Genomic DNA, 131,879 nt, shown 5'->3' with positions numbered 1-131,879 from the left:
CTCTTGATAAACTAAGATGGCTCACACAGCGCAAATGTTACAGTCACCGCATTGTGCTGTTTAATCATGGCCAGATAAGTCTGTTCATGTTTGGGAAAGACAACTTAAATTTCTAAATTATTTATTTGAGCAACGTGCAGGAGAGGGGATCAGAGGACAACTTACAGGAGTTGGTTTTCTCCTTCCACCATGTGGGTCCAGGGATTGAACTCCTGTCTTCAGGATTTTGATAACAAGTTCCTTTCTCTATCGAAGCATCTCACTGGACCCAGGGACACATTTTTTTTTTAAACCAACTATGCTGATCCATAGTTGGTGGATCTGTGGCTGTGGAGTCTGAGGATTGAGGGCCCCTCTCTGAACTTCTCCTTTCCCACCTGTAGACTGATCTGCAACCTCCTTCCCCACACAGGGCATACTGTGAGGTCAAGTGATTAATTCATCAGTCATTGGCAGGAATGCACCCTGGGCAGCATTGTGTTGGAACTTGGGGATGAGCCTCCCTCTCCCAGATGACAGCAACCTCTATCTGCTCCCAAGAGGCTGAAGATGCAGAGCAGCACCCACCGGGCTGGTGACAGGTCTGCTGAATGTGTGTGCAGAATTCTGGAGTGGCCTTCACCCTCAGACTCAGCACAAACACAGCCTCTCCATCACCAAAGCTACTGGCACAGCCTTCCCAGCTTTGACACTCAAGCTGCCCCCACATGACTACTCTTGTTCACCAACAGTCACATGACATGTCACCTCTTCACAGACATTTGTCAGTGCCTGTGATGCCCTTTCACAAACGGGACCCATCTGGTAAATTCTCACTGTGCAATGTCTTTGTCTGTACACTAACACTCTAACTGTGCCGTCCTCATCAGCATGTGGCTTTCACTTACACCGTGACTCAAGACATCCTAGATGAATATGGGAAGCTGTCTACTTAGTGATGATAGTCACGGATGTGTATGCATCACTCTTCCATGTTTCCAATTACATCCATGGCCATTTTTCATGTAATCCCATGAAGGGGAGGGGCGATTTACCCACTATACCACAAGAAAGCACGGGGGGGGGGGGTGAACCATGCTAATGGGCCCTCTGCTTTGGTAATTTGAAAGACCAGAATTGGTTAGATAGTTAACACCTAAGGCAATAATGAGATTAGAATTACAACAGGGTCTTAGCTTTCAGTTCTCAGTAACACTCAGTTCCATTGCATGTTATTGTCACTTGTACAGAATACTTAGGGGAATGGATCTTTTGATTGATTGCATATTCATGGAGTAAGAATGATGGCCAGGAATCTGTGGCTAGCTGATTTCGAGCAATAAATTTCTCTTGCTCCGAAGTGTGGCTGCCTGTGTTGCTTCTCATTTGACACAGTTCATGTGACAGTCTCCCCTGGTACCCCCAAGGACAAGCTGATTCTGTGCCAGACACTGGTGCTCCCCAAGTCTCATTCATCAGTTTGACTTTATCTCATCACCTTCCACTGGCTGCTCTTGAGGAGGAGGAGAAAGAGGAGGAGCAGCAGAAAGAGATGGAGAAGGAGGAGGAAGAGAGGAGGAGGAGATGGAGAGATGGGGGGATGGAGAGATGGGGGATGGAGAGATGGGGGATGGAGAGATGGGGGATGGAGAGATGGGGGATGGAGAGATGGGGGAATGGAGAGATGGGGGGATGGAGAGATGGGGGGATGGAGAGATGGGGGGTGGAGAGATGGGGGGTGGAGAGATGGGGTGGAGAGATGGGGGGATGGAGAGATGGGGGTGGAGAGATGGGGGGGGGAGAGATGGGGGGTGGAGAGATGGGGGGTGGAGAGATGGGGGGATGGAGAGATGGGGGATGGAGAGATGGGGGATGGAGAGATGGGGGGTGGAGAGATGGGGGGGGGTGGAGAGATGGGGGGTGGAGAGATGGGGGGTGGAGAGATGGGGGGTGGAGAGATGGGGGATGGAGAGATGGGGGGGGTGGAGAGGGATGGGGGTGGAGAGAGATGGGGGATGGAGAGATGGGGGGTGGAGAGAGTGGGGGGTGGAGAGAGTGGGGGGTGGAGAGAGTGGGGGGTGGAGAGAGTGGGGGGTGGAGAGAGTGGGGGGTGGAGAGAGATGGGGGGTGGAGAGAGATGGGGGGTGGAGAGAGATGGGGGGTGGAGAGAGATGGGGGGTGGAGAGAGATGGGGGGTGGAGAGAGATGGGGGGTGGAGAGAGATGGGGGGTGGAGAGAGATGGGGGGTGGAGAGAGATGGGGGGTGGAGAGAGATGGGGGGTGGAGAGAGATGGGGGGTGGAGAGAGATGGGGGGTGGAGAGAGATGGGGGGGGAGGGGGGGTGGAGAGAGATGGGGGGTGGAGAGAGATGGGGGGTGGAGAGAGATGGGGGGTGGAGAGAGATGGGGGGTGGAGAGAGATGGGGGGTGGAGAGAGATGGGGGGGGTGGGGAGAGAGATGGGGGGTGGAGAGAGATGGGGGGGGTGGGGGTGGAGAGAGATGGGGGGGGAGAGAGAGGGGGGGGAGAGGGGGGGGTGGAGAGAGATGGGGGGTGGAGAGAGATGGGGGGTGGAGAGAGATGGGGGGTGGAGAGAGATGGGGGGTGGAGAGAGATGGGGGGTGGAGAGAGATGGGGGATGGAGAGATGGAGATGGAGACGGCCAGGCAGCTCTGTGGAGTTTAAAATTCTTTCACATTTCACCTTCAGTTCTCCTGCAGTCTCTGTCAATAGACTCCTGGTGTCTGTGTTTCCTGGAATAGGGGAAATACGCGCCTCCCTTCTTGTTCCCTCCTTGTCCCATTCCTGCCTGCGCAGTCATGGAGCACCAAACCCTGAGCTCAGTGCTTCAGACAAGATGGTAAGAGGGCAGAGGTATCCAGCCTTCATGGAGTACACAATTGCATTGGAGAGGGAGATACTTAATAGAAAATGAGGCCAATAGCAAGTGATCAGAGAGACAATGATATATTGAAAGTTGTCCCTGATAGTGTCCACCCACCCACCCTACTATCAATTCATCTGTCTATTCATCTGCTCACCCATCCCCCAATCCATCTTTTCATCCACTTTTTCACACATCCACCCATATCCTCAACCACCATATCCTATGTCATTCATCCCATCCATCCATCTTCTCATCCCACATACTCACCTGCTAACCTATCCATCAATCCATTGATTTATCTCTATGTTCCACTTATCCCTCCCTTCTTCCCTCCCTCCCTCCCTCCCTATAATGTAGGAATTTTTGTTGCTTATGTGAATGTCAGGGAGACAAGAAGTATGGGACAGAATCCTTGCTGGCCATATTCACAGCCCATCTGAAGAAATTCTCTATGAACAATGCATTCAATCAATCCAGGGAACCCTCAGGAGGAAGGAGGTTCATGTGTGCTCATGTTCCTTATAAATGTACCCTTCAAACACATTGTTTTTGGGTGGCCCTGTTAAAGGGACTCAAGCCAAATATTGAAATATAATGTCACTGATACAGGTGTCACTCCAGCTGTGAGGCCAAACTTCAGAGCTCTGGAGACTAGTCCACAGATAGACAGTGAGGTCTCTGTGGCTGGCGGGAGATGGCAGGCATTTTCTCACTCAGCACTCCAGGGGAGAGGCTCTCACTTAAAGCTGAGGTCATGGGCATCAGCCAGACAAGTTTATAGAGTGTGTCTAGGACACAAAAGTGAAATCAAATCCATTGGAACTAAGTGACCTGTTGAGTTTACCTTCTAGGGGACAGGGAGAGAAGGTCTTGTGGGTTTTTGGATAGATTCGAGATGTCCAGATGGTGGTGGAGATCCCCAAAGAGGCCATCTTTTACCTGCTGTGGTTTTGTCTGAGTTCCTGGGTGTTCTCACCTTGGTCCTGAGCTTCCTGACACTAGGTCTCAGGGAGTGAATGATACACAATAAAGATCTGATGGAGGTTGAAGAGTAATGGAAGAAGGTCTGTTTGTGGTAGAGAATGTGGTAGAGGAAGGGCTATTGGAGAGAAAGTCTGATGGAAGTGAAGGATCTGATGGAGGGACGGGTCTGATGGAGGTGGAGAGTCTGATGGAGGAGTTTCTGATGGAGGTGGAGGGTCTGATGGAGGTGGAGGGTCTGATGGAGGTGGAGGGTCTGATGGAACTGATGGAGGAGGAGGGTCTGATGGAGGAGGGTCTGATGGAAGTGGAGGGTCTGATGGAAGTGGAGGGTCTGATGGAGGAGGGTCTGATGGAAGCGGATGGTCTGATGGAGGAGGGTCTGATGGAGGTGGAAGGTCTGATGGAGGTGAGGGGTCTGATGGAGGAGGGTCTGATGGAGGAGGGTCTGATGGAGGAGGATCTGATGGAGGAGGATCTGATGAAGGTGGAGGTTCTGATGGAGGTGAGGGGTCTGATGGAGGTGGAAGTTCTGATGGAGATGAGGGGTCTGATTGGCTAATGGAGAACCTCCGTGTTTTGCCCGAGTCTGGCCCAAGCTGTAGCCCTCCATCATCACCAGTAGATGGAGCCCTGAGCCAAGTTTGCACACAGGGCTTTGCAAACTTGTGTTTCTGCTGCAAACAGAGCTCTGGCTTCTCTTGTTTGTTTGCTGGATTTACGCCTCCTGCTCTTAAGTGAAGATAAATCTGGAGTTTCTCTGCAGTCTGTCTGTTGGCACAGTGCCTTAGAGGTGACACTAGTCTTTGAGAGTAGTTTCTTCAGTTCTTTTCTGCAGGCCGAGTTACAGGAAGTGGGGAATGGGACTTGTCAGGAGGGAGCACTGATAACCATTTTACTCAGTAGGCTTCCTAGGGAAAACAGTTTCCTTCTATTTCTAGGAGGAAAACATGGTTGGACATGTTTGCTAGCATCCCTGGTCTTTCTGTTAGGGGCACCACAGGGCCTCTCTAATCCAGCCCTGGCCACAATGGCTCTTGGTTGCCATGTTCTTGGCTTGCAATGTGGCAGAGCAGTTGGACTGGTAATATCCCACATACAGAGGGGATGAGCAGAGTGGGCAGCTACCCTGGGACCTCCCATCCTCCATGGACATCCCACCCCTTCCAGGGGCCAAGAGGGAAAGAAGGGTGGGTACTATCGGTCATGAATCAGGCTGCTGGGGCAGATAAGTAGACTCTCCTACCCAGCACATCCTCAGCTGTGTCTTGGCAAACTGTAAGAGCCTACCCCTGCCAGGGTTTCCACCTCCAGGACTTCCAGGTGCTGTTCTGAGAACCTTGGACAGGCAAATGGGCAGCCATGCAGGAGCCAGTGCTGGAGCCCTGGCTGGGGAATGTCACCACAGCAGCCTGAGTAACCTCTGGCTCACAATGTCCCATGCTGAGTTCTGGAGCTGCTCCTGGGGAGGAAGCGACCATTTGCCTCTCTCAAGGTACTCATAAACAAGTTAACCTTACAGGGCCTAGCTGACTCCTCTCTGGGGACACCTCTTTTCTGAAGCCTTTGCCCTGCTGTCCATTGAACTACCATCTAACTGCTTGCCATCGATCCCCGTCCCCAGAAGCCCATGGCATATCTTGGCCCTGAATCCAATTTCTAATGGCATCCAGCTTCCCTAAGGAGTTGAACGGCTATTGTGAAAGTCAGGTCCAGGGAATGGCTCATACTGCTCTTCCTCCAAGTGGGCACTGTTACTAACTTAGTCTCTCTAAAGCAGCCAGGGGCTCCCCATCCCTTCTCACAGTTGCAGATGTGCACTTACCAGAATGGTGTCTGTTAACCCAACGCACACGGGGTCTCCTTGGAGCAACAACCAGGGTACTTTGGGCTGTCACAGAGATTTCAGTTCCTTTCTGAAAGGTTCCCAGGCAGGTGTAGGCCTGGAACAAAGGTGAACAATGCCCTCCAAGCATGCAGGTCCTCTTTGCCATGTGCCTCCTCACCTCAGACCTGTAGCTAAATCAACTCTTGCTGGAGCCTGGGAAGGAGGAGACAGCAGGATCAAAGTTGCCATCACAGTTCGACTTGGCCTTTGGTTCCATGGCTTCCTGGCTCTGGTGTTGACTGCTACCCCTTCAAGCACATTTATTTCTCCCAGGAAGCTGCTAAGCACACACACACACACACACACACACACACACACACACACACACACACACGTATTCACTCATGCAAGCACATGTACACAAACATACACAAAATAACCAACTTCCTCTGACAAGCATATACAATATAGACTCTGTCAAGATTAATTTTCAAAGGCAATTCCTTACGTAAATTCAACTTAGGAATCTCATTTATTTATTTAGCATACATCTGGGAATTTTCAAATCCTGTTTGAAGGGACCCTTGATCCATGTTTGACCAAGTCCAGCCATGGAAGCCTCATCATCAATCCTGCTAATTAAATTTCCCTCTGACATTTGCAAATTTAATGTATTCCATTTGTTTTGTGAAGCACCTCAGCTGCCTCACTCAGGTATAGAAAGAAAATCTGCAAGAGTTGAGTCTATTTTCTAGTGTTTTGTTGGTGTGTACGTGGGGTGCAGGAATGGAACTCAGGGGCCCTTGAAATGCTAGGCAAGTGCCTGAGCCTGTGATTTCTCTGCACACAGGTGGCTCCCAGGCCCTAGTAAACATCCAAATTCTGTTTATGAGATCACTTTGCTCTTCCTGGTTCCTTTTGACTCAGCATCACTAAACCACAAGGAGGAGCTCAGCATAAGCAAGAATCTTGACCGTGTGCGGCAGGCAGGAACCAGAGGCGCTATGAGGGGAGCCCTGCTATGCCTGGCTCTCACAGACATCACACACACTTTAAACACAGAGCTCACTGTGTGGCTTGGGGCCCTAAGCTCCATGGCCCTAAGCTCCATGCAGTTCAGAGAGCACCTCTACCTCCATAGCAAGGGCTGGCTTCCCTTGTAAAGTGCAGGTGATTTCTCAGGGCACCTCGCTGTACTCCCGACAAGCCTGCCTTGAGCTGTCCCAGGCCTGTACATCCCACAGAGGAGCCAGATCCTGTCTCAGGCCCTGTCCAGGCTCCCACACATCAGTCCACCCTCCCTTCTCACTAGCCTAGCATCTCCTAGGCACAGCCCACTCTCTTCTTATCCAGCTCCTCCCTGAATCCTCCCCAAGCTCCTCCTATAAGAGGGCCTTTACTCCTACAGGAAACATCTCCATTTGCCTTGCCAGCTTGGCAGCTCCTTCCTGCATGAATTAGGTTCCCAGAACCAGTGGTCTGCAGCCAGTCCCCTCCCCTCTGGGCCCAGCTTTTTACATAGGTACTGGGAATGACTTTGGTCCTCAAATTTCTATGACAATATCTTTACTAAGCCATCTCTCAGTGCTACAGGCAGGATTTTCCATGCTGACATCTCTTGATCTTTTGCCATGTGCCAGGCAGTACCACATTACACATTTATCCTCCCCTCCACTCTGAAGGAACCCTAACTGTCTGTGACACTGGGCAGAAAGGAAGACACTGGCCTGGCTGTCCATGTGTAGCAGTGGGCCTGGCCTCTATGTGTGATGATCCTGGGGAGGAAGTGGATCCCCCAGTAAAGCCCATTCAAGCCTTGGCATCCAGGGTTGTTACTGGGGATCAGTCCTGTGGGCACAGGGTACCTAAATGTTCATCCTCGGCTTCTCAGACACCAAGCCCCAAAGATCAAACACAAAGCCTAACCCAGACCCTCATACATGTAGAACCAGGTGAAAGCCCATGGTATCACCCAGGCCCAGGTGGACAAAGGAATGCTCACCACATGGTAATGTGGCCAGGGTGATTAGTGTCAAGGCCTGTGCCCTGGCTGCCATGATTAATTAGGTTCGACCATTTATCCTCAATATGCCAATCAAAAACAGCAATAATGATCAGCTGAAAACTGAGGTGTATCAGTGTGGCCACATTAGGAAAAACAAAGGATCCAGTGATCCCCCAAGCCTGTCTTTGGGGTACATACCCAAAGACAGGTTTTTAAAAAGGGAAGGCTATATGCATAGCTAAGCAGTCTTGTTCAAGGTGTAGTCCCACCCACCATGGGATCCATCATCAGGTGTAGTCCCACCCACCATGGGCCTATTATCATCTGGGCTCTAGTCTCTCCTACAAGTTATAGAACTGTGTGAAATCTCTTCGTGGGAGACAAGACTCGTGGGGAAATTTTTGTTCTTTGAGATCCAGTGTCTCAAACAGTTTGATGACTGTGTGTGTGTGTTTGATGACTGTGTGTGTGTATGTGTGTGTGTGTGTTTGATGACTGTGTGTGTGTATGTGTGTGTGTGTGTTTGATGACTCTGTGTGTGTGTGTGTGTGTGTGTGTGTGTATGTGTGTGCGCGCACCTCCTTGCTGTATCTCCTCGTTAGTGTGTCTCTCTCTGCCATAGCTCTTTTTGCCAGAACAGCCACAGTGAGACATTCTAGGAGCTTAAGCCTCATCTCCCAGGACCCCTGAGAATCAGTTTTGTGAAAATTGTAGGGTCAACCCTCTGTCACCTTTACAACATCAAGATTGTGGTGTTCAGGAAGGGCAGGGAGCTAGGCTGCCCCCCCCCCCCGGTGCTCAGAGATGCAGCTGTGTGTGCGGAATTCCCAGAGGGATGGGACCTGGCTGTGGAGTTCAGCATCACTCTGTCTCCCGCTCTGGTTTCCCTTCCCTTCTGGGTGAGAACATTGTCCCAACCCAGACAAGGCAGAGCTGAACAAAGGGTCAGGGGATCTTAGCTCAGGGTCTCTTAGTGGTGCAGAAACTGTAAGTGACTGTGAGGGAGGACAGAGGTGTGTGGCAGGAGATCATATTGTGCATTGTAGTTCTCTAGAACCATTTATAAATATTCTTTTTATAATAGAAGAAATTGCCACCAGAACAGCTAAAGCAAGCACTTGGTAACCATGGTAACTCAACACTGGGCTGAGGCCTCAGGTGGACAAGAGGGAAGTCCATGTGCTACCTGGGAGAAGGAGCTGTGGTGAATGGATCAGACTGAGAACTCTTACAGTTTTAGGGGCTGGGATCCTCGGTCCTCACAGAGCAGCATCTTTCCCCATTAAACAAGAGCTGAGGCTCTAGCAATGATAGTGATTATAGCTACTGGTGCTCAGGCTGGGCTCCAGGTAGAGCTTTTAGCCAGCATGGACTGGGCAAGAGTCTGAGAGTGAGGCGGTGCAGGCTTCCTTCTCCAAGGCTGCCCAAGCCCTGCCTGGGTGTCTGCATTTCAGGTTGGTGTCAAGGTTGAGCCGAATGATTGTGGAGCCCAATGAACCCAGGTCTTTGCCCTAGAGCTTGCAACAGAGAAACAGAAACAGACATAAAAGCCAATACAAGAAAGACACATCCCTACCTAGAACACACAGTGGGAAACTAGTCCAGTACACATGCTCACACATTCAGGACCAGCATCTGCAGATGTCCATACAGTTACTAATCGGCTGTGCCTAGATTCCTTATCCACATCAGCTTCAGTAGAACAGGTATCAGGGGATACCCAAAAAAGCAGGTTGGGTGGCAGACCATGTTCTTATCCAGGTGGGAAGCTGGGTCTGAGCCTTCTCATCTCTGTAATGGGAAATTCAGGCAAGCGTCTTAAGCTGAGCAGAGAAACTGCAATACACAGATATTCCCAGGGAGCATGGTAGCAAGTGACTCTGACCCTGCACCTCATCCCTGTGATCCTATGGGCTGGAGTTGGTACAGCCCAAGCATCTGTAACCCAAACACCTGAAATCCATGATGTTTTCCTCTCTCTCCCTCCCCCCCCCCCCCGTGTGTGTGTGTGTGTGTGTGTGTGTGTGTGTGTGTGTGTGTTGACTTTATACTCCACGTGAGAAGTTTCACACCTGATCTCATGTGGTGGGTTAAATGCAGTGAAGCATAATGCATTAAAAACAATGCATAGCTTCCTCTTGAGGTATGTGGGTAAGGGGTGCATGGCACACACATGAACTTCACATTTAGACTTGGGCCTTAACCCTGAGATATGAATTTAGATTATGTAAACATTCCCAAGCCACTTCTGGTCCCAAGCCTTGTGGATAAGGGACCCTCAACCTGCTACCCTAGAAATGGTGTTTGATGGAAAATAAATAAGCACTCACAACTTTATTCTTGTGAAACATTTTTTTTTTCTTGTAGGACATTTTTAATTTCAGTCAGTTGATCCCAGAAAGTCTAATGGCCGGGCATTGGGAGACCAGTATCCAGGAGATCCAAGCCTTCCCTGGCAGAAAGCTGAGCAGGGACCAGCCTGCTGACATTCCTAGCAGAAAGCTGATCCTGCACTTATAGCCGCAGGGGCCAGAGCTGGGGCTGGGCATGAGAGAAAACTACCCAGGAAAGTCCCAGGGGATGGTCCCTCACCACTCTCTGGGAGGCATCAGTAAGGGACCATAGAGACCACAGGTAGAAGGCACAGCTTTTCCTGGGTCAGCTGGTAAGAGGAGGCCCTCCCAGTCTTCGGGGCTGGGATCCTGCACTGGACCCTGACAATACTGGCAAATGGCCACCAGGCTTGCTTATTTGTGGAGTGGGGTGAACATATGTCATGATGCAGGACTGCTCTTAGCAAGACTGTGGGTACCTGGCACATGCACTTGACCTCAGCCCTTCACAGCCTCCCCCCCCCTCTCTCTCTCTCTGTCTCTCTCTCTCTCTCTCTCTCTCTCTCTCTCTCTCTCTCTCTCTGTGTGTGTGTGTGTGTGTGTGTGTGTGTGTGTGTGTGTGTGTGTTCATAGGTGGAATAGGGAGAAGTTTGTAGTTTGATAAACCAGAGTTATCCTGAGCATGGACCCCATGTCCTTAAACTGCAAACACTTACCTCTCTCCCATGCTTCTATGAGCAAGACCTGAATCTTTGCTGCTGCAGGAAATAGATTGTAAAAGGGCTGTAAAGACAAGATCTGGATGCTGCATTCTGGCTCCTAGGGACTCACCTCTAGGGGACACTGTGAGCAGAACCTAGCTCTGAGAGAGAGGTTATGCCAGGAAGGCTAAGGTGTGAAAACCAATATGGAGTCACTTGTGTCAACCCTAACAAACAGTTCACAAGGGCTTTTCTGCAGGATCACCTGATAGTAACTAGTACAGAAAAGGGCCCAGGCCCTGAGGCCCTGCAGAGACCACCACAGCCTCACACAAGAACATTTGCCAGTAAAAGCCAACTGAATTTGACCATGCCCATAGTTCTCTGTGGAACTTGAGTCCCTGTGGAAAAACACTGCTCCCCAAAATCACTGTCTGTGTGCTTCCCACAAGCTCTCTGGTTGCATTGTTTTTCAGAGTGTAAAAGCAGCCCTCGTGGGGAAATAAAAAGAACAAAATACATATTTCTATCCCCAAGGAATTTGGTACATAATAGGAAACACTGGACCCAAGAAGCCAGCCCATAGGCCCAGACCTAATTGCCAGGGAGCATCAGGAAATGGGTTGTGAAAGGTGTGGGGGTTATTTCTGAAGGCAGCCAGGGAGGTCTACATTCTGGTCTCAGAGATTTCCATGGTTAGCCATATCTGGGGGTCTGGCTAGGTCCTGCTGATAGCTGCTCTGTTGGTCAGCCCTCCTTTCATCCACACTGACCCAAGCACTGAATCCCTGAGCCTATACACCTGTGATTGTACAGGTGCCCCTTGCACTTGGGGTAATAATGACTTAAGGTTTCTCTCACAAGCTGCTTATGTGTGAGGACCTGGAGCACTGGGAGGACAGAACACAGAAGGATGCCCTCCTCTTTCCAGCCAACCTCTGTGCCTTTGGCGAGGCTGCAGGGGTGCTGATGGTGGGTCTTACTGTAACTCTGGGTGACAGCATACTTCGTGAGGTCCATTATCACACACAAACCTTGTCCTGAAACTTTGGATGGCCCCTCCAAATATAACCTAGGTGTCCACTGTCCAAACTGTAACTCCAGGCAAACCTTCCCTCTTCCCCAGGACCTTAGCCTCCTGCTGAGGAAGCTGCCTGACCCAGTTCCACTCACTCTTGGAGACCCCTGCCCTCATTCCTCCCGCCCACCAGGTCTGCCTTGAGGAAGAATGAAGGGGAAACCTAGACTGCCTGTGGCAGTCTTTCCCCACAACCAACTTTCCCCCAGTCTGTCCTGTCAGCCCCAGGCTTAATCTAAGGATTTTTCTGGACATTGAGGTTTGTACCTTTGACCCAGAGAGGACTGTGGGGTGACTGCCCTGGCTGAAACAAGACGGGGAAGGAGGAAGTCTGTCCAGATGGCGTGTGGGTGGTGTGTACTGGCCCTGGTTTTCATCGTCTTTGTTCATGCAACTGTCCTGAGAAGACAAACTGCCCCTGCCTGTGTCCAGCCCCTGGGCCCTGCTGGCAGTTGTGGCTTCTGTGGCAACCTTACCTACTCTGAGGTGCAGATCCTGAAAGGTTGCAAGGTCGCAAGCATGGAAGGCAATGGCTATGGTGCTCATCCATACCCTCTGGGGAGTTCTAAGTACCCACAGCCCCATCACAGCTGAGGACAGGGGTTCGTGTGACTACTCTGTGAAGTGGCCACACCCTAAAATGGCTTTCAGCTCATTGCTAGAGGACAAAAGCGAATTCAGAAACAGAAGCCCCACTGGCCCAGGGCCGTGAGCTAGAGAAGGCAGCAGGCAAGCTGCTGCCTCTGGGAACAATGCACAGTGGCAGGTTCTGGGGACACTCTGCTGATGCTACATTGGGAAGAAGGAGGTCCTTGCCTCCCTGACACTATCACTGGGAAGTCAGCTCCCAGTGCCCGGTGGCTCACCATCAGTATCATGACAGCCCTTCCCCTTATGCTCCCATTTAATCCTCATGACCATCTAATGAGGTCACTCTGCTGTTCCCAAGGCCCCAACAAGTCAGAGTAGCAGGGCTGGTCCAGGTGCTCAGTTTAGCCCAGAGCCCTGTCGTGTCATGGCTGAGAGCCCAGAGTCACATGGACTGCAGGAAGCCAGGATGCTACAGCCAAGGACTACAAGTTCAGGGGAGGGATTTGAAGAAACACTCGGTTGTCTTCAACTTTCCAAGATGAGCAGTCCTTGGGGCTTGGTCAGGGGCATTTAGTGCTGTGCCCGCTGGAGGCTGGGGTTCTGTCTGCTTTATTCCTCTACAACTTTCATTCTACAGCGTTCCCGCGCCAGCCCTGACTGCTGCCATTTGGAGCCAGTGTGCACATGGAGAAGCACAGGCTGCTAGGACATCTGAATGACTCAGAAGGCTGGGTTGGGCAGGGGATGGCTGGGAAGGCAGTGGTGTGTAAAAGCTTCAACAACTAGCTCCCTACAGAAAACATTCTCTCTCTCTCTCTCTCTCTCTCTCTCTCTCTCTCTCTCTCTCTCTCTCTCTCTCTCTCTGTGTGTGTGTGTGTGTGTGTGTGTGTGTGTGTTTTGGTCTACCTCTCGTAGAGATTATTTTCTTTTTATTTCACATGTATGTGTCTGTCTGCCACATGAATGCAACATCCTCAGAGGCCAGAAAGCATTATCAGATTCCCTGGAGAGGGAGTTATAGGCAGTTCTTAGCTGCATGGATGCTGGGATCCAAACTCTGGACCTCTGGAAGAGCAGAAAGTGCTCTTGACCTCTGAGCCATCTCTCTAGCTCCCCACTCTACTTATTGCTAAACAATGTGTGTAATTTATAAATAATAGACATTTCTTTTGTAAATCTGTGTCACCAATTAAACTACACAGAATCATTGCAAGAAGTGTGTGTGTGTGTGTGTGTGTGTGTGTAACTCTTTCATTTCTAATTCAGCTATGATTTGACAGTTGTCCACAATACTGTAGAATTTCAAAGCTGAAATGGCATAGTGGGGAGGTGTGTTCATATCTAGTACAGGCTGCTTGGTCCACACTAGCTAATACTTTGCTCTTGTGCATGAAGGAAAGTCTTAGTGTTTTCTCTTTGCTAGTCTGTCAATCACTGGGGCAGGAATAATTAAATCTCCAACTCTGATTGTCTTTAAACTTTGTACCAGTATCCTCTGAATGTGAAATGCCCCTCACAGTCTTAGGTGGTGAATGCTTTGTCCTCCAGACGGTGGCACTGTATTAGGACAGACTATAAACCTTAGGAGGTAGGACCTAGACGGGAGAAATGAGTCACTGGTCCTCAGGCTTCTTTCCACTCTTTCTTTTTCTACACCACCTATGCTGAGAAGCCTCTGCCTCCATGCTCAATTCACTATAACATTCTACCTCACCATTTGCTAAGACCAACAGAACCAAGAACTGAGGGCTGAAGCCTCTGAAATCGTGATCCAAAGTTAATATTTCTGCCATCCAGTTGCTCCTATCAGATATTTGGTCACAACAGTCATAAAACTAGCACAGAAAATTGGGGTCCAGATAACTGCCAAGCATCTTTCTTATTGTCCATATATAAAACATCTGGATTCTTTTTTAGTAGACCTAGTCTCTGTAACAGCCACGTCTTCTTCAGTAATTACTTGTCTTGCTTCCATGGGGTGGGGGCAGGAAGACTGGTGAAAATAAGGAAGGAAGGAAGGGCTCGTTCTTGGCTCTGAGTTTGAAGGTATGGTCTATCATGGTGGGGAAAGTCATATTGGCATATGCTTGAGGCAGCTCATCATGTTGTAGCCACAGACAGGACAAGGGGCTATAAATGCTTATAACCACTAGGCTTTCCTCTTTTTAAAGTCCATCCTAGTACATACACCCCCAGCTCATAGAATGGTACTAGATGCATTCAGGGTGGATTTTCTTTTCTCAATTAACTTTATCTATGCATACCTCACAGACCTGATAGACAGTTGTTTCCATGGTGATTCTTAATCTTAACAACCATCCTTCTTTGTGTATACTTTGGACATGCACCTTTCTGACCAAACTGTTTTTCAAATCTTACTGCCCATGTAAATCCTCTCTGGAAACTTGAATAAAAGCAGCAGCTAAAGCCCATGACAGTCCAAATGCCCTTTTGCCTTGAGATTTCTGATGTCACTCATTAGTCCATCACTCATCTTACTCCAAATCTCAGAACATGGATGGAATGTAGACAAATATTTACTTCCCTAGACTATTCTACAAATGGTCTATAGTTTTATTTCCAGCTCTCTTTGGTTCTACCTGAAACTTTAAGACAATGGCTGCCCTGTCTGCCCTTCTGTGCTCACACTAGGTACTGCTTTTAATGCCCTGTACCTTCTTCATCCTGCATCTCCTAACTTCCACGTTCTTCCCACACCCACAGTAATGTGTGCTGTGCTCTGCTGAGCTGGCCCAGATCAGAGTGCCAGCATCATTTCCTGGGTATCAGTGTTCTGTATCAGTTTCTTCTGTGTAGCTGTGGCCAGAATACTTTCAAGAATAGTGTCAAGGAAGGAGGAATTTGTCTTGGTTCCTGGTTTTAGATGGTTCATTGCACAGTTGCTTGGATCAATACTCTTGGGCAGGACATAACAAGGACAAGAGCGTGTGGTAAAAATTGATCCTCCAGCAGCAAGATGACTTAGCAGGTGAAAGTAATAGTTGCCACCAAGCCTGGCAACCTGAGTTTGATACCTTGAACTCACAAGTTAGAAGAAGATAACTCTATTTTTCTGTCCTGATTGCCACGTATGTACTGTGGTATGCAACTAAACAGACATAATAAATAAATGTTATATTTTTTTAATCTTCCAAAGTGGGGTGGGGACGGAGTTGCTGCTCGCCTCATGGCAGACAGGAAATAAAGGAATGAGAAGGGATCTGGTACCTGAAGGACTCACAGCCAGTGACCTTCTCCCATCTAGACCTAACCTCCTGAAGTTCCCAGAATCTCCTAAGATACTATCACCAGCTAAGGATATAGGTTTTAACATACAAGTCGATCATAGACACTAAATGGTTATAGGCACCACAAGACACTTCAATTCCTGCCCCCATTGTGTGCTTAAATCAGTTCACACAACTGCCTCCCCTCAAACGTGGAGAGCCCCACTTTCAGCCTCTTATTGCTGGCACCTCTTTATACATCTGCCAGCTTTTCCTTTATGCATTTGGGGGTGGAAAGAGAAGATAGAGTCTCACGATATATCCATATGGCCAGCCTTGAGCCATCTATGTAGGTCAGGCTGGCCTTGAACTCACAGAGATCCACCTGCCTCTACCTTCTGAGTGCTGAGGCTAAAGTGTACGCCACATGCCCAGCTCCCTTGTGCAGTTTTGGAGCTCTATTTTGGGGTACTGGGGACCGACATAGCATTGTGGTAATTTTATCTCTGCCACTCTGCAGTGCCTTCTTTCTGTCATGGCCTCTGAGTAAATTGGACTCTGAGTCAATTTGGACCCTCCTTCTTTTGTCCTTTAAGTGCTCCGCTTTTGAAATGTAGCACCCAGACACCAACTGTCTCTCATGATTTGTTTTCTTTATCTTATTGCTTATCTCCCCCTTAGTTTGGCCCATTGAGTAGTGAGCCATTCTTGCACTGAGGTAAAATATATGGGGCTCAATTTAAGCAAAGTCTTGCTCCCTGCTCTGGAAAATCGAGTTGCTCTGTTTTGTCCTTCAATGGTTTCCCTGCTGATGTCCAGTGTTGTGCCCAATGGCATTGGCAGCTTGTGACCTGTAGGTGACTTTCTACTGCCTCACCTGTTGCTTCATGGTCTTCGCCTTTCTTTTACCTACTTGTTTGTGTTCTTTTCCCTTTTGCGTGTTAGGAATCACACAACACAGAGACAGCAGTTTTTAAGCAGGTCTTTTGAAATCACAATTGAATTGACAACTATTTGTGTCTCTGTCAGGGTTGCCATGCACCAAGATGCCATAGTAAGTAAGCGGCTTCTTCTCTAGCTTCTGGGGCACACCATTTGTACTTTGATTGTGACATTGTTTTAACGCTGTTTTTATTTGTTTGTCATTCTTCTGCTTTGGACAATAAGGTCCTTGAGAGACAAAGCAGTATCTATTCATCCTGGAACTCAACACAATGCCTGGTATTGGGCATGAGTTCAGCAAATGTTGGGCCATCGCTCATTTCCTGACTGCCAAATGACTTATGGGGTGGTGGAATGATGAGACCACAGAAACACAAACACCAAACACAGGTTTGGACATGTCCCAGCAGACAGACCAGATAATGACACTTAGGTATATCTTCTCGCCTGTCTCTACCTTCACCATCAACCTCCCATGCAGGATGCAGCAGGAGGGAGGCCAGCAGGGACCACAGTAACCTAACTATAAAATGTCCCCAGCCGCAGCGAGGCCTCCGGCAGTCCTGACTTTGGCTTCCTTCCAGACACTTCAGTATATAATGAGTCCAGAGCCCTTGGGTGTGTTTGCATTAGAATGAATGTGACTGTAGGTGGGGTTCAGGGAAGGGGACTGGGTCACATCTGGCCCATGTTCTAGATGCCCTGGAAAATGACTCAGAGTCTTATGTTTGCTCCTGATCTCGATGGGGAAACTGAGGCAGCTAAGAATATTCTGGAACTCAACTAGTATGCTGCCTGCTTAGCAATGTGGTTGGGGTTCATGCTTTAAGATATGCCTCAGTGGTAGGCTGATCTTTGCTGGTGGCTGTGTAAAGTGGTTGGGTGGCTCTAGGCTGGACAAGGCCAAGGCTGCTTACAATAGGCAACAATGTTCCCAACTCCTCTGAAAAGCGAGGATGTAAAAAAATTTCTCTTCTAGCATTTTGAATCCCGAACAATTCTAGCATTATGGCTTTTAGCATGCTTGGCTGACCTTTCTGTGATTTTTTTTCTAAGCCTGGAAATGTTGAAATGCCTAGGAAAAATGCTCACAATGTGCTTTATTGGAAGTTTCTACATAAATAAATTAAAAACCAGGAATAATATTTTCCCCTTCTGGAGAGTTCTACCCTATTATAGAAGAGAACTCATTTCACAGCAGGATCTTTAGGCAGGCACACAGTCTTGTTTGAAGGGCCAGGGATGCACGTCCATGTGTAAAATGAAATGACATTCATCACCCCCACCCCCTCCCCCGTTTATTTACTAAGTGTAGTGAGTTGGGATGAGGTGGGGGGGGTCTGTCTTCCACTGCTGTGGCAGAGGACCCATGTAGCTCCATACCCCAAACAAGAAGATAGTGTACACAGCATGGCCACCAGTTTGTTCCAGACCTTTCTTCCTCCTCATGTACACAGTTCGGCTATCAGTTTTCCACATTCTGCATCATAGAGTCTTCATTTAGATACAGGGTTGCCGCTGTAAGAGAGGTGCAGCAACCTGTCCTGGCTCCCACAGGGTTATCTGTCTCCCTTAGATGCCGCCTCACTGAGTGACACCCCTCTGAGACCCCTTTAGCCAATGATTTAAATGGGGAGGAGAAAAGACTGCCATGGGAAGGGCAGACCCTCGGGCTCTGATGAGAGCCTGGACAGCTAGCTACAGTGAAGGAGACTGGCTGAGCTTCTGGCAAGAAATTCCCAATGTCCGGTGTCCGGTAGCTCTGAGCCTGAAGGAAACTTGGATCTGATGACAGGGCCAGCCTAGGTCCATCTGGGCCACATGGCTGTGGAAAGCTCTCAGGGGCCCTCTGACTTAGGGTCTGTGGATAACCAGTATCCAGGAGACATTCAAGGGAAGTTGGCTAGCCTTGTTGCTGGTGAAGCATCTTCTGAATCCTCGGGATGGGCACCACAGATGTTCCAGAATATTGTAGATTGTTGCCTAAGACTACTTGAGGCCTCCACTCTAGGGACCTGTGTGAAGTCTTCTTTAGAGAAAGAAGCAAACACTCTCAGAACTTGGAGTTTCTATGTAACCAGTTCAAAAATGACTCTGAGAAAGTGAGGCAGGTATTGTCTGAGAAGTTTCATTAGCTTTTCCAGAACGATTGGGAACCATTAAGCAAATTATGACTCTGGGGTATTTAATGACATTCCAACACCTGGGGAAACTGATTTCATCTCATAATACGCTGGGAAGTGTGTGTGAGAGACAGGGAGTGGAGGAGGGGAAGGGAGGAAGTACAAAAGTGAATGCATACTTGAGAAAATTACACATAAACACGATCGCCCATCTGTGCCTCTCAGATGTAGATCACTTGAACTTTTTTTTTTTTTTTTTTTTGAATGACCTGAATTAAGAGCTAGTTCTCTTTCTGTCCGGGTTGTTATTAGCTACGATATTGTTAGAATGCTTCCTAAACCCAGCTGTAGCTCCTTGTAGATGGGCTCTGAACTGCAGCTTTCTCAGGCAGGCTTCCAGGACACACAAAGGGGCCCCTTGGCAAGGAGCACTGTGATGTCTTCATCTCTCCTCCCCTTTCCTGTCTTCCTGTCCCTCGAAGGTATTCTCAGGCCAGGCTGGAGAGGATACTGGCACAGTCCTGACACCCAAATCTGGACTAACCACATCCCTGGATGCAGATAGCCTTTCCCATTGCTTTCATAGGTCAGAAACTTAGAAGGGTCCTGATTGGCTCAACTCAGGTCACATGAGCACGCCCTGATTGGCTCAGCTCAAGTTACATGAGTATAATCAGACCATTTGTGTGGCTGGTAGCAGGAATGCTCTTTCTTATTGGTCAGGTCTAGACCGATGGCTTAGCAAGACTTAACGCAGGAAGCGATCTCCATGACAAAAGGTTAGTCTCTAATCATGGGGGCAGGCCTGTCTTTTTTAGCAACTGCCAGATGCTGGTGAGTCTGGGAATAACTCATGTTCCACCTCTGGATCCTTTCTTGGGCCCGGTGAGGTCTCAGCGTGGGATTTCCAGCTAGCTGCACCTGTGGTGTATTTCAAACCTTTGCTGTCGGTGGTGTCCAGCCTGACTCTCCTTCATGTTGAGCCCTTCAAATCTGATTTCAAGAATTCTGAGAGACATCAGAGTCATCCCTCAATTGCCTCCGAGTCATGACTTCTCAGTCTGCAGATCACATAATTGATTCCTGGGTGTTCAATGACCATAAATGAATGAGGTGTTTCTGGCAGTGCTCACCCATGTTGCCTCACAAGACTTCACGGCAGCCTTGCTTCCAAAGACACGGTGCAGGCCTATGTCTCTGCCCATGCAATGCCAGCGACATTGCCTGAAACACCTTGGCTCAGAGTTATGACAAGTGTATGCTATAGATTGGGGTGTTTTTGTTCTTGTTCTTGTTGTTTTAACCGCACACACAAAGTTCCCTGCTCTTTTGGAACCATCATGGTTTAATTAAGGAAAGCAATCTTATGTTTCTCTTCAGCCATTCCTCAGTAAGTAAAAATTTAATCTGTAAATCTTCAAATTGGGTTGTGTGGTTTTGAGAATTGCTGTTTGAGCTGCTGACTTACTTGACTTTTATTTTAAAAGTTATCATGGCAATTTTCGTTCACAAAAGGGTGGGATTCAGAATCACCATGGAAACTCCATGAATGTGTTTCCAGAAAGGCTTAACTGAGCAGAGAACAGTCTCCCAGAATGTGAGTGGGGCATCCCACAGCCTGGAGAATGCAAAGGAGGAAGTGAGTTGAGCACCAGCAGTCATCATCCTCTGCTTCCTCACTATGGATACAACATGGCTGGCGGCATCCTTCATGCAACATGACCGCCCCTTCCTCCATGCCATCCATGTCAGTGTGGACTCTATCCTCAAACTGTGATCTGCAGTAAGCCCCTTCCTTCTTTAACTGACTTTTGTCACAGAATAAACAAAGGAGCTAATACAGAAAATTGGACCAGGGAGTGGTACCTTTGTGTTGGTGAAACTAGCCAAGAGGTTCTTCAGCTTTTGGTAGAGTTTGGGGCTGTTGACCACAGAATCTCTAGAAAAATATAACCAGTGGGTGCCCTGGACTGAGGACCAAGTTTGCATAGCTCTGGACTCCCCACAGTGCCTGCCTCAGGGTACACCATCCATCATAGCAGGTGCACAGTGCCAGCACCAAGTTCAACATTTGCAAATGTGAAGAGCCCTCCCCTATCTGCTTCCTGGTGCTACCCATAGCCTCACAGGTCATAAACTCCTACTGTCAAGTGTCCTTAGGACCCTCAGCCCCTCAACCTTTGGGGCCCAGGTGATGCTGCAATAAGGTGACTTCTTAATGTTTTCCTGAAACCTCTAAGTGGTTTATACCTGACAATTCAAGATGCAAGCACACAATCCCCAACACTACTACTGTGTCTCCACATCTCCTGGCAGGAGGGATGCCAGAAGGGATGGGGACACCACTCAGAGACTGTGGGAGGTCACACGTCACATCCATGGCCAACCAGGAACTCAAGTCAGTTATCTGGAGGATCAAAATGACACCCCCCACCCCTCACCATGCTCCTTCTAACCCCACGCCCTGCTTCTCGGGAGCATAATCCATGTGTGCAGGACCAGTGAGGAATTCCCAGAGCAGCCCCTGGCAGATGGGAAGATCTGATTGTCTTCTTAGAAACGTGGGTTTCCTCCAGCAGAAGTCCTGAATTCTTTTTAGAAAATGGGCCATTCGTAAGTGGTGAAAGTGTTCTTGGAAGCATGCTCACATGGCTGAGAGGAATGTTTCATGCTAACATCCAGCTGAAAATACACCCACCAGTTTTTCCTGTGCTTGTAATGGTGACATACCTTGTAAAGAAATACTCAAGAGGCTGACATCTGATGGGTAGATTTTTCTATTTTAATTAAATATATTGCAAGTTTCTTTTTTTTTTTTTCAAGTCATGAGAAAAATCATTAGAGTGAACAAATTTGGAGTTGTCAAAAAAAAAAAAAAAAAAAAAAAAAAAAAAACTAAAATCTGTTGGAGAGGCATCCTGTCCCATGTCAGCCTCTGATTTTGAGAGGCTGGGTTGTTTTGTGGTTAGAGCAGACCCCTAGGTCCTGCTGCACCTTCCCACGTCTGACTTCTACATGCTGTGTCAGTGTGATGTATGGGCCACCTACCCTTCATCTCTAACAGGACCAGCTGATAGAGCAGACACAACCTCCTGCTGCCAAGACGCCCTACACAGTGGTTGCTCCACCGAGCCAGGCAAAAGTGCTATTCCTGTTTGTGCTTGGGTCCATGCTCAGTGTGGACATGTGTGAGCAGGGGTGCAGGACTGAGATCTTCTGTGTTTCCCAAAAACCAGTGTATCCAAGGCTTGGTCACCACTTGGTATGGTCATATTTCAAGATTGTAGAACCCAGTGAGCTATCTTAGGTCATTGGGTGTGTCCTCAAAGGTGCTATGCATTCTCTGCAGGGTCCTGAGGAGGCAAAGCGTTTCTCATGTGCACCAACACTCTTTACTGTCTCTCCTCAGACTTGACAAGGCCTGAAATATTTGAAATCACAAGACAAAATAAATGGTTTTTTTCCTTTTGAAGTGTATTTTTTATTTTATTACAAGTACAGAGAGCTGACTAATGCCATATGAACAAGTGGGGTGACCGCGCCATTACAGTTCCCAGCTCAGTACTTACTGGTGACTCTGAGCATCTTGTGTGTTTATTGGATGTCTAGGTTCTGTATGTGAGTTTCCTAGTCGCATCCTGTGCTCAACTTTAAACACAAGGCTGTAGGGTTTCCTATTGAGTGGTAGCGTTCCTTTGTGTAGTCTAGACATTGCGCATTGGTGGTTGAGCAATTAAAGCAGTCTGGTTTTAAGCTGACTTGGGCTCCATCCTACCTGATCCTGGCATCTTGCAGTATTGTAAGCCTTTGAAATAATTAGGCTGTATACAAGGTTATCTATTTCTTGGAGATTTGTTTTTTAAAAAAAACTGTCTGAGGCCCCGGGTAAGACTGGAGTTTTGACCATCGGTGTGTACTAGTCAAGCACTGTGTCCGCTGAGGTACATTCACTCCCCCAGCTGAGTAACATTCAGCCATCAGCTCTTTCTTTTCCATCAGCAATTACTTTTCCAAGGTCAACCTATTCAGTGGGTTTTCATCTTCAATGATTAAATCCACCTTTTATTTTTACTAGCCTTAATGCTCTCTCTCTCCCTCTCTTTCTCTCTCTCTCCCTCCCTCTCTCTCCCTCCCTCTCTCTCTCTCCCTCTCTCTGTCTGTCTCTCATATTTCTTCCTCTTCTAGGTCATGCTGGTTAGAGATCTGTTTTTTCAAACAGCTTGGATAGCAAACCTGCTTTTAAGCGTGTTGCTCTTTAGTTGATTATTTCTAAGGGTGATGCACATGAGTGACAAAGCTGTGTGTTCCTGCTAGCTGAGTACCAGGTAGACCAGCATCTCCTTTCATGCCTGCTATTGGTTCCTGACCTAATGGCATATAGCAGAGTGTTTCAGCCATCCAAGCACCCTCGTGGAGAGTTGCCATTGTTGATATCACTTATCCACATGAAGGTCTGAGGACGTGCTCTGGGTAATGGTAATTTAAAATGTTTTCAGTTAGGGTTCCAGGGGCCCATGGGGTCCTGGCATTTCCTCAAAGCTTTCTCACAGGCCTCGCCAGCAGGGCCACTCTGACCTTGCCCTGTTCAAGCAGAATGAGGTGCCATCCCCTCTCACAGCTCACCATCAGCCTTTGCTCCCAGTCCTGGGCCTTGTGGGTAAGGGCTCTTTCTTTCTGTGTTGCTCATGGGCCCTGGAGTCCCAAGCTTGCCTTTGGCTGTGGTTTGCTCACTCTTGGTTTTGTCTTGGTCCTGTACCTGCCTGGAAACCCCAGTCTCCCTGTAACTGAAGAGATTGAAGGAAACGAGTGTTAGCCCAAGGTCACACATGGGTTAGTGAAGGACAAGGACCAGAACCTAAGCCTGCCGCTGACTTCATAGCATGGTTGTTACTGTCACGTGATTCACAGCTCTACAACAGGCATCCAGCAGCACAGCTAGATCAGATATGGAAACTTTATGTAAACTATGACATAAATGTTCAGCAAATGAGCTATTGCATAACTGCATTATTAGAATAAAATAATGTGTGTTGTAATGGATGGTGAGTGTGTGATGTAGGACATATGTGGTCATTACATCTTATGTGTTGTATATGTATTTATAGAAAAGGGGGATTACCTAGATGAACATATCAGAGGACCAATGGAAAATATGGCCTCATCGTTTTAAAAAGCCTATAATGGGTAGAAGTGAGGGAAATGATATGTTTAAAGCCATGAGTGCTATCACTGCCCAGGAAAAAAGATCCCTTGGGTTGATTCTAGAAGGCTCCATGTGCACTGATGCTCAGGATACTGTGATGTGGGGACAGAGATGGAAGCCTATGGTGAACCTGTTGGAATTCAGGTTCAGCAGCCTGGAGCTGGCTTCCACAAGCCAGCTTGAGCCAGGGTGTAGATATCTTTATCCCTCCAAATCCTTAAATAAATAAATAAAAACTCCAATGCCCAGGCCTCACTACTCCCTCGCCATTCTTTCCCATTTTTGTAGTTTCTCCTTGGGCTGCTCATGGCAGAGGTGCTGGGATAGAGAGCTTAGCGAGGCTTGTAGTGCACTAATGTCCTGATGTCAGCTGGCCATGGCAGCATCCTCTACACTGTGGAAACTGACAAACTACAGGTGAGGGGTCCTCTTAATCCAACAGCGTGTTTGTGAGCACTGATCAACACCCTGTGGCCCAGTGAGATAGACTGTTGGTCTTCTGGGCTAATGTTGCTTTGATGAAGATGTCTCTTAATCTCATTATAAGGATGCCATTTGTTTAAAAAATAGAATGTAAAGTTTTTTTAGGTTATTTTATTTATATGTATGAGTGTATTACTTGCTTGTATGTATGTATACCACATACATGCCTGAGGTGGTCAGAAGAGAGCATTGGATCCCCTGTAGCTGGAGTTACAGGGTATTTATGAGTCACCATATGGGTGATGAGACCCAAACCCAGGTTCTCTGCAAGAGCAACAAGTGCTTTTAACCACTGATCCCTATCTCTAGCCTCAAGGGTGCCATTCTTGTGGGGGGGGTCACTCATGGCTCAACCACCTCCCTAGGGCCCCACCCAAATACTAATATATTGGTTTGGGGCTCCAAAAAAATGGATCTAGGGAGATCAAACTGTCTGTTTATCCCCCATGGCTTTGCAAGCTTGATCACAAGGCAGTGTTTACATTTCTGTGGCCTGGTTATCTAAAAGAACTTAAAGGGAGAAACTTTTCATTCTGGCTCATGGTTTTAGAGGTTTCAGTCCAGGTTTCTCAACTCCAGGAACCTGGGCAGAGTATTGTGGTGGTGGCAGGAGTTGGTGGTGGGAGTTTCTCTACCTAATGATGAACGGGAAAGGGGGAGGTTGTTAAGATAGCGCCAAAGATCTACCCTCCAATGGTCTACTACTCCCTTCCTAAAGTTTCCAAAAAGTCCCAAATGGCACCTTCAGCTAAGGACCAAGCCCTGAACATGTGAGCCCGTGGGGAACATTTTATATTCAAACTATAACAAGTGTTAGCTTTACCCCTGTAGCAGAATGCTTAGCTGTGGCAGAATGTATTTTAGTAGCTTAGTTAAACTATAGACCAGTAACCACTCAATAACAAGCTGTGGTAGTTAACTGCCAACTCGGCAGGGTCAGTAATTGCCTAGGACATAAGCCTCTTGAGGGAGTTTCTGCATTGGGTTGATTTGCAGTAGGAAAACTCACCTTAATGTGGGTGGCACCAGCCCACATGTGTCCTGGGCTAAATGAAAAGGAGAAAGGAAGCCAAGTATCAGCATTCACCTCTCTCTCTCTCTCTCTCTCTCTCTCTCTCTCTCTCTCTCTCTCTCTCTCTTTCTCTCTCTCTTTCTCTCTGCTTCCTGACTGAGACTGCAACTGATTGGCTGCCTAAAGCTCCTGCTGCCATTATTTTCCTACAATGATGGATGACTGGGAGTGCAATGAGATATTTACTTTGTCTCCTTCTGTGGCATTGACCACACCTGTTGGGGGGTGGAGCCATGGGTGGAAGTGACCTGTGGAAGGAGGTCGGAGGAAGGGGGGGGGGAACGCTCTCTTGCTGGTGGGACAGGAGAGCATCTGGTGGAACTTGCTGATGTTCACCTGTCTAGGTTGTAAGTTATTTCTCCCTGAATAAACATCTATTCGGCCTATTTGTTTATCCTGATTCTTATTTAACTGCAATATCTGGTGTCAGAAGTGGGATTCACTGTTGAAGTCGCAGGAGACAACCTACCTGGTCCTCGGTGTAGCCCAGGATGCCCTTCAGTGGGCCCTCGGATGCCTGCTTCACCACCTTCTTGATTTCGTCATACTTGGCAATGGGTGTGGTCAGTGCCACAGGAGGAGACAAAGTAAATATCTCACTACATGGGAGCTAAAGTAAACTGCCTCTATTGAGACACTTTTGCTAATATTTTGTGGCATGCAATGAAAAAAAGTAGGTAGCACACAGGTAAACCAAAAACTACTTCAAATCTAAGAGGAAAAAGTTGATGCCAGAGACAAAATTGCCAATTTCTTAGAGAACATTTAAAATGTAAGTAGGCCGTAGCCAAACAATGGGATGCCACCCGACTATTTCCTGAGCCAAAGGAGAAAAGAAAAAGTGCTAGGATTGCGCCAGAAAAAGAGATGGGCAACAAGCTTCATGTCAACACATGAAGTAAAGACCGGACGAATTTTGGCACTGCTAGTCTGATGGGAGATTGGGTGCCTAGTAAAAAAAAAGATATGAAAGCATAGAATGTTTCTGAGACAGAAACAGTTAACACACATCCTTTGCTTAGGAGAGTGAACTTGCAAAGCCTGGGGACAGGTCCTGATTATAAACAAGCCAGTCCTGGTGATGACCTGTATTCATATTCTCTTAACCTGCTAAGGCCAGTGAAGGCAAAGAATGGCAGCTGCCAGGGCACACAACTTCCCCTGCCCTGCGCTGTCCCCTCCACGCCTGCTTTACAGTCGGTGGGCTCACTGTGAAAGAAGCCAGGATTTGGGGGGTAGGAAGAGCCATGGAGAGTGATGGGGTTTCCTCCATAGGAAGAGAGAGGCTGCTAGAAGCCTCAGTGACAAGACCAAATGAGAAACCAGTGTTCTCAGCTTCAGATCGCATGACCTCCATTGTGCCAACCAGCAGCTGGAGGTTAGAAGGGGGCTCTCCGATGATGCTGAGTAAGCCTGAAACCTTCCCCTGTACAGCCTTGGCTGTGGCTGCCACAGAGTTTAAAGGGAAGGCGAGACAAGGCCAGCAGGAAGGGCTTGGGCCATTCTCCTCTTCTGTCTGTTATGTATCCTCCCAGCCACCTGTCTCCCTTCCTTCAGAAACATGCCCTGCAGGTTCTTTTAAACACAAGAGCATGGAAGTTGGCTCCAGTGGTAAGATGACCCCTGCAGGAGACCCTCTTTCTGGCTGAGTTCTGCACTCTGCACATGTAGGTCTTCGGAGAGCTGGTCCCAGGCTTATGGATGCTTCTAGATTGCGTCCCCTGTCAGTGCTGAGCAGAGGAGGCCATGAAACCATCCACAGTGAGACAGCCTATGTGTAGAAATACCCCAGACTCATACTATCTTTGAGAATTTGAAGCATCTCTTGGCACCCCAAAGGCTACTTTTGGGAAAGTTCCCTGAAACACTGACACACAGTGTTTTAGGGGTAGGTGCAAGCGAGGAGCACTTTTAAATGATGTTAGGATTGTGGGCTGGGAATGTGCAGAGCTTGCCTTGTGCACACTAAGCTTGGCTCTATCCACAGCACCTGTCTTAACTGGGTGTGGTGGTGCTGGCCTGAATCCCAGCACTCAGGATGTAGGAGCAGAACAGCCAGGAGCTCAACGTTATCCTCAGCTACATACCGAGTTTGGAGCTATCCTCAAACTCTCATGGGAGACATGAGACTCTATCATAAACAAATAATGGTAGAACTGTAACATTTTGGTGACAATGTTTCTTTGATATATTAATATCTCAGGAGCACAGGCATAAAGAGATACAATTATGGCGGAAAATCAAGTGGGATTCACAGTGGACACACATGCACTCTGTAGCAGGAATTATCTGAATACTCAAATCATGAAACCTAATTTCCCACACATGATTCCTGCTATCAGGACAGCACTTGACTGTGCGCACGGGAAGCAAGAGTATAACTTTTTGCTTAGACTATAACTAATTTTTAAGTTATTTTATCTTGTGCATATGGGTGCTTTGCCTACATGTACGTAAGTACCTGGAGTGATGCCTGCTGAGGCTGGAGAAGGGCATTAGATCCCCTAAAACTGAAGTTGCAGATGGTTGTGAGCCACCATGTAGGTGCTGAAAATGAAGCTTGGTCATCTGGAAGAGTAGCCGTGGCTCTTAACCACTGAGCAATCTCTCAGTCATAACTCTTTTAACCCCCTAACATTGTACTGATATCATTTGACATTTGGGCTCTGAAATGTCTGCTTGTGTGTAAGAGTACATCTTTCCAAACAGGAGAGGGGTGTTGTCCTAAAACTATAAGAGATCCTGTCTTCTCCAGTGAGACTCAACAGACCTGGCAAATACCCAGCATGCTGCCCTGCCCTCTCCCATGGCAAACATCGCTAATTGATCAGGGTGTTGGGTCCTGCTGAGTGTGGATTTGGGTCAAATGACTGCCCTACAATCAATGAGACTAGGCATGCAGGATGAACCTTCTTTGCCTCCTCCTGCCCTGAGTTGGTCCTTTGTGCTGGCCAGGAGCTCTGTCTGGGTTCACCCCAACATCTCATCAGTGGAGGGGTTTTAAAACCTGCACAGCACCCATGTCTATACCTTGAGAAATTGTAGGACTAACTGGAGTTCTGCTACTATGGGTAACTGGCCTGAGGTCTGTCTCTTTTCATCTATCCTTCTCCATATCACCTCCCTGGCCCTGGGACTGCCTTCAATCCTGGGATGCCGTCTGGGTGTTGTGCCCCACTAACTATACCACCCGAAGCAAGTAGATCCTAGAGGACCTGGGCTCAGCAGCCAGAGTCTTGTGCTGGGGTGGGGATGGAGCCTGGACTTGGCATCTTTTCCACAGATGCAGCACTGCACAGCTCTCCACACTGACTTCCATAGCTCAGCATCACAGAGAGTCACAGTGACACTCTGGGAATGGAACAAAATAGGGCTTTTATGGGCTGGCCTGGGAACCTAACCCCCGCCGGATGGGAAAATGCATGCTGCATTCTAACCAAAACGCCCACGGAAGCACTAGCAAGCCTGTATAGGGATGGTTAGCACTCTGGCACAGACATGAGGCATCGCCCATGGGCCAAGGAGCTAGCAGACTGTGCCGCCTACATGAACTGCCCAATGGAGGGGTACTGGAGCCTGCGTGATGAGAGGTTGAGGGCCACCAAACCCCTCATGAAAGCACCTCAGGGCTCTTCCCCCCAGTGTTCCAGAACATTCCGGGAAGACCCTAAAGTTCAGCTCGAAGTTTAAGTTTTCATGATTCTCAAAGATGACAGAAACCTTTGGAAGCCGATGCCTTGATGACAGGGTGGATTTTATTGATGTTTGATGGGGACAGAAGAGCTGACAGCGTTGTGGCTCTGCTCTGTGGAAACAGACTGGTCTGCCACACCACTCTAGTGGAGTTTTCCTGTATATGGTCTTCCCTCAGCCTCTGCAGGAGTAGCATCAAGGTACCCTCAGGACACAGATGCTCATGTCCCCTTTAACAAGAGTGTGGCACTTGCACAGAGCCCACACACATCCTCTGTAGACTGCAAGTCATCTCTGAGCTCCTTAGCACACTGAGCATGCAAATGTGGGTCAAGGTCTTTCTGCATCTCTTGCTTATGGAGGAATAAGAAAAGTGAATCACTTGAATCCAGTGCCCATTCACTGTTTTATCATTTGTGTCTTTGTGTACATTTTTGATCTGGGCAGAGTGTCTGGCCAGCTCCAGAGCAGGGTGACTGCAGAGCACTGGCCTGACAGCTTGGTCTGTGGGGGACAGATGAAGGAGGCATGTGTGACCAAACTGAAGCTGCACAGGGCCAGCCTGGGGGTGATGAGGTGCTGGTCTGCAGCTAGGTGCGAGGCCAGAGCAGTGTAGTGTCTGGGTCTGTTTTATGCATCTGTAATGCAATACCGTAGACTGCATAAACTTTAAATCCACGCCTGTACTATTTCGCTGTTCTACAAGCAGGAGTCTCAGATCAAGGAGCAGCACCAAGGAAGCACTTGGCTCTCGAGTGGCTGGAAAGGAAGAGAAGGGGCCAAGCCCACCCTTTCACCAGAAACCCTCTTCCACAGTAAGGCCATTGACTCATTTAGGAGGGCTGAGCTCACATGGCTTTGTCACCTCCTACAGGCCCTGCCTGTCATATTCTAACACATGGACTCTGGAGGATGAGTTTAAACCATAGAGTCTGAGCTTGTCCTGGCAACATCAGCCCAGAAAGGCGGCTTCAGGATAGTGATCATCACCACGCCCACCTCAGGGCCCATCAGCATAGCCCTGACTAAGTCTGTTTTGGAGCTTTGTCCTAAACTGACTGTTATTTTCTCACCTGCCTCCTTCCTGGGCATAGCTACAGCCCTTGGCTTGAGATCAGAAACAGTCTAATGAACTGGAAAGTATTTGCACTGCATCAGGCTAAGAGCTGTGCAACATGGAGATGGAGGGACTCTGGGCTCTTTCCTAGGGTCAGGCGTTCCTCACAGTCTCACCTGCACACTGAGCATGTTGTGGGCTTGACTACAGTCACCACAGTTCTTAAAGGACTCCCCCAAGCACTGCTTCAGTAGTGAATAAAAGCCTCCAGGCCCCAGGACTGGCTGCCTCAGAGTCTGGACTAACATGGGTACCACTTCCTTTACCATAGTCACACAGTGCTGTGTGTGATGCTGCCTTAACCTTTTTTTTTTTTTTTTTTTTTTTTTTTTTTAATATCCCTGAAGCCTGGCTCAAGTTTCTTTTCTTTCTTTCTTTTTCTTCTAATTTAGAAACAATCATTTTACATATCAATCCCTTTATTCCTTCTCCCTCCCATCTTCCCATGCCCCCTAACAACTCCCCAGCCACCCCTTGCCCGCCCCTCAAAGAAAGTGAGCCCTTCCATGGGGGATCATCAAAGTCTGTCACATCATTTGTGGGAGGGCCTAGGCCCTCTGTGTTTCTGGGCTGAAATATTACCCCTCCATAGGGAATGGACTCCCAAAGTTCATTTGTGCACTAGGATTAAATACTGGTTCCATGTCAGAGGTCCCATAGACTGCCCAGGTCCCCTAACTGGCACCCACCCACATTCAGAGGGCTTGGTTCGGTCCGATGCTTGTTCCCAGCTTTACTGCTGGGGTCCTGTGCTCTCACTAGATCAGGTCAGCTGTTTCTGTGGGTTTCTCCAGCACCTCCTTTGCTCATCCCTCCTCCCTCTCTATGACTGGATTCCAGGAGTTTAGCTCAGTGCTTCGCTGCGGATCTCTGCTTCTGTTTCCACCAGCTTCTGGATGAAGGCTCTAGGATGACAATCAAGGTAGTCATCAGTTTCATTATAGGGGAAGGCCATCAAAGGCGGCCTCTCCACTACTGCCTAGATTCTTTTTGGGGGTCATCTTTGTGGATCTGAACATTTTCCTAGTGCCAGATTTCTCTTTAAACCTATACTGGCTCCCTCTATTAAGGTATCTCTTTTCTTGCTCTCCTCTATTCCTCCCCTGACTCAGTCTTCCTGATCCCTCATGTTCTCCTCCCCCCTCCTCTTTTTCCTACCTCACTCTCCTCTCTCCATGCTCCCAATTTGCTCAGGAGTTCTAATCCCTTTCCCCTTCTTCGGGAGACCATGTTATTTCTCTCTTAGGGTCCTCCTTGTTTCCTAGTTTCTCTGATAGTGCGGATTATAGGTTGGTCTGCCTTAACTTTTAAGAGGATGGAGTTTAGAGCACACATTATAGCTCTGGTGATTAAATTGTCACTGACTGAAGCCAACCTAATGATCTACACTGAGAGTTCCTGGCCAAACAGGACTACTTTGTGAGACCCTGCCTCAAAAAAATGAAATAAAAACAAGCAAGCAAATTCAAAACAAAAACAAAAACCACCAAAAACTGCTCGGATAAATTTTAAAAATAATGAACAGTTTGCTCTCATTATGTAATTGGGTAGGTTGCTGATCCTCCTTGTGGCTAGGCCAACTCAAGGGAAATGGCAGAAATGACTTGTTGGCACACTCCCAGGATTGCCCTACATGGGCTCCCAAATTGGCTGTGGGAGAAGATGGTCATCTCCTGACTCTGAGCCACAGGCCAATGACCTCAGTGCAATGGGGGATATTGCATCTACTATCTGCATTCCTGGTATTTGGCAACAGCTCTGAGAAACGATACCCAGAGAGAGAGGGGGGGGGGAACCATTACAAACAGCAGCACGTAGTGGGTGAGAGGCAACTTGGCTGTGGGTGACAGGTCTTGTTCCTGTTCCAGCAGACAAGGCCTGTGTGCTTGGAGTCTGAAAGTCAAGTATGGTGCAGAGAATGGAGCTAACAGTCAAAGATTTAGAAATAACAGTGACATTCTTAAATGGAAAAGCTATAAGATGGGCACAAAGAGTGTTTCAGTGAGAAGTGACACTCAGGGTACACCTTCTGGAAGTGTAAATGGACCGAGGTGGCTTAGACAGCCTTGATGGCCAATTTACACAGCAGAACACAAGACAAGCAAGACTCAAAATGAACCCCAAACATAAAACTGTTTTTATTGCTACTCCATAACTGATAGCGTGAATATCTCATATGCAGGATATCTGATACTCGACACCTGTGAAAGGGTCATTCAACTCCCAAAGGAGTCACGACCCACAGGTTGAGAAACGCCGATTTGCAGCGTGTGTGAAAACTGCCTACCATATTCACAATACACAGTCTAAGTGAGAGTGTGGCGGTAGGGCATAGGTGACTTTCAGCCTGTGGCTCTGGAGATGTGAACTAGGTTTGCTTGCCTCAGAACTGTCCTATAGTAACCTCGGCCCTTCCTGCCTGTGCAGAGACAGTTCCATTAGGCAATACCACACACGTGACCACACAGGGTTCATTTTAAAACTGTTCTCCATGAAGTAGAAAAGCAGAAGCACAACCCTCGTGGGTGGCTTGGGGTTTGCTTTGCATGTCTGCAGCAGTGAAAAGTGAAACACTGTCCCACCTAAAAGGGAGGGTCTCCTTCCCTTGCTGACTTGCAGAGTCCTAGAATGGATAGCAGAGGTGATTTGCCACAGCAACATAGTGAGAAATAACTAAGTCTAAGGCAAAACAGTTTTTAGTAAAAGAAAAAAAACTTAAATGTTTCCTTGACCACTAACTAGATATGGTCAAGGCAAGTATAAGTCGTGGATCCCAGTTTAGGCTGCAATGCAAAGATCTATGACTTCTATAAGTCAGTTAACAGAGGTACCCAGGAGAAAGGCATGGACAGACTTCAGTGGCCTGGTAAGAACAAACTAAAGAAAGTGAGGAGAAAGGGGGCCCCTAAGGACTGGGTCTGTGGGGTGAGGACCTTGTGCTTGGTGTGGTATGGATGAGTATAATCAAGTTAGATGTCTAGGGCCCCTGCCACAGGGGTGTTGGTATCTGTAGGGAGCTAGCAAAGCTGGTGTGGCCCTTGGACTGTTCTGTCCCTAGAAGTTCCCAGAAACAGGTTTGGTGCCCTTCCAGAGAAATCTTCAGGGATAGCCATTGCACCTCATTAATCCCTAGTCAGTTAAGGAGGGGGTCCACTGTGACTGTGGCCTTTTTAGCAGCTGGGTAGTGCAACTTCCAATACTGACCCAGAGACCACCTAGTCTGTCTGGTCCTGTCTAGCCTGGTACCCTTTCCCCCTGTCTTCGAGCAGCTCCTCCCCGCTGTTCTGACACCACACCCATGAGACATCTACTTTCCCCCAGGCTGGGTATGAGGCCCCCCTCAATGTCCTGTGACTTTTCAGATGTTGAACTCTTATTTTTGAGGTGATTTCAGTTCATATTGAAGGTTTAAGAAAGAGCAGTGGCACCAGCCACATGGCCTTTGCCCGAGTTTCTTCAATAGTAACTTCTTGCCCTGTTGTAATATCATGTCACAATCAGGATATTGCCGTTAACAACAGCCTAGAGGCAGAACACATGGCCCTGAAGGGAGTCCTTCTGTGACCCTTTTATAGCCATACTCTCCCCCTCTACCTACATTGCCTTCTTAAGCCCAGTCCCTAATATGTCCCATCTGTGTGACACCTTCATTTCAAGAATATTACAGCATGTACTCTTGGGGGTTGAATTCTCTGGATAGTCATTCAGTCTGTGTGTCTTGTTTCTAGAGTTCTTGCTGCATAGTATTCTTTGCCCCTTGGCGAACCGAAGGTTAACTCTTCAGTATGAGCAACAGCTGGGCTGTTTCCAATTTCTGGTTATCACAAATAGACCTGCTTTAAGACAGGCGTCCAGCGCATTGTGTGGATAGCACCTTCGACATCTCCGTAGTGTAGAACTGTGTTGGTAGTTGTATGAGCTTTCAAAGAGACATCCAGGCTTTTCCAGAGTGGCTGCAATGCTCACATCTCCAGAAATGCCTGGGCAAAGGAGGTTTCACATCCTCACACCTGTGGTTGTTGTCCTTGGAATCCCAGTGGTTTTTCTTTTTTTTTTTTTTTTTATTTCAGCATTTGGATAGGTGTAGACTGTTGCCTCGTGTTTTACTGTGCATTCCTGGAGTGGTTAATGAGGTTGGACTTCTAGCCTCATCAGTATCAGGCTACCTTCCATAATGTGTCTGCTGGTGCATTTTGCTAATTTTATAATAAGTGACTATTGACTGCCAGTCTTGTAGGATTCTTTATTCTCAACCCCAGCTCTTCATTGGTTGTGAGATTTGTAGACACTTTCTGCTGGTCTAGGATTCATCTTCTCAACATTTTTTAACTCAGATCCTCGGAGTCAACAGTTTTCATTTTGATGTGCCCAGTTAGTCTGTTCATTTTATGGATCCTTCTCTTTGTGAATCCTAAGAACTATTTGTCTGGCCCTGGGACCTAAACTTTTTTTTTCTCCTATTTTTTTTTCCTTAAACATTTTACTGTCTGACTTTGAAGAAGAGTTTGAAGTTTTTATTCTGTGAGGTCCAGGTCTGTAGTATGAGGTTTAGCCCTACACATTATAGTTTTGTTTGAGCAACTGTAGATGCGGTAGAAATTTTACTGTCAGTCTCCATGTGTTCCTTTCTAGAATATAAAGATTTCTCTTTTTTCCTCTTATGTTTGGCTTGGAGCTTAAAACCTATGTGAAGTCATCACTTCAGGGGTGTTTTGTGAGTTCCCTATGCAGACACGGAATCTATATGCTCTTTATTTCTTCTTCTTGTCACACTGGCTACTACTTGTAGCACTATTGATAACAATGGTAAAACCTGGGAGGAGGGCTGAGGCAGATAAGATCGAGATACATTGTATGGAAGTATGAAACTGTTGAATAAAGAAGAGATGTATTTGAGCCATGGTGACACAGACAACTGTGAGTTTATTATTGTCAAGTTTCAGGTAACCACCATTGCCTGTGCTCTGCAAACATTTCTTATTTGTCTTAATGATAGTAGATAAGGGAGATGGTGGATATTCCATTCCATAGCCACACATAAATGTTATCAGTCACTCAGATCGTAAACACTAACGGTGACTGGCTTGTTTCTCCACTCCGGAGGGCCCAAGGTTGAGATCTGCAGACACTAACTAGACCTGGCGTTCCACAGAATGCCTGAGCTCGGATGTGCAGAGACCAGTGAAAGAGTGGGGGAGGGGCAACAAGACAGGCACAAACAGCCATGTGTCAGAAACGGTTGGTGACTGACCACATGAGAACTATTTGTCTGGAGAACTGGAGCTCCAGTATGACTGATTGCCCTTGTCGCCTCCCTTTAAAACCTGCAGGCTGGAGACTAGAACGAGGCAGCTTTTCAGGGTGTCAGCCCACGGCTTTCACAGACCACCAGCTCTTTCACCAAAGCAGGACTTAAAGATTCAGGCCCTATCCCTGCTCACTGGCATTTGTGCTGGTGGGCTGTGGGAACTGTAGCATTTTGGTTATATTAACTCTTTCAGGGAAAAGTGTTCACATGTTTATCTGTCACGGTTGTGTGTCATTGTGTGATTGTTCTACTTCATTATTGGTCACTGTTGCTTATTTCTCACTGGGCCTAATTCATAAATTAAACTTTGCTCTAGGTGACAGGAAAAAGCAGCTAGAGAGGGTAAACTTTTTCAGACATGGAGGAGCTCTTGCAAAGAGTCCTCTGGGGAAATGAGGATACTGCCTTCTCTTGTTCTCAGCTCTGTATTGCCCTTAGGGCAAACAACAGGGCCACTGCATCTGGCTTGAAGCCTCTTTCTGGGGACCAGGCTGGTCTTTGCAGATCTGAAGACCTTCTGGTCTTATACATCTATGGGACCCAGCCATGCTGGAGCCATGGAATCCTGCCTAGCTCTGAGTGGAGTGTGCCCCTAGAGTCAAGTTAGAAGACTACCAATGTAGGTAACCAATGCTTCCCAAGCAAGGACATTTCAAAAGGGAGGTTCTAATTACATGTGGGAAGGTGGCCTCCAGGAAGTTTCCATCTCTGGCATGTTTGTCCTAATCTTCCTCTCAGAAGGTCACCTCATTGCCAGTTGGTGCTTTCTCCTCCTTCGTGTGAAGATTCCAGTTTCTGGATCTTTCCCAGTCAATCTGAGTTCCAGGTTAATGAGAATAATAGAAGCAAGCTCTTAGGAGAGAGCAGCTTGCCTCTTTCTTGGTCTGAAAAATATATGTATTTTCTTATTCCCAGAAAACACCGCTAGTTAATCTCACCTTTCTGTCTCTGCCTTCCAGGCTCTTCCCATGTGCCCCTTGCCTGCTCTGTCTTCTCCACAGCTTATCTCCTGACCTTGAGGATGCTTATCTGTGCTGGGACAAAGGGGTTCATCTGGATATTTGTGAAGTGTGGTAGGGAGTGGGAGTGAAGGGGGCTGCCAGAACTTTTTGAAGTACACTTGAAAACATTTCCCCCCATGACCAGCCCTCTGTCTAGGTTTGAAGCTTTGGAGACAAAAAGATAACCTTCCAATCAGTCATGCCTAGTACTGTCATGGGCAGTGAGCAACACTGCCACACAGGGACCAGCTTTCTTTAGTTTTGTGTTTTGCTTCAAAATATGGAGGGTGGCCACGTGAAAAAAAAAATGTTCCCAGCACACAATGAAGCACACAGTAGCAAGACATGTACCATCCATGCTGGCTAGCATGTGTCCACACCCACACATGCCCAAAGGTGTGTGTACACATGGATGGGCAGAGACCACACTGGCAGAGATGTGTCTATACTGAGAAGTGTGTCAACACTGAGAGGCGTGTATCTACAACAGCAGCTATGTGTCTACACTGACATGCAATGTCTACAGTGACAGCCACATATCCATCCTAACTAGCAGAGTTCACACTAGTGAAGGAATCAGAGAGTCTAGGGGTACAAGGTTGATTCACACACTAGCCCAGGCAGAATCCTTCCCCAGGCTGGCATTGTCTTGTGGTGGGAACCTGGCTCTTGATAAATGTGCCTGCACCTTGAGGCTTACATCCAGGAAGGATGACCAGTACATTTGATTCAAAGTATGCTATGCAATCACAGATCACAAGAATCTTACATAGGGATGAGGCTGCTTGCAGGAGATAGCCCCAGAGATCAAGTCCCCAGGATGGATACCTGGAAGGTTGACTTGAAAGAATGGGGATGCCAGAAATGAGGGACCCACATCCTCAGCTTGCTTCTGGCTGAAACACACACACACACACACACACACACACACACACACACACAGAGAGAGAGAGAGAGAGAGAGAGAGAGAGAGAGAGAGAGAGAGAGAGATAAGATGCCCCTAGAGTACTAGGTTCCTGGAAGGATCCAGAAGCTTAGTCAGGAAGAGTTGTTCATAGTTATACAGCTCTATAGCCAACAGAGGAAAGTGAACCACCGATTGACAGCTCTATAGCCAATGGAGGAAAAATGAGCCATGGGAGTTCTCTCCTATCCATCCAGGGCAGCATGCCTCATCCCCTGCAAAGTCAACTAATCACCCAACTGCAAAGAAGGCTACAGTCATGGGAAATAACTCATCTGAGCCCTCCTTGGCTGGTTAGGGGCAGACAAGAGAATTCGTGAAATAGTTGTCCCTGAGATCTTTCTGCTTGCCCAACTACCTGCAGATGCTCAGCAGGGAAGCCACAGCCCTGTGAGGATCCTAGGTGCCTGTCTTGATTGGACACATATATACCATATACTAACTGTAGAGTTCTAACCAGAGACTGCATCCTCAGAGCCCCCTTCCCCCACTCTCAGATCACTCAGCAGCTGCCTGTCCATCATGGAGAAACTATGTTCTTTAGTGTGAGACCTGTAGTGTGAAGTACACACCAGACCAGTGGGAGACAAGATGTGAAGGACAGTGACTGCAGTCAAGTGACAGAGGCTCAGCTGAACTATGAATACCACAGGTGTCAACTCAGTGGCCATGGATGCAGCTTTTGGCTTGTGATGACAATATGGTCATTATCATACAGGAGCCATCGTGGAGCCTGGGTATGGAGATTGTGTGAGATGTAGGGACATGTTTGTTTGACATAAGTGTGAAGCCTGAACTCAGGCTATGAAAACCAAGTCCAACACATGTCAGCCACAGAGGAGAGTAAAAGCAGCAATTCTCAGCTCTGGGACCTGGCCCTGGCTGGCAGGACATCACTCAAGGCCACCTGGCTGCTGCAGCTGCCCACACCATCAACCTAGATTGTTCTGTGTTAGCAGAATAAGGCATCTAGATTTGAGCATGGGCTTTCCTGGCTACTCTGCCTGTCTTGGTCAGACCACACTGAATAGCATTCCATAGTAGACCCAGCACTTCACAAAGGATGCTGAGAAACTGGCACATATTCAGAGAAGGAGGGGCAGAAGGTGTGTCCTGCCAAGCCTTGCTGAAGAACTGGGCATGTGGACACTGGGCTGAGGCACAGAGGCCTGGACAGATGGTTCATAGCTTGATTGCCTCACTGGGGCTTGTGGTGCCAGACAGGAGGCAACCAACCACATAGCCTTGTGACTGAGAGCAGTCCATACACTATTGTTTAAAATAAGCTTCTTAAATTTTTTCCTCTCATGCCCCTTCTTCAGCTGAGACAGTTTTACATGACTGTAGGTATATAATTCTATAAAAATAGGTATATAAATCCAACAGTTATGGGTAACAAATGACAACTTTATTTTAAAACAATTCATTACATATATCATCTTACTATCTATTAAGCAAATTTGGGTACAAATGAGAGAAATGTGCTTCTAACTTAACCCACTCCTAAGGTGTATGGATTTGATATCTCCATATTGTCCTAGTCTCATTTCTGTGACAGTGACAAAAAAAAAAAATACCCTGACAAGAACTGACTCGAGGAATGCTGAGGTGCATCTCAGTGGTAGAACTCTTTGTGTAACATTCACGAGACCCAGATTTCAGTTCCCAACATTATAAAAACAAAACACAACTCAAACGGAAAGAGGTCTATGTAAGCTCACAATACCAGGTTACATTTTTCCATAGCAGAAAAGCCAAGGCAGCAGGAGCTTAAATCAGCTAGCCCCATCACATCCCCAGTGAAGAGCTGAGCAGATTGAATGCATAATGCATGAATGCTTTTAGTACTTGGCTGGCTCTCTCTATCCCTATCAATTCAGGAACCAAACCTAGGGAATGGCATCTCCCACAGTAGGCTAGGTTTTCCCACATCAATTAGTGCAATCAAGACAGCTCCCAACAGGCATAACTACAGGCCAGCCTGAACTAGACAATCCCTCCTAGAGACCCTCTTCCCAGTTGATTCGAGATTTGTGTCCAGGTGACAAAACTAACCACCACACTTCCTGAGAAACGATGGCAGGAAAATATTAAGAGACGTTGTTTTCCATAATTAAACCATTACACTTCCAAGAGAGCCCACGACTTTGTATGCATGGTAAAGACTCATTGTATGGTCTTCTGAAATCTGAAGTAATGTGTTTCAGGCAGTGTTGGGTAGTATGATGGTTTTTGTAGGGCTAAGTGAGTGTTGTATGCGAAGGAACAAAGCTGCAGTGACATCTGTGGCGCAACATAGGTGAGTGTTGACAGACACACCTTGGGTTTATTATGTTTTTGATTTCCAGTTAACTTTTGCCAACTTCTCCGTGACCCACACATTCAGTCATGCAGCTCCAGGTGGAGTAGGGACCCACAGTTTAAGAAGGATTCCTCCAAGTACCACCAGCATTAAATTACACTCACTTCTTACTAGATGTGATTGCATCATGTTAGAAGTGAGTCATCGATGGTTTGGAGAACACAGGAAGGGGGGTTGTAAGCAAACCCTGCGTCCTTGCATATGAGGTTGCAGTGTCTCCTGTGGTGCCTCAGCACTTGGCTACCTGATTTTTCCTTCCATGTGATGCAGGAGGGCCCATCAAGAGTAGGCACTATTGGGCATAATGACTGGGTGCAGCTGGTAGGATGGGGAGCTGGAAGAAGGTAACATTTCCCGAGAAAAGCCATCACGTGAAAGTAAAGCTATGGAGAAAGTGAGGTAGGGGTGTGTGTGTGTGTGTGTGTGTGCGTGTGTGTGTGCGCGTGTGTGTGCATGTCCTTGGCCGCATCAGACCTGAAACCAGTGTCCCTGAACCTTCTCAGAAATCAATGCATCCGCCAGTCAAAACTGGCTTTCTGTCACTTACAAGACAAGTCTGTCCAACTCCACCACTCACTTACTCCACATCTGAGTATGAGTGGGATGCCATCAGTAAACAGTGGGGATGGATGCTTGCTTGTAGGTAGAAAGCACCCATCACTTGGCTTCACCACGATTCGGAGGATCACTACCCCATGCACACACGTGGGAACCGTCACAGTGACCCAGGCCATATCAACGAGGCCCTCATGCATGGGTGCCTGCCTGCCCTCTCCAGCTTCCTCCTCAGGCCCCACACTGACTCCTGCTCACTCTCAGCAGCCCGCAAAGCACTCCTCCCTTCTCCAGCACCTGACCATCTTCTGTGCCAGGCTGCCTTCAGGCTAATTATGAGGGAAGCTAATTGTGTCCCATGTTTGTATTGAAGGTTGACCAACCATACATGAATCAGAGGGCATAGAAATGTGGGGGAGGGGTGCAGGGTTGAGTAAAGAGGGCTTGAGAAAGAAAATTTCCAGAAGAAAATTCTGGACAGACTTTCTGGAAATAGGGAGAGTAGATACTAGGCAGAGTGTAGATATCTGTGGAAATAGGCATGCTGGTCACATTGTTTGAGTCTCCTCTTGTCCATCAGGGATGCCTCTGGAGCAGTGGACACCAGGGCAGACAGCAGTCCCAGGCCCCAGAAGCCTTTCTCATCCCCTGGGAGGTTTGTATTCGTAACTTTCCCAGAAAGCCTTGGCTTTGTCAGCCTTCTTGATAAGGGCAACATCCCCTCGTGTGGAATGCCCAAGTTCACCCTCTTCCCTCCAAACTCAGCCACACCCACTTTCCTTTCTGTAACTCCAGGGAAAACTTTGGCCAAGGTCCAGGTTCTGGTAGAGTGATACCCATTTGCCAGCCCCCTTCTAGGAGAGCAGAAAGTATCTGGCACACCAGAATGTTGGAGCAGGTGGCTCTGTTGTGCTGGGGGTGACAAAAAAATTGCTTCAACAGAAGCCTTAGCTTAGCATCTGCGGTTGGGATTAAAGAATGCCACCATGGTCATTGGTGGGCTTCAGTAGATTCTGGGTACAAGAACTGGCTGTGTAAGGCACAGGAAATACCCCTGTGGCTTCTTTAGAAATGGAGTGGTGCTGATGGAGGCCTAGGTACTACCTGTATCAAGCCCATGCTGCTCGATAAGGGTTACCCCACACTGAAGCTGTGGGGTGGACCCTGCAGCAGTCTTCTCCCCTTCTTTTGTTCTTGGGGCATCCACCTGGAAGACAGATTCACAGCAGAGAGAGAGAGAGGAGAGAGAGGAGAGAAAGGAGAGAGAGCATGAGCGAGAGAGCGAGAGAGAGCGAGAGAGAGCGACCTGCCTTCTTCCCCTCTGCTCCTCAAGCTACTCCAGGAGGTTTCCTAAACAGGAACCCCATAGTTTGCATGGTGCCCCCAACGCACTAGAGTTGCGTTGGCCCAGCCCTGGGGGGTCCTTGCACTAGGGTTGCCAGGCCCAGGTAGTAGCAGGTGGAAGGGCCCAGCTTGAGGCCTAGCATATGGCTCTCAGTACATGGCATCCTCGAGCCACTCTACCACAGGAGCAAAACAAGAGCACGCGCACCTGTCGGCGCCCCGCCCCCTCCGCGCAGGCCAATCATGGACCGAGGCGGGGCCGGGGCGCAGTCGGAACCCGCGCAGAGCTCCGCGGTGGAGCTGGAGCAAACGCAGCCTCGTTCCTGCAGCCTCGTCCCCGCCGCCCGCAGCCTCCTCCCCACCGCTGCCACCGTCGCCGCCGCCCCCGGGGCATGGCCTGTCTGATGGCCGCTTTCTCGGTCGGCACCGCCATGGTGAGTCGCTCATCCTTTGCACTCGGGGCTGTATTTTATCTTCTAGGGAAACAGGAAGCACAAAGCCCGGCACACTGGTCCTCACACCAGCCGCCTAGGAGTGCGTCCTCTGAGTGCTGACCTGGGGCTGCCTGGAGAGGTGCCCCGCTCCGCTCGCCTCCGCCCCAGCCACCTGGAGCCTCAGGGTGCTTTTGCGCTGACTTAAGGCGCCGAGAAGATGTAGCGACCCGGAGTGGGGCGCGGGGCAGCTGGCAGCCTCGCAAGTGGACAGATGGCCTTGACTCGTCGTCTTTGGGTGAGGGGCTCGGGACATGGGAGCGCACTGGGAACTGCAGGCCCAGCCCGAAGAAAGGGAGGGTCAGGTCTCCCTGGGGAATTCTGCGGGGCAGGCGGGCGGCGGGGACTTCTTGCGCCATCCTCCGGAGCGCTGGACATAGTGGGGGACAAAAAGAGGAGCTGTAGCCCACGAAACGGAGCCAGTTCTCCTGCGCTCCCCAGGGACAGCAACTCTCAGAGGAGGTGGCAGGGTCCCAGGGGAAACTGAGGAGGGTGAGCCCAGATCCCTGCAGGGGTGAGGACCGGGTGTGGGCATTTACTCCCCCACCCCAGGTACCAGTCCTAGGGCAAAAACCGGGCGCTACTTAATTAATTGCTAGACAAGCTCTGTTCCCAGAGGTGGACAAGCGTCTCCTCTTACGCGGTCCCTCAATGCACCTGGGGGGAAAAAGCGAACATACAACAAAACCACAGCCCACCGCCCGTCTGGTCTCACACTTGGCCCCGCCGGCTCCGCCTAAGACGCGGACATTGCGGATAATATCCTCTTAAACTAATTTCAGACTGTGTAGTGTACAAACAGCAAGTCCTCCGTATTCCCACCCGGATCGTTCCTTTCTCTGCCTCCTAGCTCTGTTACTAGCCTGCCTGCTCCTTCCCATACGCTGGAAGCCCACACTGCACAGTTCCTCCCCTTTATTTCATTTTTAGCATCCTGTATTTGAAGTCAGCAAGGCTCAGTAGGATTTGACCGACAGTTACCTCTTGCCTTGAGCTCTAGAGGGGAAAAAAAAAGCACTAGACCTTGTGCGCATGCTCTGCTCTGACAACTGCATCCTATGATTCCAAACAGGTTACTGTAGAACTCGCCCTGAGCCCAGCCCGCGAACTCATTATGTAATGATTTTGTGTAAACCGGCAGAGGGGAGTGAAGATGCACTGGAGTGGTGGTTAGCAGGGGGTGGGATGAAGCGGGCAGGAAGACCCCCAAACTGATTCCCGTCCTTGGATTAAGCTCTGGTTCCAACATGTCAGAGCCAATGAAAACAGGAATCACTTCTCCTCAAGATACTCGCTTTTATCTAGTTGATTGCTTGGGTAACACTAAAAATTTTTCCCTTGCACACTTATCTATCAATGTGAGGATTATTCTGGCAACTGAATATTAAAGATAATTAGTGATCATTGCAAATAGAGGGAGTTTGGTGGGTTCTCTCTGCGCGGGACATGCCGTCTTTTAGAACTGGCTAGAATGTGTGAATCAATGAGCCAGAATGCTGTAGGGTACACGTTTTTATGCTGATTTGTAACATTATGGTTTGATACAGCCTGAACCTTTACTGTAAGGTAACAGATATCACAAGGGCTTGGGCTTGAACTTTTTTTTTTTTTTAATTCCCCAGGAAATCTATTGATATATTTGAAAAGAATTTTCTTCCTGGAAACCTGGCACTTTGGTTTTAATTTAAAAATGTCTGTCTGCCTGTGATAATACTACTCTGGGTCTACTGATCTTGTCTGATCTTGGATGCCAAGCAGGGCCAGCCTGGTTGGGACCTAGCTGGGAGTAGGAGGTGGCAACATCTAGTAATACCAGCTGCTAGAGGCACAAAACAAAGACCATTAAAAAATGTTCTATCTTAGTTATAACAAGACCTCAAGATTTGCGTTTTAGTCTCTCCTGCCCTGGGGTCCTGCGGATGCTGGCTGAGTGAGCTACAAGTCTGGAGAGAACCCTGGAAGTTGGCCAGGAGTACTAGCAGGGACTCACAAGGTGGGCATGCATCCCCAGGAAAGGGAGCACTGGAGCTTTGTGGCATTGTGAGTGGTCACTCAAGTGTAACCTGCCCTTTAAGCTTAGCTCAGGGTGTGGCTTTGTACACTCCTGTGAGGGATTGCTGTGACTATGGGCTAGCATGTTTTCCTCTGATGTGTCCAGGATGTGCTGAGGTACCATCTAGGTGAGCATCATATTTGTCATGGAGAAGCACAGAGAGAGAGAGAGAGAACAATACCTGCCCCCCCAGTGTGCTGAGAAGTTCCTGTCTCTCAGTGCCCCCCCCAATGAAGGGGTCTCCCAGTTGGTGAGGCTTGCTGGTTATGTGTGACCTTCTCCCTACTCCTCTTGTGTCTCCGGATGCCCAGCACCCATGCAGCCCTCACTTGACAACTCTACCACTGTGCCAGGGAAGCATTCTCTTAAACAGCTCCCAGCAGTGGTCCCAACAGGGTCCCCTCTGCACAGAGTCCCCAGAAATGGACTTCCCGCTTTCACCATCTGTTCTATCAGCAAAACACATTCCATGAGGAGAGGGCAGAGTGTCCAGACAGGAAGGCAGGGAAACAGACCAGCCGATGGAGAGAGCAGGAGAGAATAGGTGTTTGTTTTATTTTTAATGAGCTCAGGAGGCTGAGGCAGGGCTCGCTGTAACCTACATTGCTAGCTAGCAGCTCTCATCGGAGGATGTGTTTCCAGAGAGCTGGTCTATTTTGGAGTGACAGGCCACTGCCTCATCACATAGGTTTCCATGATTTTATTAATTGGGTGAGGCCACTGAACACCAGTGGAGGAAGGGTGGGGCTGCTGTCCTTGTTGAGGGGGACAGGGCAGGGATGGTGCATGAGTTCCTGTTTGCTGTGCAGTCTACTCTAAAGGATTATTCAACTGGCTCCTATGCTGTATGCACTGAGCAATGCTCAAATGGCTGGGTGAGAGAAGGCCAGCTCAGGCTTGGAAGTCTCAGGAAGCTGGACCCCTCCTGACTGAGGGGTCCTGAGCCAGATGGGTAACCTTGCTGCTTTCCTGCCCCCTTCCAAACTGGAGTTGGGTAGCCTCCCTCCCACCCCCCGGTGCTGTGCAATGTCTAAGAGCACAGGCTGCAGGCTGGAGTGAACTAAGCATGCTGAATCTTAGTCACTGTTGTTTACAGCCACTTGCTTAGCAAGCGCACGCACATGGTCTTATTCTTGAACACTTTATATTCTGTGTAGCTGACTCTGGCTGCTGCCTCCTCCCTTGCTACTCAGTTTAGTCACCCAGCTTGGTCTACTGGCTGGTGTAATGAACTCCAACCCCGTTAGCACATGCTGATTAAGCTCTACCATCCCTAGCTCTGCAGGTGATTGCTACCTTCTTCTGAGCCTGGGTCCCCGCTGATCTTCATAATCTCATTGGAAAGTTTGCCTCTCTCATCTCATCTATGCCATGTACCCTGCTTCCCGCACCCCAACCCACATTCTGGCTGATTCTGCTGTGGGTCCAGGTCTCTGTATTCCACACTCAGTGTTCTCAGAGGTGCCCTGCAGGGAGCATGGTACACAAAGCCCTGCCTCCATGTCACCTTGCTAATCTCAGCCTGAACTATTTCAGCAGACAGACCTTGTTCTGGGCCCCCACCCCAGGGTCTGGTCTGCATCTAATAAGCTTCCATGGCCCTTTCTTAATCCTTTTGGTGATGGTTGCTTTCTTCACTGGCCTTAGTCTTGAACTTGAGTTTGCCAGGGCCAGAGGCCATGTTTGTGTCTGGCTAGATCACTGGCTTTATCTGGTGTTCAGTCTGCAACGGAATGAATGTGTGCACAGATAGGTTTGGAGTCTGGGGGTGCCTGGCTGATATCTGCCACAACCAGTGGTGGGGTGACGGCTGTGAGGCCCCTTGTCCCTGCAGGTTTCAACAGGGTAGGAGGCAATCCCTTCTTGGTGTGCTTGGGGGTGGATACCTATGGTTGGGGCCTTCGGAGAGGGAGAAGGAGGGATTTCCCACAGCAGGTAGAACCTGGGGGGTAGAGATCAGTGGGCCCTGATGGAGAAGGGCTACCTACCTCTCTTAGGGCTGGAGCCAAGCTTTTGATACTTGTGGTACTTCACAGCAGGGTGGGGTGGGAAGGGCCTGGCCTCAGCTGACTGCCTTGTTGTTTCTCCATGCGACACCCTGTTCCTGAAGCCAGCACCTGGTGCCTCCCAGGCTCCTCCATGGGCTTTGAACCTGCCATGGCAGTTATAGCCACAGAGGACAGTGGGTGAGTCCTGGGAAGGTCCCTGTGCTTGCTGGAGAGGTTCCAAGTTTCATGGGTGCATTCCTGCAGGACCACTGGCTGTGACAGAGTGACCCACCCCTCCAAGAGGCCATTCAGGGGTGGTACCTGATGAGTGCACATTGAGGCTGTCTGGAACTGGGGGTGGGGGTAGGAGGGGGTGGGAAGGCTCTCCATTGGGCTGTGTGGGTCTTGGCACAGGCATAGTTCTGGGCACATATGAACCCACTTGTGTTGGTACCGGAAAGAGTACCCATGCTTCTTGCCTGCTGCCCTAAGCTAGATTTCAAGAATTCCCTGTGTACCTTCGTTTTCATTCAGTCAGCAGGAGTATTGGTGAGAATTTGAGATGCTCATGAAGGTGGGTGGGTATTTGTGGTTCATACATGTAAGCTCCTTTTTCCTTAACCAAGAGATTCTGAACCACTGGGTCTACCTCTTCCATGCCCCATTTGTGTTAAATATCCAACCCCCACCCCAAGCTTACCACTTGGCTCTGAACCCCCAAATGCCACAGTGATAGTAAACCCAGCTCTTCCATAGAAGAGCACATTCTCCATGGGTGGGTAGGTGGGTAGGTGGGAGGGAGGCCTGAATTGCTGGGCTTGTAGGGATTTTTGTTATTGGGTTGTTTTTCCTTGAGGTGTAGGGTCTTGTGTAGCCAAGCTGGCCTGGAACTCACTGTGCAACTGAGGATGAGTTTGAACTTCCAACCCTCCTTCCTCCACTTTCCAAGTACTAGAATTAGAGAGGACTTAGGAGAAACCCAGGGATTTGTGCATGCTAGGCAAGCATTACCTCCCAGCCCTTCCTTTATGAGACTTTCTGTGGATAATCCACTATGGTTGTATTTTATTTTTAAGAAATAATAATAACTAATAGCAATATTAGAGAAATAGCTAATAAGCCAACAGAGGAAGAATGGCATGTGTGTTCTCTCGAACTGAGGACAACAGCAGTGCCTTACCAGTCTTGGGGTAGTTAGTAGCTTTGGTGACCAGAAATGGTAAGGAGTGAGCTCTTGCCCATAGGTTATCTGCAGCTGGCTGAGCCTGCAGAAGGCCCATGCTTTTGGATGTTCCCTCTAGCTCCAGGAGAGCTAGAAACACTTTAGTACAACTTGTCCTCTTAGGGCTCTGCTGTGTTTGGAGGTTCCTGAAGCTTATTGATCAGGCCAGGGCTGCCAAGCCATTAGAAAAGCAAACCCCTTGCTTTGCATAAATACTCCTGGGTCTTGGCCCACCCGCTGCATGCAGTTGACTTCTTGTGGAAGGCTTTAAAGTTAAAGCTATGGGCTCTGCCTATAATATAGTGCTGCAGCGCTTGTATGTACCCTACCTGCTAGCTGTGGGCTGCCTTTGTGATATAGGAAGCACCACACTGTGTTTTAAGTCGTCTGTACCTCAGTTTCCTTGCCTGTGTAATAGAGACATATACAAACTACTCCAACCCTCTAATATTATTAGGAAGATAACAATGGAGCGAAGTTACAAGGGATCTAGAAAATGTGACAGTAAAATATGGCCAGCCCCCACAAGCCAGGACTTTAGTAATGCTTCCCTGGCCACGTCAAGAGATGACGTGGGAACATGTGACAACAAGTCACATTAAATAAGCCGTTTCCTATTGTACCTCCAGTTTGGAGCCCCATGTGTCTTCGCTGAAGTTTTTATGAGAAGACTGGGAAGAGATGACTTTCCATGGTGGCTCAGCCCTTCTTTATAGAGGAAAGCGAGTCACTTATTAAAGTCTTATGATCAGATTTTGTGATTCTGAAGGAAGACTGTAGGTGTGGTTAGCATCTTTGGTGTCTTTTTACTAGAAGCAAAAGTGATGGTTAGCTGGGAAAATTCCTGCAGGTGGCCTCTCTCTCCTCTGGGGACAAAGGTACTCTCAAAGTCTAAAAAGTATCTCTATGGATAATCGATGACCCTGAGCCCAGTGGCAAGTCTCTTGATGGTCTTTCTCTCTATGGGGCATATAACACATCTTATTGCCACCTCCGCTTTGCTTTCTAGAATGCCAGCAGCTACTCTGCAGCCATGACGGAGCCCAAGTCGGTGTGTGTGTCAGTGGATGAGGTCGTGTCCAGCAACGTGGATGATGTTGAAACAGATCTGCTAAATGGGCATCTGAAGAAGGTGGACAACAACTTCACAGAGGCCCAGCGCTTTTCCTCCTTGCCTCGGAGGGCAGCTGTGAACATTGAATTCAAGGACCTTTCCTACTCTGTTCCTGAGGGACCCTGGTGGAGGAAGAAAGGTAAGGAGTGAAATCACCAATTTGGTGGTTGTGCTTGCGAGAGCCTGTGAAGGAAGCCACTGGTGTTTGGGGGGGAATCTTGGTCTGTAGGTGGAAGGGTGAGATCTGGTCTCTTCTGATGCATCCCTTGCCTTGGCTAATTTTCTCTCACTGATCCATGGCTGACTTCTCTCCTATGAAATACATGGGTTGGATTAGACAATCTCAAAGTCACAGTGGCTCTAAACTTTGGTGCTGTTGGTACAGATCCAGTGTTTTTTGTTGAAAATGCTTAGGACCAGAAATGCTTCTGGCTGCATATGTATTTTGTATTTGGGGAATATGTACATATCCATAACGAGGTGCCTGGGGGAAAGGACCCAAATGTAACCATGACATTCATCTGTTTCTTGGACAACTTATGATATACACACCCTAAGGTAATTTTATGCATTTTTCTCATGTGTCTGTATTCTGATTGTGACTTGTCTGTTGCATGCAGTCACATGGAAATTTCCACTGGCAGTATTCAGAAAATGAGAGTTTAAGTATTTGGATTTCCAGTGTTAGGGCCTGGATAAAGACTAGCTCAGTGCTTACCCAGCATCAGGGTTTTCTTGCAGCTAGCATGTGCTTGTGCTCTGAGGGTCCTCCCTAGTGGGTTAGGGTTATGCCTGTCTTTCCAGGTGGAATTTTTCTCTAGCCATTCAGAGAAAGTATATGTTGCCTCCCAAGTCTCAGATGTTCAAGAGCATTCCAGGGTCTGGCATAACCTTCCTGGGAACCAACTGTCTTTGAGACCTTCGGAGGATTCTTCAGTATGTGGTGCTGGTGGCCTATAGAGAAAAAAAAAACAGCCCTTCATAAAATGAGCTGTGTCCATTAAAATGGGAGGATGGAACACGGGAGGCCCCTGGAGCACCATATGGTGAGGGACCCTGTCATATGCCCTAGAGGCTTGGGACTGACAGTCCCAGCTGCTTGGCCACCTTCCCTAGTTCTTGGCTTGCTAAGGTTTGAATGCACATGCCTTTCTGAGTGGATCTCGGTTTCTAGTCTGGTCTGCTGTTTGTGGAAGTAGAGTGAGTAGCTGCGGAACAGACCAGGCACTTCCTGCTGTCTACAGAATCACTGTGTGCAAAGTGGAAATGAGAAAGGAGCTTGGGACATCCAAAGTGAACCAGGTGCCACCAGAAGACCGGTTTAGGGGTGGGGGGGGGCAGGGCTTATAACTTAAATATTGGCACAACCTTTCTTTTTAAGAGGACTAAGTTAGAGCCTTTTTGTGGTTTTCATCTTCTCCCCTTTTCTTCCCTTTGTTTTGTCTTTCTGCCTCTTGATGCTAAGCCTGTGAGATTATGTGCAGGGGGAATCTGGTCTTAGTGGTAAACAAAATTTTGGAAACTTGAGAAGCCAATCCCCAGGACCGCTGAGCTCGGTGGTTGTAAACTATATTATGTCTGGGTTTACACAACCAGGAACAGGCCCTATCCCCTCTCAAGGGCTGCTTGTAGGGCACTGCTGCCTGACACTCATATTCCCAGATGTCAGCCTGTCTTGTTAAGAAGGAAATTGCACCCAGCTTAGCCATAGGTCCATTCTGTGGAGCCTGCTAGAATGGCAAGGTAGAGATATACAGATTTTACAGGAAAATGTACCAAGAGGGCCTTGTTGGTTAATGTGGGAATCATGGCAGACCCGTGAAGCACACAGAGCTCTCTGCACGTGTATTGTGTGTGTCCTAGGAGGTGTTGCGATAGGGCTTGAAAACCCATGCTGTAGGTGAAGGTGGTTTGCCGTGTGGGTTCGGATGTTTGAAGCCTTGTGTGTGTGTGTATGTCACTTTTCTCACTTGTTGTAACAAAATACCTGACAGAAAGCCCGGAAGGAAGAAGGGGTCTGTTTGGGCTCACAGGTGTAGGGTACAGCCCTTCGTGGCAGAAAAGTCATGGCAGCAGGAGCCTGAGGCAGCTGGTCAGTTGCATCCACAGTCAGGAAGCAGAGAGAGATGGATGCTGGTGCTTGGCTCTCTTTTTCCTTTCTGTGAAATCCAGGTCCCCAGCCCTTGGAACACCTTTAGGGTGGGTCTCCCACTTCCGTTAAATAATCCAGGTAATCCTTACTCACAGAAGTGCCCAGACACTTGTTGCCATGGCAGTTCTTAACCTTGTCAAGCTGGCATTCCATGAGCCATCAGAGCATCTTGAGTTGAAACACAACACACAAATCTTGGCCCAGGAGTGGGGGCCCTACAGGTGCTATGTCCACCTCATGTCCTTTGAGGTAAACAGGTCATAGTCACCATCAGAGTCGGCCAACAAGTGTCCATCCTCGGTGCCTTCATGGATAATCAGTCAGGTGGCCATTTGCCCTGTAGTAACCTCTGTGGGTTCAGGCATGGGAGGAGTTGAACTCAAGCCCTGCGGGACTTGCCCATGAGTCAGAGGGGATGACAGATATGCTCAGTCTGGTGTGTCCCTGTTGCTGGCTTCTCAGCCAGCGAGGTGTGGCTTGCCGACTTCTTGCACAGCTTTCCTTTTTCTTCTCTGCAGTGGCATCTCTGAGGTGCCCTCCCCACAGTGTACCCTGTCCTCCCCTAGTTGCTAGACCTGCAACTCAAAATCTATATGCTTTACCATGCTAGTATGAAGTAAAACCTGAAAAGAAGTAGCCTCTTTCTCCTCACTGAATACAGGGACAGCTAAGGCAAAACTGGTTAAGGGGCTTGGCCATACTCTTGGGTAGAGAGAGGTAGTCCTGAGACCACAGTGAAGCCCAACATGGTAGCCAGGCCTTGCTAGTTCTGAACCATATGGGTCATCTTCATGCAGCCAAGGACATGGGGTTCTTTCTGGAGGGTGGGGTGCTCTGGAAATAGTCCATCAGACTGCAGGAAGGAAGCCCAGGCATTTGTCTTGTCAGCTGTGAATGGCGTGAGCCGCAGACACCCTGATACCGTCCTCAACTCGGAACCGGCACAGTAGCAGGCAGTCAATAAAGTATACATTTTACCTAGGACCAGGCACCAGGCTGGCTGACATGCTCGCCATACCTCTGGGTTCGTTACCCTTTCCCTGCATGACTCCCTCTCCTCCCACCTCTGCTCCTGGATGACCACAAATTCTGCTTCCCTTGTCCCCCATGTGTGCCCTTTGCTGTTTTGTCCCTCTGATGGCTAGTGACCCTCACAGGTTCCAGCAGTAACTGGAGCTGTGCGGTCATTTCCTGGCTACTCTTTTCATTTCTCCTCCATCGTAGTGATTTTGGATCTGCCTTCCACTCCGTGTGGCTCCAAGGTGACCTTCAGGGTAGAAGCCACTTTTGACATGCTGCCACCTGATTAGTTTTCTCTCTGTATATCAAGCTGATTGGTTGTCAGCTTCTAAAATGCACCCTGATGTGCTGGGAAGACTGTAACTCTGGAGCTGGCTTGCCACAGCAATGCTGGAGGGACGACTCCCAATTTGTAGGAGTGAGGCGCTCTGAGAGCATCTAGCCTGTCAGATTTATAGATCAGTAAAGGTGACAGGAACCCAGGAGCAGAGGCTGTTTGTCCAAAGGCAAAGCCAGGGAGGGGATCCAGCTGTTCTCGTCCATTATCCAGATAGATGCTGGACCACTCTGTAGACCCCATGGAAACCACTTCCTTCCACAATTTCTCCCAGAATGTCGTGGTGCCACACTGGGCCTTCTGAAGACCATAACACTATAAATACATTGTCCTCTTAAAGAAAGCAGGCCGAGTGGGAGAATGTGAAGTTGTTACGCTGGGAGGAAGGTTATTTGGGGAAGGAAGGTATCCATTGCTTTTGGGGTCACTCCGACTGCTAAGCACTGATGGGGGTGCTTAAGCAAACATGTGTTTTCAATTGTACTTAGATTTTCATCTTATGATTAATGATGTCTTTGGAGGAAAAACTAGATCATGTAATAGATTCCTGGTAGGGAACATAATTGTGAAAGGAGCCAGTCTCCAGAGGACGCAACACACCCCAAGGAGCATCTCACCGTCCGGTAATTACCCTCCCTCAAGGAACCCACTCACGTAGTGTGTGAGCTGATGGGACAAATGACTCGGAACAATCTTGCCTCTGGTGCCATCACACTGGCTGTTGTGGTAGGGGACTGATGGGAGCAGTTATCCCACAGGCCAGAGTGACTCTCTAAGACAGCCTGGGCCAAGAAGCCCCCTAAAGAGAATACATATAGCAAAATTGAGAAGATGAGAGTGATGGAGGCTCATGCCTCTCACACAGTGGTCTCTCTTTCATTAGGATGTGACTGGCTAATGTCACAGCTAGAATGGCTAGAGTGCCCTGTAGACTGTCCCCTCTGTTACCCTAGCTTGTGTGAGTGGTTTCCTGCATTGCTGGCTGCATAATGGAACTTCTCAGCTTGCTTAGCTCATGAGGCTTGTTCAGGGTTTCTGACCCCTCTACCCATCTCAAGGTCATGACAGTAGGAAAGACCTATGCCTGTGGGATTACAAGCTACAGTTGGCTGCCTGGAAGGAACCTCATGTGTGTTACCCCTGAGGAGGGATTCACCATGGACAACTACAGTACAGATGGAGTTATTAGTGGCAGGCAGCCTTGGCTCCTAGCTCATGGTCCAGCTTAGGTTGATAAAGCTATCTGGATGGCTTTGCAATTCCATCCTGGTGAGATGTGCCTGTCCTGTGTCCTTGCCAGCGAAGGGAGCTGATGGCCGGGAATGTGCTCTCCCTAGCAAGTGGCATGGCTCTTAGGAATTAAATACACCTGCGCAGATCACCTGGCGAAGTTTAGGTTGTGAAGAAACGAGATCACACCTGGGCGGTCAGCACAGGCTCTTCACTGTCCCGCAGCCAGGCCGGGCCAGGCCATGTCTGCACACGCCACACTCCATGGACAGAGTAGAATACACCCAGGTCTAGGCTACAACTGAGTCCCCCAGTTTCAGCCCTGCAGTGGTGGGGGAGGGGGGAGGAAGGAGTTAAGCAGCCTGGGCAGCTCCAAGCCCGATTATCTGTATTGGTTTGCTTCTGAGTTACAAAAGGCCTTTAAATACCCTTCTCAAATTAAGGTTTGCTTTCTCTTACTTTCCATCACCATTTCACAAGGCTTGTCATTACAAGCTGGCTAAAATAAGTGGAATGTGCCATTAATAAATCCCTTTCAGGAATTCCATTAGGAAGCTTGGACTTCAACCAAGTGCCCAAGATTGGGGATGGGAAGGAGAATCCAGCCCAGAAAGGGAAGGTTCCAGAGAGCCCCAAGACAGTGATGGGTTGCTCAGGTTTCAAGGGGGATCCACAGTCCCCCCCACCCCAGCATGGAAAAATGCTTTTGAGCCTTGTGGCCTGTCTTGTAGTAAGCTTTTTTTTTTTTTTTTTTTTTTTTTTTGAGGGGGGTGGTCCAAAAGGAAATTACTTTGCTTTATTTATTGTCATAGCTAACCCTCTCAGGCAGTGTATAGTCCCAGACTGCTTGTAGAGACACTTGTTGTAGCTTAAGCATTTCAGAGAGTATCCCAGTGGCCATCTGTTGCCTTGGTGAACCCAGAGGCTAGTTCTTAGCTCTTCAGTATTTGGTGACTCCTGGGGACAGATGGGTAGACCATCTGTTCAGGGTCTTGAGAGCAGCACCCTTGGTGATAAGGAAATTCTTTGGTGGGCTAAACATAGAATTTGAGGAACTGTTAACGATGGGCGACTCTCAGAACAGACTCAAGAGTAGTGAGTTCTGAATGACAGTGACCTGCCTGATTTTTATCTCATCATCTAGGATCTGTTTCCTGTCTTCTGGCTGGCACATCTGCCCCCCATTTAGTGCCTCCCCCACCCCCACCCTCCACCCCCAACCCCACCACATGAGAAGCTGGCTATCTCCTCATGAGATCTGGAGTGAGAGGTGTGTGTTCCAAAGCATTGTGTGGTCAAGGCTTACACCTCTGGACATGGGTCAGACACCCTGGTGACATTGACCCCTTAGTTCTTATTTTCCTGAGTGCTCTGTTTGGCAGTTTCTTTATTTGGGCATGTGACCTCCTTGTCACTTTCCCAAGAATGTCCCTGTTCTTGAGCCATCTGGCCTCTGCAGGGTGGCTTTACAGGCCTGTGCACCGCTGCTCGACGGGTGTTGGTGTCATTATTTAATTTCCCAAGGACATTCTTGCCATGCTTGCCCTGTGTCCTGCTTGCATTTGGCACCTCAATGTGGGCTTGTGTCCAGATACATCCACCTTCTGGGATGAAAGTCCTTTTGAACTGAAGCCTGGTCTCCTGGTTCGAGAAATAACCACAGCTGACAGCCTGCTGAACTTAAAACCATTTCTTTTGTTTACAAACTGGCAGGAAAATAATGTTTAGTAACCGCACACCTGCTCCCTTTGAGTTCAGTTCCAGCATCAACAGATTCACCTAGTTAAGAGAAAGAGGTAACCATGTGGGTCAGATTAAATATAGTTAAGGCTACACTATACAGTCAAGGTGATGGTCACAAGGCATGCCCCTCATGAGACAATAAAATCCCTACTGTGTAGAGGAAAATATGGCTTCAAATCAAATGTGTCCGATGCTGGTGCTTTGGCCCTGTGAGAAAAAGACACAGAAGGGCTTCACAGTCAAGGATGCCTGATGTGCTTGCTGGTTCCACCCCACATGACCCAGAGCCAATAGTTTCACTTCCCACTGAACCAGCTGTATTGTTAGCCACCTCTGTGCAGTGGGGTAAATGGCATTCCATGTCAAAAGTAAGATATGCTAAAAGGACTATCAAGGCTGTGATTATATCCAGTTAAGACCTATATTTAGAACCTAGATCTTGGAGCCAACAGGAGCCTTGGGCCTGCCCTAGTCTGAACTCCCATGTGTGGGGACAAGCCATCTGCCCCATCCCTGACTGCAAGTCAGTCTGGTTTGATCGCTTCAGTCACCAGGAGCCTGAGACTCCTGGATAGCATGGAGGTGCTTGCACAAGGCACATTCTTAGAAAATGCTTGGGAGCTAAAATCAGACTTAGCTCCTGAGTTGACCCAGGTCCTGCTTCTGGAGCTCTGTGGAACAAGTCACCTTGGTCTTGAAATGGGCTCAATAATTGGACAGTGTAAGGAATTAATCAGGGACAAAACAGTAACCAAGTGCATCAAGGTGGGTAACCTTGATAGAAGGTACGAGGAACACGTGGCCAATGGAGAAATGGGGTTCCAGTTTTGCTTTGTGGTTATACAGCACAGTGACACTTGTGGGTAGCACTCCTCCCTGAAGGTTCTTGCTCTCTGTAACTGCTAAGGGAGGTACTCAGTGGAGAAGCAGCATGAGTCACCTGCCCTGTGTCTGTCATGTGGCAACTGGTGGCTCTTCCCAGAAGTGCCTAGGCCAGGTGTCCCAGCAGGAATTGTGGGAGGTCTCAGTCTTGCAGCTCTTCTCCCACTTTTGAGAGAGTCGTGCTTACTTGCAATTAAAAATAGCTGGTGTTTATTTACTGTTTGCTTTCCCACATTGTCTCATTACCCCAGAGCTTAACTCTCTGCCTCAAAATGTTTCGGAAGGCTCAGACCCACATAAGGTGACCTATGTCATGTTCTTGCTCAGGAGATAAACACTTCGAGTGTCCACATAAAGGCTTCTTTGCCTGCTGTCAATGGGGGTCTTGGGAGAAAACAAAATCTTTCCGGCTTGTGCAGGCAGCAGCTTTGGCATCTGCCCAGAGTCCAAAACCCCATCATTGCCTGCTGGACAGGTTGCATCTCTGCTTGTTCTCCAAGGGGGGGGCAGGGAGATGAATATGAATGAGAGAATAGTTCATTCCAGCCGCTGTCATCTTCCTGGCCCTGTATTGGAGGCACTGGCCAAGTGACAGCCCTGTCATGGGTTTTATTGCTTAGAACACCCCTCCCTTCCTTCTGTGGTTCTGTACGCATTCTACAGGCGGCCAGGACACACGGGCTCCTTTGCTCACATGTAACCCTGGCTGCAGGCTCAGTGGAGGCTGCCTGCAGGATTTTTGAGTTCTTAGGAAACTGTATTCTCAATGACTGGAAGGTGAAACAGCAAGGCGCTGCTGCCTCCTCCAGTGTGCAGGTGCAGGCGGGGCAGGTGTGAGCTGCTGCGCAGGCGCAGTGCGTGCCTGCCCGCCACCAACTCCAGCATTCGGGTTACTATCGGTCAATGCTCGCTAGTAACCTCCAGCTGGAGGCAGCGAGGAGCTGTGCGATTGGCTGAGCGCACCCAGCACTGTTGCTAAGAGGACTGGTGTTGCGGCTCTAGGGGGCTCAAGTGGTCCTGGTGCTAGACCTTCCTGGGGGGCAAAGCCCCTGGTCACACGCCCTTCACCCCCCCAGGTCCAAAAGGCACCCGGAACCAAGAACTCTTCCAACAGGAAGGCGCTGATAACAGATGAAGCAGGACATATTACTGGATGAATATTTTGATTCACAGGGTTGTTTCCTATTTAAGCTTAATGGGGGGTGGGGTGTTGTGGAGGTGCTTGGGTGGGAATAACACAGCAGATACCCGAATGCTTTCCGGCTTTTCTGCGTGCTGGCTATGCCCTTCAAGTTTTGATCAGACTTGCATGTGTTGTGTGTGTGTGGGGGGTGGGGGGGGACGCTTCTAAATGCTGTTTAAAGTCAAATAGAGCTCACAGCTCCAGGTCATTCCTTTTTCCAAGAGACACTGCCTGCCCGTGACTCCTTGGAAATAGTCTTTATTTGCTTCAAGTTCAGGGCCAGAGAAGACCTCCTCTCTGACCAGCTCTGGCAAAGGACCAGGGCGGGTTCCCAAACCTTGGAATTTCCCTTTGAGACTGGTTTGTGGATCTACTAAGCCAGCTGGAATCCAGAGGGCTTCCCTGCCTGAGCTGAGTCACTTCCATCCTGGGCATGGCGGAGAATGAACAATAGCTGAACTACAGGAGTGCATTTTGTAGCATCTGTGGCTATGTCTGTGAACCCATGGATGCCAGAAAAGTACAGTTTCTCTCATTTGGATAACTGGAATGCCCAGGACATAGGTTGAACAGGAGGTGCCATGTTATGCCCTCCCTGGGGACCAGGGCCTTCTTGAGACACCAGGTCCTTTGGGCTTAGTTTAGGCACCTTTGTGAAGTGCTAAGCACTATCATACATATGGTCTGCTCAACCTTTGGGGCTCGTGCCCAAATGCAAGGCAACCCCTTGGGGCTGGTGACTTCTCTGGGTTGTGTTTTCCATGCCTGCTTTTCTATCTCATTTTGTGGTTGTAAAGTTAACCTTTTGCAAGAGAGATCATAGCTTTGCAATGTCAGTTCTCCTGAACTGACAGCAGACTGAAACAGGCTGGAGCTTGATGGTGGGGAGTTAACAGTTACACAGTGAACCCCTTGGGTTTCCGGGGGGGGGGGTTGGGGAAGTGGGCGGAAACCTCTGTCAAAAGAAGGAAGTGTGTTTGTGGTAACTGCAGTATTGCTGCTGAAGACACTGACACACATGGTAATAACATGAACACAGGCTCGGAGCCCTGTGTGGAGGTGTCCTTAGTGAGGGTCAGAGATGCTGGGGCTTAGAGCCTTGTGCCGCATTGGACTCTGAGCTCTCTGTTCCCTGAGTAGAATTGGGGAGCTTCCTGGAGAATCAGACTTTAACAGTAGTCCCTGAGACATTGGCATTTCCTCAAGAATCTCAGGCCAGGAAAAGGAAAAAGCCAAGGAGGAACTTGCCCCCCAGGATTGGGTTTCAAACAGTTCTGAAGTATCAGACCACCATGCAGGAGACCCCAGAGCCCAGACAATGATGGGTCTGTGGTGGGTGGCAAGACACTTGACCTGTACTGCTTAGTTATAGTCACATCTCTTGCCCTCTACTTATACCTAAGCCTCCTGTCAGTCAGTGCCCTGAAGGTGGACCTGGAGGTCACTGGGCCTCTTCCCAATGAGGCTATGTTAAATAAGTAAGTCTCCTTTTTCTACTTTTCACTATTATTGGGGCAGATGACTGAGCATGGCTTTTAGGACCACCAGGGATGGGACTCTGTCCCTAACAACTCTATTCATGTTCTTAGAGATTCACAGCTGTCTTTCTAAGACTGATGCTGGTGTCTTCCTAGTGGCAAATAACAAAATCAAATCAGCCTTCCTTTCAGAGCTGTTGATAAACATGTCTTACTTGGGAGTTGGCACTGCTCTATCCAGGACAGGTCATAGCTGTGTCACACCTGAGAGGCCCTCAGAGAACTTTCAGGTCATTGAATGATGAGTTTTGCATCTTGGAGACTATTTATATTTAGGCATCAGCATTCATGAGTGGCTGGGTGGAAATTTCCGCCGTTGAAACGGAGCTGGGTAAGCAACATTACACTTCAGGATCTGCCTCCTGAGAGAGGTTAATGTGGGTCATCTAGGGAGGATGTGAGACTTATCAGGCCCTGTGTATTTTTGTCTTGTGGCTGGATCTTCATGAGTGGACACGAGAGAACTGTACCCACTCTCTAGCTGGCAGCCACAATGGGGTCAGTAATAGTGCTGGCAGAGAAGTAGCCTCAACATCCAAGGCCAGAGTTTGCAAATGTTTACAGAAGGTCTATAACCTTTCAAATTTATAGAAAATGTGTTTTTCTTTTTTCCCAAAAACAAGGGATAAAATAAACGCATTCTGAATTTGGTTTGAATTTCACTTCTCTGTTTGTCTTAATAAAATGGCTCTGAGTCTTAACACTGTTTAACATCATTCTAGTCAAAGAAAAGGCCAAATGAGGAGTCTAGTGTTTGGCAATGAAGGTGTAAAACACACTCCTCAACTCAACAGCAGGACACTGGGTGAGTTTACCTTCCCTATAAAACAGGGAGTCATATCAGCAATAAGCCATATATCTTAGTGGGTCAAACAGTGTCACACCTACAAAGCATTGTGTTCCACAGCAGAAATGAATAAATAGTATTGTGTGTGATATCAAAAACCAATAATAATAGAATCAATACAATGGACTAAAGGTCCTTTAGTCATTCTAAAAAAGAAAGTTTGCTGTGATATCAAGCTTTAGAAGTCAAAGAGCCAGTGCATGTTTTGCTGGTAGATCTGGCTCAGCCTTTCGTGGGACATGTGTCCTCAAAGCCCCATGTGTTACCACTGCATTTGTAATAAGAGATATGTTCAAGACCTGACCAAGGTCTGTATGTGATGGAGCCCAAAGTGATTGGGGCTGCTACCTGCCAAGCCCTGGATCACTCTCTGTCTACATGTAACATGTACTTCTAGCATAGCCTCTGTTGTTGGAACAGTCATCCTCCAGCATGGCTAACCTACCAAGCAGCTTCCACAGACAGACATTCATGGCATTCAAGTAAGGAGCATTGGTCCAATGGTATCTTTAGAACCAAGGAGCTGGACAGGGAAGTTCTAGAACATTCATCTGGTCATTTGGGAGTATCTGGTGACATCTAGGCTTCTAGCACCCCATCCCTCAAATCAGACCCAGAGAAGCAGTGTGTGATGATGATACTCCATCGCCTCTGTACCAGGACCTGGCAGTTGGTGGTACTCCCTTATGGCTCTGATAACCCTGTGGGTATGCATACATTGTGAGCTGTGAGGGGAAAGGCGTTTTGTAGGAGAAGAAGGCAGCTGAGGACAGTGGTACAGTGTTAGGTGAGGCTAGAATGCCAGCCAGGCTGTCCCCCCAGCAACCCTGTAGAGCGCCATACCCACCCAATCAAAGAAGAGACCCCAGCATGAAGTTTCAGAGACCCTGTTAATGGCAGGATGAACTCCAAGGCAAAGCCCAGCATGACTTAGTCAACTAAGTTCCTCCTGGTTGACCCTTTAGGTCAGGTGAAACAGTCATCTAAGATTATGGCCGCCAGTGACCTTGAACACTCATGTGCTTGCTGCCTATAGTAGCTTTCAGTGAGGAGGAAGCAGTGAACCTAGAGACAAGTTTGGCGAGCTTTGGATGTTTTAAGGGGTGGAGGCCTGTAGCAGGTCTCCCCAGGTGACAGCTGCAAGCCATGCTTGGAGAGAACAAACAACCAAGACCAGAACATTCCACACTTACTCACACATGGCCAGCATGACTTCGGTTCCACCCACAGGACTGATGGCACAGGGCACAGGGGGCAGGTTTAAGAGGGCATCAGGTTGTGGGCAGGCTCAGAAGGAATTTGACTAAGGTGGGTGTCTGTGGCCTCTACCCTAGCACTGTTGAGGTCTGCCAAGGAGTAGATGGGTTTCTTGAAAACTTTATATTACGAAATTCATAGATATATGATGAGAGCATTGGGCATGGGTAGAGTATTGAGCATGTGTAGAGTGTTGAGCATGGGTAGAGTATTGAGCATGGGTAGAGTGTTGAGCATGGGTAGAGTGTTGAGCATGGGTAGAGTGTTGAGCATGGGTAGAGTGTTGAGCATGGGTAGAGTGTTGAGCATGGGTAGAGCGTTGAGCATGGGTAGAGTGTTGAGCATGGGTAGAGTGTTGAGCATAGGTTGAGCATCTAGTCCTTTAAGATGCTGGTGGGGCCTAACTCTCAGCACCCATTGATCAAGACATTCAGGTACAGTGGATCCCCTCCTATCCCCATGATAGCAGCAAGCTTGTCACAGGTGGGAACAGGATAATAATGCACCAGGACATGTTCCATGGGGAGGTCAGACCCAGAGGCCTGTGTGTTCCCTGGGGAATCCACAATGATGTGCTTGCTTCACAGATCAGCCTGTTGGGGACAGTGCAAAAGGGGAAGAAAATTCCCAGGACATTGGAGGCCAGGGCTGAGGTAGAAAGAGAAAGTTCTAGAGGCACAGGCTGTTCTCACCCTATACTTTGACTTTTTGAAATTTCCTTAGGGAAAGCTGGCTTTTCAAACCTGGACACTGAAGCACCTCACAGGTGTGTGTCCAACCTTTTGACATGGTCATCTGTAGAGTTCATGCTTGAGAATCCCACAGCCAAGTTTGATTTTTTTTTTCCCCAAAATGTTTGCAATGTTCTAAGTTTACCATTTTTCTGTTGGGCTGTCTGCATAGCTGTCTGGGGCTGTGTGCGACCATGGACTGAGGTTAGACCTATCTAGATAGAGCTTGACCCTGGAATGAAATGGTGAAGCTAAGCAGTATGTATAACAACAGACTAATGGTGTGACTCCCTCCAGAAAGGACTCATGGCCCCCAGGAGCTCATCCATTTTGCTCCACAGTGCCACACCCATAGCCTTCTGGAGTGTACATGACTGGGCAGTGACCCATGAAACTGGTTTGTGTGTTGTACATTTCTTTTGCTGGTATGGTCTTGGGGGCTTGGGATGCAGTTGACTTTATGCTACTGCAGCCCTTCTGAGTTATGGAGCATGTAGTGGGGAATTCCCATCTTCCTGGCACCGCAGACTCTGTCTGTGGGGAACTTTATCTTGAGATGTGCTGGCTCGGATCAGTGAGGAGTGCATGGCCATTGGGCAGCCACACTTGATCCTTTGAGAAGCAGTCAGAAGTGTCCCTGCTCCTCATTCCCCTGGAGGGGGTGGGGGGCTTACTCACAGTGGTCTGGGGAGCCCCTGTATGTCAGCTGCTCCTCCAGACCTGGAAGACACTAGAGTGTCAGAGAGAGATACTGAAGTGGCCTTTCAAGGGCAGGGAGGGCCTGGTACTGACTCCACTATGAACCCAAATACCTGCTCAGCCCTGTTCCTTCCTTGGGACTTGGGCTGAGGATCATTGTCCCTGCTATCAGGGATAGCAGACTTTGATGCTAAGTTTGGGACCTGGTTCAGCAGTGCCTGTTACTATTATTTAAGAAAGTGTAGATTTTATGTCTCGCTGACCCCAGTCATGCATTCTAAACTCCCTTGTGTTGACTTGAGTGAGCTGTTGTAGTTTCCCTTAGTGGGGGAATGGGGCTCCATTCACCAGTTTGGGAAGCATGTTGCCAAAGCCCCAAATGAGGCAGCTCTGATCTCGATCCCTGCCTACCAGCTAGTGCTGAGGAGGGCCACAGAGGATGTCCTGTGAGTGGATGGAACTCATCTGTCCCAGGATTCCAGGGCCCTGTCCTGTCAGAAGGGTCAGGAGGGAAGCCTAAGGAAGGGCCATTCTGACTGGGGAGTTCTTTGTTTTCATCTGCAAACCCTCTTTATCTTTTTATCTTTGGCTAGAAGAAAACTCACCCTCTCTTGCAAGTGTCAGGACCATTTGCAGATCCTCAGGTGGCCCCAGGGTGGGAATGTGTCATGGAGTACAGGCAGGGTCAGGCTGGTGTTGAGAAGATAGCCTCTAGAACCTGTGCCTCACCAGTCTCTCTTCATACCCAGCCCTACTAGCCTGCTTATCAGAACTTGACTGTAACACATAGACATTCCCACAGTCCTTTGTTCCAGATTCTCCAGATGAGATAAAAAACAGGCAGAGCTGGGGGATGGCTCAGCAGGAGAGCACTTCTTTGTCAGGCACTGTTTCTGGGTTCCTTGCTTAGCACAAAAGAAAACCAAAGGAAAGCCTGCAGGTGGTTAACATAGCCAGTGCCCTGTCAGCAAAGTGCTACAGCAGAAACCCCGATGCTTAGTTTCCCACATCTCCTGCAGCCTGATTTCCATGTTGTCTAACTTTGCAGTTCTCCCTCTTGGGCAGTGAACTTCAGTTTTTCCTTATTTAAATAGTGGCGGATTCTAATGCATAAGGATCACAATCCCTGAATTTTAAAGATTGTAATTGGAACACAGATAGGGCCACACTGGTCCTACAGTGTGTAAGGGGGTGGGGCAGGGGAGTGGAGGAGGCAGCCACGATGGAGGCTTATTATTCCTGCTGATGGAGGGCTGGGACTGTTTACAAGCAACCTATGTCCCTACCAAGAAAAGTGGAAAATACCCACTTGAGGCTCCAGGTAACCTTTGCATGGGGGAAGTACCTTCACATACGGAACCAGCATGGGGCCTGATGGAGGTACTAGAAAATGACTTGCTCAAGTCAGACTCAGAGAGGTGGGTGAGAAACTGGTGTGAACCCCGTGCCTGGCAACAGCACTCCTCAGTTGCTGGCCCATAGCCGTCCTCAGGGTCCTGAGAAGGTGTCAGGTACCCAGAGGGCAGTTTAATGGACCCTGTGCACCTTGATACAACCCCAGGCCTCCTGAGAAGTCTCCATGACCATGCTCTGTCCCAAGGGGTGGGTGGGATAACTAAGTGCCAGGGTCACAGAATCTCTGGAAGGTGGTAGGCTAAGCAACCAAAGGAAAGACAGTCTGTGTGGTGACTGGTGAGATGAGGGCTGCAGTTACACAAATGTTTAAGGAACTAGAATACTCCTGACTTCTTAGTTGGGACAGCTGGGAAAGTCAGAGTCCTAACCTGTTATGTTCAAGAGCCCTGAGCCAATGGGGCCTTCTGCATGTGGATGGCTCTTGGTGCTAGCAGTGAAGAACAGGCTAGGTGGCTTTCTTGGTCATCTGTGGGGACAGGAGGTAACAGAGCAGAAACAAGCCTGAAGGTAGCATACTATTCGTGAGAAGAAAGCATGGAGAAACGCAGAGCCTGGAGATACATGTGGGAGCCCCACCAGAGCCAGAGGAGGGAGCAGCCCAAGGCTGAGATAGATGGTAGCCACCTAGTGTCTCAAATGCATTTCCCTCTCTATTCCTGAGACTTGCCCTTTGTGGAGACTGTCTTCACGGGGAAGGCAGAAGGGCCAGGATGAAGCCAGCAAAAGGGCTGCTTCATGGGGATGGCTTCTAAGTTGGAGGAACATCCCGGAGCAGGCAGGTAGACCAGGGACTGTACTCTGAGCAGGTGTAGATAGCTGAAGAAAAGAGGTAGTGCAAGGGGCCACTTGTCCTGAATTATGCGATCATGGGAGTTTCCTCACATTCTAGATGCAGGGCCTCTAGATTTGTGAATCCGCCATGCACACACTTCAAAGAACTGAATTGGAGGACTCCTACAGAGGGTGTCTGTGGGAAGGAAGCAGCTTCTTAGAGTTCTCTGTGGGCCTAGAATAGCTCTGAAAGGAATTATTATTGAGGCATTTCAATTGTGAGAGATCCTGGCAGAACAGCCAAGCTGCTCTTAGTAATTCACTTGTTAATAAATATTTCATAAAACAATCTCAGTCCATGTGCACAAACAATAACTAGAGAAGGTCTGTTCCAGAGCAGAGAGAGGAGAGGGCGATAGAGGGCATGGGGGGATACAGAGAGAGAGAGAGAGAGAGAGAGAGAGAGAGAGAGAGAGAGAGAGAGAGAGAGAGAGATGAGGTTCAGTCATAGTTTCAACTCACTGAAACAAGTACATGAGTGTTTTACTTTCTTTGCAATTTTGACCTGCGGAAAGTGAGAAATGTCATCTTACCATACATCTTACCATATGTTTGTGTATGCTCAGCCATGTTTATAATGTAAACATCTCTTTAAGTTAGGAAAGGACCCTGTCCAGCCATGCTGATTTTGTAGATTGCCAAGTGCTGTGACCCATCATCAGGAACATAGATGGACACCTTTGTATCTTTCTACAGTGCCAGAATTGATTGGATATCAATAAATGACAAGTAACATTACCTTCATTAATGTCCTTTAAATCTACCAACTGCTGCAGAACTTGGCTTTTATTGCCTTTGGCAGTCTCTGGTTCCTTTATGCCCATGCTTTTAATTATGTTTTTATTTTCATATATGTACCTGTGTGTTGGCACCCATTTCTTTAGCCATTTCTCTATTCCAGTTTCAGTTACTAATATTAATTCTCGGAGCATAAAGTAGGGTTCGTACAACTGTAGAGATGTTATCTTAAATGAGGAGTCAGGCGGCTGATTCAGATGCAAGGAGGGTCTCCATAGGGACCAGGTGAAGGCTTAGCACACAGCAGGCTCAGAGCTGTTGAGGCACATCGTGTCTGTTACATGCAGGACCTGTGGCAGGCAGCTTCCAGCGTTAGCCTGAGACGGGCCATACGTCACCGGTAGGAGAAATGAGGCTACTGTACAGGGATAGGAATATAGAGTTGTTTGCTGTGGTGACTCCCGTGTTTGAGGCCCATGACAAGTGACCTGATAGTCAGTGTTCAACACTACAGGTCCCTTCAGCTACTGAAGCACCCCAGACTGAGGTCAGCACTGTCCGCGCTGAACACCATGTGACATCACTAGAAAAAAGTTAACAAATCATATACTCACTATGTAATAATCTAGAATTGTGTAAAAAAGCAGAGTCTAGTCTCTGGAACAGTAAAAATATATATATATATATATATATATATATATATATATATATATATATATGAGAGAGAGAGAGAGAGAGAGAAGGGGAGAGGGAGAGAGCACCCCTGGGACTGATAATACTGTGTCATTTATATAAATGTATATATTTATATAAATTCCAGGAGCATGCATAAATTAATTAAACTCTTTAAGGATGAATATAGCTAGACAGTAAAGATAGACAAAACAGGAAAGCAGGGTTAGAGACTGTGATGAGGAAGGGTTGAGGCTCAGGAGGAGCTCAGCCTCAGACTGGAGACAGGCTGGTTGTCGCTTGAGTTTTCCTGGGGAGGTGTGATCAAACACTATTCACCTTCTGTTCTAGTTTCCTTCCTGTTGCTGTGATAAAAACTCTCTGACAAAAGCAACTTAGGAGGAAAGTGTTTGTTTGGCTTACATTTCTAGGTCATAGGTCATCACTGGGGGAAGTCAGAGCAGGAATTGAAGCAGAAACCCTTGAGAAATGCTGCTTGGTTGTTCAATTGCAGGTTCACCCGCAGCCTGCTTTCTTATACAGCCCAGCACTACCTGACTGGGGAATGGAACCACCCACAGTGGGCTGGACTCTCTTACATCAATTAACAAGATAGTCCCCGCAGATAGACCCACAGATCAGTCTTATTTGGGCAGTCCCTTGAGACTACCTATCAGATGACTCTAGGTTGTGTCAAGTTGACAGATAAAGCTAACTCGCTAGGCTGCCCCAGATAGGACACCAACAACAGAACAAACCAGTGATTACACCCAAGTCTGACTTGGTAGACCAGAGAGTTTACTGGAGCTAGTGACAGGAGCATGTGTAAGAAATATAAGAGGACATAGGAGTATAGGCAATTGAGACAGTGATATCATCAAATGTTCACCCCATTCTGTGTGAGAAGTCACCAACGCTGCCTCTCAGGAGGTTTCAACACAACTTGGGGACAACTCTGTCTAAGAGTTTCTCTTCCTCCAGCCATGTTCCCTGCTTTTATAGCCTCAGGGAGAGGCCTCTTGAGCCTTGTAAGTTCCTCAGAACTTCTTTAACTTTCTTGTCGGTTTTCCCTGTTTCTTCAGTATCAAGCATGACCGGTTATTGTCTCCTGGTATCTCACAGAGGTGATGAGCTTTGCACCCACTTGACTGTCTAGGCTCTGGCTTTCCTATATACTTAGTGAGGTCCTTGGGGAAACTTACTTCAGTGTTTCTCCTCTCTGATATCAGTGTATTGAAAGTGTCCTTGTAGGATGCATTGAGAATTAAATAAGGCAATGGATGCATTTGTGCACATTTGACCCTCCAAGCAGTAGAAACTCAAAGTCTCTTTGAGTCTGAGACAGGTAAAGCCTATTAAAGCCACTTTTTCTAGGAACAGCATAAGCCTTGATACTTGTTGACCTATGGGGCAGGGGATGTGTGTGTGTGAGTGTGTGTGTGTGTGTGTGTGTGTGTAAATATAGAGGCCAGAGATTAACTTTGAGTGTCTTTTCTCATACGACATCCACTTTCTTTGTAAGGTATGGACTATCCTTCACTAACCTGGGACTTTTCCAGTAGGCTAGGCTGGCTGACTACCTGGTAAGCCCCAGAAATCTGCCTGTCCTGAGATTTCCCCAGCACTGAGATTGTACTGCTGTACTTTTTTGGTGTGTTTGAACTCAGATCTTCATTCACACTTGCATGCAAGCCTCTTCCTAACAGAGCTTGCTCCCCAGGACCTGCCAGTTGCAAGTTGCTTTCCTGAGATGCCCAGGCTCTTGCTGAACTAAGTTTTCTTTCTGCCTGAGGAGGCCCTCAGACTTGACTCCTGGGTCTGGCAGTCATTGTGTGCACACTAGCTCACTGGCTCATGAAAATGTTCTGAAGACGGCTCAGGGGCATCCCAGGGATGACTGGCTGAGAACAACCTCAGGACATACCTTCATCCCAGCCACAGCTCTCCCTGCAGCTGCTTGTTGACTGTTACAGTTCAGTGATTGGGTCACACTGTTAATGCAGACCTTCATCGGTGACACTTCCATGGGTTCACTTATATGAATCATCTCTCAGCTACTGTCACTGAGATTCAGACACTGCTAGCTATTTTTGTGTCTCTTGCAATTATGCCTTTTCCTACTGTGAGCTGAAGGCTAGCTCAGGAACAAGCATGAGTCAGGAATATCCATGCATTATTGTCATCAGTTAGATCTACTAGTGACAATAGTAACTGAGTTATATTTTCAGCCACAAGAGGAGGGATCGAGACATAGGCCATCCTGTGTGTCTTGACTTACATAACTGCAAACACAGTCCCATGAGCTTACTCTTGTCATTTTCTGAGATGGGGAGGTAAGATTAGGACCCATCTATGTGGCTTAGTAGTTAAACTTTCTGAGGGGCAGGGGTTGAAATGGCCAACACACTAAGGAGACAAATGGGTGTAGTGAATGAACCCTTAGCCTAGAAGAAAGGGTTGCTGTGGGTGAAGGTGTAGGTGATGACAGAAGGGGTTTGTGGGGTCCAGCAATATGTCAAGTATTTTATAACCCTCTTACTATGTCTCAGTGGCACCAGGTGCAAAGTAAGTATCCTTGTCTCCAAATTACAGAGGAAAAAGCATGTCCCCTAAGGACACACATGGAACCGTCCCAGGTCTCATGATGTGTAAGCTAGGTTGAGAGTCACCCTACCAAATCCATGGTGGACTCAGCATCTTCTACTTCTAGTCTCTTGATGGAATCCCACCATCTTCCCACAGAACCAACTCTACCTGCTTCAGCCTGTGGCTCTGGGCCTACTTTCCATCCATCATTTCTTACCTTTAATATGCCCTCAGCTCTCCATCTGGTCAGTCTCCCAAACATGTGTTGGCCAGTTCATCCCATCCTGCACATTCTCAAAACTAGTTTTATGTCCACCGTGGATGCTGAGCTCCTGGATGGGCCACACTAGAGCTCCCAGGGTGAGCAGGCCCTCTGAGGGATGCTTCTCATGGGTGGCTGTTTAATCTTATAAAGCATGTAGTGTTTTCCCCATGTCTGCTTTACTTGGAACAGCAAGGGGAGGGTGGTCCAGGGTTGGGTCAGGAAACCCCCACCCCCACCCCATGGCAGGTTGTTGAAACCAGGTGTGGAAGCTACACCTAAGCCGCCATCTCTTTCTGTACCTATCCTTGAAGTATTTCACACACATGACACACACACAGCTCCCTGAAGTGTTTCATGACATGACACACATACAGCTTACCTGTATCTATCTCTAGCTCTCCATGGCTTCCAGGATAAAGAGGGCAATGAGCAGCAAGCTGACATTTTCTTCTGGGGAAGCTTCAGTATGTAAATGCTCAGGGAGCATAATAAGACCCAGTGGTTACCAGCCCAGACTTGATTCTAGAATCCGTACCGTAGCTGCGTTTCAGTAGAGCATGACTCTGATGTCAGTCAACTCTGACATGTGCTGAAAGACAAACCTTTATTCACAGCAGAGGTGCGTGGGAACACAAGAGTCTAATTGACTTGGTGACCACATACCAATCTTGCCTGGCCTTTCTCCTTAGGCCCTTCCTCTGAATTTTGAAGTTTGGAACCTGGGTTCTATTTTCCTGGTTTATTTGGAGCACTGGGTATTGAACCTATGGCTTCACATTTGCTGGGCAAGCAATCCACATCCCTGACCACATTCCTTTCTTTTTGCTAATTTCTATTTTGAGTCAGAGTCTCACTAAGATGCCCATGCAAGGCTTTGAATTTATGGTCTTCCTTCCTCAACATCCTGAGAACTTGAGATTTTAGGTGTGTGCTGCCAGGCCTGGCTCGCCACTGGGATTTTAATCCCATTTTAGATTGTGTCTGAGGAGGCTGTCAGGAAAGTGCCTCTCCTGATGTCATTGCAAGCCAAGTGTGTTAGGATAGGACAGGAAAGCCAGTGTCGGATGTTGCCATGGAAGGGAGACTTGTGGCAGCAGCCACCACCACAGTTCTGCAGGGCACCTTCCATATCCCAGCATGCCACAGTAGATGTTATCAGAGCCTCAACATGCAGAGGGCAAGGCGTATGCATGTTCACAATGCTGGCCTTGCACCAGTGGCTGGTGAGACACATGCTATTCTGAGGATGCACATGGGTTCTCACCTGTATCCAGGGAGGCTTTCCCAGCAGGCCTTGAAGTGTAGAAAGGGTTCTTTGGCAGAACATGCTGAGCTGGGGACAGACCAAAGACTCAGGCCATGTGAGCTTGCACATCCTTTAGTCGCCATGGAGAGCTGGAAATTAGAAAGCTGGGCTCAGTTAAGCTAGGTCCAGAATGAGGCACTATAACTATGTGACTTTGCCAGTAACTATGTGACTTCCTGTTCTTCCATGAATCTTCTACACAAAGAGCCCTTGAGTCACATGGGTAAGCAATGAAGTCTTTGAAGCATACCCACCTGGCAGGTAATATTGTGTGCCTTGACTGTCCAGTGTGGAACCTCAAAGGGAGAGGGACATAGGACCTGGCTGACACCCATTAACCTCTCTGCCTGGTTCCTAGAACCCCAAATGGAAGCTGCAATGGCAGCTATGTGGGTTGGCCGGCTGTTGGCATTGGGGATAGGGGAAAGCTTGCCTCATGAGGGCGTAGGAGAGAGTAGAAGCCATTTTCCCCATGTTTACTGATGCATTTATGGTCTTTCATTTGTACATGTTACCCTGTGCATAGTATGATTAGAAGTACTAGGTCCCGACTAGAGGGTAGAAAGGGGAGGGGCTTCTGTGTACACTTAGGGGTCCAGAGAATCTACAGCAGCAGGAAAGGGGAACCATTGACCAGGACAGTGAATTGGAAGGCTCAAGTAACCACCATTAAGCCCCCAAAATGGGGTAAGAAAGGAATACTACAGATATTGAAAGATTGTGTACCTCTGGGCACAAAAGACAGCTTAGCAGTTAGGAGCACTGGCTGCCCTTCCAGAGGATCTGGGTTCTTCTCTCCCCGCTCAGGGCCTTGTACTTGCTAGGCAAGGGCTTTACCACCCGATCCCAGAACTGGGTTCTCCCGCGGCACCCACACAGTGGTGCACAAGTACCTGTTCAAGGGATCTGAAGTCCTCTTCTTGTTTCCACGAGCACCAGGCAACACACATGGTACACAGATGTGCGTGCAGACAAAATACTCACACATAGAAAATTATGAAATAGTAAGAGCAACAACAAGAACAATGACAGCAACAACAAAAGATTGTGTACCTGTCTTTTGGATGTTGTATCTACTCTTGAGAGAGTGTGAAGCATCCAGAAAGGCAGACAATCTGTTCTGGAGTCAGATCCCTCCAGGTAGGAGTGAAGAGAGTGGGGAGATGAGCAGGGGAGGCAGGGAAGTCAGGTTAGGTTCATCCTAGGGACACTGCTTGGTGCAGAGGCAGTTTGGGCCTTGGGTGTGGAGGCCAGGATAGCTAGACAGTCTTTAGGCTAAGGTTGATGCAGTATTTGGAACCCATCTGGAGAACTCATCAGTGCTGTGGAATCATTTGGACCATGAGAACTCTGTTTTAGATTATTCTAGGTATAGAAGCTTGGAGGAAAACTATCTTCATTTTTAGAAGCATAAAAATTCTGTATAATAGAAAGCTGCTTTGTGATGGCTGACTCAAGTGACTGCCAGCTTTCTCCATGCTGGGCTAGGGATGGCCAGGCTGTGATCGGAGGACCTAGCCTGTCTGTACACAGTCTGTCTGTGATGGATGCATGTGTACATGGTGGAAGGGGATAGGTTGCATCGATGGTGTTTATGAAAAGTTGAAGGTATGTGAATGCACATGGCATATTCATGTCTAGATGGAGAATGTCCCTGTGCACATGCTGGCACTGTGTACACAGACTGTATATATATGTGTGTACATGGACATAAGGCAGACTTGCTATAAGCTCTTATTCGCATTGTTTTTCTTTAGTCAGGCCTCTGCCACACATCTGCCTAGCGAGGAAGTAGTCTTGCTTTCCCTGCCATGGTTAGGTTCTCCCAGCTCCGGCCCCTGAGGCTCAGGGGTCCACACACTATGAACTTGCCTCTTAGCAGTTGACCTCAGACTGTCTGGCTCCACAGGGAGTCTGGCTTTCTGATTCAGTCCTTGGGAGCTTTTGTCATTTGTCAGGCATCTGCTTCTACATCTGAACCTCTCTCTCTCTCTCTCTCTCTCTCTCTCTCTCTCTCTCTCTCTGTCTGTCTCTCTCTCTCTCTCTCTCTCTCTCTCTCTCTCTCTCTCTCTCTCTCTCTCTCTCTCTCTCTGCTGCCCCTGGAAGAATGGGTAGAACCAAGTAATCTTTGCTGTGAGGTAGCTGGACCTGGAGGCAGTGTGGACACTCCTTCTCTGAAGCCCCTGCAAGGTCTGGGCCTATGCAGCCTCGCTCTTCCCCATAGACACCAAAGTGTTGCTTCCTAGTTGCCTCCCTGGGGGTGCTGAGGTCACTGAAATAGATTGCATTCCACCTGGGGACAGCTTGCTCCCCACAAGTCCACAATGGCGCCCCATCTGCAAAAATGCTAATAGCATACCATCAAGACACTGATCTCCCCTTCTTGCAGTTGGGGGGTAATTTCCTAGCTGCTACTCATGGGGTGACCTCTGTCTGCAGGGCCCTGGGGGTGCTAATCAGCAGAAACAGGCCTGCTGGAGCGTCCATCCATCCACTGTGGCAATGGCAGGTTCTCACAGCTGTAAGCCAACCTTGGGGCAGATGCTAGGGACAGGATTCCTTCCAGACTGACAGACTCCTGTACAGAGAGGCCCTGTGACTCTTGGGCTTCCCAGGAATGGTTTCAGCTCCTTGAAATGATCACAGCCTTAAGCAGCCAGATTAGAACTGTCTGATCTCATGAGGGCTTCTTGGGTGAAGTTTGTGTCCTGTATGTACCCGGACACAGACAGGACCCTTAATCCACACAGACATGATGTAATGTAACCCACATATCTGTGTGGATTAAGCCCTTTACTTGAAATGAAGAGAGGCCTTTGACACTCAGCCATAGTGTGACCTTTGGCCACCAGGCACCAGTAAGGGAATCACACACCCAGCATGTTTTAAGACTACATTGAGTAGCTGCACTTTGTGTACGATGAGTCTGCTCACAGGTGCAAGAGTCAGGAGAAGAGCAGCTGCTGAGACCTGTAGGCTGCTCTGCTGGGTCTCATGCAGGCAGCCCCAGGTCTGTGGACTGCCTCAAGCTGCCTGAAGCCGTGGGACCTTGTTTTCCTTTACTGGGCTGCTAAGTGGGGTTGGCCATTGCCAGCCCTCTCTGAATCCTTCTGTGTGTGTGTGTGTGTGTGTGTGTGTGTGTGTGTAATGCACAGAAGAACTCTACAGGCAAACAGAATAGTGTGAGCAAAGCTGCCACCATGTCCAAGCCCAGTGAGCCAAGCTGCCTCTGGGAACACTGCAGGCCACATCCCACAAAAACAAGAACCACCTGCATCCCCTTAGTTGGACAGAGAAGGTTCAGTGGGAACACTGTTAGGGCAGGAAATGGAAACGACATTTGCATTTTACCTGTGTACAGCTTCCTGCTTTCTGGCATAGCATTAGCTCATCTTGGAGGTGCTGCCCTATGAGAGGTGTAGCTTAGCTGGGGAGAGTCTCACATGGCAAGCAGAGGCTCATGGGATTACGAGGGAGTGATTTCTTATCTAATGAGGAAAGGCTTGGGCTAGGGAAGTGGCTCAGTGGTCCAAGGACTTCATACACGTGTGAAGGACCAAGTTTAGAACCTCAGAAGTCATGTAAAGGCTGGATGGACATGACTAACTTACTTGTAATTTCAGTCTAGGGTGGCTAAGAGAGCGGATCCCCAGTGCAAGCTAGGTAGAGAAAGACTAGTCATGCCCATGATGTCTGGGTTTGACTGGCAGATCCTGCCTCAGTAAGGTGGAAGAGTGATAGAGAATGAATTCCCAGCATCCATCTCTGGCCTCTGTGATGCATGCATGCCTCTATGCACATGCAAACATGCATATACATAAACACTTGAAAATAGATAAGGGGGAAAAGGAGATCAGAGGGACAAAGGAGGAAGCCACGGCCACTTTTACCTCTCTAACTTCCCATCTGAAAAGAGAGTGAGCTCCTGTCTCCTCCCTCCTTATCACATCCCCTCTCCTCCCTGCCACATCACTTCCTGTCTGTCTATACAGATGTCCAGACCTCTATGGTTAGCTAGTGGCTAGCTCTGCCATCTGATCTTCAGGCAAGCTTTATATGTTAGAGTGTAAACAAGATATCGCTACAAGGAAGCACGGATTTGTTCATAGGCAAAGGAACGTGGTCTTGAAGTCTAAGAGAAAATACTATCTGGTCCTGCCCTGGCTGTGTCAAAACAGGACTCTAAACAGCTGCCTGCCATGTTAGAAGTGTGAGGTGGCTTCTAGGCCTGGTCATCCACACTCCATCTGTTGATCGGGGGCTGGGAGCCCAGCTGTGTCCGGCTAGCTACGTGTTTTTCTTGTGTAAGCCATACAGAGGGAACTTGAACCACATTTGGCTTTCACCCAGCTGTTGACCATCTCAGTGACCTGTCACCAGCTTGGAGCAGCTTCCAGCTCATGGGGGCTCAGCAGGGGCTGAGTGTTCCTCTTGGAGTAGAAGCAGCCTAAAGCTCCATTTGCTCGACAGTAACCCCAGCTCCAGCCTAGATAGATAAGTATAGTAATGAGTAGGCACCGGGCATTTAGCACTCCCTTGGTGATGTCACTCAGGGCCCCTGGAGGTCCACATCTGTCCCCAAGTGGCAGAACTCTGTCTGATGAGCCTGCAGGGCAGGGAGCGTGGCTTTGTGCAGTAAGACTGTCTGCCATCCCTGACTCATCTGTATGTCAGCCTGCCCATCTGCTCGTCTGTGTGTCCACTGAAGGCAGACACAGTTCCTGCCCTTCCCCCTCAGTCATCTCCTGCTCTCCACATCTTAGAGCACCCCTCAGGGCCCCTCCCTTCTGTTCCTGGACCCCCTTTCCCACTGGGAAGGTTCTCAGCCCTTGGGGACAACAGCTGACAGCCACCCTCCTCTGTTTAATGATTCAGTCTCAGAGCCACAGGCTTCCTGGCTCTAGCTTCCGGTTCTCTCTGCCTCGCTTAAACAAGGCTCCAGGGACTCCTTGTCCAAATTAAGGTGGCACCTGGTGATAGGTTGGAATGTCCACATGTCCTATCTGTGAGAGACAGGAAGGCTGTGGGTAGAATGTACACCTAGAGAGGAGCTTTCTTGGACCTGCAGGTTTGCGTGCCCACTGGAGACTGGGGAGCCCAGGCAAGTTCCCCATAATGGCCCTGGCTCAGGAGGTCTCTTTAGACATACACAGGAGATAAACATAATGTTTGCCTGTCACTCGAGGGTGGGCTTTTATCTGTCACCATGCCAAGGGATGTGTCTGAGTTGGCATCTTTATCTCTGAACCAGTGGTTTCCACTTACCATGTATAGCACGCTTCCATAGTATACTTGAAAATTGCAGTGTTCTGATTTTGTCTCAGATGTGTGACTCCCCCCACCCCCTGCTCCTTCTCTAAAGATCCTGGCTGAAGACACTTGGAAGACATTCCCTAGACATTTGATGTGACTGTGTGACAGACAATAAGCCCTTTCAATTACTCGTAGGGGAATTAACAATGCATTGATTATATTATTTAATCATAAAGCAATTGCTTGTGAATTGTGTACAAATTATTTGTGTTTATGTAAGTCTAGAAGGGGTAAGTAAGGAACTGGAAGATGAAATGCTGAGATAATGGCCTGTCAGTGCAGGCACGTGTGTATCACATTGGGCAGAGGAAACCGCCATTGGTCCAGTGCTGAATAGGCTCTGTCCTCCTGTCCTCCTTTTCAGATGGGGATGGTGGATCTTCCTAGATTTAGATGGCATTTGGACAAGTGCTATGAAAACCCTAAGCAATATGTGTGTGCCTCAGTCATGGATATCCCGGGTGAGGCCATTTTGGGAAGCAGATAGAAGCATAGAGCAGACACAAGGTCTGCTTCTGGCCTAGAATGCCACCTTAAGTCTGTTATGTTGCATTGTGGTAGACTCTGCCTTTGGCTGCAGCCAAGCAGTCCAGCGTCAGGGTCAGACAAAGCATGCAACAATTAGAAAAGTGAATCCAATCTGCATTTTGCAGGATACAAGACCCTTTTGAAAGGGATCTCTGGGAAATTCAACAGTGGAGAGCTGGTGGCCATCATGGGTCCTTCTGGAGCCGGGAAGTCCACGCTTATGAACATTCTGGCGGGATACAGGTGAGCAGATGCCAGCAGAAAGGGCTGTGTGGGGATGGAGTCACTTAAGGGCAGTCATCACTGGGAGCATTTGAACATTTATAGCATTTTCTACCAAAAGCTCTGCTCACATGGGCTCCTGGACAACTGAGAGTCCTTGGGCGTGTGTACGTGCATGTGTGCTTGTGTTGTGCATGTTTGTGTTCAGAGCTGGAGAATTCAGGAGGAAACAGCACAGAACACAAGTACCAAAAGCCAGCACCTGCTGATTTCTGCACAGGGCATGAAGAAAAGACCACAGGCAGGCGGACAAGGCAGTTTCCTAATTAGCTCCACCCTCAGCCCACCTCCTGGAAAGGAAAGCATACCAAGGTCAAGATCGGGAAGAGCAATGGTTGGAAGACAGCCAGTAGGACGGTGTGCTGGACAGTTAGACAAGACATGGCAGAAGAGAATGAGGAGCTGCCATGCCCAAGGCTGTGGTTTCTATGGTTGTCCAGACTTCAGGGATCACTGTTCCCAAGGAAATGCCAAGATCCTTCATCTGTGAATGATTCTAAAGTGGAACCTTTTGAAGTGCTTAAGAAAGGCTTTCTAAAATCCTGCCCTCTGGTTCTCACAGAGCAAGGAGTGGCAACAGCAATGACCAATAGTTAACCATGGACCAAAAGAATTAAAACTCCATCCTAAACAATTCATACATTACTTGCACACATCTTTTTTAAAAGAAATATGAAATCTGATGCCACTTTTGTTCCATCTGGGACATGGATCAATGTAGTCACACTCTATGCCTATTAACTGTCAAGGCTATCAGATTGGCTGGAGATATATGGGATTTTGTTCAAGGGACCCTTGTTTTTCTTACTAATATCCCCAAAATATGAGGATGGGCATTGGCAATTTTATTACAACCCATTATAAGTGTTCCATTTTATTAGTGGTTATTATTAACTTCTTGCCATGCTTAATTTATAAGCTTTAACACACTCAGCATAGAAAATGTCATGGTCCATATAGTATAACAAACCCCCTGTGGTTTCAATATCTACCTAGAACTCGTCACTGAACCTTCTTGCTACTGTATCCTAACCCCTTGTAGGACGCAAAGGGTCTGTTTGGGCTCACAGTCTTGGAGGGCACAGTCATGGAAGAAGGTATGGCAGCTGAAGCAGCCGGGTTTCTGTCATTGTGCCCAGCTCTGCCCAAAAGGCAGGTAGAGTAGAGCCAGGAGCAAAGCCAGGCTTCAGCCTTTAAAGGCCTATTCTCAGTGACCCAATTCTACTACCCAGGCCCCACAGCAACCCCCCCCCATTTCAGTACCACAAGCTGGGGGCCAAGAGTTCAAGCACACCCTGTGGGGGACTTTCAGGTGCAAGCCAGAACATAACATAGTTCCTGAGGATAAACATGGACACCATAATACTAATGATTTCAATTACGGGGGGAAGGGGGTGGAGGTGGGGGGAGATAAATCTCATTCCTAGGGCTCTTAATTGCTTCTTAATATCAGAGGTTATGATCTTCAAAATTGTCACTGTGACAAGTTCTTGTCCATTACATTCACATCTGAAGATCAAAGCCAAATTCTCAACTCCCAGAGTCAAGACAGGTAGGGAGCCGAGTGGGGTATTGAAGCCGGCTATTTTTCAGAACATCATAGCAGGCTTGTGCTGCTATGAGGATGGCTTGTGCATTCCAGAGATGCAGAGGAATCCAGGGAAGCTGCCCATTGCCTGGGATGAAAGTAGGACCCAATACAAGGCCCTCAGACTTGACAGTGGGCCACGAGAAGCTGGAACCCAGGATGGTTTTATTAGTCACCACGGGTTCCATAATGTTCCTGTTCTCCATGGCCACGGGAAGGCAGAGCTGCAAAGCTGTGTCCTTGGGAGGAAAGAAAGATAGCTCCCCCTCCCCAGGGAGCCAGGCCTGCTGATGTTTAGAAGTGCCTGAGAGGTCTCCATCCATATCAGTCAGGACACAGGTCACAAGGTTCTCCCTTTGCATCAGGACCAGTTATGGGACTGAACCGTCATGGCTGGGATGCTGTCTCTGAGGCACCTGAGGCATGTGCTGGGTGCCTGGAGCAATTGGTGTAGTCTAGGCTGCAGATAGATAGAGTAGTCGGTGGTATACATCCTTGCCCTGTGGCTGGGTCAAGGGGCATTCCCAGGCATGTTTGTACAGTAGGCAAAGAAAAGAAACCATTTCCATCTGGTGCGATAAGCATGCCATTTGGGGGAAGCCTGGTGTGTGCCACTTGCTCCCGGAAGAGTGCTAGTGTGGTGCTCTGGGTCTCTGATTCCTCTGCCCTATCCTGTTGCCATGGTGAATGGTTCTGCTGGAAAGAGCCCAGGAGGGAGGGAGGCCCCCTCTCTTGTTTGCATCTCTGAGCCACCTGAAGGTGGGATGTTGAAGGAGCTGGTTGGCAGCCACATTCCCTTGTCTTTGCAGAGAGACTGGCATGAAGGGGGCAGTCCTCATCAATGGCATGCCCCGGGACTTGCGCTGCTTCCGGAAGGTCTCATGCTACATCATGCAAGATGACATGCTGCTGCCTCACCTCACTGTTCAGGAGGCCATGATGGTGAGCCACCCCTGCCCTCGGCACAATACAGACTTGTTGAACCCGGCAACATCCAGGTCACTCTCTCTAGCAGAGGTGCTGTCCCAGGCTTGCTGCTTACAAAGTGGAACATAATCTCCAAGAGTTGGGGTTTTAATAGATCTCATTTGGCAAATCTCAAGTGTCTGAGATTATTGATCACTAAGCTGAATGACTGTTTCCATGGCAACCACCTTCCTATTTCCCCATGGGCTAAGCAACTTCCCTTCTGCTTAATTAGGGTCTCTATTGTTGCAATAAAACACCATGAACCCAAAGCATGGCGGCAGGTTTATTTCAGCTTATAATTGTAGTCCTTCATCTAGGGTGGGGCACAAACATGGAGGCAGGGACTAAGGCAGGGGCCGTGAGAGGATGCTGTTTACTGGCTTGCTCCTCCTGGCTTGCTCAGCTTGCTTTCTTATAGCACCCAGAACCACAGGCCAATATGGTAGGGCCATTTTCTCAGCTGAGGTTCCCTCTTTCCAAAAGGCTCTAGCCTATGTCAAGCTGATATAATCTAGCAGACATATCCTCCATCACTGTCCTTGAACTATTCTGTCTTTGGTGGATTGCTAGTTCTCTGAGAACCTCACTAGACTCACCCATATGCCAGAGGAAGAAAACCAAGTCAGCCATTGCCAGCTACCCACAAGGTCTCGGCTATGCCATCTCCTGGGAGCAGGGGTGAGCAGAGCCTTGAGGCTGGGCTGCAGGGTTTGCAGTGCCATGTGGGGACTCTGAGGCAGAGATGTGGCTCCTCCAGGTCTCTGAGCGTCGTACTAACTTGTCTCCTTCTGTGATGTCACATTAGCCATAGCTATCTCATCCATGAGACTATCCCATGCTATTGCTGGGAGAGTGAATGAGTAGCACAGGAAGGAGGGATGCAACCTGGGCCTTGGGGATCCTCAGGGTTGTCCTCATAGGCCTGCCTTGGTTCTTTCCACTCCTGCTATGTCTTCTCACGTGTCTTCACTTGAGTCTCCGGTACATAAGTCCAGGAGGAGTTTAAAAATACCTTTCCCTCTGGGGCCATGCACGTATCCAGATGATGCCTGTATCATCGGTTTCCAGAACAGCCAGTCCGCCTTCTTTGCACAGACCATGTCCCCACCAGTGCAGGAACTCTGGGCTTCTAGGATCACTTTTTTTCTTTTTTATAAAGACCTACCCCACAGTCAGTGAGAGCTCATGTGATCTCTTTGTGGGTAGAAGAAGCCTCTATAGACTGTCTCTCATTAAAGGGTAATTTACAAACCAACACTCAGCTCTGCTTGGTGGCCTCTGATTGTCATGGTTCACTTTGTGCCTAGCCAGCGCTGTTTCTCTGCTTTCTCGGTGCCACTACATAGAGTCCCATTGGGATTGTCCCTCCCCTGGTCCTGAAGAGGACATTGTCAGAGACTCTGTACTTCAATTAGCAGATGCCCTGTCATATTGGTGGCCTTACATGGAGAGGTCTTACCTCACATTCATGACTTGGAATGGGCAAAGCCCAGACAGTGGCTACCACACAGCACTTTGTATGATTTCAACAGTCCTTTAATTCAACAAAGAAAAGTAGGTTAAGATTTCAGAGCTGAGATTTGCTCCTCGACCTGGTTTGTGGGAAAACAGAAAGGGGGGACCTGGCAGGGTTACCCTCGCTCTTCTGCCCTGGTACTGAGTAAGGGAACGACCACCCAGCCTCTATGGACAGTGACTTTAGGGAGATCTGCCTGCCTACCTGACCTCCAGCGGGGCTTTGATGGGCTTAGAGGATGCAGAAAGGTTTTGCACAAAGTGCAGGGCAGGCAGCCTACCAAGGTTTTCCTCACCCCAAGTCTCATCCTTCATGTACTTGCTTACTCCTGTGAGTCCCTGATGGCCCTCCATGTGTTGGGGGACCTGACTGTAGCTCTGGGTGAGTCACTGGTGGATGGCTGTGTGGTTGCTGGTGTGAGAGCCATCACTTTGCCTAACTAACTCCACCACTTTTCTCTTGTGTGGCGATTGTTTCTCCTCTCGGTTTTTCTGTGATATGCATTTCAGAATCACTTGTCCTCAGATGAGGGCATTGATGGTACCAGCTCTAGCTGTCCTGGAACTCACTGTGTAGACCAGGTTGGCCTTGAACTCACACAGATCTGCCTGCCTCTGCCTCCTGAGTGATGGGATTAGAGGTGTGAGCCACAACTGCCAGGCAATTGTGTATTTTTATGTGCTTCTCTTGCCTCATGTCCATCCTGACACATCCTTGGGACACGAGGTCACAAGATAGGCAGCTGGCCTGGTAGAGGTGATGTAGGCCTTCCCTTGTCCCCCATCTGAGGCCTGGGGCCTCTTCAGTAACACACACACACACACACACACACGCACGCGCGCGCACACACACACACACACACACACACACACACACACGGCTTGCCTCTCAGTCTCTCATTTGACCCCTTTAGAAACTTTGCCAAATGAGGAGGTAGAGTTTAAACTCATTTTTGTTCTGGTGAGGGAACTGAGGCAGGTGTGCCCAAGAACATAGAGTCTGGTTTAATTGAAACAGGCTGAACCTGGCCTAGGTGATTCTGTCTCAGGGTTTCACATTATACTGAAAGGCTAGGAAGCCATATTACACTGCAAGGCAGGGGACCCATATTATACAGCAAGGCTGGGAACCCACATTATACTGCAAGGTTGGGAACACCATAATATACTGCAAGGCCAGGACCCCATATTATACTGCAAGGCAGGGGATGCCATGCAACACTGTAAACACATGTAAACAGGATCTGAGTAAACAAACCAGGAAGTTTACCCTGTTGTCACACGCCTGCTATCTGCAGATCCTTCCAGGGTGACAACTTCAAGTCAGCAGTGGTTTAGCACCTGATGCTCTACTGGTCCCCTCCCAGGCTGCCTTCAAACCCTGCTGCCTAGGGTTTCCTTGTCCCTGTGCTGGAACAGACACCTCATGGGGACACCTGAGATAACCAGAAGCATAGCAGACCCATATAGCTCTCCTAGACCCTACGTCTATAAGGCCATTTAAGTGAGAAAAAAAAATCTCATGAATCCATCAAGCAGCTTAAAAGTTGCTGGGACTGTGGGCCCTGGTGTGGCTTTGAACCATGGTGTGGTGTTAACCGTGGTGTGGCCCTGGACCTTGCTTAGATCCTGTGGTACCCATCCTTCCAGATGCTACCTCACTGTTGTCATTATTACCTACAGGTGTCTGCACATCTGAAGCTGCAGGAGAAGGATGAAGGCAGACGAGAGATGGTGAGTGTGATGCTCCAACCACACGTGGCCCACATCGTGATGGAAGCCCATGTGGAGATTGTCAGGGAGGGCTTATTCCTCTCTTCTACATTTTTTTTCATATATATTATATATGCCTCTCCTTGGGTGTATATGTGGGCATCAGAAAGGGCGTGGCAGGGTGCAATGGCTGAAGTCCAGGAGAGATGGTTCTGGGAATAGATTGATGATTAGATTGAGCAGTCTGCAGCCTTAGCCCCCACCCCATGGCTAGAAGATGCTAACCTCAGGACCTGGCCAAGGGCTCCACCCCCTTGGGTGTTTAATACATTTCAGATTAAAATATATTTTTATGAAATGCTGACAGTGGAGATGGTTTAGTCATTGGTTTAAAAATAACCTCCTCCACCCACATACCTTTGCAAGGAGGAATTGGGCTCTTATGTGTTATTAACCAGTCTTTCAAAAAGAAAATAAAAACATTCCCAGATTATCTGAGACTTTCCTCCTCCATTTTATCAGTTTTCCTGACTCCTGAACCCTTAAGAAGCAGGGAAGGAAGCAAGCAGGACCCAGCAGGAGCCCCAGGAGGTCATGGGGAGGGGACGAGGCTTGCAGATCAGTCCTTCTTCACAGGCTAGGGGAGAAGCTCAGCTTGCCTTGTCATCTTTGCTGTCCCTAGTGCTACTGGAATGCTCTGCTGAAATAAATGTAGCAGAAACTCCCCAATGCCAGGCAATGTGGGTAGTGCAGTTGCCTGGTAGTTGCCAGGGACATTGATAGTATCATGTGAGATGCATTGTTTAGCAGGACATCATTAAATACTTACCTAAGGAAGGGTTTTTTATAATTCTTCTCACATGCATCCTCCTTTTACTGCCCCAAATGACGAATGAGGTGTAGATTAAGGCTGGCTGTGAAAAAGCAACTTCGGGCAGCCCTGAGCAGCCTAGGACTCCCCCTTCCACTTTTTCATGCGACCCTCACTGCACTGGGATTCTCTATTATGGTACTGGGGTGTGCAGTGTGGAGTGGGGGAACTCATTTCTGAGATGAAAACAGCTCCCTGGAACCACTATAAGTGTTTCCTGTGGAATTCTCTTGTTCTGAAGTTGAGGGGAAGAAATGGGACCATTTGTACCCAACACAGAGAAGATATGGGGGCCACATGTGGGCAACAGAAGGGGCTTGTGACCTTATGGTGGGGAGTGAGCTTCAAGAGCCTTTGTAGTCTCCAGTCTTTTCTGAATAATGTGACTGAGAAGGATACCACTGCCCACCCCCCCACACACCTCCCTTGACTCCCACCCTCTTCTCTACCTCCACTGTCCCTAAGAATGAAGACAAGGAGAGACATGCTTAGGGGCTGAACCCCCTCCCCTAAGAGGCTATGCTAAAATTCTAACCCTAGTCCTTCAGAATTAACAGGCTGCTTGCAGAGATGATTAAGATAACACGGGGTTATTGGGATGGCTCTGATCCAGTGTCAGTATCCTTACAAGAAGAGGTGGCCAGGGCACAAGCACACTCAGGAGAGAAAATTACCAATTGCAAGCCCAGAAGAGAGGAATCAAGAGGGGCTGGGAAGAACCAGTGCCAGCCACCACACCTCGGGCACACGCCTAGCTGGCATTTCAGTGTCTATGCCCTCAGGTTGAGATACTTTGTCATGGCAGTCCGAGCTGACTCAAGTCAAGCAACTGTTGGGATGACAAAAGAAAGCTCTGGAAAGGAAAAAGGAAAGAGAGGAAACCAAGCATCAGAACACTGTGAGCCAGGATGAGCCTGAAACCCACACCAAAGGACCAATGGGCAGGGTCCTCCATCCTTTGTCTGCTCCAGCACTCCCTGCCCTGCATTCCATCTTCTACTGATGAGAAGGACGGTCACCTGAAGGTCACCTGCTGCCGGAACAGCAGTGGAACCATCAGAAGCCAGAAGGAAGTCCGGGTGGAGTTGTCCCCTTTGGAGCATCCTTGTGGATCAGAAGACTGTGGTAGCTCTGGGACTGCCTCCCATCCGGTCCTCTGTGGCTCAAGTCTTTCAGACCCTAAGGTCAATGTGAGTGTAGGATGGAGAGATGGAGGCAGGGCTATTTCTCCACAGCTGTGGCTCTGTGGCCAGCCTTTCTCCACATGTAGCTGGGGAAGTAGACTTCATGTGACTCAGGCCTCTGAGCAGATGACCACTGTGAGGCAGGCATTTGGCCTCCCATGCCACTTTGCCTGTGATGCTGTTTGGTGCTGCCAGAGTCTAGCTTCCAGCCCACTCTTCTGCTGGAGTGGAAGACAGCAGCCTTTGGAGAAGCCTGGAGCCTTCTGGGAGAAGTCAGAGCTAGGCCTCAGACTGACAAGACTTACATGTGCACATCCTCAATCATCTTGGTCCAAGAAAGGTCCCCGAGAGAGTCAGGCCTAAACATCATCCGATAGTGGTCTCTGTGTTGAGTGTCATAATAAGCCAGCCATGTAGGATTGAGGCGCTGGCATTTCCTTCATGTGTTTGTTTACCAGAGTTCTCAACTTGCTACGGCCCTCTTCTCAGATGAACACAGTTCCTGCCTCTTCTAATAGCCCATAACCGATGTCTCAAGGACAGATTTGCAACTGAACACTACCCTGACTCATTTCCCGGCAGCTCTTGAAGCTCCTCAGTGAATGCTTGGTATAGCATGTGGAAAAAACAATGGAATGGAATGTTCTAGTACATCATGGAGTATGTTGTTCACAGACTCCCTTGTTTCCCAGAAAAGGCAACTTGGCCACGAGGAACCCTCTGGTGTAGCTGCTTCCTTGAGAGGGACGTTGCCATGGGCCAGTCTGGGGCTGCTGAGACAATCCCTGAGGTGGTGGATGAGACCCCAGGAGGACTTGAATTATAAGTGGCCGTGGGTATTTGTTTTGTTTTGTTTTGTTTTATTTTGCTTTTTGTTGGTTTGCTTATTTAGGGTAACATAAAAACAATGACCCTGTTGGTTTTTGTGTTTTGTTTTGTTTTGTTTTTGTTTTTCTTTCTGGCTACTTTTAAACCAAAGCCAACCTGGATGGAATTACTTCTGAGACAAGGCTGGAGAAATGAGCCAGGCCTGATGGTTGTAGAAACATAGTCATGTGGGCAGGACAGACAGCCACCAACTGGTGGCCTCTGTTTCCACTTACCTGCCACGAAAGTGAAGAAAGGGGGTACACTTAGTGTTTGGAATGCTCCCACAGAGGAAAGGACTCTAGCCACTCTGACAGATCCGCCAGCTGCCTGGAAGAGGATGGAAGCCTTGTGCCGGAAGCGGCAGGCACTGTGGCAAGAAGCAGAACTGCGGGAAAGAAAGGCCTGTTCGCTGTGGTGCCACCGCTCTGGCCCTTCCTGGACAGCCACACTGGAGCTGTTCCCAGGCTGACAGTCACCTCTCAGAGGCATGGCATTCCATGACATGGTGGCATCAGTGAGGATAGACAGAGCAGCACTTGGTCACAGGTCCCTGGACTGTGCTCCATGCCTGCTCCCAGCCCCGCCAGCACTGGATTCCCAGTGGCTCTGTCACCAGAGTTTCAGTCTGTACTGACCACGCATAAATAATCCCGAAGTCCAGAGTGGAAAGTTTTCTTCTTTTGAGTTCTCCTCCTCTTGGATGACCTCATCTCCCCAGAGAAGCCTCTGGCCAAGGTCTTCCTGGTATGGCCACCAGGGACTGGCTGCCTCGGAGCTGTCCTGCCTCTGGGCAAACTCTGGAGGGAGTCACTGAGTACCCTGGAGAAGAGCCTGGCAGGGATGTGGCAGCTGGATGAGCCTCTTCTTCCCAAGAGTCTGCCGACCTGTTTGGACCCTGAGATAATACTAGGTCACCACCCTAGGCCAACCAGAGGACTCTGCCTGCACACAACTAACTGGCCTGTCTCTGTTCTCAGCCATCATCTCAGGGCCCTGAGCACAGGGTGGCCACTGTGTCACTTACAACATAGGTGTACTTGCTGCCTTGAGCCACTCACCGTTTACCCCCCCCATTGGCATCCTGACAGGGATGGCTTGGGGGGGGTGTCAGGAAACTCACTCACATGCTTCATATGAGACGAAAAAACGAGGGTGGTAACTGTTGGGTATTTACTGTGTGCCGAGTGTTCCAACAGGACACTTTGCAGTCATTACTGCGTTTGATAGCCAGTGATCCTTTGTGCTGGCCACAGACCTGATCATCCATCTGTTTATGTGTTCATTAATCCATCCCTGATCAAATATTTATAGGCCATTTCTTCATGCCAGACGTTAGGCTTGGATTAGAAGTGAAGGATGACATCAGATCACCAGCCAGAGGCTGAGTGAAGACTCCAGCCCTTGACTTGAACTCCCAGCATGCTTCTTGCCTCTTGACAGTTCTGCTTGTCCCTCCAGTCGGGACCACAGGTTTAGAGACAGCACCTGCCACTCACTTGGATTGGCCTGGGACAACCCAGCAGTGTAGACATCTGTGTATGAACTAGCAGGGTTGTGCCCAGCAGGGCAAGACATCCCACAGAGCTCAGCCTGTGTCCCTGATAGCTATGCAGTTGGAAGGTTGTTTCCTAATAGAGACTCTGGGTTTGTTGCTGGCAGGTTAAGGAAATTCTAACAGCCCTGGGCTTGCTGCCCTGTGCCAATACACGGACGGGGAGCCTATCAGGAGGCCAGCGGAAGCGCCTGGCGATTGCACTGGAGCTGGTCAATAACCCTCCTGTCATGTTCTTCGATGAGCCCACCAGGTAAGCCTAGGTCTGACTGGTGACCAGGGAAGGACAGGGAAGAATCCCTTCTGGAGTCTATTCTGAGCTCCTTAGAGGTGGGCCTGCCATCTTGGTGTGGCCTTGGAGGAGCTTCAAGAGACTGCCCCATCTGTGGGATGGAATAAAGCCACTGGCCCAGAGGCTTGTGTGCACTTGGGAGGTGGGGTACTGAATATGGAGAAGTGGTTGGAGTTTGGAAACAGCCCCTAGTGTCCCTTTCTTCCTTGTTCTGGAGCTACCAGTGGTATAGCACCCTGAAGGATAGTGTTGTGGGGTGTTCTGAGGAAGGAGAATGATTTCCTGTGTTTTGAATACCCCCTCCCTTTTTGAGTGGCTCACTGCCTTTGTGTGACCATGGGAATTTTGGCTTCTGTCCTGGACACACCTGCTTACATTTGGGGAGATGCTGGTCTCAAGTCCTGGCTCTGGGGCACACTGATCACTAGTTAGTCAGCCCATCTTTCTTGCAATTGTGTTGTATTCAGACATTCCCAACAAAGGAGGCTGGCTACTTGGTGTCTGTCCTGACTGACTTTATCCAGACTTTGTCATCTCCTTCCCACTGTGTACTTATCTCATGGATGACCACTGAACTGAGAGCCATCTCCAGCATCCCAGGGAGGGTTACACTGAGTGCCTGGCTCACAGTGGGTGGTCCTTAGGAGCACCCAAAAGACAACTGCAAGAACCCTGGGGGAAAGTGAGCGCTCATGGCTGCCCACTGTGACTCATTCTCCTTGTTGGGAGCTGCATAGTAGAAACAAGATGGGGTTGGGAGTGTTCAAGCAGGAGAGGAGAGAAGAGAATTCACCCAAGGGTGCCAGGTCCTGGCCAAACCCTGCATTCCTCAGGATGATACCTCCCCAAAAAAGGCTTCAGTATAGTCAATAAAACATCAGAAAGGAACACAGTCACAGCTCAGCCCACCCCCTCAAACAGACCCCAAGTGGGCGAAGGATGTGGCATTGGGACTATTGACTGCCAGGCCTCAGTGCTTACTTTGGAGCCCAGCTATTTACCTGGACAGTTCTGATGTCTCTTGCCAAGACAGGTGGGGATCCCCTCCCCATCCCAGAACCAGTCCTCCAGTAATCTTTTGGGCTCCTGCATTCTTGCCAGGAGAGACATACAGTGCACACAACCCTCTCCAAAGTGCCACCCTTGAACAGTTACTTACACAGGTTGAGAAGAGCATGAGGTTGGAGTGCACCCACAGGTCTTGTGACAAGGCCCTCCCTCAGCAGTGACTGCTCAGTCCCCCAAGACCTGGGGCACTGGGCTTGCCCCTCACATTCTCAGCTTTTCATGGTGTCTTTAACTTGCAGTGGCCTAGACAGCGCCTCCTGCTTCCAGGTGGTATCGCTCATGAAAGGGCTGGCCCAGGGCGGCCGGTCCATCGTCTGCACCATCCACCAGCCCAGCGCCAAGCTCTTTGAGCTTTTTGACCAGGTACATGGGCCCCACCCTTGTCCAGGTCCTTGACCTAGATCTCCACCCCAGATTCCATCTGAAGATCCCTGACGAGACTGAGAGATAGCCTTGGAAATTAGACCCTGGGTCCTTATTCTTTCTACTAGTTTTCAGGGTAATTAGTTGACTGGCTGGTTAACTAGCTGGTTGACTGACTAAATGACTGGTTGATTGAATAACTGGCCGGCTGGCTGGCTGACAAGCTGGCTGACCAACGGGCAAGCTGGTTGGCTGGCTGACAAGCTGGCTGACCAATGGGCAAGCTGATTGGCTGGCTGACAGGCTGACTGACAAGCAGGCTGACCCGATTGAAGGACTGACTGAGTGAGAGCCTCTGTTGCTTTCCAGAGATGAAGGCTGTGATTGATGCATTTCTCTCTTTGTTTCTCTCTTCTTCTCCCTCAGCTTTACGTCCTGAGTCAAGGACAGTGTGTATACCGGGGAAAGGTCTCAAATCTTGTGCCGTATTTGAGGGATTTGGGTCTGAACTGCCCTACCTACCACAACCCTGCGGACTTTGGTGAGTAAAGCCCACCCAGCTGGAAGGAAAGGGAAGCCCCTCCCAGTCTTCTGTGTTCCACTGTGACCTGATGCCTGAGTCTGGAGTCACTGCCATATCTCATCAGTGGAGCAGAAACAGGCCATTGTGTGGTGGTAGCTCAGGCAGGCCTCTCTCCAGGCTCTGCCCTGTCTTTGCTTGGCCTCACCCTCTGTCCGTTAGGTATCCCCTCTATGAGACACTGGTCACTAGACTTAGGACCTGTGCTACATCCGTGCCTGCTTCTCTATAAGCACCCTGCTACTCAGAGACACGCACAAAGCTCAGCCGGACAACCCTTCCACAGCTGTATTTCTTTCAAACATCTGGCCACTCAGCTCCCAGGGCTCTATATGTCATTTCCCAACTTGTGGTCAGGAGTCCTTGACCATGGGAATGTTCCTCACCCACAAGAAGCATACTACCACAGAGTGGGGAGGGATGGGAGGAGACAGGTAAGGGAAAGAACTGGGCATATTTAAAAGCCAAGGGGGAAGATCTTGTTTGTAGTTGGCTTATTCCCTCACCTCCCAAGAGAGAGTAAGAGAGAAGAGCCGGCAATAGGCCCTGTTCATCGGGGAAGGGGAAGAGAGTGGCCGCAGAGGGGAGGACAGGTGTGAAGATGGCACGTGTCTGGTGAGATGAGGGTGTCTCTGCCCAGGGTTTTAGGAGTGGCGTGATTACCCCCAAGGAGTTTAGAGGTGGATTGGTCAGTGCTGGGGGCTTGCTTGGTGCTGTGAGTGACGCTTTTCCAGAGGTGCCCAACCTGTCCTGGCTTCAGCTTGATGTGCCACTTAGAAAAGGAGCTGCTGGTTTGTTGATGGGTACAGGGGAGGAGGGGGTCTTTGAACATGAGCAGCATGGTATAGAGATGAGGGCTGTGCTACACAGGGAGGTGTGTATGTGGGAACAGGACACACAGGTCTCTAGACAACAACAAATTGTGGTTACCATGGAGTGAGAGGGGACCAGTCAGTAGCCACAGTAGGCATGTGAGGAAAACCAGGGGAGAAGCTGCTTGCTGGGAAGTGAGGGGTGTGGCCCTCGGTCTCCAGCCTCAGAGCAATAGACCTGGGTGCTGTGGGCAGCCCTCCCCTGTGGACCACCCTTTTACTCAGCAGGGAGCCCAGCTTCCTCCTACTGATCTCCCACTCCAGCCCATGCTGGCCCAGAGCAAGGCATTCAGTGTGCAGATGGTCATGGCATAGATGCATGCGTTCCTCGCTTTCTGCGTGAGCTGACAGCATGACACACGTTTGTTTGTTTGCATTTCTGGTCTCCTGACACCATGAATGGCTTACTGGGGGTTCTGAGGGAACATCAATCAATCAGCAACCCACTGCTGTGGCTCTCAGGCATGACCATAACTCACTTTTAAAGCATTCCCATTACCATACAGACCTTGCTGTCATAAAGTGACAGAGACCCTCAGTTCCCATCAGCACTGTGGCGCTCCTTCCCAGGAGTCCCCGTCTCACTTCACCTTCCATGTCCTCTCCTGCAGTCATGGAAGTGGCATCAGGCGAGTACGGTGATCAGAACAGCCGCCTAGTGAGAGCCGTGAGGGAGGGCATGTGTGACTCTGACTATAAGAGAGATCTCGGGGGCGACTCAGATGTGAACCCATTTCTTTGGCACCGGCCTGCTGAGGAGGTAAAGCAGGTGGGGGGATTGGAGTGGTCTGGAGATGGGTCCTGTAGAGCCTTTCCTGAGCAAGGAGGGCATGGTGGGCAGAAGGCTCACTCACCCCCTTCACCATGTGTCCTCAGGACTCTGCCTCCATGGAAGGCTGTCACAGCTTCTCGGCCAGCTGCCTCACCCAATTCTGCATCCTTTTCAAGAGGACCTTCCTCAGCATCATGCGGGACTCGGTAAGGGTGTCCTTGATGGCCTGTTTACACACACACACACACACACACACACACACACACACACACACACACTTCAAGTTGCTGTTCCTTAGCTTGTATCAGTCAGCTGTCATTGTTGTGCTGCAGTAACAAAAGGTCACAGGACCCAGTGTGTGTCTTGCTGGTGTCATATATGTGCTGTGGGTCGAGGTGGGCTTGGCCCCATCTGTCTTCTCACTCCAGACCCCAAAGGACATGTACAAAAGTGCTAGAGGAAGGCACAGACCTGGGAGCATGCAGAGAGGGAGGCAGGGGTGATGGAAGTTGGTTAGCACTGTGCTGCCTGCCTGAGGAGGCTGAAATCCAGTGTAGCCTCAGGGCCCTGAGCTGGAAGACCTGTAACTTACCATGGGTTCATGGTCATAGCAGCACAAGCCACAGCTTAGCAGGAGGCATCCAGTGCAGCCGTCCCCACCATTGCTTTGTCTCCTCTGAGGGAGACCAGCCTTGTTCACCAGCTTTGAAGAGAAGCGGAAAAGCATAGATAGAGATCCTGTTTCGGAAGTACATGGGCTTGGTGTGTGTGCGTGTGCACGTGCACGTGCATGCGTGTATGTGTGTGCGTGTCTGTGTGTGTATGTGCGCATGTCTGTGTGTGTGTGTATGAGTATGGGTGTGTGCATGCATTTGTGAGTGTATGTGTACAGACATGTGTATGTGTGTATATACACATGTGTGTACATACACATGTGTGCTTACATGCATGCAGTGATAAGGCTTTGATTATTTTCCTGAAGGAAAGGGAAGGTGGCTGATAGGATCTCTGTCATGGGAGTCAGAGTCCGCTGCCTCCAGGGTCTCGGGCTTGTTCTCCCCTGCATGCTAGTGCACTGGATGAGAGTTGTGCCTGCCCTTAGGTGCTGACACATCTGAGAATCACCTCACACATCGGGATCGGCCTCCTCATTGGCCTGCTGTACCTGGGGATTGGGAACGAAGCCAAGAAGGTCCTGAGCAACTCTGGCTTCCTGTTCTTCTCCATGCTGTTCCTCATGTTTGCCGCCCTCATGCCCACTGTTCTGACCTGTGAGTGTCCCTTCCCTTCTAGCCAATACTCCTCCTGAGCCATGGCAACTGAGGCCTTGTCTTGGTCGGGCATGACTTTTATGCACACAGTGTGTTGAAGCTTCAAATTCAACCTTTATATGTTGACAGAACAGGTTGTATTGTCACAGGACCAGGACTTGGCTCTCATCACCTATGTTGAATGACTCACAACCATTTATAAACACTAGCTGCAGGGAATCCAATGCCTCTGGTCTCTGTGGGTACCTGCTCACGTACAGAGTACACTCACATTCACACACACACACAGAGAGAGAGAGAGACAGACAGAGAGACAGAGATACTATGTTTAGTACAGACGATTTGCATCTCAATGAAAGACAATGGAGAGAAATTCACCAAAGTTTGCTACTGAAGAGACCTTCACATCTGACTTGCTGCCTGTGCCCACCTGACCAGTGGAGTTCAGCTATTCAGGTGGCCTAGGGTGGTTACCTCTGGCCACATTAGGCTGCCAGGTACAAAGCAGAAATCTAGTGATTAGAGAGCTGATGAGTCCAGCAGGGACAGGGCTTGTCAGAATGGTCCCATTAGCCACCATGGGGACACTTGGTGTTCTTAGGGACATGGTCTGTTCTGAGTCTTCATGTGACCCCTTGGATCAATTTTTTTTTTCCAAAAGCACATTAAGGAAGAAAGCATTTATTTTTGGTGTACAGTTCCAGAGCCAGCATCCATAATGAGGGGAAGGTGGGGCACGCCTATAGGCATACATCTGCATATATGAAGCAGCAGATGAAAACAGGAAATAGGTGGAGGCTACAAACCCTTAAATCCCACCCTCCAGCGATGCACTTCCTCCAGCGATGCACTTCCTCCAGCGATGCACTTACTCCAGCGAGGCTCCCCCTCCTAAAGGTTCTATGACCTCCCTAAACAGCGCCACCTTCTGGGGACCAAGTGTTCACAGACATGAGCCTGTGTGGGGTTACTTCTCATTCAAACCACCGCATAACTCTCTAGATTACAGAAATGGCTGATGATTTCCTTTTTCCAGACCAATGAGTCTGGTTCCATCTTTTGTTTAAAGTCCGAGTACTGGAGTGTTGGCCCACACTGTGACATAGGTCAGAACTGCTAGGATTTGGCCCAGGGCCATTCATGTGCATGTCTGACTCATTGGCTGTGCCCACCTAACCAGTCTCTTCTACCTTCATGTCCTAGTTCCCCTGGAGATGAGTGTCTTCCTCCGAGAGCACCTGAACTATTGGTACAGCCTGAAGGCCTACTACCTGGCCAAGACCATGGCTGATGTCCCCTTCCAGGTATATGAGCCCGGTGACTGGCAATAGGGGACAGGAATTTTCCACACTCACAGGGCTGGGTGGGACTTGTTTCTACTAATGTTCTACTGAGAGGCAAAGCAGGGTTCGATGGGATCTTTGGGGGGGTCTGCAACCGGAAGGGCCACAGGAGACAACCGTCCACTGGTGGGACAAGCAGAGCTCCCAGGGACACAGGCTCTGTGTTTGCAGATCATGTTTCCCGTGGCCTACTGCAGCATCGTGTACTGGATGACGTCACAGCCGTCAGATGCCGTGCGCTTTGTGCTGTTTGCTGCCCTTGGCACCATGACCTCGCTGGTGGCCCAGTCCTTAGGCCTGCTGATTGGAGCAGCCTCAACATCTCTGCAGGTACAGCCAAGGAGGTGCTGAACAGCAACAGCACTGGGCTTCCCTCTGCCTCTATGAGGCTCGGTGGTCCCCATACCCTTACTTCTGTCCTGAACTTCCAGAAGTCTTCACAAAGCTGTTCTCATGGGAATAAATGGCATTGCCCTCAGTGGTTAGGACAATCTTCTTACTGAGAACTAAGAGAGTGGGGTGCCTACACACTGCACATGCCCAGACATGAGGAGGCTACAGTGCTTTCCAAGTGTCAGCATATGTTGTATCAAGAATACTGCAGAACCCCACTTTACAGGTAGGGAAGACTAAGGACCAGAGATGCCTTGATTGATTGGCATTGCACAGCTGGTATGGAGGCCAAGCTCTCCAATCCTCTGTTTTGCCTCTGTAGGTCCCCTTGACCACTCCTTGGCACACCAATGGTGGGTACCCACTCTTCACCTCACCCTGAGCCTCACATAGCCCTTCTCTGTCTCCTTGAGCCTAGTCTCATCTCCAACCCACAGTTACCTCCCTGTTCTTACAAGCCAAAGCCACCAGAGGCTCTTGAGGGTCCATGCCATCTTCCAAGGGCTTCTGGGTACCACATGCTTCCCAGTTCATCTCTAGTTCCTCTGCATTGGCTTCCTGGCCTACAGGTCTAGGTTCTTCATTCAGAGGTAGGAGTAGCCATGGTGTCTGCCTCATAGCATTGTCATAAGGAAACAACACTCTGAAGAAGGGCCTGGGGTATACCAGCCCTAGATCAGGCCCATAGAACATCTGTCACCCCCCCCCCATGTAGGCCTCCACCCCAGTGTAGCCCATGCATCCTGACAGTCCCACCCACATATCAGAACCATGATGTCTTCATAAATGGCTTTACCCCCTGTGTTGACCCTCCCCACCCATTTCACCATTTCAGACCCTTCTGCACCCCTCCCCTCCTCCAAGAGCTTTGGAGCCCAGAGGGTTAATCTGACTGGGTGCTGGATGTCCTTTAAGCTCATGTACATACAACACAAACACCACACACAACGTGCACATCACCTTTACACCCTGAATCTTTCCCTCAGAGCTTGGCCAGTGGGACTAGCCACTTGCCAGTCTGCCAGGTGTTGTCATAGCAAGACTAACAGCAAGACCTGAGAGGAGGGGCCTCCCAGTGGTTCCCGTGGGCTCCTTGAAACCTGGCTTTGGCATTTGGTGCCACAGCTGGCTGATGCCAGCATCTCTACTTTTGTGTGGGACCGCCAGAGAGGTGGTCCTACCCAATTGTCAGCTCAAGCTAGGGATGGCTATAAATTGTTCACTACAGCCCCTCAGAGGCCATTCCCAGAAAGTGTTGGCCTCTGCCCTCAGGACAAAATATTTATTTTGTTCGATCCCCTTCCTCCGCTGGGGTTTCAGGGACCCTCTTCAAGAGATTAACTTCTGGCCCTGCCAGGGGACATTTTTGGCTGACATCCTGGTCTTGGTCATCCCAGGAAGACACTGGCCTTTTGAGATTCCTCCTTTTCAGCCAATGGGGCTGTCCTCAGGGTCACCTGAGTGGGTGGGAGACCTTCTGATCCCTTCAGTGAATACTCTTCATGTCCCTACCCGGTCTTTCTCCAGGTCGCTACATTTGTGGGTCCTGTGACTGCCATCCCCGTCCTGCTCTTCTCGGGATTCTTCGTCAGTTTTGACACGATCCCAGCCTACTTACAGTGGATGTCCTATATCTCCTATGTCAGGTATGAGTGGGCAGTGGCGGTGGAAGGGGCGGGCCCAGGAACTGAGTGACCGGTGATGGGAGGAGGGACTCACAAAAGCCACTGCTTGGCTGCCCACCGAATCTGCATCCTGACTCCAAGAATATGCTGCTTAGTTTTGTGCCTCACCTTCCCAGTGCACACAGGTACATGCAGACTCCCTCTTTGAAGATGCTATAACATGCATGCCCTCACATTCTGGCCATTTCCAAGGGTGCCTCCATATTTTATGTAATGCCACAACAAGACCCTGATTATAAAACCTAAACAAGGTGCAACAAAGGCACATTGTGCCCTCTCTGAAACATCCCAGCACCTTCCAGCAGGAGTTTCATGGCTCTTTGGGTCCATGGTCTAGCAGAGGTCCATCCCTCTGCTGAATGGCTCTGCACACTGGCCATTCGCAGGGCAGTCAGTGTCCATCCTTAGTACTTGGCCTGTGTCCTCACCCTCACCCCCAGCTGCAGCCATTTCCCTGAATCACAAAGGCCAATGCTGGGAACAGTGCTGCTTTCCTAGAGTGTCAGCTTAGGCCCCTCTACATTGTTCAGGAGAACAAGACAGACACAAAGCCCTTGTACAAACTTTCAGCTGCCTGTGCACTTGCCAATTCTGGGAAACCAGAGACCAGCGCCTTTCTTCTAAAGATTGGTGCTTTTGTTCTGCAAGACAAGGCTGGACCAAAGGGGCTTTATTTAAATGCTCCAGTGTACTCACCAGGATATCCAACAAATAACTAGACCAAAATGGTGTGCAGGATTTGAAGGAAGCCAAATGCATTTTTTTATTTATTGTCCCAGTGGGTTAAATATGGTTCGTTCCATTTTACATTTTCTCTGGTGGCCTTGGAAGAAACAGGATTAGAAACAAAGAGGCTGCTAGGGTGTTGTCTTAGGAAGATGGCTGTGAAGTCAGGACGCAGTGCAGGGGAGGGGACCCCTTAGAAAGGGAAGCCAGCAGAGTGACCTTCCACAATGGATATCCTTCACACCTGGTGCTCCTTTTCCTAGATACGGCTTCGAGGGGGTCATCCTCTCCATCTACGGCTTGGACCGGGAGGATCTGCACTGCGACATTGCTGAGACGTGCCACTTCCAGAAGTCAGAGGCCATCCTGAGGGAGCTAGATGTGGAGAATGCCAAATTGTACCTGGACTTCATCGTCTTAGGCATCTTCTTCGTCTCTCTGCGGCTCATTGCTTATTTTGTCCTGAGATACAAAATCCGGGCCGAGAGGTAAAACACCTGCAGGCCAGCAAGGAGGCAAAGCAGACATTGTGACCAAGGGCACTGCTGGGAGGCAGCAGTGTACCTGCTCCTGGGGACACAGACTCTCCCAACCTAACCTGGAGGCCACGAAGGTCGATGGTGACCAGTGCTCAGCGCCTCTGCCCACCGGGTTGGAACTGTTCGTTTCCTTTTCTAGCTTTAACTAGGAAGATGTAGGATGGTTGGGGTTTTTTTACATGCAGGATTTAAAGTCAACCGGCGCAGAATGTCACCTTGTGGTCTAGCTGGGGACAAGAGGCTTCCTCAGTAGATTTCCTCCTGGAGTCCGAGACACATTAGCCCGGGATGAGGAGTGTTGGCCATGTTGGTCCCCAGAGAGGTGGCTATCTTGGGGGAAAGTCCACACATGCGGGCCTGCACTTGATGACTGTCTCATCTTTCTAAAGTTCGTCTCATTTCTGATGAAGTCACTTTCCGAGCCAAAGTCGATAAATTTCATTCGTTCTGAGAGATTGTACCTTTTCAGTGCTTCTTGAGGACTGATTCAGAGTGTGAAAGGTATGCTTTGCTTAGAAATAGAAGAGTCCCACATAGCCACCGAGTGGGGCTCACAGACACAACCACCGAAGTCAGACAGACGTGGGCTCCAGGCAAGGGAGACCACCACACCAGCTGCTGGGCTGGCAGGGACGAAGAGTGATGTCAACAATGCTGAGGGGGATGTCAGCAGGCCCCTTCCTTCCAGACCTTTCTTTCATATGTTTCTGCTTTAAGTGAAATAGATAATGTCTTCCTACTTTTCTGGCCACTTTCATTTTGCCCAAGAAATACGTAGATCAACTTTGTTGATTTTTAAAGAGCATTTTCCCTTTCTTCATGAATCACATTAACTACCTCCACTAAGCCTGGGAAGCCGGCCTGAAGACATGTTGGTTGTGCCTCTGGAAATGGGAGGGGGGGGCGGAGTGGACAGTGGGACATTGGTGAGGGGCAGGCCAGCCAAGTAAGGGGAGGTGCCGTGGATGTCCCCTTTAGGAAAACTCAGCTGCTTGCTTCTAGAGCACCCCCATCCTGGGATGGAGTCTCCCGAAAAAGCCTGTATTTTTGTGGCTAGGTCCGTTTACCCCCTTGAGCCTTCATGCCTGTAAGTAATTGCACTAGATGATGCTCTGGCAGGTCCTGAGATTCCTCGGTTGTGGCCTTGAAGTTTTCATATCTTACTTGTAGAGAATGATAAGGGTCCGAATTTTACTTAAACGCATGGATGTGCTTTGAAAAATATTTAGAGATTCTTTTTATTTTTTTCACTCCTAGATCTTTTATAGAGAACACAATTGAAATGCATATTACAATGTAATTTTCAGTTTGCTTGTTCTATACAAACATGGCATTGCCTTCTAGATTCAGCTTTTAACCAGGGACATGATCTGCCTTTATAAAAGTCTTCATTTAAAAAGAAAAAAAAAAAAACCTCTTCATTTAATTTCAAGATGTTAGGTGTCACATTGTATCCAGTGAGGAACTGCATACTGTTGGCTGGAGAAGTATGAGTTAAAAGGGAGATGGGTGGCCAGATCTCAGACTTGTTGAGGTCAATGCCAAGGATCCCATTCCTCCCGTGAGTCTCCACTTACTGTAATGGGTCATGCTTGGCAGGATATACCAGGTGCTGCATTTCTCCACTAAGACTGCTCTGCTGTCAATCAAAGAGGTGGAGTGGTCCATGTTTCATATCTGGAAGAATGTCTCACCATCTGGAGGAGTTCTTTGCTGTCCAGGTTTCTCCTTGCCACTGTGAATAGCTTGTCACCACCCCCTAGTAAGTGAGGATGTAATGAGGTCCTTCCATAGGCAGAGCTGGTCCACTGCTGATGGGCAGGATGACAAGGGCAGTTGTGAAAGGATGTTGACCACAACAGGCAAGGGGTCAGAAGTCACCTCACAGGACAGCACTGTCCACTTGTTCTGCAGACCTGAGGAAGACTAACAGCCATACTAAGGGATGCTACATCCTTGTCTCTCATCCAGTGTCTACAGGTGCCCAGATGTGTGGCTCTGCTTACCACCATACATAGTCTGGATTCCAGAGACACAGTCTGGATTTTCTAGATCATTCCCTTGTCTTCCTCTTCCTGTTTGTCTCTGTCATGGTAGGTGGTATCCGGCAGTGTGTGCCCTTCCTGACTTTGATGTTAAAGTCAGACTTCCCTTGTAGTTGGGTTCCATGTGACTGTAAGGACCCAGGCCTTCCTTTTATCCCTAGCTGAGTTCCTTCAGTTGAAAGGAAGGATTCCATCAGGTTAAAGGCTACACTGTCTCCTCATGTTAGGCAGCATTTGCAGGGATCTCATCAGAGAGTGAGGCCTGTGGGGCCCTGCCAGGCTGAGATTCAGAAAAGGCTGGGTCAAGGGCGGGGCTGCTGCCCTCTGTCCAGTCCCCCACTTTTGTCCATCCTGCCCACCTCCTCCCCCAGCCTCTCCTGCTTCCTCTTCTACCCTTTGTCAAGAGAGAGTTGAACTCTCCAGGGGTTCTTCCAGGGAGGGGACAAGTCCCTGAGCACTGAAGTAGATGCTAGACTTTTATGGGGGGAGGGCACCATTAGGACCAGAAAATGGAACATACAGCTTTTTGGTAAAACCCATCTTAGAAGCCCAAAGAAAGGTCATTTTATCAGCCAGGGGCAGACAACAGAGGGGGGAAATGCCTCTGGGTGTGTCTGTGAGAACAGAAAAACATCGGAGGTGAGCGGCTTCCCTTGACAGTGTCTGGGCACTGTGCTGCCCCTTTCTGGCTTCTCCGTCCATCCGTCAAACAAACCTTCACTGATCTGCTTTCCCTGTGTCATTTCAAGCCCAGCGTCAGGGAAGGGACCTTTCTCAGGCCTTGCCCCAGTAGGCAGCTACTTTACTCTGCTCATCTATGTAGCGCTGAGTCGGAAAGAGGCTGGCAAGGTGCTGAGGAGCATCAGAGCCCGTGTCACACATCAGAGTCCCTGCTCTCTGGCTTTTCCAGCCATCATTGTTCAAACAGTGCAAATAGACCGGGAGTGCTTAGACACCAGCACAACACCAGTGCAGTGGCTGTCTACTTGGTCACTCATTTTACCACTGAAGAGGAGGCCAAGATGAGAGGCCAGTCTGCTCTTTGTCGAGGAACTTACATCCAAATGCCCATGATGAATGTCACTAGCCCACAGAGGGGCCTGCCTCACTGTGTCCTATGGAGGTAGTCCTGTTCTCTCCCATCTGAGCTTCCCAAGGCACCACTGTTGGGCCACTTCAGGTCAGAGACATTGGTGTCCATGAACTTGTGCTATTCGTGTATTTGCACACACACACTCATGTACAAACTCATATGTGCACAAGTGCAGGCCCACTCGCACACATGTTAGATCGTGTTATTCTGTGTCTCTCCCTTCATGTCAGTAACATACCAGCCTCCAAGCATTTCCCATCACCTTTACTCCAAGGAGGAATGACAAAATTTATCCATGCATGTGGTGCAGGAGATGAAAGTCCAATGGAAAATCCATCCAGGCTATTGATAAGACACCAGCTGACTGAGAAGGTGATGGAAAGGCAGACAGAACCCAGCCGGGGAGCTCAACTGTAGACTGTGTCAGTGTAAAGTTAGACACTTGGAAGAAATAAAGACTGCAAATAAAATATTTTATATAAAATTTTTACATACATTTGGTGTCAAATCTATGTTTCTACTGTGTGAAGATGCATGGTCTGCCTGGTAAGAATTCTAATTGGCTATATGGTCTGACCCACTGTGGAGTCAGCCAGCTCTCTCTAGCACTTTCTATGCATCTGTCTTTAAGTTGTGTTTCCCCAGATGTCTGATCCATGTCCTCTGCTGTGATCATATGGCCATGGTCTCCAGCAGCACCAGGTAAGGCTCGAGCCACTGGAACATGAAGGCTGCCACCACCACAACCCCATAGGCACAGCCAAGACAACCCTGCACATTGCTTCTCCCATGTTCCAGGATTGGGGCAGCTGCATCAGAGAGTGTCCTGCTCAGGGCCCTGCTTCTGCAGGAGATAGGTTTCGGGCTTAGGCTTGGGTTCTGGGAAGCAGATGCTAGCCAGCCAGGCAGCCCTCACATGGCTGTGTGTGATCCGCTAGAGATGTGGGCTCCCAAGCTCTCAGCCAGGTGACCTTCTGGAATTCACTTTTGAAGCACAGCAGTGGCCTAGGGCCAAGGTTTCAAACTATACCTCCCATCTCTAGGACACAGTAGAGCCCCTGAAGAGTGGGTCAAAAGGGCACAATCCAATGTCTCCTACAATATCCTACAACATGGGAGGAAGGGTAACAAGTGAGCATGCTGAGTGTGGCCCAGTTTGTCTTGAGCTCCACTTCCTGTTGTCTCTATGCCAACATGGCCCCTTCCTCTAGCAGATGTCTGCGGCCTTTGCAGGAAGATAGAGGCCAGCGAAGAAGCCAATCCTATGTGCACCCTGCATGACTGATTGCAAGGGACAGGGACTGCGCTTTGGCCCTGATGCCTGTGCATCCTCAGGACTGTCCCTGGTGTCAAAGGGAGACAACAGTCTAACCATGTGTCTCCCCCATCCAGATCATCAGTGGGTGCAGCTCCAGGTCCCCCAGCTGAAATGATCACTGCAAAGTAGAAAGCTAGGAAAGCAAGTAGAAAGGCCCCCTTGTTTGACACAAATGCAGAGCTACACACGCCCATACCCTGCTCTTTAAGGCTTCAGGTATCATGGAGGCACAGGTTCACTCTGGGGCTCTCTAATACAGAGTTGTGCCTGTCTAAGATGCTGTTGTGACATTCCCACCATCTCTGCCTTTCAGGTCCATGGGTATGGCTCAGGATTAATGTCACTGAGATGCCTTTTGACCATGAGATCTTGCAAAGTTCACTCATGTCTTAGGGTTTCTATTGCTGTGATAAAGCACCATTATCAAGGCAACTTGGGGAGGCAAGGGCTTATTTGGCGTATTTCCATACCATTGTTCATCACTGAAGGAAGTCAGGGCAGGAACTCAAACAGGGCAGCAAGCTGGAGGCAGGAGTTGATGCAGAAGCCATGAGGGGTACTTCTTTCTTGTTTGTTATTCATGGCCTTGCTCACCTGGGACCACCAGCCCAGAGATAGCACTACCTACAATGGTCTTGGTCTTCCCTATCAATCACTAATTAAGAAAATGCCCTTTGGGCTGGCCTACAGCCCAGTCTTACAGAGGAACTTTCTCAGTCGAGGTTCCCTCCTCTCAAATGATTTTAGTTGGTGTCAAGTTGACATAAAACTATCCAATGCAGCTCCACAGGCAGAACAGCAAACCTTGGCATGAGCCCACAGCTCTTTCAGTGCGGTCTCTCAATGCGGCAGTGTTGGTTGAAAACAGTGCTTCTCAACCAGTGGGTTGTCACCTAACCATCAGAAAACAGAGATGTTTGCGTAATGATTTATAACAGTAGAGGAATTACGGGTATGGAGTAGCAATGCAAACAGTTTTATGGTTGGAAGTCACAACATGAGGAACGATCAAAGGGCCAGGGCATTGAGGTTGAGAACCGCTGGCCCAAACCTTCCTCCCCTGAGCACACTGTACAGCAGCTCTCAGCAAACTTTTCCAAATGAAGCCCTACCCTCCCCCTCCCCGGGGACCTGATTGTCACATCCTTTGCTGGGTGAGATGCAGCCTGCTTTGAAAGGACAATGACAAGTGCATGTAGGTGCCCAAGGGTGTTCTCTAGTGGGCACTGGGGCTCCAAACTCAGTTTGTGGAGCATCCTGTCCTCTAGAAGACAAGGGAGGCAGATTAGGGTTGGAGGTAGGGTTGGGGAGGTGGGGTTACAAGTTGAAAAGGCAGCTGTGGCCAGGCCAGTGGTGGCAAGGACAGCTACAGAGATAAGCAAGTATTAATTTCTGTGCCCAGAGAAGGCTGGAAATAGAACAAGGTTAGCCTGGAAGACACTAGCCATCTCAGAAGTGACAGGCAGGACCCCTGGCAACATACCCTCAATTCTCAGAGCACAATCTCAGATTCTTCTGCCTGAGTGGAAAATTGAGAGAGAGAGAGAGAGAGAGAGAGAGAAAGAGAGAGAGAGAGAGAGAGAGAGAGAGAGAGAGTGTGTGTGTGTTTAATCAGACAACAGGTTTGCAGCCACCATGAGCACACAGGACCCTGGATAGTCACAAACAGAGGCAGGACTCTATGGGAGGACACTTGGCACATCATAGCCTCTCACAGCCTTCTCCCCACATTCATATGACACTCACAAATACACCCCAAGTTTCCAAACACCCATAGGGCAATACAGTAAGATTATGTCTCTGCGCCCCAATACACCACGAGCCCTATGTAGGTAGCAGCACAAAGATGGCCTTGGATGGGGGACACCTATCTTTGATCCCCCTGTGTCCCACAGCTCCACAGGACATCACAGGCATGCTGCAGGGTGACACTGACACTGGGCTTGCCAACCACAGCCAAAAGGTCTCAGGGCCTTGCTGGCTCGTCACAGTGTCAGAGGGGATTAAAAATCATAGGTCACCACACAGTTCAAATCTGCTCAAGCAAATGCTGGCTCAGAGTTGGATGCTGCCAGCAGGCAGGGGCATATAGAAAGCTAGAAAGCAGTTGGCAAGAGGTGAGGAGCAGTCCCCACTCCAGGCTGCCAGCAGAGGGCGGTGTGATTCAGTCCTGCTGGGCTCACAGCTGCCTTCACTTAGGCCTGGAAGACACACCCAGGATTTCTGGTGTGAATGCCACGGGCTCCTGGAGTGTTGTCAGATTGCCTTCAGCTGAGCCCACACCATCCTCCCCAAGGCCCTGAGTCTCCCTGGTCAGGAAGGGCCAGGCAGAGGTAGACTGGTGGGTACTGCAAGCAAAGGGAGATGAGGGCCAGGCCTGCTGCACCCCCAGGAGAGCAAAGGGAGTTCAGTGCCCCAGCATTATAGAGAAGGGGTGCTCCCTCAAAGTGACAGGGACTGAGAGGCTTGACTAAGGACCAGAGAGGGACAAGCTGCGCTTTCCTTCTACAAGCTTCAGACAGGAAGGAGGCCGGTGAGCATGAACAGTGACAGGTTAGTACAGCCAAGCTGGAACCCTGAAGTTCAGATCCTATGGACCATTACAAACAGCAGCTCTGGAACTGGGTTTGTATAATTTGTATATTTGTATAATGCAAACACAGACTTTACAAGTCAGAAGTTTTCTAAAGGCTTGGGGGTTCTTAATCTCCAAAGACAATCAAATCTGAGCCCTCCTGCCAGCTTGGAAGGCCCTGAGCTGTTAACCCTGGCATGGACCTTCTCCATCCTCTCCATACATTCACCACAGCAGGCCCAGGGACTGATGATTCCCGTGGGGACCTCTGTGACCCTGTTCTCTTTTTTCCAGGGCCTCTTTGATTGAATTTTTGACACTGAGATAACACCTCTGCAATGGGACACTAAAAAAAACTTGCCCCTGTGCCTAGGTTTACTGACCAGATCCTCTGGGTCCCTCCCTTCAAGCAGAGCAGGGATAAGGGTGAAGGAAGCCAGGCACTTAGCCCACATGACAATGTGCAGGGGTCACCAGAGAGCTCGATGCTCAAGCTCCCACCTTCAGATACCATTTAAAATTAAAAGTCGGGCTGGAGACACAGCCTAGTAGTAAAGACTGAGGTGAACCTAAAAGTGTCCTTCCTGAGCTTGGCAGGTGGACAGCTAGAAAGCCTCCTTTGGGTCTGAAACAGGGACATCCTGGCAACTTCACTCTAAGCTGTAGTTTGGGGACATGGTGCCTACAGAGAGACTTTCTGTTGTGTCCTGTTGTGTGTGGGCCAAGGCAGTGACAGCTCACTTCTGATGTGATGCCCAGAGTTCTGAAGTGGGGGTCCGAAGTCCAAGGTCACTAAGGAGGGTGGGGACCAGGCTGAAGTGCTATGTAAAGTGTTCACTTGGCATGGAAATGTACAGAAAATCAACCATCAAGTTAGATATAATCAAAAATAATGCAGAAATATGCAACACACAAAATGTCAAAATTCTGCACTTGGATAACCGTGCCCCACTTCTACACTGTAATCCTGGCCCTGCTTCCCAATAAACCTTTATTTATAAAAGCAATTGGGAACCAAGGAGGCAGGTGCTTTGCCTATCATACAGTCTCAAACATCTGTCTCCAAACTTTACTCTGAGTCTTATAAGTGGTGGGTTCCTACTGTTTCCCCTTGTGCTTCTGGGGTATTACGGTCACTGTAAGTCAGTATAAGATGCTTTCAATATGAAAGGTAATTTTGTTTTTATTTTCAATTGTGAAAGATCATATTGGATCATTATTTCAAGTGCAGTGGTGTTTATTGGGACCAAGGCCTTGTCCAAGCAGAAGAAACCATGGAACCCCAGCTCAGTGAAGAATGTTTTCTGGCCACTGGGCTGTGTAATTGGGATATGAATGATGTGGCCTCAATAGGGTCCCCTTTGGGAGCAGAGCTAAGGATCAGCCATGTAGTACAAGCAGGAGCCTCCACCCCAGGCATTCCAATAGTGGGTGCAGAGAAAGGCCACACCAGCAAATGAAGACTGGGGGACCAAACAGCTGTGGCACTATAGGGATATGAGATGCAGGCCACTGCTCTGTGCCCTTTAAAAAAGGGGAGAGACCTACAGTGATGCAGATGTTAAATAAATACAAATCAGGAGAGAATAGTAGATGGTTTTCTTAGTCTGCTTCCTTAATAAGAAAGCCATGAAGATGTGTAAATCTTGTAGGAGATGTGGTTTGGGTATTTGTTGGGTTTTTTGTTTGTTTTCTTCTCATAGAGGAAACATGTTCTAGAAGGTTCTATCAACCTGACAGAGTCTAGAAAGCAGTCACAGTTGAGGGCCTTCCCAGATCAAATGAGCCTTCCCGGGGCTGGGGCAGATCTTTTCTTACTTGTTCATTGATGTAGAAGAGCCACCTTGGGTGGCACCACCCATAGGCCTGGGCTTTATAAGCAAGTCAGCTGAGCAGGAGCCCAAGACTGCCAGCAGGAGGCATCCTGTTTTCTGCTTCAAGTTCCTGCTTGAGTTCCCTCAGTGATGGGACTGTGACCTGGAGGGTCAGCCAGATAAACCCTTCCTCCCCTGAGCTGATTTCCATCAGAATGTTTCATTACAGTATGAGGGAACTAAGACACTGGCCTTGAGGACCCCTGGCTGAAGGCTCTTGCTCTCAGTGTGTTGCAGGAACTCAGGCTCAGTTCCCTTTGAGCCTGGGGATACCCTTCCCTCAATGAAGTGTGGCCCTTTACCATACCACCCCCAAGAGTGACATGCAGAAATAAAATAAACACAAGAACAGAGGTCTCAGCAATCAGAGCAGCCTTGTGCTGAGTGTAGAGTCTTTATTCTTCAGGACTCCAGGCTCCTATATTGGTCAGCAGCAGAGAGCAGAGCAGGGATGAGCAATGCCCTCAGCCACCACCACCAGCAAGAGTCCAGGGTGCATAGCTCCCTTCCCAGAGCCTGGATTGCTTTAAAATGTGCATTCTGGGGAAAAAAGAAAAGGGTCAAGGTGAGTCAGGTCATCTCCAGTCAGGGCTACCTACCTAGCTTCCAAGGTCAGTACCTGGCTGCCTATTCCCCGGTCACAGGGGAAATATGAACCTTCCAAAACCTGCAAGAGGCACTGTGCATCCTTGCTGGCATCACCAAGCCAGATAACAGGACCCCTAGTGGTCCTAGCAGGAGTATGTGAAAAGGTGCCTGGGAGGGAGCCAGAGGCAAGTGACCTGCCTGTCACTGCCTCTGACTATACTCAGTCCTGCTTCCTGGCTCTGCTGAAGGAGAGGAGCCTGCACATGGCACACCTCTATTCAACTGGGGCTCTTCAGTCTGTCACCCAGGCCAAAGAGCACATCTGGACACTTTGGGTGCCAGCCCAGGAAGGTGCCTTGCAGAGATACAACCTCTTAGAAGGTGAGTCAGCATTTGGGTGTGACAGATGGCTCACAGTGGGTGCCCCATTAAGATGGGACAGGTTGGGTCCTGGGTAAAACAGGATTGGCAAGCCACCCGTGTGCCTGGACACCTGTTGTTTGTACATGGCCTAACTCAGGGATTCTCAGGGTATTTGCCCTGCATCTCACTCCACCCCTAGAGGGGGTAAGAGAGGCAGGAGAGTGGGGAGGAGCAAGGGCACAAACACAGTCATCTGGCTACTGATGTACTGTGAGCATGTCATAGGTGACAAGGGACAATAGGTGTTTGCTAAAATCAGGCTCAAAATCCGCCCAGTTCCACAGCTACATGGTGTCTCTGTTTCATACCAATTTCCACCCTGCCCCCCCGTGTGTGTGTGTGTGTGTGTGTGTGTGTGTGTGTGAGAGAGAGAGAGAGAGAGAGAGAGAGAGAGAGAGACAGAGACAGAGACAGAGAGAGAGAGAGAAGGGGAGACGGGGGAAGAACCTGCACATATATGTGTTCGAGGAGGGGAAGGCATATGTTAAAGGGAGGCATGCCAGTGCACAGATGGGGGTCAGAGGACACTTGGTGGAGTCAGTTCTCTTCAGTTCAGGAATGGAATTCATGTCATCAGCCTGGGCAGCAAGCACCTTTATGTTCTGAGCCGCATCACTAGCTCTCCCTTGCCATTGAGACAGGGTCTATACTGGCATGGATCTCACCATTAGGCTAGGCTGGAGGACCATCAAACCCTAGAGATCTGCCTGTCTTTGCCTCCCCAGTGATGAGGGTCCAAGTATGGACCATCACACATGGCTTTTTGACATAGTTTTGTGAATCAAACTCATGTCCTCATGTTTGAGTGGGAAGCATTTTACTGATTGGATCATCTCCTTGGTCCTCAGAGCTCATGTTTATATTTTATAGAAAGGGCCAGCCACTGGCCACTAGCTTCCCTGAGCACAAAGCCCCCGATATGAGGTCTCCCATGTGAAGTCTCCAACAAGGAACAGTGACAATGCTGTTGTCCTGCTAAGGTCCAGCCTCATGGAAGGACAGGGCCGCCCTGGGTACCACTGGATGTTCTTACCTGTCTCCTGTAGAGGCTTGAAGCACCAGGGAACATTACGGATGCTGGAGTCAAAGCAGCAACCACGGTTGTTGCACTGCTCTTCTGTAACGCTAGGGTAACCACAGTCCACCCTGACTTTTGCTGGGACCATACACTGGTTTGGAGCTGTGCAAATGAAAACCAGTCAGCTGCCAGTCGACATATTTGGGGTTACTCTCTTGCTTCCTGGTGAACCCTCCGCCCTTCCTCCTGATTTCAAAGGTAGTGGCAGTATTGTCCCATAGGAGATGTCCTAAGAGAAGTAGTTCATTATGCAGTGATGCTCCCAGGATCTCCCTGACAGTGGAGAGTGGGAATCCTGAGATAAAATCATCCTGGGCTGTCATTAGTTCCTTCCTAAGTTGTTTACCACCCATCATCGTAGCAGACGAGCACCTTTGGCTGTCAGGCAAAACCTTTGAAATGTGTTGCCTTAACAGACCCCTAATTGCCACCAACCCAAAGCTAAGAATGCCATCATATAACATCTGAAACTGTGGCAAAGCCCCCACCCCCTGCTGTAGCCCTGACATCTCCATCTGTGTACTCTGCAAATGCCTGGATTTATGACCATTATTGGTTGTGTCTACAGAGCTTTTTGCAGCCATTGGAAGGGACAGTTTCCTGGCCATAGCCACTCATATTGACTGGTAATCAATCTTTGTTTTTTTGAGACAGGATCTCATGTAGCCCAGGGTGGATTTGAACTTGATTCACACTCATGGATCTGAAAGGATAGCTGTGGTTTGCACATACTGCTGAATACTAACCCAAGGAACTTGGCGATTTGCCTAGTGTCCCTGGATTGACTTGTTTTTCACCTGGTCAGAGTCATAAATATGTCCCTGAAAATCTAGATGCCTTCCAACTGGCAGGGTTCCTGGGGATCCAGTGGCTTCTTTTCCCCAAAACAAGGTCCCTTCCTTGTTTGATCCTTAAGAACTGCCCCTCCACAGTGGAAAGTGTCCAGGAAGTTTTATGCCATGGGAAAGACCGCCATATAGACTATTCTAATGCCTCTGCTGCAGAATCCTCCACATGGTGGCTAGCTTGTCCCAGCTGAGCCCTGACCTTCCTTCATCTCCACTGTCCCTGCTCCATGGCTGTACACTTATCCACATGTGAACTACGCCTGTCTCCTTCCACCTGCTAACTGACTTCCCCTGTGAAAGTGGAAACCTAGCAACCTTCTACATCCCTACAGCATTGGATCCATCGTGCCTTCCTCAGCTACACTAGACCTTGACATGGAGCTGCTCTAAGTGACCTTTTCAAACTTCAACCTGGCATCAGCTACCAGATGCTTTTACATGCCCAGGCCATGTCTCCACCCTGGTTAGGTGCACCAGCGAAGGTCATACACAATGTCTCTGAGCTTGACCTCCTCTCACCCAGAACTCTAAACTATCTGGAGCTTCTACTGCCTTCTTAACTGCTTCTTTTTGTGCTGGTAACTCTCCAGGATGGTGTGTAAAGACCATCACTGCTCAGAAATTTCCAGTAAAGAAGGGAATGAGAGGCAGTGAGTGCCAGTCATACCTCCCGCCCCAGCCTTGGTTCCCACCCAGCTGCAGACTCTGAAGAGGAGAGAGGTATGTTCAACCTCACCGAGCCTCCATTTTCTTGACTGTGAAATGGGACAGAAAGAGTCATTGTATAAGATTGCTGCAAGAAAGCAGGCACCCGGCAATCGGTAATTAATTACTAAATTGATGTAGAAGGTAGGCAGGTGTTCCGTGTCCCTCCCCCTGCTAAGAGCTTCCAGCCTAGTACCCAGGGACCCAGGTAGGTACTTACACAGGCCAACATACTCTGCAGCAACGCCAGAGGACCCTGCAAGCAGGACCAGCAGCATTAGGCAGAGGGCTCTGGTCTCCATGGCAGCAGGCAAGCTTCAGGATCAGCACACAGGATGTGCAGGGACACAAGAAAGGCCCTTTTATACCCATGTGTTTGCAGGGTTCTGTGGACTCTGGCCTCATGCTCCACCACCTTCTCTCCTGGGAAATCCCAGAAGACTCCTCCCCCATCCTAAGTCAGGGGATGGGGAGAGGACAGGGCTGGGGTAGGGTTGGCCACTGCAGAGTGCAGCCTGGGAGCTGGGTCTGTCAGTCATTGTATGAACCAAGTGTGGAGAAGACTCTGTGTGGCTTCAAGGGACCAAGGAACACTTCATCTTGTGGTCCCAACCACCTCACAGGAGCAATGCATAGGACACCTGAAACACAAGTGACAACTATTTTAGGTCCTGTGGTATCTCGCTCATCTGTTACTCTTAAAGGCAGAAATTCTGGCTCTGCAATATCTCTAGGAAAGCCATTTTTATTATTAGTTACACTTCAATAAATATCTGAAATATATTTATTCAGTGTATTTTAATAAAAATAATCTACATTTGGTTTTTAAAATTCAAATAATGGAAAGTCTCCCTTCCTTTCCAGAGACATCCATTTTTGGCATTTCTGGTCTCTAGAGTCAAGAAGTTGTTTTAATAGTTTACTGTGTGTGTGTGTGTGTGCGTACATGCATGTATGCAGGGAAATGCAGAAGTCAGAAGAGACACCTAGAAGGTCGTCTAGAACTGGGGTTACAGGCACTTGTGAGCTACTATGTGGGTGCTCAGAATCAAACTTGGGTCCTCTGGAAAAGCAGCCAGTGCTCTTAACCACTGAAACATCACCCTCCCCAGACCTTCCTAAGTAAATTTTAATCCAAGAAGGTACAGGCTCTTCATCTTTATCCAGACTGCCTTGCCTTGCTTTCATGAAGTGGTCAACATTGGAAAACAGCCTTGATAGCCTGTGAGGATGAGGCTGGCGTGAGTAGACCTGGCTCCTGAAGGAAGAAACTGAGTCCTGAATAAGTCCACAATGAAGTTGCCCAGCAGCTGAGGCCTGCCATCAGTTCGGCTGGATCTTCCTTGCCTGCTGTCACTGACCAGCATTGTGGCATCCATAAGCTTTCTCAGGTACCACCTGAGAACCCTCTGGCACATGTTTTGTTCATCACCTCAAAAATGGCTACATCTGACTGTTCAGACTTGACATTCACACTGGGCAAGAGAATGGGTACCCAAAGGGGTGTCCAGGAGTCATTCTCGCTGACTGGCCAGTGGAAGCCAGCTCTGTGTACCAGGTCTGATGAACAGGCCCAAGCCTGCAGTCTGGTCCTGGCATCAGTGATACATCCTCCCACATGGGGGAAAGCATTGTCAGGGTGCACAGGGCCTGGATCAAAGACCAGGCACAGCCTACTGATACTGAGACCTCATGACACCAAGCAGAGCCCTGGAAATCACAGCCTGGAGAATAGTAAAAGGCCTTAAGGCAGGAATTGGGACACAGAAGAGCTGTCAGGACAAAATGACCTCTAACTGGGTTTTGAGGCATGTGTATGAGTTCAGTAGATGAGCGAGGGTCAGAAGAAGGGCATAGAAGTGGTACTGCGTGCTTGGTGACCACCAGCATCCCCCAAAAACGTAGTCCTTGAGGCAGGTGAAGTCAGAGCATGGTGCCGTCTCTCCCTTTTCTCAAGCTGCCACTCTTGGTTATCTGAGCCAGCAGTTAGGAGGAGGAAGACGGCAAAAGCCAAGCAGCGCTGCCAGGAATTCCTGCTGGCCACCTGTCACTCGTTGTGCAGCTGCACAGGTGTGGTCCTCCCTCCCTGTGAATTCTTCTCTTGTCTCCCAGCCCTTCTGAGTCATCAGGACCTAGATGTGGATGTCTGCAGGGGCAAACACCACGGCTGGTTCAGGGGTGTCCCAGTGTTTTAGTGACAAACTCAGAAGGAGACCCCCACACAGGGCTGAGTCTCCTGTCTCAAGTATAAAGACAGTATCCACGCATCACTAGGTATAGGCCCTAGGAAAGCAATGTCCAGCTTACAGAATACTCGGGGCCCTAACTTTGGCCACCTTGGGTGACTGGCCTCAGAGATCCAGATGTTTGTAGGTGGGTGGGGCTGTGGCATGGAACCATCTCCCAGGAATACCTTATGGAACAGAGATAAGTCTAAAACACAGCAGCTGACAGCCGTGCAACCAGGCACTGAATCACACACACCGCCCTGCCTTTGCCCTGTAAGTTCATGACTCTTACCACACAGTGACAGCTACCTCAGAAGAGCCAGACTGTGTGGCCTTGTGGGGACCTTGAGTCTTCAGGAAGCCAAGAACCCTTCCCTACTAGACCAGGAGGCACATAGCTTTTCTCAGATGTTCGCAAAGGCAAGGCTGTGGGTGTGGGGTCAAAGCCCTGGAGAGATGGGATGGGAAACCCCTATGCATGAGGACTGCCCAACAACAATCCAAATGAGGCCACTGTCTCTCTAGGGCACCTCTGTGAACCAAGATGGTATCATGGGGATTTCAAAATGTTCTGGGTTGGTCAGAAATAGGTTCCTTGTGGATGCAATTCAGTAAATAATGATACTAGCAAACAGGATTAAGGGTGGCCTTAACTCCAACTGATGGGCATTCTTTTAAGAGGACAATGTGAGCAGAGGCTTGGGAGAAGATGGCCACAAAACAATGGGACAGGGGCAGGAGGAGAGAAGTTCACAAGCCAAGGAGTGCCAACAGCAGCCACCAGGAGTACAGGGGGCAGGTATGGTGGCACATGCCTTTAATTCCAGCACACAGGAAGCAGAGGCAGGCGGATCGCCATGAGTTCAAGGCCAGCCTGGTCTACACAGTGAGTTCCAGGACAGCCAGAGTTACATAGTGAGACCCTGTCTCAATGAATCAAAGTCTCCTTCCCAGACTCTGCAGGTAGCAGTGTTCTGCCAACACCTTGATCTTGAACTCATGGGCTTTAGGGTTAGAGAGCCAAGTCTCTGGCCGGTGACCCACATCTTATGGTTCTTTCTATGGTAGCCAGTGGCTGAGTCCACTTCAGCTTCTGCTCCAGGCAGGAAGGTCCAAGCATCTGGTGCTTTCCAAGGCTCATCCCTGGTAGGCTCCCTTCTGGTAGGATCCCCTCTGGTAGGCTCCCCTCTGGTGGTTCACAATGTCAAATGTCTGTTTTTGTCTCTTTCCCTGGTAACTATGCTAACTTTTCATTCTGAAACGAAACGCATGACCTCTAAAGTTGTAAAGAGCTGTCCACATCCATGTTGTCATGGAAACTGTAAACCTTTACAGAAAATGCTTGAAACTCAGGTCATTGGTCAACAATTTGTAAAGAACCCACGTTAAAAATATGGAAAATACAACATGAGTTTTTAAAGACAAAAACAAAAAAAGGGAAATACACTATAAATACATCTAAGAGGCTCAGCGTCATTTCGCAGTTCAGGATCACAGAACCAGAGTCAGCACACATTGCCTGCACTCTGGTCTGTGTGCTTAGAGAGTGTTATTGACTTTCGCTGCATCAGGCATGTTGATAACGTTCTACATCGAAAAAGCCTATGTTTCAATAGGAAGAAATTAAAAGCAACACACCTAATGTCCGTCAACAGAGAATCAGTTCCAAGGCATGTTAGAATGCTAGACCCATGTTCATGTGAATGTGTCAGATCTACTTTTCTTGATATAAAGGACCTTCAGAGATTAAGTATGAATACACATTGAAAATATTGCACATCATTTCTGTTCATTTTTAAAAAACCCAGTGAACATTACTATCAGATGCTTATAATTAAGTGTGGGTATGAGACACAGTGCCTTCAGAGCCACTTCTGGAGAGGGAGGAGGAAAATGGCTGCCATCATTAGCTTCGGTTGTGAACCTGATAGACCTGGAAGGAAGGAACCTCAACTGAAGAATTGCCCCCACCTGATTGGGGCACGTCTGTGAGGCACTCTTTAAACTACAAGCTGATGTAGGATGACCCATCCCACTACGGGAGGTACTATCCCTAGGCAGGTGGGCCTGCGTCATACAATTAAGCAAGCTGGGCAAACCAGGGGAAACAAGCCTGGAAGCTTCTGTCCTCTTGTGGTCTCTCTGGCCTTCAAGTTCCTGCATTGAGTTCCATCTGCCTTGGCTTCCCTTGATGACAGACTCTAAAATGTAAGATGATGTCATTTCCTCCCCAAGTCTCTTGTAGTCAGTGTTTTATCACAGCAACAGAGATGCAAACAAGGGCAATGGCAAAGGGAGCACTTTCAGTATTCCATTTCTTTATTGAAAGCCACCAAAACAGATAAAGCAGAAGCCAGCATCCCTATAGATAGCCGCTGTAGTCCACATTGTTTGAGGAAACACATTTGAAAAAACTTAAAGTTTACATTGAACAAATCCCAACAACAGTGGGGGGCGTGGATCAGGGGAACTTCCGGTGACTAGCTGGTCATCATCCTCTGATGATCAGCCAGGCTTAGGCTCGGGTCCTGGTTCGGAGTTACTTTTACATCCCCACCTGGAGAACTGGTCAACCCCACAGAGTCTCACCTTGTCAGGAGTGAGCTCCCATACTAAGTCCACCCAGCACCAAGCCTCACAGGGAAAAGAGTTGTCTCAGATCTTAATCTCTAGATTCCTGGGGCCTCCTTAGGGCAACCTCAGCTTTTTCTCTCACCATGCACTGGGAAATGACACATTCAGCTATAGCAGAAGGTGTTTAGTAGGACAGTTTCATGGGATGCTGATAGAGTTGAAAATGTCCTGGTGTCATATGTTATCCGTGTGCTTATGTGTGAAGTTGACATTTAAAAAAAAGCCTACTTGTTCTCTCCTCGGCCACAATGCACAGTATGCCTGACTTTCAAAACCAGGCCATCCCTGGCCAAGAAAGAAAATTGTCCCATTCTCCAATGAATACTGATAAAAATTAAGAAAAACAAAAACCAGGTAGAACTCTAAGATGATGGAGGAGACCCAAGCCATAGGAAAATGCCTTACAGCCAGATCTTATGGAGGCATTTTCTCAGTTGAGGCTCCCTCCTCCCTGATGACTCTAGCTTGTGTCAAGTTGACATAAAACAAGTACAGAAATATTCCTTCTGCTAATTAGAGTTGGCTTGCTGTAACATGCTGTGCTACCCTAGCTTGTTCATCTCGTGTTTACTGTATCCATGTGATCAGGAGAACACACCGAGTGAATGTGCCATCTAGTCTGTGGAGGTGAGGGCCCCATGTGATGTTTGCACAGCAATTGGTCAAAGATGTATTCCTAAGACCCTGTCCTGTTGTTGGCTGTATTAGCTGAAGCTTGGAGTCTGATTGGAGCCCAGACTGCATGCCTGAGCTGGTGGGGAGCAGGACTATGGAATAACTTATCGAGCAGTAGAGAAGCAGAAGAGACTCTCTGGACCACACTGAGACTCTCTGGACCAAGCACGCCCTGGTATGTCAGCCTCGCTAGGAGCCATCTCTGTGTCACACAGAGGAAAGCAGGGTGGCTGTTCTGAGTTCTAGGAAACTGCTACTCACTGTCCCAGGAGCAAACAGATGATTGCTGAGTGCCTGTTGACACATGAGAACAAATGCCAACTATGTCTTTATGAAATGTAGAATAGGAGCAGACAGGGGAAAGTCCCTTGCATTTCACAATGTCCACCACATATGGTACCAGAATCTTCTCCAATAGGGTTGGCAACTAGTCAGCTCTGCAGCCCAGTAGACAGAGGGTTTTTTCTGAGTTCAGGGGAGAATGAATGTAGAGAGAGCCTCAGGAAAGGTGTGGATTGCCAAAATATCACAGCCACAGAACTGATGAGTCAGAGGGACCAATCCCTCCAGTGACCACAAGGCCTCATGTCAGGCAGCTCTGTATTGGCTTTCAGGGAAGGCTTGCTGGCTACCTCTGCTTGAGGGAGAAGTGCCTCATAACTCCCACCTGCAAGGATGCTGCACTGGGGACCACAACCACTTTGCTGTGTGATGCTCATTTCATTAGAAGACAACAACCTTAAATCTCTCCCCACTCATGGGCATGCCCCTGTCTCCAAGGATGCTTTCTCTCCTGGCATTCATTCACCTGCTAGGTTACTCCACCACAGAACTGAAGCAAATTGTGAGGTCTGGGGTCAACCCACGACTGTTCACAAATGCACCTGCATGGTCTCTATACCCTAATTGTTCCATTTTCCACAGCTGCTCACCAAGGTCCATCGCAGATTAGCCACACTCCCAGAGCCCTCATGGCCAGCTGGTTTTTATATGTCTTGGGGGAGTTTTACCAGTGAGTTAATATTTACTGAGTTCCTGCAGGCAGAAATGCTATTGAACAAAGGACAGTCAATATTTATTAGCCACCGCCATGTGCACAGTCTCCAGGCAGGTGTTGTGAAAGATAGGAAGATGACCTTGGTGGCCACTGTTGATAAAATGATGGCTGTGGAGGGGCATCTCGAATTCCAACCCCAGGCAGCAATTCCACCCATAGGGTCCCAGGCCTCTGGTAGCTTGATATATTGGGAAGGACTGAGTAGTTGGCATGCTCATTTCACAACATGTGCTGTGGGTTGAAAAGAGAGCAGGGCATGTGGCGTTGGAACTAGCATATCAGAGGCAAAGATGGCTCCGAGCTGGTTCTGCTGAGCTGAAGGGATGTGATGGAGGGGTAAGAAAAAGAAAGCAACAGGAGATGCTACTAAGGTGTGGGACATGGGAGGATCCAGAGGGGCAAGACTCAGAGCTTTGTGTGGAAAGAGACCCAGGCTGGAAGCACCCAGCCCAAGAGCCAAGACACAGCACTTAGGGCCTGCGTCTTACCCGTTTCTTGAGTGGGGAAGTTACTGCTCCCATATGATGCCACCTGGTGCTGACACTGGGGTTGATGAATGTAAGTGACCAAGTTTAATCCCAGTGACCATTAGTGTGATAGGAATTAGACATGACTAATCACTGGATACAACTGTCATGTTGGCTCACTTAGAAAAAGTGATTTTTAAAATAAATTTGTTCTAAGAATAAGAATTTTATAACTGAAGATTTCCCTTTTTCTTCTGTTGAAAAGCATATCAAATCATTTTATTATATCATCCTTTTCTATATGAGCTGTATGTTTTGAAAGGAAGAAGAGGAAAAGAGGAAGAAAAGATGTTGACCATGATGACTGACAGGAAGGTGAAACAGGTGGTTGGGTCTATGTGAGGTGTGTCCTCCTTTGGGAGAGACAGAAAAGCAACAAGTTCTGTTTAGTTACTTGGTCATTGTTGTGTCTAAATACCTGAAACAACTTAAAATAATGTTTCTCCATCTTTCAAACTCTGCAACCTTTTAAAACTGTTCCTCCCGTTTTGGTGAACCACCCCCCTAACCATAAAACTACTTTCATTGCTACTTCATAACTGTAATTTTGTTTCTGTTATTAATTATAATGTGACTATCTATGCTTTCTGATGGTCTTAGGTGACCCCTGCAAAAGGGATTGAGGCAGACAGGTTCAGAACTGCAGACTTAAAGGAGGAAAGGCTCACTGGGCTTGAGGCTTTACGAGGTCACTTGACTCCGTATAGTCAGACAAAACACCATGACGGTAGGATGTGTGGAAGAGCTCCGGTATGCCACTGTCACTCATTATGGTTATGGCCATCCTATATAGCAAACTCCACAGGCACTTAACATGAGGGCCAGTTAGACTTGCTGTGCTGGCCAAGGTCCACTCTTCATGCCACAGTGACTTCCTTCCCTGGGCCTCTCCCGAGCCTCATCTACTGGGGGAGGATGGAGCTGCTCCCTGCTCACCTCCCTAGTGACCTGCAAGACAGAGGGTAGCCTTTGCAGGGGGTTCAGTGAGCAGAATAAATAAGCTTGGGTAATAAACATTGATGTCTTGGCTCAAAGTGCAACATCAGAAGCATGTGTCCCAGTGCTGTACTATAAAGGCAGATATAGTTATCAGTGATTGCCTGCCCCTGGGCAGCCATGGGCTCCTGGGGGATTAGAACATTGTCTCCAAGGCTGCACAGTTGCTTGCTCTTCTGCCTTGACAGACCCCAGGAAAGCAGCAGCCGGCAGGATCCTGGACAGGCTCCCTCTGCTGCTATGAGGGCTATTTAGATTATGATTGATACTCTTGTGTGCCCAGGTACATGGCAAACAATGTAACCATAAAGCAGAAGTGCTGATAAGTAACTTGTGGGTCATTAGGAGACTCCTGGATGATAAGGACTGGGGAGCATAAGGAGCCAGGGGTGCCCACCCTTTCTGACCTGACTCACCTCCCATAGTAACCAACACAAAAGATCTTCAAACCCTTGCAAAATCCCCTAAAGTCATGAACAGGGACTTGTGGCACCACATAAAGTAGAAGGAAAAAAGTATCGAGATGATTCATCAAAAATGTAATTTCTATCAGGATCCTGGTTTTCTTTGTGGGGACACCTTGTTACGCTGTAGAGAGTTTTAAGTCAAACTGCCAGAGAACCGGCCTGTTGGAAAACTCTAGGTGCCTCTTTGGTTTGCTACCAGGATGGGTACTGTCATTAGGTCTTGTGTGTTTCCTGACCAGCAATCCATTCCCTCTCTGCTCTTCCCAAGACATGCTGAGTAACTGGCATCAGTGGGTTACCAAGCAAGGTTTTTAAAACATCCAATCACCACAGGTGATTTAACTCCCAGGCCTCAGAGCTGGGAGCAGGGGCTGCAGTTTTAATGTCAGACAAAACCCAAGTCAAGCAACCACAGTATGGAACATGATAAAGAAGGACATCTACAGCCAAGGTGTGACAAGCATCCTGCTATGGGGGCTGAGAAAGCCTATCTGCCCTGTAATCCAGGAACGGTGAGATTGGAACAGAAATGCTCCAAAAGCACCATTGGCAGGGGAAACACACTGAGATAGGAGAAGCTAAGTGGACAAAACATATTTACATAACATTTACAGAGTGTAATCAGGAAGCTGAGCCTATGGTTGTGTACACCAGACCCGAATCTCAAAATAACACAGCCTCTTACATCCTCAGCATTTAATGGCGTATTTGTTCACAAAGAAAACAGTAAATTCTATAAAGTGTGTTATAGTCACTTTATGATCAGGCTTGTCCAAACCAAGAATTGTTGACATTTTAAAAGAGCAATGGGCCAGCTCATGGGGTAAAGGCACTTGCCACTCAAACCTGGCAATCTGAGTTCAATCCCTGGAATACATGTATAAAGTGGAAGAGACCAAGATCCACAGATTTGCCCTCTGACCTCTGTGTACATGCCATGGCACATGTGACCCCACATACGCAATAATAGTAAGTAAACCTGAAAACAAAACAAAACAAAACAAAAAAGACAGATAAACCCATGGGTCTCCCCAAAGGTGTCACACGGGAGATGTGGACATTGAAGGCATGGATCTCCCAGAAGAAAATGTAACAGGAAGTGTTTGTACCTCAGGTTAGGCAGATGTCTTTAGATAGAATACAGAGAGTGAGTCATGCGCACGCATGTGCACATGCACACACACACACACACACACACACACACACACACCCGAATTTCATCAAAATTAGAGGAATTTGCACTTTGCCAGAGACTGCCAAAGTAAACAAAAGGGTGAGTAATTGACCAGAATTAAATATCTGCTCACCACACAGCAATAGGGAGGGGACTTGTTTATTTGCTGGGTGTAAACCTGGACTGACCTAGAACTCGCTGTGCAGCCAAGGCTGGTTTAAACCTCGAAGCCACCTTGGGCCCTCAGCCTCTCAAGTGCAGGGATCACAGGGTGATCCTGATAGAGGAGCTGTATATAGGATGTAAGAACACTGATAGCAAGAAAACAAAGTTAAAACAGTTAAAAATGTGTGAGCTGTGGCTGGCAATATGGCTCAGCAGGACAAGGCACTTGCTGCCAAGCCTGAGGACCTGAGTTCAATCCCCAGGACTCTAATGATGGAAGGAGAGAGCCAGCACCCACAAGTTGTCCCCTGAATTTCACAAATGACAAAATAAAAAATAACTTTTTAATGTTAAGAAAGTAAAAATGAACTATCTAGACAGACACTTTTACCAAAGACTACAGGGGATGGGGGGGGGAGGGACATGAGATGATCAACACCACTTGTTAATTGAAAAAAGTAAGTTAAGATAAAAGAAGGCTGTTCTAGCATATGCACTGATAATTGCGAGGGCTGGATGAACATAGAGAGCATCTGGTCCCCTCAGCCATTGCTCGTGGGCAGGAGAAATGGTGTGACTTCAATTGTCCTTACTCTTATAAAGTTAAGCATACCCCTAGAAATGATGGGTGTTTATCTTAGTCATCAATCATTTACCAAAGTAAGTTCAAAGACTCCTGGCAGCTTCCTGTATAATTAAGATCTGGAAGCAACTCAAAAGCCCATCCGAACACCCTGCTGTGGAGTGCTACTGAGGGATAGTAAAAAATGAAACTTCCTTACATGCAACAGCCTGTCGAGCGTAAAAGGAGCTCTACTTGGGGGACAAAATGATAGTATCTGTTTGACTGAATTAGTGTTTACACAATTGTGTGCATTTCTCAAACTTGCTGAATTTGCTTACTTAATTTTTGTGAGTTTTGTTGTTTGAGACGGGGTTTCTCTGTGTAGCCTTGGCTGTCCTGGAACTTGCTCTGTAGAGCAGGCTGGCCTCCAACTCACTGAGATCTGCCTGTCGCTGCCTCCCGAGTGCTGGACAGCTACTTACTTAAATTTTAATGTGCATAATTCACATGTTAATACGTCTGATTTTAAATAAAAGTCCATGGTATAACTATTATCCCTTTGAGTTCCACTAGTGAAAAGGCACTGGCTAGGTTACCTACGAAACAGGGTGGTTGGCTACTGAGATTGAAGACAGGCTGCTCCCCGAGTCTGCCAGCAGAGGGCACCAGAGAACAGTGGCTGCCAAGTGAAACCTGGAGAAATGAAATGCCCCTTCTTCAGCACCAGCACTGCATCTTTTATTGCGCTACGTGAATATCAAATTACTGAGTGCTGAGCAAAAAAATAAATAAATAAATAAATATGGGGGCTACTGGCCATGAGCCTTTGGGAAAGCCTGGCAATTGTGACCGAGGACTGTGCCCTGTCATCAGAGCCTCCAGGAGACCCACTGGGATTGGGGTAGGTCCCCCCTCCAGCAGGACTGAGAAGCAAGAGGACTCTTCTTTCCCAATCTGTATGACTAACCTGGAAGTCGAAGCTGTCCCGAAGCTCCCTCCCTTCCAAGGCGATTTCCACAGGCACAGGGGTGGGGGTGGGGTTGTCTGGGAAGTGAGAGGGACTGAGAAGGGTGATAGCTGATAGTATTGAAGGGCGGGGGAGGGTCGTGTGCTGTGACCAGGAAGAAGAGAAACGTGGGCAAGTCCAAGACCCACAGAGCCCGGACAGGTGAATTGAGGCTCGCAAACCCCTTGATCATCTGCTTCGTATCAGATTGACTATTGCAAGACCCCTCCCACCAGGCACTGCCATCATTGCTTCTCAAAAGTACTCCACGCGATCTCGGGCACCCTAGATGTCTATAAAGGCAGATGGCATGGAAAGACAGGGAAGGTAGAGGCTACTAAGGGATCTTGGGTGGGGGAGGGGAGGAGATGAGGTGGAGAAGACAACATTTGAGGGGGCAGAATTAAAGGGAATAGAGGCTGGTTTTTGATTGGTTCAAGAGTCACTATTACTCCAGAGCCAGGAAGAGCCTGGTGGTAGCACTCTGGGGAAGGCAGAAGGTGGCACAATCTCAACATGGCAAGATGCCACATGGTCAGCTAAGTCATAGTGTGGGGCAAGCAAGACTTATGACAACAAGCAGGCTTCAAGCCTGTGACCGGCAAGCACAGCCCACAATGATGAAGACAGCTGTACTGAGTTTCGTCAAATTGACACGGGTCAGGGTAATTTTGGAAGATGAGCGTCAACTGACAAGAGGTCTCTATCAGACTGGCCTTGGCAAAGCCTGTGGAGTATTTTCTTGATTGGTGATTGATGCTGGAGGGCCCAACTTGGTATGGGTGCTGCCACATCTGGGAAGATGGTCCTGGGGTGTATAAGAAAGCAAATTGAGCAAGCCAGAAGGATCAAGCCAATAAAGAGCACTCCTCCATGACCTCTGCATCAGCACCTGCCTCCAGGATCCTTCTTTGAATTCCTGCTCTGACTTCCTTTCATAATGGACCATGATAAGAATGTAAACTAAATAAACCCTTGCCTCCCAAGTTATTTTTGGCCAGTGTTTTCTCATAGCAACAGAAAAGCAAACTATAACACTATTCTTGGATGGCCAGAGTTTCCCAAGAAACATTTATCAGAAACCAGCCTCATGCCATCACTGCACCCTCCTAGCTGCTAGCTGGATATCACCAACAGCCCTTAGTTCAGTGGTTCTCAACCTTTCTAATGCTGTGACCCTTTAATACAGTTCCTCACGTTGTGGTGACCCCCCACCATAAAAATTATTTTCAATGCTACTTCACAACTTTAATTTTGCTACTGTTATGAATCGTAATATAAATATTTTTGGAGTTAGAGATTTGCCAATGGGATCATGACCCACAGGTTGAGAACTGAATGAGGCCTTAGACAATGCAGTGAGGACAGGTTCCCTGCTGGAGGCTGCCTGCCCAGATCTGCCTCACTGTAACAGTTTCCTCTCTCAGCAACTTCCATCTGAACATGTGATGAAGGATGTTCTTGGACCAAGAAACAGTTCAAGGAGCACGACCATGTTCCAGGTCCCCACGGCTCTTGCTCATATCAGGAGGCAAGCAGTGGACAGGGACCCATGTCAAAAGTGAGTAGCTCTCGGAGCATTTGGTCCAAGTGAAGGGTTTGGGAAATTATGGTTAGAAATCATGTGTTACTCCTATAGGGTCTGAGGCCAGAGTTCATTGAGCTCTTTGAAGAGAACAGAGAGGACAGACTCTGAAGTTCACATGGGCAGAGCACTGTCATTATTGGAGTGACTTAGACGTGCCCAGTGGCTTGCTGCTCTCAGAGGGGACGGATGGGTGTTAAAACTATACCTCTTATATGCACACATTCACACACTGTTGCTTGAACATGCACATGCATACACCAATGTATTCATAATCGTGCACATATTCACACACTTCTGCACACCATATGCACATGCATGGTGTGTACATATACCCGTGTACACACCATGTATTCATACCCAAACACACACACACTCTCCCGGACATACACATTCACATACATACTGTCTCAATGAAACCAAAATAAAAGTTGCCAGGATTTAAAGGTTTTCTTTACTTGGGAAAAATGTTGTGTCTAGCCACTGCAGAGGATCAAGATGGTTTATGAAAACCCAGAAATTGATGGAGTCTGGTTGAGACGTTCTTCTTCTGACTTATAGCCCCCAGGGAACCAATGGCTGGGCAGCAGTACTTCTCAGTAATGACAATCTGGAGGTGAAAAAGCAGGGTGGTTGGTAAGCATGACAAGGAGCCACACATGGCTGCACGCAGAAGTGTGGTCTAAGGGAGGACAAAATGTGACAGGGATGACACCCAAGCCTCAGCACTCTCTGAGGACCTGTTCCCCCCCCCCAAAACCATTATAAATTCCCTGGGAGGACCTGCTGACCTGTGTGTGTGGTCACACAGCCAACCACTGGGGGATGGCTAAGTTCAGGGATCCCCAGAATCCACATAAAATGCAGGTCTATAACCCTCGTGCTGGTTTCCGGTGGGGGTGGAGAAAGACAGACCCCTGACGCTCACAGCCCAGTCAGCCTAGCCAATCAGTGAACTCTAAGTTCAAAAACTATGATGGAGAGGGGCTAAGGGAGACACCCAATGTCAAACCACACACTTGTGAAGGAACACACACACACACACACACACACACACACACACACGAGGGAGGGGCCCTCAGCAGGTGGGAGTGGCTCATGCCAGGCCCCAGGTGGACCCCCACCTGCAAACATTTACCTTGCTCAGACTGTGGGAAAAAACACCAGGGCACTTCGGAGATCAAGCTGGAGAAGCAGCACTGTCGAGAGGCACACTCCTTGGGGCTGATGCCCGGGAACCCACAATTCTTGCGGGCTGACACTTCCATGACACACTGCTCTGATGCTGGCCGTGGGAAGGAACAACACACAAGGCTCTGTCAGGCCGGCTGCTAACAGCCAGGCCTTCCCAGGGATACTGGGTTTGCAGCCTCCATGTGTCCCGAGGAAATCCTTCCGTTGATGTTGATATCTCTTGGGATGGTAATAGCTAGGGCCTGGCTGCCCTTCCCACAGGAGACTACTAGTATGGGGAAGCCATCACAGGTGGGACTATGTTCAGAACGGGAACCTCGGGAAAAACCAAGTCACCCTTTTTGGACTCAGTGTTCAGCTCTATGAAATTAGAGCAGCCCACTGTAGCAAGCCCAGAAGAGGCTTGAAGACACTGGTCCTGAAAAGGGCCTTGCACACAGCTACCCACCTACCTGTTTTTGTTTGTTTGTTTGTTTGTTTTTCTTTAAAGTACACTGAACGCCAGGGAAGAAATTCCCCACCATGAGTGTGCCCCAAGAGCAAGATCCATGCCTGCAGTGGACACGCACACAGCTGGCCTTGCGCATACTACATTCACAGTTTTCCCTGACTTGAAACACATTCCAAAACAAAGCTGATAGAAGTCAGTTTGCAGGGGTGGTAATGCCACCTTAGCTGATGCCTCCATTTTCTTTCTGATGCTTCTTTAAAATTATGGTTTTAAATCGTGGGGGGGGGGGTTAGGTCTGCTCACAGGCAAGTGTGGATACAGGGCATGGGGATGTGGGGTGGGTTAGGGGGAGGTATAGAAGAGGTGCTAAGTTTTTTGGTTTTTTTTTTTTGTTTTTTTTTTTTTTTGGTAAGCCTGGGCTAGCTCTAGATAAATAGCCAGGCTTCCAAGATCTTGCTCTAGACCTTGCTCAGCTGGCAGGAAGACCTGTTTTTCCAAAGTTTACCTTCTTTTGGAAGTGGGTGGAAACACCAAGGGACCCCAGCAACTTTGGAGTCAAAGCAACACCCCTGATCGAAGCACTGGTCACTGGTGATGCCCGGGAAGCCACAGTTCTTTCTGTTTTTCGGTGTTATCCTGGAACACTGGCAGGGGGCTGTGAATAGATCCGTCTGTGGTCAGCCCTGGCCCCATATGCCTGCCCCAACCTGCTCTGGGACATCAGGGACCCTTCTAAAATCCATGGCACAAGGAGTGACGGGGGTCTTATATGCCCACGTTAGAGCTGCTGGCGTCCTCCTAAGGAAACCACAGGCTTTTGTTGAAACAGCTTCATTTGTTTAAAAAAGAAATGAAGGGAGGAAAGAAGGAAGGAAGGAAGGAAGGAAGGAAGGAAGGAAGGAAGGAAGGAAGGAAGCCGGCCACACAAAACTTCTGTAAAGATGATGACCCTGGGGAAGGGGCAGAGATCAAGGTAGAAGATGAGCAAGACAGAGCAGGGCAGCAGGCCCTCCTGTCCTAACCAGGCTGACACCTACAGAAGGCCCTTCTAAGTAAGGGTTGCTGTGTGCACTTCACAAGCAACACCAGGGCTGCAGGGTTCTGTCTAGCTCCTTGCAAACTGCCACCCTGCCTTTATCCTTTGAGGGATCATATAGAAAAGCCCCGCCTAATACAGGTGACGGATGAGCTGCAGCCCACTGCCACTCACGCTAACTCAGACAGGTTTCACCTCCCACCCTCGGGGGTCACCCATGGACTTTTACTTACAAGGTTTCTCGCTTTCCACCAGAGCACACAGCCCTAGGACAAGGACCACTGCCAGGAGAGGGGCACCTCGAGGTCCCATGTCTGCTCTACTGTACCTGGGCAACCTGAAGAATGCCCAGTTCCCACTGGCTGCTGTTTTATTGGCTCCTGGCTGTTTGTTCAATGGCTCTGATAACCGCCCCCTACCAGTGGCCCCAGCCCTCTGGCACCTTTGTGTGGAGAAGCTGACACAGCTCCACGTGGAGGCCTGGAGGAGGTGGGAGAAAACATTGAGAGAGCAGCCACACAAGGTTTCCAGGCTGGGGCAGGCTTGGCTCCATAAGCAAGCTGCCCCCTGCCCATGGCAGGAAGCAGGGTCATGCCAGGCCACTGACATGGGGAATGGGCCACGTGTGCAATTGGAGCTGGCCACTCTCAGGGTCACACCCAGGAAGGGATTAGCCATTCGTGACACTGGATAAAGTTTGTGCCTATCATAGAGACAACTGATTTTTTTTTTTAATATTTGGAATGTGGCTATGTGGAAAAAGGATGTTCCATCCAAGAGTCTTCTGGGTGAGGGTGGGGAGAGCATCTCACAGGACTATGGGAGGCACCTCCAAGGTATCTAGTTTGCAACCCTGATACAGGACACACCCTGCCTCACCTTGTTCCTTGCCCCCCTCAAGGACTGTTGTCCCCTGAGACCAGTTGACAGGGCCCAAAGGAGCGGTTAGGACAGGCAGTTTTTAATCACCCCTGAAGCTGGATATCCTTTCTCCCACAGAAATACTTTGCACTCTCTTGGATGGTGCCTGAGATGCCTACAGTGAGCTGCCATGGAGAAGAGCTCTGTATACTGAACACAGAGAACAGAAGCCAGGGAAGGGATCATGACAACTCAAAAGAGAAATGACAGGGTGGAGGAGAGAGGTGCTGTGTGCATATTCCTTGGGGCTGAAGGGATCTGCCTAGCCGTGGGCGACAGGCTGCAGAGTCAGTGACTTTGATACAGGATCTGAAAGCCTTGGCCTCACCCCAGGCTCGAGAGAGAAGACTGTAGGAAACAGTGCTGTCGCCCTTGGGAACGGTGCACAGGTGTGTTGCAAATAGAGCTCCTAAGATGGCAAGACCCTTTGGAGAACCCCATTTATTTGGCAAGGACTTATGGATAAAATATTGAAAACTCCTATGCTGACCTAAGGGAGTTCATGGTCTTCCGGCTTCACTAACTTTTGCTATGCTTATTCTTAATGGAAACTCTTGGTTCTGCCTTGTTAGTCGTGATTATGCCTGAGTTTATTGGGAACAAAAGCTGTTACAGAAAAACCAAATTTCTCTGATCTGTCACAGCAACTAGTTTCTCCAGGCATCCCTGGCTTGTCTTTGCAGTCATCCTGTATAAGCAGGAGGAACTCACTAAAGTTAATGACTATTGCTTGTTCAATACCAAAAAGAGATAAATATATTCCAAAGAACTTAGGAACCAAGAAAACAGTTTCTTAAGAGATGACATTAAAAACCTTATAGGAACACGGAAGGAAAAAGCGATAGGGCATGAAAGGGCAGACATTTCTCTGGCACCAGGATATGAACACTCAGATACTCATAATATCAAAGTATCAATAAAGAAATCTAAAACTTCTAGTTCTCCTTTAAGAAGTACATTTAGAAATTCCCAGGAAGAACAAAGAAACTTAGTCTCCATAGAGTTAGGTATTATTCTGAGAACTTATAAAGAATAGGATTATAATAAAGTTGACATACAGATTGCTCAGAAACGGGTATGCACATGAAAATGATACTCTAGGCATCACAATATATTCAGCTAATCTCATATTGTTAAGAACTAACCACTGGCAGTCAAAACTATCCTGTACAATAAAGGATCATCTGGGAACATCACCATCCCAGACCTCAAGCTCTATTATAGAGTTATAGTGATGAAAAAAAGCTTGATATTGGCATAAAAACAGACAGGTGGACCAATGGAATAGAATCAAAGACCCTGATATCAACCCACACACCTATGAACACCTAAGTTTTTACAAAGAAGCTAAAAATATAAAATGGAAAAAAGAAAGCATATTCAACAAATGGTGCTGGTATAACCGGCTGTCAACCTGTAGAAAAATGCAAACAGATCCATATCTATCACCATGCACAAAATTCAAGTCCAAATGGATCAATGACCTCAATATAGATCCATCCACACTGAGCCTCATAAAAGGAAAAGTGGGAAATACATTTGAACAAATAAGCACAAAGACTTTTTTCTAAATAGAACACCAGTAGCACAGATTCTGAAAGCATTAATAAATGGGATCTCCTGAAACTGAGAAACTTCTATAAAGCAAAGAACATAGAAAACAAGACAAAATGGCTCCCTACAGAATGGGAAAAGATCTTCACCAATCCCACATCTGACAGAGGGCTGATCTCAAAAATATACAAAGAACTATAAGAAACTAGAAATCAAACTACTAAATAATCCAATAAAAAATGGGGTACAGATCTAAATAGAGAATTCTCAACAGAACAATCTCAAATGGCAGAAAGACACTTAAGGAAATGCTCAACATCCTTAGTCATCAGGGAAATGCAAATCAAAACCACTCTGAGATTTCATCTTACACGGATCAGAATGGCTAAAATCAAAAACATCAATGACATCTTATACTGGAGAGGATGTGGATAAAGGGGAATACTCCTCCATTGCTGGTGGGAGTGCAAACTTGTACAGCCACTATGGAAATCAGTATGTCGATTTCTCAAAAAATTAGGAATTAGCCTACCTCAAGACCCTGCCGTACCACTGTTGGGCATATACCCAAAAGAAGCACATTCACACCACAAGGGCATTTGCTCAGATATATTCATAGCAACATTATTTATAATAGCCAGTCTTGGAAACAGCCTAGATGCCACTCAACTAGAGAATGGATAAAGAAAATGTGGTATATTTACACAATAAAGTACTACTCAGTGGTAAGAAACAATGGCATCCTAAAATAACACTAATGCACAGACTGACTTAGTGGAGCCCATTCTATGTGGAGAGATACCTTGCTCAGCCTAGACATGGTGTGGGGGTGGAGAGGCCCTGCCTCAACGAGATGATGGGACAGACTTAGTAGACTTCCTATGGGAGGCCTGACCCTCTCCATGGAGCAGATGGGAGGAAGGGGGAGTAGAAGGAGTGGGAAGAAAGGAGGGAGTGGGAACTGGGATTAGAATGTAAAAAAAAAATAAATTAATTAAAAAAATCAGAATTGACCACTGGGCTCAAATTTCTTACTTTGTAACCGCACGTTTGCTGCCAGCTAGGGCACAGTATGAATAAGATGCACCTAACTAGATATAAGCATTTGGCTTGCTATATAATGATAAGGGGTAAAGGTCAACGACATCAAGTGAGTGGAAAAGAAGAGAAACTAAAACATTAATGATTCTTGGAAAAAATGATTAAAGAGAAATGTTTTGAAACAACAACAACAACAAATGTTCGTGCTTATCAATCACCCATTATCTCAAACATTCTCATTTCTTCCTCTTCTCTGGTCCACATCCTAACCCAACTCCCCCTCCCCTAATAGGTGTTCTGCTGAAGTCACCTGTCCCCTGAAGAGACACTTAACCCTATTCTGCTGCTGCTCTTGAGCAATCCCCCACTTCCCTGCAGAAGCCTGTGCCCTACAGAGATAACTTCCTGCATCAGTTTTTATAGACCGTCTATTCATACTGTGAGCAGCCATTTAAGATGGTCCCACACTTTGGACCAGTAACCTTGGGAATGAGTCCATACAACAGTAAACAGCCATATCTGTGGAACCATTGTCTCATCACTGGGGCTCAGAATAATCTCAAAGCTGCAGTTTCCACTTACGCAGAAGTTGGTGGGTACTGTGGGATCCAGGCTCTGAGCTGTACCACAGCTATTGCACCTGCCCCACTGGGGTCCACTGGGGTCCACTGGCCTGTCTCCTGTGTCGTGGACTCATTCCCACGGACCATCTTAAATGGCTTCAGTACTCCAGGCATATCACATCCGGACTCACAACTGACCACTCCATATCTTCTCCTGGACTCCAGGACTTCCCCCTTCCCCTCTCACTTAGGATCTGAACTCTGCAAGGACAAAACATGGGTGTCTTTTCTATTCCATATGCTCTCACTTCTAGCACTTTCTCCGTGGCTACCACAGCAGCCACTTCCTAAATCCTAACCCTCTAATCCATAGCAGCTCAGATCTTCCTCTGTCTGTACCTCTTCTCCTCCAGCCTGGCTTCCACGGGGTCACATCACCTGGCAGCCTCCTACCTTGGGGTACACACCTGCTCTAGAGCCTCACACTCTGCCCCCATGCATGCTCTCAGACCGGCTATGACTCTGCAATGATGTCATTATTCTCTACTCCTCTTCTACTCCTCCCCTTTAGTCCCACCTTCACCTCTTGTGGGAGAGGGGATGGTGGTGTCTGTCTATTCAGGAATAACAATTGGCAGCTCCTTGGGTACTAGCCAGGCATCTCCTTCTGATGGCAGAGAAAGGGGTCCTGACCAACCTCTCCAATACCCGACTCTAAACCACTGTCAAATGACAGGGATGCAGGGGAGGGCAACAACAAGGCAAATCCCCCACTGCCCTGTTTTCTTCCTGGAGGTAGGGAAACCAAATTTGACACCGTTCTCTAGTTAAGTTGTAGAGATGTGTAGAGAATTAGCTACCAGACTCAGGCCAGAACCAGGGTAGCTGGGTGGGAGGAGGAAAATGAAGCCCCCAGAACATGAATTGGAGTCTCTTGAGTTCTAAGTCAAATTTTTAACTGCCTTGACCCCATGGCCAGACAAATCGAATACTGAGGGAGGAATGGTTGCCAGGGGGCTGAGCTGAACATGTACTGTGGTTCTTATAGTCTGGAATCACATGGGTTCTACCCTGCCTGAGGAATAAGGCTATGAACCACCCAAGGATGGGTTAGAGACACAGAGGCACACAGAGGAACAGAATGATCAATTCCAGAGTGGAGGTGCTCCAGGCCCATTCTAGAAGAACTTCAAAGCAGGTCTTGAAAGAATCAAGTTATTCTGCAAGTAAATTAGCTACCTGAGTTAGCTTGTTATGGTTGCTGGACAAAAAGCCACAGGCACTGGGCTGCAACAGCAGGCATGTGTCATTTCACACTCCTGGAGGCTGGAAGCTCAAGATCAAGGTATCAGCCAGGCCAGTTCCTTGTGAGGCCTCTCCTCAACAGGAAGAAGGCAATGTCTTCCTATGTTTCACAAGGGTGACCCTCTGTGGATTATAACTGACACAGTTTTACCTTTGGAAGCTCCTGTAATAGTCCATCTTCAGATCTAGTCACATTCTGAGATCACTGAGGTTAGGGGACAGAGTTCAATGCACAGACTGACTGGGTGAAACTCAGCACTTTTCTAGGGACAATAACACAACACAGACAGACAACACGGTGACTATGTGATGTGTGTGTTGTTATTTATCTCATGGCTGTAACACAACATCCCACAGAAGCAGCTGTAGAAAAGGAAGGTATAATTTGGCTCACAGTTTCAGAATCATTTCGGTCCATCATTGCAAGGCAGGATTGGCAGCATGGGTCTGGGTGGTGGGATGTGGGCAGAGATCCTCATGGGTGGTCAGATCGCTCAGAACAGAACTAGAAATGGTTTAACTTTCAAGGCTGCCCCTAGCAACCCGCCTCTGCCAGCTAGGCCGCATATCCCCCACTCCCAAACAATGAAACCAGATGGGGACCAAGTGTTCCAACACATGTGCCTATGAGGGACATTACAAACTCATGCCACAGCATTCCACATCTGGACCCCCACAGGCCCATGGCCACCATGTAATGCAAAATACATTCAGTCCGACTCCAAATGCCCCCAAAGAAGAGTCCCAACACTGTCTAAAAGTCCAAAGTGTCTACCAAGACTCAAGATCCTTAGTTGTGAGTCTCTGAAAAAAAAAAAATCTTTTTAAATTACATACTTTCGACGCGGGCCACGTCCAGTTCCTGCCTGGTCGTCGTGGGCTGCGCAGTCGGCTGCAGTGTGGCCGGCGGGTCAGTCGGCAGCCCCTCTCGCTGTCCCTTCGGGATGTGCAGGATCCAAAGGGTGTTCCCACCAGCGAGCGGCCACCAGTGGCCGCGTGGCCCGGAGCTGTGCCCTGCGCGGCCCACACCCTCGTGTATGCAGCCTGAAGATGAAGGGCAACCCGGGCATCGAGCTCTAGTCGTCAGGCTTGGCCTTTTCTCGCCAGCTCCACCCTGCACTCTTCTCTATTCATGTGTAACTCAGCAGCAGTTACTATGTATGGTTTCCTTTTTCTTTCTTTCTTGTATTTTCACTACTTTAATTAAACAACACTGCTATGGTGGAGTCTAAAAATATATTACATACTTTCAATATACAAACCCACAGACTCAACACTTCCATTCTAAGATGGGGAAAGAGATATTAGTGAAGAAAACCCTGAAACTAACATGGCTAACATAAAATCCAGCAACTCTATGCCTGGCATCAATGCACATGGTGTCATCACTGGGGTTCTAATAGGACCGGGTCACCCCATCTAGTAGCCCTACTACAAAGCAACATAGACTGTCTCTTAGCCAGCTCCACTAACAACCTGCAGCGCTCCCTGGTACACATTCCAGATCGCCAACATCTCCAACATTGGTGGGGGGGGGGTCCCCACTGCGATTTACATCTCTCTTTTACCAACTCACTTATTAGCCCCTTGGGCCTCTCTTCAGGCAGGCTTGCCTAGCCTCACAGGCTCTCCCCCTCCTCCCTTGCCAGCCTCCATTGCCCCATGACTCCAACATGATGCACTTTACAAAAGCAGTGACCAAGGGATTGATCTATTGCCAGGCTGATAATGTAGCCATGATCTCTGGGACCACTGCTACCATGACCCCCGGTGCCATCACAGCTGAAACATGGGAACCATTTCTCTCCATGGCTCTGTTTGAA

The 131,879-nt window shown here is 48.6% G+C and overlaps 2 protein-coding genes across 3 annotated transcripts; one reads left to right on the top strand and one right to left on the bottom strand.

The window, feature by feature from the left end:
- Nucleotides 1–42,093: 42,093 nt before the first annotated feature.
- Abcg1 (ATP binding cassette subfamily G member 1) lies at nt 42,094–96,816 on the top strand. Of its 2 annotated transcripts, none has more exons than XM_051187062.1 (15): nt 42,094–42,209; nt 48,539–48,782; nt 76,043–76,160; nt 78,597–78,729; nt 81,955–82,005; nt 86,569–86,714; nt 88,061–88,184; nt 88,611–88,725; nt 90,248–90,396; nt 90,513–90,614; nt 91,511–91,679; nt 92,883–92,983; nt 93,194–93,352; nt 94,943–95,061; nt 96,090–96,816. In XM_051187062.1, exons 1-15 carry the CDS (start codon nt 42,168–42,170, stop codon nt 96,316–96,318), a joined length of 2,001 nt encoding a protein of 666 aa, XP_051043019.1. In that variant the 5' UTR covers nt 42,094–42,167; the 3' UTR covers nt 96,319–96,816. The 2 variants fall into 2 exon arrangements, with proteins under 2 accessions (XP_051043019.1, XP_051043018.1); XM_051187061.1 differs by lacking the exon at nt 42,094–42,209 and adding an exon at nt 48,339–48,407.
- A 3,359-nt stretch (nt 96,817–100,175) lies between these two features.
- Tff2 (trefoil factor 2) lies at nt 100,176–124,984 on the bottom strand. Its single transcript, XM_051186587.1, has 6 exons — nt 124,906–124,984; nt 124,142–124,291; nt 123,130–123,276; nt 120,368–120,444; nt 100,534–100,561; nt 100,176–100,312 (listed from the first exon to the last, which is right to left on the bottom strand). The coding sequence occupies exons 1-6, from the start codon at nt 124,982–124,984 to the stop codon at nt 100,176–100,178; spliced, it is 618 nt and encodes a 205-aa protein (XP_051042544.1).
- Nucleotides 124,985–131,879: the final 6,895 nt, after the last annotated feature.

This window comes from Phodopus roborovskii, unplaced genomic scaffold, assembly GCF_943737965.1.
Source record: "Phodopus roborovskii unplaced genomic scaffold, PHOROB, whole genome shotgun sequence".
NCBI classification, from domain to species: Eukaryota; Metazoa; Chordata; class Mammalia; order Rodentia; family Cricetidae; genus Phodopus; species Phodopus roborovskii.
This window is presented reverse-complemented; position numbering and strand designations above follow the sequence as displayed.

Excerpts from the sequence above, each read along its gene's own strand:
- Abcg1 (XM_051187061.1), top strand. The coding sequence starts at position 48,354 with ATGGTTAGCTGGGAAAATTCCTGCAGGTGGCCTCTCTCTCCTCTGGGG. Across the intron at positions 90,615-91,510 it reads TCAGCATCATGCGGGACTCG|GTGCTGACACATCTGAGAAT; the intron begins GTAAGGGTGTCC and ends GCCTGCCCTTAG. Across the intron at positions 95,062-96,089 it reads TCCTATATCTCCTATGTCAG|ATACGGCTTCGAGGGGGTCA; the intron begins GTATGAGTGGGC and ends TCCTTTTCCTAG.
- Tff2 (XM_051186587.1), bottom strand. The coding sequence starts at position 124,984 with ATGGGACCTCGAGGTGCCCCTCTCCTGGCAGTGGTCCTTGTCCTAGGG. Across the intron at positions 123,277-124,141 it reads CCACCCACTTCCAAAAGAAG|CATCAGAGCAGTGTGTCATG; the intron begins GTAAACTTTGGA and ends TCCCACGGCCAG. Across the intron at positions 120,445-123,129 it reads TTTCCCACAGTCTGAGCAAG|ACAACCCCACCCCCACCCCT; the intron begins GTAAATGTTTGC and ends CTCACTTCCCAG.